At 45.4% G+C, this 120913-nt stretch overlaps 1 protein-coding gene and 2 long non-coding RNA genes across 8 annotated transcripts; 1 reads left to right on the top strand and 2 right to left on the bottom strand.

The window, feature by feature from the left end:
• Positions 1 to 7236: 7236 nt before the first annotated feature.
• On the bottom strand, positions 7237 to 69435 carry GRHL2 (grainyhead like transcription factor 2). 4 transcript variants are annotated; one of them, XM_080583189.1, is made up of 16 exons: positions 69198 to 69435; positions 57279 to 57468; positions 54235 to 54302; positions 52328 to 52712; positions 48398 to 48450; positions 45336 to 45489; positions 42647 to 42758; positions 37183 to 37277; positions 28508 to 28666; positions 22941 to 23028; positions 22715 to 22854; positions 20351 to 20382; positions 18866 to 18960; positions 14211 to 14296; positions 8772 to 8836; positions 7237 to 8001 (listed from the first exon to the last, which is right to left on the bottom strand). In XM_080583189.1, exons 1-16 carry the CDS (start codon positions 69215 to 69217, stop codon positions 7887 to 7889), a joined length of 1857 nt encoding a protein of 618 aa, XP_080439315.1. In that variant the 5' UTR covers positions 69218 to 69435; the 3' UTR covers positions 7237 to 7886. The 4 variants fall into 4 exon arrangements, with proteins under 4 accessions (XP_080439315.1, XP_080439317.1, XP_080439316.1 ...); XM_080583191.1 differs by having other exon boundaries at positions 18866 to 18957; XM_080583190.1 differs by having other exon boundaries at positions 22715 to 22851.
• A 30-nt stretch (positions 69436 to 69465) lies between these two features.
• On the top strand, positions 69466 to 85395 carry LOC308191128. 3 transcript variants are annotated; one of them, XR_013947728.1, is made up of 6 exons: positions 69466 to 69557; positions 70099 to 77739; positions 78319 to 81269; positions 81757 to 81892; positions 82210 to 82427; positions 82889 to 85395. It is a non-coding gene; the product is annotated as an uncharacterized lncRNA (long non-coding RNA). The 3 variants fall into 3 exon arrangements; XR_013947729.1 differs by lacking the exon at positions 81757 to 81892 and having other exon boundaries at positions 78319 to 78518; positions 82889 to 85393; XR_013947730.1 differs by lacking the exon at positions 81757 to 81892 and having other exon boundaries at positions 78319 to 78545; positions 82889 to 85393.
• Positions 85396 to 102855: 17460 nt separating this feature from the next.
• Positions 102856 to 109967, bottom strand: LOC308191134. Its single transcript, XR_013947737.1, has 3 exons — positions 107652 to 109967; positions 107173 to 107212; positions 102856 to 103603 (listed from the first exon to the last, which is right to left on the bottom strand). It is a non-coding gene; the product is annotated as an uncharacterized lncRNA (long non-coding RNA).
• Positions 109968 to 120913: the final 10946 nt, after the last annotated feature.

The following is a 120913-nucleotide window of genomic DNA, read 5'->3' as shown; positions in this document are numbered from 1 at the left end:
TCAAATTTTTACCTGGGTTAAATTTGGAGATGGGATTAGCACCAGGATGCTAAAAGTAGTTTAAATCCCGTTGGAAGGTAACTGAGACCAGAGCCTGATTCCTCCTGAGAGCCATAAAACCCAGCCTATTTGTGGCACATGTTGCATCCCGGGACTGCCCGTCTCAACATCTCAGGGAGGAAAGACCAGGGCCCCGAGACCCTGTGGCTTACCCGCTTGTGAGTCCTGAATCTGGCCCTGTCTAGGAGGCTGAGAACTCACAGAGAGCTGACAACTTGGGAATGTGCTGAAAAACCCTGCTATGCCTGTTGAGTCCCCCAAGATTCAGTCAAAACCTCCGGGAGGGGTGTTTGGTTGCCCTCTCCTAGGAGAGGGTCAGCTTTTCCTAAAGATCTGGCGAGCCAAACTGCTGACCCTCATTCAGCCACAGCAGAAATGTGCTGGCCTTTGGAAAGGCTGAAGGTGCAGCAGCTCCCATCCACTTAAAAACACTTCTTGCTTCTCCACTGCCTCCGCAGGCAGAGCACTTCGAAGCACTCGGCTTCTAAAGCATTCGCTTTCCAAGAGCCACTCAGTAAAATGACTTCCGATAAACCATCATTAAATGTCTATCGCAGACAGCACCCAGGAAATGTGATTACTCTGAAAAGCCCCACGCGGTGTGTGTCATATCTAAAAAATACGGTCCTGTACACATTTTCGTTTCTGATGGAGCTCAAGTACTGACTGCAGGGGGCTGGTGGGGAGCAGGGGCTGTGCTGGGGACCGGAGCAGCCATGGGAGGGGATGGGTTTCTGCGCTTCCCGGTGTGTCTGGAAAAAAAAAAAAAAAACTCTTTTGCTCCTGTTTAGTCAGGCAGGCTCTCCAAGCTGTGGAGCGACGAGTTCCTCACTGCCCTGCAACAACAAACAGATGAACAAACAGATGACAAATGCTTTTCAAAATGCTCAGAAACCACCAAGCAGCCAGGGAAAGCTCTTATTTTAAATTTGTGGTGGCTGTGGAAAGGCTCTTTGAGCTGGATACAGGTGGACGTTTTGCTCTAGTGGGTTGGGGATGGGTGGGAGACCTTGGCTCTTGGTGCCAGCTCCCCACCGGCCAAGCCATTTCAGGTGAATTTACTTCTTCTGTCATTGCCTGGACATTTTCTCTGCCTCAGGGAAGAGAGGAGATGTCAGGGGTTGGCTTTCACACAGCAGCTCATCCCACACGAGACTTGCCCTCGGCAGGAGGGTATCGGCTCTGAACCTCCCCACCCCACAGCACAAAGGGCAGCCCCATCACTGCGTTCCCTGCTCATGTGTTCTCACCTCCTGGGCTCTTGTTTGTCAAAAGACAAAACCAAACAGTGGGGAACAAAATGGCCAAAGTGTTTTACTGCAAGAGGCACCGCCTGGCACGCTTCAGAGCTTGGGGCTTATAGGGCCTGGTGGGAGCAGGTGGGGAGGCGAGGATCTCATCCATGGTGCCCTTGAGCTTGTGTTTCCATTGGGTTCCCAGGACACTACAATGCGTTAGGAGATCAGGACACTTGGGGAAGTGCTCCCCAGCCGCCTGACAATGGAAAAGAGCCCCACCAGGCCAGGCCCACCCAGGCTTGGGCCCCAGCTTCACACTGTTTACTGAGGTGATGACAGCGTCAGAGATGTGCAGGCTGAGGCCTGGCCTGCCGACGTGCTCCAACAGGAGAAAGGCAGCAGTTCTCCTTTGCCTCCAGTTAATTGTCCTCTGTTCCCCTCCCCTGAGTGTAAGAAAGAGTCCAGTTTTCTAAGCAGGACGGGGCTTGTGATGAAGGTTTCTTCAACTTGGTGGCACGAATACAGGCCACAAAGACCGGCCATTAAAGGAAGCAGGCGCCTGTATCTTCTGGTTGCACCTTGATGCCAACTATGGGTGCTCAAAACCACTGCAGACATGGAGAAGCCTGTAAAGGAGAGGTGCCCTGAGGGCACCAGGCATGCTCAAGCCCAGCCTCTGCTTTTTCTAGATTTGCTGTAGCCTTCCAGGGAGGAAGGACATACCCTAAATCCTCTCACTTCAGCTCTTCTCCCAGTTACTGTGACTGAAGAGACAGATCTGGTGGATCAAGGCAAGAGAGAGATCCTCTCTCACCCACTTGCTCAGTAACATGTGAGATCAGCCTTCGTTTCCTCCTCCACTTGAGAGTTTTTGCATTTGAATAACTCAGATAAACATGACAATCTTCCTGCCCAAACATTCTTCCAGTTCTTCCCTCTAAGGCTGGACTGCTTCACAATGATAATTAAACATTTGGTGGAAAAGTGGTGAGGGAGAAAGAAACGTGTGAGCTTAGGGAATGGGAGACTGAAATGTTAGTAAGTGTAAAACAGATTAATTTTCTTCCCCCTTCCTATTCATCACAGACAGCCACTGAATTGTATTTCCTATGTTAGGATACCGCAGCCAAGTCTTTTTTGTTATGGATTGACAATCTGGGGTAACGAAAGGGAGAGAGAGACAGGATGATTAATAAACTCACATCATTATTGCTGATGGAAAACCAACTTTAACCTATCTGTTCCATACTCTGCTGGGACTAAAATCAGCCCGAATTTCTGCCTTTGCCAGACACTGCTCACTTCTGGGTCCTGAGAGCCTCTGGACCACTGCCACACCACTGCTCTTACACCACATACAGAGGCCACTTTTGTCACCAGTAGGCACTACCTAAAATGTAAAAGCTGTAAATGTAAATATATATTTTTATATACATTTCCCCCCAAAAAAAAAAAAGTTTTGGTGATTATTTTTGTTCAGTTACTGTCTTTGTTTTCTTGGTAGCAAGAATTTCCATTTTCTTCTTTTTGGAAAGTTTTCTGGGCTCAGAAAAAGGAACTCAATCCCCATTTTGCAGCAACACACACCAGAGCAACAGAAATATTATCTCATACATAGGAATATTTATTTTTGTCCTTCTTAAAAATGTACAAAAAATAAAATAACTGTATTTACAGTTTATCAAACCCCTCTCCCAGTTGCAACACTATTAAGTTACATGAGCTATTTTCTTAATATAAAAGCACACTATTTATACATAAAGTTTCTTTTTTTTTTGCCAGAGAGGGCTTGTCACAACCTTTGGCACAAACACTCTTGTTTGTATCTTGTCTCAATTCATAGGAAATGGAAGAGCATATAAACATTTTGTAAGCTTTACATTTAAAAGCCATAAAATACTCCTTTCCAGTTCCACATCGATCAATATACAGCAACTCTGACAGCTGGAGAGTTTAGTTTTTACTAATTGTTGAATTAATTTACATTTAAACCATCCATAGACTGAAAGAGGAAAATATACAAGAAAGATACTTGATCTCTCAATTCCATTGACCAAAGACTTCATGAGAGAAGACACACAGGGAAAAGAAAAGAAAGAAAAGAAAGAAAAGGAGAAGGAGAAGGAGAAGGAGAAGGAGAAGGAGAAGGAGAAGGAGAAGGAGAAGGAGAAGGAGAAGGAGAAGGAGAAGGAGAAGGAGAAGGAGAAGGAGAAGGAGAAGGAGAAGGAGAAGGAGAAGGAGAAGAAGGAGAAGGAGAAGGAGGAGAAGGAGAAGGAGAAGGAGAAGGAGAAGGAGAAGGAGAAGGAGAAGGAGAAGGAGAAGGAGAGAAGAGAAGAGAAGAGAAGAGAAGAGAAGAGAAGAGAAGAGAAGAGAAGAGAAGAGAAGAGAAGAGAAGAGAAGAGAAGAGAAGAGAAGAGAAGAGAAGAGAAGAGAAGAGAAGAGAAGAGAAGAGAAGAGAAGAGAAGAGAAGAGAAGAGAAGAGAAGAGAAGAGAAGAGAAGAGAAGAGAAGAGAAGAGAAGAGAAAAGAAAAGAAAAGAAAAGAAAAGAAAAGAAAAGAAAAGAAAAGAAAAGAAAAGAAAAGAAAAGAAAAGAAAAGAAAAGAAAAGAAAAGAAAAGAAAAGAAAAGAAAAGAAAAGAAAAGAAAAGAAAAGAAAAGAAAAGAAAAGAAAAGAAAAGAAAAGAAAAGAGAAAAAAGAAAAAAGAAAAGAAAAGAAAAAAGCTATTTTCTTTGTAGTTAGCATTTGGTAAAATCCTCCAAAATATCTTGATGAGGGTATCACCATACACCAACAAAGCTTCACTGAAAGGATGCACTTTATTTTGGATATATAAGCACCTGACTGTGTAGAAGGCAACTAAAGGTTGAGGTTTGGGTTTGCATAATAAACCATCAAATGGACAGTCATAGTGCCAAATCTGTGGCAGGAACAGAAATTAAACCTTAGAAGACTGCTCTGCCTTTTGCATCTCTCTGTCAGCGTCTTTCAAAACTAACACGTGCAGACATGACGTGGCTCTCACTCTTCATATGGAAAAAGAGCTGAGCAGCAAGCCACCCTTGAGGTTACACTAACTAAGGTTCAAGACTGCTGTCTTGAAGAAGGAAAGGAAATGAGAGTTTTGTTCCTTTGAAAAAAAAAAAAACAACCATCGCAGAGCCACAAAGAGACAAACGGAGGACACAGATACTTCTGTCCCCTGCTGAACCATAGCCAAATCTTACTTCCATTTAACTCATAATATTTAGAAGATACAGTGCTAATCAATCTTTTTCATGAAACAAAAGCAACACATACATTTAAACAATATATATGTAATAACTTTGTACTCCTCATGACCTTTGAATCAAGCAGGGCATAAAGCAGGCCCCTGCTTCAGAAGTTTGCATTACTAATACTGCCCTTCCCCATCGCCTCGACATCCTGACTTTGACCAACCAGCCCTCAGAGGTGGTGAACCCCAAGAGCTTGCAGCTTGCTGTGACCAGCACCCAGGGTTCAGTGCTCCTCCAGCAGCTGATGCTGTAGCTACAAGCGAGCGGGTGCCGGGTGACGTGCTCTTTGTAATGTCTTTGGTGCTCGTGATGCATCTAGTAGTTGTTTTAAAATACTCTATCAGGGTAAGTCTTACTCTTCTTCCTCAGCCCTGCTACCTTGAGTGAGACTGCAAGATGAAAATAAAGGCAGGAGGATCAGCTCTCTTGCTACTGACCAGCAATTTGTACACTTACAGATATATTTAGAAAAGCTTTCAGTTAATCTTGGAAACAACTTTCCTTCCCTGGACAGTGCCTGACCTAAAGCTCCTAAAATGGCATTGGAAAGGCAGCTCAGCTCCTTAAGCCCCAGTATTTCCTGGAGCGTTGCAGCTCTTGCTGATCCTTTACTGTTCCTCAGTGCAAGATGCTGCAGCAACCGGCGGGTCCTAGCTCAGCTTACAAAAGAAGAAAGATCCACCTCTGTGTAAGACAAGAATGAAATATTAACCTGAGTGCTGGTGCTGCCAGGACAGCCCTGCCCTGCTCCGTGAACCCCAAACTCTCGTAACGCAGCACACCATAACCCAGCCCAGTCCCAGGTGCCACAGGCATGCCTGTAAGTGAGACTTTTTGGATGGCAGCTTCGTTAGGGGCAGAGCCAGGGCTCAAATCCTACAGACATTTACTCCTCTGTTTAGCTTGCAGCTTCTGCTGGGACATCATGACCAGCTGAGAGATCCGAGTTAAACTCCTTAGGATCCCAACACCACCAGGTAACAGAGCAATACAAGAACCAACAGCACTGCTCATAAGCCCTGTGTGCCGGCCCCAGTTCACAATGCCACCTGCTAAAACTGTCCTAATTTTCTTTGGGAAAAAAAAGCTATCTGGGCTAAGTCAGCACAGAGTTTTTATCTGAGTCTGAGGCAAGAAGAAACAAACCAAATCTCCCTAAAATCCCTTGTATTCCCAGGATGTCTGCTCTTAAGCAAGGTAGCAAGAGCATCTTTGCTGGAGTATGTATTCGTAAAAAGACAATGGAATTACTACACAGCTTGGCACAATGAGGAAGAAAATCACAAACCAAACGAACAGAGAAGGCGAGAGGAAGACAGAACAGGCTTTGCTTTGCAGACGTACCTGGATTCTGGTTATGCTAACTCTGACACTAACAGCCTGGAGCTTCCACAGGTTCTGGTCCCACAGAACCTTTTACGGGTACCAGACATTTCCATTTGAAGAACGGAATTTAATGGGATGCTATCGCTAATGAAGTTAAGAAACTGTGCTAGAGCTTGCAGGACAATTCATGCAAAAATGTGACCAAAAGAGACTGGTCAGCTATTCCAGCTCCTCTGCTTGGATGTAATAGCTCCACACAACTCAAACCACCACAGAATGAGCTCTGCTAAACTAGGCAGTGTTTCTTTACATCATTAACCAGCTAATGAAAAAGAAAAAAAACTGCGACTAAATGAAAAACAGATTTTAGAAGGAAAAAAGTAAGGAAACAAAGACTACATATAGGCAAGGCCCCACATTTCTGTCGGTCTCATGGGATCCTTGTACAGTGCATGGGGAATGAAATGCTTGCAATTGAAACCCCCAGGACTGTATGCTGTGTGAGGAGCTCTCTGAGACAGTCAAAGGAGCTGGAAAGGAGAGAGACAGGTGCCAGGTTTGGATGCGCTGGGGACATTCAGGCCTTGGATCCCTTTTCTGATATGATCAGCCTGCAGCCTTTCTCTCTCACACAATTCCTGAGGCAGAGGCGGAATTTGATGGCATGACCTTGTAGCTCAGCCTGGGCTCAGATCCAGCCTTTATGAGAGAGATCTATCTCCACACCTCAGCTGTGGGCCACTCTCGGTCTCCACCGGCAAAATTGTTCCAGTTTCCATAAAAAGCCCAGGTTTCTACCTCATCCAGCTGTCCTAGGAATCAAAACAGAATTATTCAATGGAGATACAAGAGCAAGTTCCTTTAAGAAGATTTTGAAGTCCTGTTTCTTACAGTCTAGAGGAATGCTTTAAGGAGCAGGCTGTTGGGGAAAGCACCTTTCCCTCCACAGGTTTGAGATGGGCCCATTTTGAGAGCCCCCACTTCACCAGCAGAACAAGCAGAAGTCCCTTCTGTACCTCTAGGCACGCCAGGCAGCAGACACATGGGTACCTTTAGGATTTTGCGGCAGCTGGATGGGGCCCTCAGTTACCTACAACCTGGGCACCTAAATTGGGCCCCACCGTGACAGGGCACTCCAAACACTGCAGCGCCGTTTGCTCCAATATTTCAGTATAAAACTGGGTGGGCAGGGGTGGAGTGCTTGAATGCAGACACAGTCATCAACTTCTCAGCACACACTCCTTAACAGATCGCAGACATCTAATCTTCTAGGAAAGATTCTGTTAAACCCTAAACCCAATACATACAAAAACATAGTGGCAGTAAACGTGCCCACATACGGTAGTTAAAATATATTATTGCATATTATAAACATTATATACAAGGTTAAAATGGTTTCTTTACCATTTACTTACAAGTGACATTTGTAGCTGAATGCCTTACTTACAAGTCCTCATTGCTACGTGCTGAGAACTACCAGAGGTATTTGGCAAGACTATACACTAGAGAGAGATATGGATCAGTCTGAGCAAGTGAACTCTTGTCAGCCACTTTCCCCATCTTTAGCACTTAACCTTATTTTTTTAGCAATGGTGGAGTGAACTCTGTTAAAGTGATTTATCCCAGTTTTCTGAAACTGGACCAGCATGGTTCCTTAACGCGTTTTAGAATGAGTTTATCCACATTAAAGCGTGGATTAAAATGCTGCATTTCACATTTGCAGTGGATCACCTGGTTACAAATCTGGGGGCTGGTAACTGCTTGTGCACTGGAGAATGGGGAACAATAAATAAGGGACCAGGTTAACGAGTGGCCATGTGCTTGACAAACCCAAGTCTATATGCAGTGGGTGTGCAGAATGGACAATGTTTGCAAACCAGTCTTGTAACAGTTTCTCTGATCAATGTCTGTCAAGTTCCTGGGGAATCTTCTGCTTTCCAAGGAGAATGAAATGCTGTGGTTCCTTACAAAAGGGCTCTGCCTGAGGCTAGATCTCAGTCAGCGTGATCTTGAAGCCTTCAACCATGCTCTCCATGTGCAGGATGAACGTGTCCTCATTGGAGTAGTGCTCGATAATGTTGTCATCCATGTTTACCAGGATACTGGTGGCAAAGGCAAAAATCAGTACTTTTACATACCAGAAGAGCAAAAGGGAAAGCCATGCCCTCCACCCCATGCACGTGCTTCGCTAACCTCACAGTGATGCAGGAAGAGCCTCCAGAACATGCCAGTACAGGGACAAGAGTGAGAATCAGCTCTGAGACCCGCCCCACAGCCCCTTATAGCCTTTCGATTAGAGGCTGCCACTTGTGGAAGTAGTTACAAGGTAGATGTAAGAAAGTTAAAATGGAGAGATTCAGATTTATGATAAGGAGCAGCAGCCTAGCTATTCTAAAACCACAGCTGTGATGCTCATGACTAAATTTACTCATCTGAAACCCCTGCAGCAAGCGCAGCTCTCCCTTGTGCTTGCCTGCCTGTCAGACTGGGGCAGTGCCTCACTTCGTCCCAGTGCTGCAAAGAAACTGCACGCTGCATTCACAGCAAAGGTTGTGCCTTTCCCACACTACTCCCCACAATGTTATTAAGTGTATTGCCTACAAAACAGATCCAAGATGTATTCAACTACATTTTCCAAACATAAATTCTGCTCCTTCACGGTAAGCCTATGAATTCTGGTCAGACACAGGCTGGATGTTTCCTCCTCTGACACCCCTTGCTGTCTCCATAAACAGTAAGATTTTAGGGTTGTAGGCATGTATCCTAAAAGTGTTCATACTGTCCAGCATAATGATACCCCAAGCATGGCTGGGATCCCTGAATACTTCTAAAGAATCCTGCCATAGTTCCTAGTTAGTGTTAGTTTACTTACCCCTTTTTGCTCTTCTTATAAAGTTTTGCAATCTTTTCAACTGGCAGCCCGTATTTCTCAGAGATCTGAAATCAGAACAAAAGAAATATCATTACAGACTAATGAGGAATAGGATGTCATCACCTCTCTCTTTACATAAGGCATTAAAACACTATCTCTGCAAACTTCAACAGGATAGCTATACAGAAAGGTCTCTCACAACCACACTATAGCTTCATTTAAGGATGATTTGGGGAGGAATAATCCTAAAAATCTTGATTAAAAAAATACTACCTTTCCATCCAGAAACTTGGAGACTGTAATTTCCATAGGTGTGAGTCATCAAAACTGCTTCAGCATCTCCTACTGCTCCACTTGAGGAGTCAACACTCTTCCCAGGTTTGGATTCTACCCAGGAATTTCAATCTGATCAGCATCCTTTCTGCCTCTTCTTGTTCTGATTTTTTAGACTCATGAAAGCAAAGGATCCTTACCCCAGGTAGAAGACAGATGAGTACCAACACAACAGGACCTGATGGACTGACGGTTCAACAGAAAAACTGCACAATTCTATTTCTCAATGGCATTTCAATATCTGTTAAGCTAACAAGATCCTTCATCTGCTAAACTAACAGGACCCTTCATGGTACTTCTTTTGTCTGAAAAGTATCTTCAAGTTACCTTTTCCTATGAGAGGGCTACAGGCATGCTACACACAGGATTAGGAAGCTTCTGTATTCATGGGGAGATCAGCTTAGTCACCGGGGTAGTAAAATGAAGACAATACTTGGCTCACGTCTGAATATACAGATAACAAGACGAGATGCCTCAGACAAGCCTGTTAACAAGGTAAAGGACTTCTAAAATCAATCCCTTGACATCCACTCAAATGATAAAGCAGAAAATAGAGGAAAACTTTTGAAGGGAGAACTTATCTGACAAACTACCACCAACAACAAGCACTTCACTGGAATGCTTTGGTATTGACTTCTTTGGTATTTGGTATTGACTTATTTGGATGTCCGTTCTGCAACAAACCTGTGGTGTGCTCATGGAGCTCATGTCCCTTAGCCCTCAGTCTGAGACAAGTTTCTTTTCCAAATTATGACTCTTCTTTTAAGGAACGGGTCTCACCACTCATACTTTAGAAGAGGATTTTCTCAAGAGGCAAAATAATTATAGAAAAAAAGATTATTTCTTTTTGTCAGTGATTAATGTGCTGTGGTAATCTACTGCTAAACAAAGTAAACTTCCTGCTCTTCCCAAGTGAAATGAGGTTGCAGCTAAATAGCTGACTCTTATCTTCTGCATTAGAGAAGTGAAATACACAATTAAAAATCCTTAAAGACTGCCAAACATCATCACTGTAAAATCCTTTCTTTGTGTTTGTGCTCAAAGTGCTCAGACTTCTGTTGAGAAAAAGTCATATTTTAGAAAAGTAAATTAAAGCAGTCATGATGAAACAGAAAATGAAAAGCAAGTGATGGATAAAACTCAGCACCAAGGACAGATTCAAATAGCCACAGGTTGAACCTCAAGCATGGCTTCCATCCAGAGAGCTAAGGAGCTCTATGCATAGGGTGGAAGTGCGTCCTACAAGGATGTTCCAATGACATACTCCAGAGTTCAAGGTTTTGCTCCAAACAAGGCAGAACAAGGGTGACTGGACCCCAGGATTTGCCTTGTCATTGTGTAGGACACCCTAAATTATTCCAGCTGTTCTTTAGCACAGATGGGACCAGCTGCCCCCCAGCCTTCACGAACAACTACCGCAGTCTATGCACCTAAATCCGAGGGCGGATCTATGGGAAGGATCCCCATTAGAAGAAACCACCTACCTCTGGCCAGAAGCACCGTGTAGGTACCCACACCTTGCCCCTCAGCCTGCACTTCTCTCCCAGATGCTACCACGTCCCCAAGTCTCCTTTCCTCCAGTGCCTCATCCTGTGCTGCCCACGGAGGGTAGCTGCCCGACCTGAGGCCAGTGACTCCTCTGGGGCAGGCAGGTGCTAGAGTATTCAGCAAATCTTTTCCGTCTTAGAGAAGTTTCGGCAGAAACTGCCATGTTTTCCTTTTCTTTCTTACCTTCTAGCTTTGCTTACCAAAGTCCGAGTAGAACGATATCAGGTATGCAAACTGGTACTGGATTTTTGTATCTGTGGCTTTGTTGTACACCTAATTTTAAGCTTTCATGTAAAGCAGTAATAAAAATGGCTCCTTCATGCTGTTGAAGAAAATCCTTTGTAACAGTATCAGGAAAACTGCAACCTGAAAGTGCTGAAAACATCACAACTACTGTGTGAACATGAGGAAATGCTGCAGCTCCTTCTCTGGGGTGTTACCTCTGAAGCCCAGTGATCCTGTAAAGATGAGGGCTGAAGACACTTTTCGCTGACTCTCCACAAATAAACAAGCACGGAGAAACAGTCCTGTGCCAAGGAGGTTTAACAGCAGCTAATATACAGCGTTCTGCACATTCCAGCATAAAACTTTCCTAAGATATTTGGGATACCTAACACTCACACATAGCAAATGTTGCTCAAAGTGGTTTGGGACTCTGGGACACCACTTCCTACACAAGCTATGGGAGGTAGAGCTGAGAAAGTCCTGCTTGTCACACTGCCTATAACAGGTGTGGGGTTTATATAACATGTAGGGATTAGCGAGGTTTGGGAAAGACTTCCAGCTGACTGAATAAGCACATTTCTCAGGAACCCCTAAGGATTCAACCAATTATACTAAATGGTGAGCTGTGGAAGCAAGGCTCCAAGTGGGGGTATGGGCGAGCCTCCTACTCACAGGCTCAGAAAACGAGTCTCCAGTGCAAATGTGCTAAGTCCTGCTGCAGAATCTGAGAAAGCAGACAGCTGGCATCTGCTAGGGCATCTCACTTAACACCCTCCTCTGAAACAGCTTTGATGCCAACTCGGGGAAAAACGCTGCTGGCCAGCCTCCATACAAAACAGGATTTCTCACCTGATCCCAAGCATGATATAATACAGTAATGAAAGATATCTTTATTTAAAGTATTTTCCTTTTGTCATATCCATTTTCCAGTTCCCTGAGTAGAGAATTCTCTTCTTCCCTTAGGATGCCTGAGCCCATGAGACAGCAGCCTTCAGAGTGGCACTGCACCCCCCGGCATGACAAGCCTGTCTGTAGCACACATCTGATTGCACAAGCCACCAGAAATGCTTTCCCTGCTGGAGTCAGGAAGACAGAAAGGGCTGGTCGAAGCATGTACAAAAACACCTCTGCCAACTTACTTCTATGGAGTGGTCCGGTATATTGCCCTACCTTGGTTGGAAGGACACACAGACATGTATAACTTTAATAAACTGTGGTCTAAGTAAGTTCTGTTGAACTCAAGTTTTTAATTATAGAAAGACACTGGAAGATGCTTGAGTTTCCCAGATTAGATCACAGTTTCAACAAATATTTGATTCTGCACAGTGTAAGACTGTGGCACCTTCTGAGATGCACAGAGTTAACCTCACTAGGTAAGTCTGGGAGCAGGATTTGGAGCTGGTCAGTCACCACGTGTGATGTTTTGTGATGGGCAATTGTTTCACAGTTTTAACTTGATCGAGATGAACTACTGCAGGATGCAAATATCTTTTAAAAAAAAAAGCACACACATTTGCATCACTTTCTGAGCTCTAACAAACCTCTGCAACCTGGGCCTCCAGAGATATAGCAGAAGAAAGAAATCAGAGAAGGAATCTGATTGTTCTTATGGAAAGTGGGTATATGAGACAATAAAATAAACATAGTATCTGAGAAAACAGTGTCATTAACCATGGAAAACTAGGAGAAAGATATAGACCAGGAAAAGTGATAAACAAACAAACAAACAAACAAAAATTATGTTTAATATGCAAATAGAGAAGAAGGGTATGATTCAGGATCATTGGTGTTGCCTTTCAGAACTGGGGATCTATAAAATTCAGAGCCTTGGTTTCTAGGATCTTTGTACTGAGCTTAGAACTGAGCATTTAGGATGTGTGCAATTTCCAAATTATATTATTTGCTGTAAAGACTGTAGAGAGAGTATTTAAAAGTATGCAGTTTGACAGCTTTTTGGAATTCACTTATCCATTATATCCTACCAAAGAGAATTAAAATTTTCTGAATGTGTTCCTTTCAGTGATCTGGGACATTTTACAACAGATCAGATTTCTCTGATGCTGAAAACACGCCACTGAGTCAGCAGCTGTGCTGAGAGAGGTATGCAGAAACCTGTGCTGAAGGAGTTATGCAGAAAACTTCTGGACCAGCTTTATTTTTATGTTACGCAGTAGCTGGAGAACAGGCATGGAGAGGCACTGAACACTGAAAATAAAATATTAATGTTAGCTTGAAGGGTTATGGAAGGATTATAACTGACTTTTAACTTCACACAAAGCCAAGATAAAATTATGTTTATCATGAATCAGATTGCAGCCTCTTCGAGTGAAGCCTAGCTTTTATTGTACGTAAGTGTTCTGCCTAACAACTGGCCTGCAGTCACAGCTAACTTTACTTTCTGCTTCTGGCCAAATAGCTCTTTGCTGCATTCTAAGTGTTTGATACGTACAACAAGCCATTGATAACTTTATGAGAGCATGGCTACGTATACTTCTAGCACTCAGATGAGCTCTCTGGAGACACTTTGATCCTTTCCCATCTCCTCTCCTACATGTGGCCAAGGCTGGAAATCAGCTCAGTGTCCTATGGGTCAGTCTCACATTAGTCCCCCCCACCTAAGCAATGAGACACACGTTTGCTTCTTCAGTCTTCACTCACCAAATTTCACACATCTACTAGCCATCAGCTCATATGAATAGGATTAAATGTGAAAATATCTGCTTACAGTTACAGATAACAGGTAACAAGTGAAAACTCAAGTCAAAGAAGCAGCAAAGAGGCAGGCCTGAGTAGGTCACTCTGGAGTGAGGGCTGGAGAAAGCATTTGAGATGGGAGGTATGAATGAGCTGCCTGCATTGCCTCGTGAACTGCCCCACGTATGCTGAGAAAGCAATTGCACAAAAGCCATATGAAATTCACATGGAAACACTGCATCCTTGGGCCTCGTCTTTAAAAGCTGGCTGTGAACACGTCAATGAGCATTGCAGGAAAAGATTCAACAGGCTCTGAACCATCGGTTCAGAAAGAAGTGTTTCAGAAAGTGGGTCCTTTATCTCGCTGCTTCCTTGGCACGGGTTAATTACTGCCATTCCTCAAGGGTCAGGTCTCCAGTAAGTCAGCTCTGCAAGTCTATTTTATCTCAGCAACCTGCTGACAGCACTCAGTTCAGAACACGCCAACATTTCAGAGGTGTGCTCCAGAAAGCCCTTATGAAATACTTTAAATATATTTGAGAGTAACTTCGTCTCTGTATTGTATCTCAGCAATACGTTTCAAGTCTCAAGATTTTCTTACCAAAGAAGATAAACAATGTGAGAACATTGGATACTTACCGCTTCCATTAGCCCCTTTACTGTGGGTGATTTCAGCATCAAAGCATCAAACACCTCATCCGTCTCCTTCCTCACATACAAAAGCACTGAAACAGAAAAAAAGTCAAGCTTGGAGCAGGTCCAGTCAATCGAACAGATGAAACACCCCACGCTGAGTAGAAAAACAAATATTAATCCATGACAGATAAAACGGAGCGCTGAAGCTGGTTTTCACTTAAAAAAAAAATCTCGTATCAGCAGTGATGGAAGACACACCATGGTTGCTTTGAAAGTACACAAAGAAAATCCAGTCAATTTAATTTAATGTGAGCAATCTATATCTTAAGGAATTTAAACCTCCATTTACTTAAATAAGAGAAGCTACATGAAAAAAAAAATATATACATAGCTGGGGTTCTATACCTGGGTCTTGGCTTGCACCTCTCCAGACTTCATCCCAAAGACTGGGAAAGACATTCAGAAAAGGCAAAATTACATGGCAAGAGCAAAGCAGGCAGGTACAAAAAGGGTTACTTGTAGCTAAGCCTCTGAGACAAAAGGCAACAAAAAGGATAAGAAATGGTAATCTCTGACAGAGAGTTACTGATTACAGGGCAAAAGCAAAGCAGACTCACGCAAAGTGAATAAACATGCATACTGGAGAAGTGGTTTAGGTGTAATTTCACATTACTCAGGTAAAGTAGCAGGTTAAATAAGCTGCTGTGAAATTGATTTTTCCTGAATAAACTGCCTTTTCAACTAGCAGTACTGCATGTTAGGTACACGTGCACTGTTAGATATGTCTGTGTGACAAACTGCACTGGTAATCATTTGATGCCACAGTGGAAAAAGGTAATTTTGAAACTGATCGTTCTTAAGAGTCCAAAGGAGATCTTCACTGGGTGATTTAATTTCACAGTAGATGACTTGTGGATGGAATTTTTCATAAAGAAGCAATTGTTTGGAAGCTAATTCTCAGTTTAAGACTGTAACAGGCCCATTGCACTGAATTGTAGCTTCTTTGCCCATGTTTTCAAATGACTGAAAAAAGGTTTAAAACTTGGCTGGCCAGATCAGTCTCCTGTCTTGGTCTACAAAACCAGGCATCGGGGACAATGGTGGGGTTTTTGGGCCTTTAATTTAGAAGTACTGACCACAAAATTGGCTCTGCATGCCTGTGGTGACATCCTTTTCCCTACATTTTGGCAAATCTTTGGAAACTGCCTGGAAGCGTCCTTCTTAAGGTAACAACAGACTTAAAAGCTGAGATAACAGTCAGAATATAAAGGAACAAAAAACCCACAGCAGTAGTTAAAACTTGATTGGTTTTGATATGCTTCCTTGCATCAGCAAGCACTCACTCAAGGTCCTAATTTTACCTGTACTGACATTTTTATTGATTCAATAATTCTTTTCTTGCAGCTAGAAGGCTGTCCTGTAACTCCCAGCTTTCCAAACACTGGAGCCATCTGCCAGCCTTAATAATTACAAAAGTATCTGAAAGGAGAAGTCCCTGGGTCTGAGGTTAAAGCTGGGGACGTTACACAATCCGAGTGCGGAGCTTTAAATCTCTCTGTTGTGTTTGGCATGTCAGGCAATGCTATGTTGAACGGAGGATCCATTACAAGGATAACGGGCAACTTGAATCACTGGTACACGCACAGAGAGCCAGGATTAGTAAGCATGTAAGGGTTGCTGTTTTTTTCTTTCCCCGTGACAGGTGTGAAAATCCCAGCTTTGATTCACTAGGGCGCTTCTCCAGAAATGCCTCCTGGTGACAGCGACGCCTTCAGGAGTCCCTGTCCCATCCCTGCCCTTGTGCTCTGTTATTCTGGCCTGGTGTGAATCCTCCTGCAGGCAAAGTATCTCGAAGAGCAGGTGCAAGTGAAAAAATAACCCTTGTTTTCTGAGTTCTTCAGACTAACCAGGTCCATGCTCCAGGTGCTAAGGCAGCCCACAGACCTTTGTGCTGGCACAAGAGCAGGGAGAAGGTGTGCAGCGAGGGCTCGACCTCGCTCAGCAGTGCTGCCACCGAACCTCAAGCCCAAGGAAAGCAGAGCTGGTAGCTGTGACCAAGCTTTCCTTTTCTACATTTGGACTTTTCACTGATGGCCCAGGCACAAATTCTTCAGCTAACAGAGCCACAGGGTGAACTCTGTGCTCCACGGGGATGGTTCACAAAACTCTAGTTCTTATGAATCCAAAATTCTTGAGAATTGTTTAACCTAACTCTCCGAAGAGATAAAAGCTAGAGCAAAACATTATTTTCTTCAGGCTGAGAACTACAGGACTGGAAATCTCCCTGATCTGTAACAGGGTTGCTGGATTTATAATTCATGGAAAACTCCCACTGAAGTCTGAGAGGTGAAGTGACTTGAAAACTGTTAGTGAGAACACAGAAAAAGGCCACGAGCCCAGCCGAGTGACTAGCCACGCAGCACAGCTGGTGCAGATTAACATACTTCACATTTCTGTGTTGGGCACTTGTGCCTCCCTTAGAGGCCAAGGAGATGAAAGACAAATTCAGAAAGATGCAGCTACCTGTGTGAGAATATGAACCTCGTTTGACTGGTGATTTGCAAACCCTTTCAGATCCCTACTCTCGTGAAGGGAGATTATTCTTCCCCCAGTACTTCTGTTTCCACTGGAGAGTATTACAATTAGCTCCAGCAAGCGCAGGTGAAACTACACACTGTCACTTCAGCTCTTTGGCTGGGCTTGGACCCCTCACTGGGTGCTACTTACCTGCACTGCTCTGATAATGAGCCACCTTGGGACTACGTTGCCTTATATGCGTATTTCTTCATATAAGACCTGCTCTTTCTCAAATCTTACAGCCCCATCTATACCTGCTCTCAAGTTATTGATTCTGATGTACCAAATAAATCTGGGAGAAAAAAATCTAGTACAGCTAAGCCTGGGAAAAACAGCAGAAGATTTTAATACCCAGTGACTCCTGTGGCAAAGACAGGATTGTCAAGTGCGTAGGTTCAAATGGAGCTGTGCTCCATCAGCACAATCCCAGATGTAGGGTTCCTGATGGCAGGAAGTTCACCAGAGCAAAGGCGACGCTGGAAGAGGCTTGGCCTCCAGCCAACACAGCCCAAGTTGCGAGAAACACTGAGCAGGAAGAGAGCGTCCTCCAGCTTCTCCGACTCCGCGCCTCTCCTGGATTTAATTATTTAACATAGTTTTGTCACCAGTTGAAAAACATTTTTTTCTTTCAAATCTTCCCCTCGAAATGGTTGAAATTCCTGGATGATATTAAAACAACTAACCACAGTAAAGGACAGGAATAATCAAAGCAAATCAGTATCTCCCTGCAGGAAACTCTCCAGGCTTCCAGCTGGGAAACCCAGGTGAAACTGCAGCAAAAGACAGATCTTTATGTAGCTCTTGTGGCTGTCCACTTCTGCTTGATGGATTGATAATGTGAATTTGGTCAAGTCCTTGAGTCAAACAGATACGATCCTGTGGTCAGTGCTGACCTCAACATTACTAACTGAAGACTTAATTAAAGGCAGAATACGTTTACATTTATTCTACAGAGATACCAATCTCCATCCCGTAGTCTTGTATGCTTCCCCTGGTTCAAGCACACCATCCTCACCCACAGAGAAAATTCAGGTTTATGGAAAGTGTTCTTAACAAGCTCAAATGAGTCTGACATAGTGGCATAGATAAGAACAGCTGAGCTCACTTCTACACATTGTTGCCTTGTTGGCTCACAAACTAATGGGGGACCCTCAAAACGTGTGAGTTTGAGTTGCATGGCTTGGTCCAACCCCTGGTTTCTCCAATAAGCTTACAGGACAGAACTCAGGAGACTGAAGGAACGGCAAATATTCTGCAGAGTGCCCAACTGTGGCAGTGTGGTGCGTTATCACATATATAGCTCTGCATTGTGACTGTACACAAAGCGTATTTTGTGGACAAAACCACCATATGCTCATCCTTACCTTCATGCAAATTTGACAGCTCTGCCTAAACCACTGCTTGAATGTTACTCAAGTTAACCTGCACTGAACTGGAAAATAGGAGCTGGACTTCTGTTTCAGCGCATATGAAATGCGACTGTGGCAGTACTCTCTAAAGGCAGTAAAAAAACAATTAAAGGAAATAAACAATTCAGCTGGGTCAGCTGGAGGATGTCTCTCCATGAGTTAATTTTCTAATTGGGTAGGAAAGTTCTGAGGTTTTTTTCAGGCTAATCTCACTCTGCAGTGAGTACAAGCATGAGCTTGCCTATGTAATGTCTCTGTATTTGACCCAGTGCATCTTGCATATTTGTTTGTGATCCCAGCCAGAACAGAAAATAGGAGCAGAAGTTAAAAATAAACAACCACAGCCTCGCTACTAGAACATTTATGAACTATGCAGCTTGGCCAAGGACCAAGAAACTTTCTAGCTTTTTTGCATTTTATACACACTTGTGTCCTAACCCTTTCTTGAGACAGTACCCAGTTCTTCCTCATTTTTATTTTCTGCTTTTATTATTATTACTAGCATTTGCTAAAATGCCTCCTTATATACCGGCAGGTGTGATGGTATCTTCTCCCATCTGCCCCATATTTGCACCAGCATCAAACAACTGACTTGGTCTGAGCCAAACAAGTTCTCTGCTTGAGGGCAGAAGTCGCAGAGCATTAGTAGTAACCAGCTACTAGAACTGTTACCTCTTTTCAGGCCTTCTTCTTTCATTTGTTTCAGAGGGGATGGACCAAACTCCTCCTCCACGGGCCGGAACATCCTCTTGACCAGGACACTGCTACTAGAAAACACACAACAGGGGCCACGTCACGGTAAAAAATGTGCTCCCAACAGAGAAAGGACAACAGCAGCAGTTATGACTCACTTTGTACTCTGGCAAAAACTCCGCTAGCCACTCAAGTAACGACCAGAAACTGCACAGATTTAGCTTTTGATGCTTATCTGAATTCTCCAAGCCTCTCAAGTTGCCTGGACTGACTGGCTGGGACAGGTGACAGGAAAATATACTCTGATGTTGCATACTACTTGGAAAACACCAAAGGCTCTTAACTGCTTAAATATTTAGGCATGGGAAGTTGGGGGAAAGAAGCAACTAAGAAAGGAGGTGAAGCCGTATTTACACATTGGTTCACCTCCTCTTTTGGGTCAACGAGACGGCCTCAGAAAACACTGAACACGTTTCTAAAATCCAAGGTCACACAACCCAGAGAGTTTCAAAAGGACTAACATGTGGGACCAGATCCAGCCCAAAGCTGAGAGGCTCTACACAACGGCCCTGAGTAACTGAGTGTCTCCTTCTAGTCTTGGAGGACAGAGCTGAGGCCAACGTGGTTGGTGCAATTCCACCGTGAGCCTTATGAAGAACACCAGCTTCATAAAAGAAACAAAAAATGTCTCATGTTTTGAAGTCGATGTTAGCTGCCGGTGCTCAGCCACCGCCTACCACAGGCCACCTTTTGCAGGCGTACATGAGCTCAGTTTGTGGGTGGTCACTTGGGATTCAAACGCCTTACAAAAGTATAGAGGTTGCACACATCACAATTAATATTGGATGAACTTCAGCCAACCACTCTAAAGCCCTTATTTCGTGGCCTCTCTTAACTATTCTAGGGACTTTCTGCAATTCTCCAGTGCCTCCAAAGCCAGACAGTGGCTGCTCCCACTTCCAGCCTTCCCCTCTTCCCAAGATCTCCCATTCTCTCCCTATCTCCTAAGGTACTGGGGCGTTTTCTCTGCATTTCCTATATTTGTTACATGCACACGTGTGCTGTGAAACAGCCTCCAGGAACAGGGCAAATTTCAGTGCTTCATTAAAGAATTCATTTTTTTTAAGATGATTTGAAAACTCATATAAAATGCACTTTATTATCAAGTATATTGTCCTGACCCTGTGTTGAACCTTATGGCTCTTCAAACCATTTTACTTGAAAATGAAATAAAAGAAAGAAGTATAAAAAGAAGCCAGTTCACATGAAGGAAAAGAAAGATACCACAAAATAAAACCTTCCTGCTATCAGTTACACATATTATTCACCTACCATTAGTGATGGGAGAACATAAGGGAAAGGAGAGAGAGGGGACCAGTTTTATCTGATTTCAAGTCTTTATGCCTGTTTTCTATGAGATCGAACTGCTAACCACAAAAAATTGTGAAACAATGTATGTCTTACCCTTCTCTCTCATCATCTGTATTATAGTAAACCTAAAATGAAAGAAAAACAGAATTATTCCCAAAACTCAGACACCTGCTTAACAGAATAACTTCAAATGGGAGAAAAGACAAGTGGTTTGCAGTTTTTAATCTGTTAAAAATCCTTCTCCTTCTATAAAACACAAACATCTCTACTTCTTATTTTGATCTTGATAAAGTGCAGCTTGGAAAAACTGCTGTTGAATATCATCTAGTGGAAATATATCAAAGTATTCTGACAGACATTGTCCTCTCCTCTGTTTTGTATCATTTTCCAATTATTTTACAATTCTCTAAATCAGATCACTCCTACCTAAATTATCCTTAATACAATTTAAGCCACAACACTCGCAGGAGTTTTGTAGGTATTTAATACTGCCTGAAAATCTAATTAAACAATGAGGACCAATATTAAACCACAGGCCTAATGGAAAAGCAATTGCTGATGGTACAGATGATATTTCTTGCACAGGCTGCAGGCAGGAGCAGAAGCCCAGATCATTGCTTTGTGTAAATCAGTTTAGCTCACATTCACTGGGACCAGGCCTACAACAGCCGGAAATGTGGCTAACGGCAGCAGCAGAGGTATAAAATCACAGTCCATTGCCAAAGGCTTTACACAACAGGCAGCCAAATTCCTTTACGAGATGCCTGCACTGCGGTTCCAGACCAACAAGCGCACCAGGACTTCAGCTGCTGAGCGTGCACGGGGTGAAGGCACGGCACTGGAGTCTGCTGGGGTAGAGGGAGGAACCCCAGACAGGTTCCCAGTGCTCACTCTGGCAAGATGCAGCACACATCCGGCTGGCACTGGGAGCTTTGACTTCTGAACTTTACAATTAATATAGCTCAGAGATGTGTGTAAAGTTGAATTCTACAGTATCTGAAATTGGTTTTTAGTCCAGGAGCTGAAAGTGGCTACAAAACACCATCATAATAAACCATTCTTACATCAATTGATACACACCATAATTTAAAAAGTTCCGGATAGCAAAAATGCTGATACTGCAACCTGGGCAGCAGTAAAAGAGAGGGCTGAACATTGCCTAAGAGCCAGAAAAACCGGGGTATCTTCAGTTAGTTTAGAAAATTATTTACAGGGTTACATGTACTGAGGAATGCTTCCACCTTCTCCTGTTTTGAGACAAATCCTCATTCTGATTTGAAAGCCATGAGGACAGAAGGTACCCAGCACTGATATGTGAGTGGGCGTCATTCCAATTTTGGAGAGTAAGTCAGTGACAGCTGTGATTGCAATGTCTGCACTCTTTGTGCTTTGCTCTACCACAATCCTCACGGCTTTAAAATAAATGACGATTCCAACTCAGCGTAATTTCATCTTCATTACCTTAATATTTTGCAGCAAGATGCATGTAAAATTTCATCATCTACAATTCGTCTTTATAAACACACGCAGAAAGGTCTCATTCCAGTCCCTGAGAGCCTAATAAATAACAGGCTCATATTCAAAAAATTGTCAGAGCTGACCCTATAGTTCAAGTTCGCAATTTACCACCATGCAATAAGTAGGTCTTTAAAAAGTCAGCTCAGCAGAGACTTCCTCATACTTACGGTGATAATGAGTCCATGACTTCAACACTAAGCCAATACTGAACATTAGCATGACAGATTTTTACTTCCTATACTATCTTGTAAAGCGCAAATATTTTCTTCTAAAGAATTACCAGGTCTCTAGGTAGTGCCTACAGAAAACGGGCAATGGTATTGGAGGTCTTTAAAAGACGTTTAGATGTAGCCCTTAGTGATATGGTTTCGTGTAGGACTTGTTAGTGTTAGGGCTGAGGTTGGACTAGATGATCTTGGAGGTCTCTTCCAACCTAGACGATTCTGTGATTCTGTGATTCTGTATTTGGTGAGCCTGCTCTTGACTTCTTTATACAAGGAGCTTGGTCTTTGTTTTCAGCCATCGCAGTGAGGGAGATCTCTTTTACCACAAGGTGGCACTTCACCTCATCAAGCCACATAGCACATTCAAAAAAAAAACAACAACCACAGACTCAAGTCACAAAACAACCTATTTCAAAATTCCTGACTGCTTGTTCCACTCTTTCTTACTAGCAAAAGAATGACAAAACCACAACAAACACAAAATAGTCTGTTACGAATGAAGTATAAACTCCCTCTTTTTGCACCCAGAAATCAGAAAGGCATTTGTCTCTTGCAAGCTCTTTGCTAAGTGACTCACCAAGAACTGCATTTACCAAAAATGAGAGCTGAAACAAGCAGCCACCAGCAAGAGTGCTTTGTTTTTGTAAAACCTGCCTCAGAGCACGTGCAGCTGGACAGCAGGTGGGCACCTGCTCGTCTCATTATCATTTCCTACCTGTCCAGTTCTTTGTAGGTTTCCAAAATGAACATCTGGTATGAAGAGAACTGGCTGGGAATCCAGGTCAGTCATTGTTTTGAAGAAGGTGATATCACTCTTCTTTTGCAGAGGGAGTGCACTCAGCTTCCCTTCAGCTGCTAGGAGGATCACAAAGCAATGTGGTTATGAGAGGGGACACATTAAGGGTGACTTAGTCCAAACCAGGGAGGGCCATCTTACTCACAGTTATTACACGAGGTTTGGGATGCCTGGCCTTTGCCTTTCTTCCTGTTCTGCTTCCTCTCTTCATCTCGGATTTTCCTTTCTGCTCCCTGATGCAAAAAAAAGACAACCACAGATATTAGCCTAAGAGGAATCACTGCAAGCATCATCGCCTGCAATGTAGCTGAAACTACAGCTACAGGCACATCAGAAATGCCAAAACAGAGACCGGTTATCCCATCACAGCTGAATTCCACCAGGTTGTTGGGGAATGTGCAAGGCCAGCCAGCTCCGTATCAAGCATCTGTCTCCCAAACTTGTGCTGGCACACCCAGCAGCCCCCAGGGCTTGTGCCAGTAAGAGGAATAAACCCGTGTGCGTCACTGCAGCTGGCTTGGAGATGGGTCTGGTGGCTTGGGCACCGTGTGGGTCTAGAGCTGGCCTGTCGCTGTCACACCCAGCACAAAGGGCATCCTGAACCCAGCACCTCAGTAAACGACGGAGGGCTCTGTCCAAATACTGTGCGTGTGTACTGACGTAAAGCACCTGCATGTCATCTTAGATCACGTCTATGTTAAGCTCTTCCCTAAACTCTCAACCACCCACCTTGTTCAGGGGCAGGGTAGCTCCACTCCGGATAGCTTTGTAAAGGCCTTTGAGGTGTGCCAGTGGAAGAACTCTACTCCAACAGCTTGTTTGCAGTGCAAAGGCTCATACAGAAACATGCAGGCATTTCAAACAGGGAAAAAAGCCCTGGAGAAACTGGAAGGCAGTGCAGCACTACCCTATTAGGCCCTAGGAACTCCTGGGAAGTTGCAGACTTCTGTTATGTAAATACACTCTCAATAAGTTTAGAAAATAAAAGTTGTTATTGACATAAAAAGCAGCAACACCTCCTTTGAAGTACTCCTAATTTACTTTATAAATATGAATACAGTCATCCTGTGAAGTGTATTAAAGATCCATATGCTCCCAGACAGTCAGCATGCAAAATTAGAGAACTTTTGCAAATTAAAATTAGAAGTTTCTGTAAAAGAAAGTGGAGGGAGGGGAAAGGGGGGAGCCAAAAATATTCACTCAGGAAGGAAAAATTCACACAAGAGCCAATGAACAAAGCTTGAAAAGAAGGCAAGAAAAGATTTGCTCATGGCTGTGATCTATCAATGGCTTTCCAGAGGCTGGAGGAGGTGGAGTAAGAAACATCTTTTAAAAAAATATGAGGATATCTACCAGAAACATTGCCTTCAGGTCCAGGCTCCAGCCAGTGCTCACGGACCTCAGCCACAAGTGTTTCATCAACTCCAAGAGATTCAGAGCTGTGCCCTTAACAATATTGTTTTTAAGGGTTCCTGTTCTTTAACAAAGGGAAAACCATGCCCTACTGCCCGTGTCCTGAGGAAGGCTGACCACAGCCCTACCTTTCGGTTTTGCAGCTCTGACTGCTCACAGGGGCAGCTGTGCACATGGTAGCAAGTGGGAGTTTCCTCTCAGAAGAGCAGAAGCTGAGGAGGCTTTAGGTTTTAACACACAATAAGGAATATATGCTTTGTAGATTTTCTTTGATTGTCTCTGTAGCTACGACCCCAAGAAAGCTTGACAGCTTTGTCACTAGTCCCCCGGGACAGGGGCAGTGTGAGCGGGGCAGCTGTTCCCACCTGCCGGCACTCGGCTGTGCCACAGCCACTTCAGAAAGGCAGTGTCGGAAACACCAATAATTTGAAGCAGGTTGTAGATGAAGCCCATTAACACAAATGAAAGGTTCTCATTAAAAATGACGCAGTGCAGGGGCCACCCAAGCCTGCGTGACGTATCTCATTGCTGTAGGTGCGGAGACAAGGGACCACACCAGGATTTTTGCATACCAGCATTTCTGCTGGACCATTTTCACAGCTGAGTCATATCTAATAAACCAGAGTTTGCATATCAGGACAGAAGAAATAATCCTCTTTCAGGGCACTATAAATTAGGCTCTGACCAGTCAAATAACAAAATGAGTTTTTCATTTTTCACCGATATCTGGACTCTGTATGAATTCAGATAGTACCTCCACTGCCAACCAATAGCAAAACCCCTCTTACGAATTTCATCTGATTCAAAAGATATTTTTTTCCTAGTCTTCAACTCATTTAAGACTATGTCTTGCACGATGTTAAGCGCTCTGGCTCCAGCCCAGTGAAGTCCTTACCATCACAAGAACCACTCCCATCACCACTATGAAGCTCATGTGTGCACCTCCTTCTAGATTAAGGCCAAAGTGTTCCCCGTCGGGTAGGACAGGCCCACAGACTTCAGCTGTCTTCTCTCTGTAGCTGAAGACTTACAGGTAATTAGAATTGCACTGTGCCCTTTAACAATCCATTTACTCTACCGCTATCCAAACTGGAGACAAGATGGCAGGCACTGCATGTACTCAGAACAACATGTACTTCGGAGTAAGGAAAACAGGATTGATTTATTTTATTTTGGAACAATATTACGGTATTTGGCCAGACAAATGCTTCTGCTTCTTTTTAGCAAGGCTAATCACATAGAGAAAATCAGAATGTCTCTGAATTCCTGGTTCCTTCATACACGGTGGCTACAGCATCTTGCAATATATAAATATAAATAGGCCTGGTGGCAAGTTTCCCTGACAACCTACCTAAAGAATAAAAATTATATTCCCTTATCATAATGTAGCATAAGAGATCTGCACATGACAAAAAGATAGCGAGAGCAGAGAGAATTGGCACTGAGAAAACAAGATGTGCACTCTAACAGCTGCTTTGAAGACTGTCTACTGGAAAATAAACATGGGCAAAAGATTGGAGAATGAACGGGGAGCAAACAAATGATTACAACCTTCGCAGCCCTTATCTCCATACATTTATGTTACATAAAGCACACATTGGATCCGAGTCTGTGTTGCTCCCTAGTTTATATGTAACAAAATACTAAAATTCAGTAAGTGCCCAAGTAAATACTAAGATATTTGTAATATGTGCCACTTAGCTAAATGCAGCTTTATTTCTTCAGAGATACTCCTTCCACAACAAGCATGCTGTGTTTCAGCTGAAGGACATAATTTATCAGCAAATGTTTTTCTTAAAAACTAGACACGTTTACCTGTGAATTAACTAGGTTAATGTATAAACACATCTACTGGTCCTAAAGAGGCACCATGGCTGCAGACAGACCATTTATAAGAACACTATCAGGAACAGAAACATTTTCTCTTCCACGTTTCAAACTAAGATACATTTCAGCACTTAGGTGGGAGGAATTTACTGTGTAGCTCCCCTAATCCAGATAATTGTAATAAATTAGGCAGTTTTCTCATCAGCTTCTCTTTATGGTTGTCAGATGGGGGCATAACGATGCAATTCATCCTTCTAAAATGTATTAAACGATTATATGTTTGCTGCTTTTTAAAATGGCCCCATAATACTTTTTTTTTTTTAATTAATCATGACAAAGAGTTGGGTAAAAATTGTCTTGGCTTCGTTGCCTTTAGCAAACAGGCAGTAAATCCTGCCATTGTCACTAGAGGGCGAGGAACAGTCTTGGAGGAGAAACAGAACCAGGGACCCACCATTACCAGCACCACGTCAACCAGTGCCAGGATTTATTTTGGTGTCTTGGAAAAGATGACCATGTCCAGCCCCACCACCTACCTCCTGCCAAGTGCAATGTGGGGATGATTTCTGCACGGTTCCTGTGCAGAAAGAAACACAACTGCCGTGCTGAGCTGGCAATCAAGCTTTGATTCTCCAATCGTTTATTTACTTACAAAAGCACAGTGACTAACTGATGTCAGTACAGGTACACCAGCACCAAGCGAGGGCTGAATCAGGCCTCAAGCTCTCTCCAAGTGCCAATGAGCACAAATTGTCAGTGAATTGACCTAGATACTTTTCATTCATTTTCATTCGTTTAATTCATCTTCAGCCCTGCATTAAGTTAAAAAGCTGTGTGTGTGTATGCATGTATACGTTTATATTATACAGATATATATCCCATTATCAATACCCTGGAGCCCTCCAGTTCCTGCTTTCAATATAGTTTTGATATGCATAACACTTTGACTACCCCTGTGATCTCTTCTTCTACTTCGAGACAGTTTTGATTAAAAGTCTTAACATTCATTTCCTGCTTCCTCGTCTGGATGTTTGAAGTACCAATTAAGCCAACAGATGCAATGAACATGTATTATTCAAAATCTCCACCAGTTGTGGCTACAGGTCACCCTTGATGAGTTTGTGTTCTGAATTTCCTTCCTTTTTTTTTTCTTTTAATAATTCAAATTTTTCTAATTGCTTTTCAAAAACAGGTAGATGAAAATGACTTGTTACTTTGATATTTATGGAGCTTTTAACATCCACCTGTAGCCTCAAATCTCTAAATATTTGACATTCAAAGTTACAATTAGAAGCATAACACTTTGACTGCAAGAAGACCTTGGTGCATACATTTACATTCATTACTTTCAAAGTTTTTGCTCCAGCAATACAACTGACTGATTAGCCCTCAAGATCTTGTTGTCAAGACAGCAACAAGGGAACTAACTGAAAAAGGGGAAGGAGCAACAGCACAGAGACCAGGAACAGCTGAACTCTTGCCCTTTCCATTAAAAAGTTAATGCTACGTCTTGCCTGGGGCATGGCCTTTTGCCTTTCTGTTCCCATCTGTAAGATGGGAAGACTAATTCAAATAAATTTCCAAGTCACTTAAATAGATGCAGGCTCCTGAATCCCTGAACCTTGACTAGAATCCAGGCACCAACCCTCCCTGGAAGATCTTTCCCAGCAGGGATAAAGTCCATTGGCTGCCAGGTGTTAAACACAAATGAAGCATGGTTATGCTACACATCTAAGAATCATCACAGAGATAACATTTCTGAGCAACTGTTTCTACCTGGTGTGAGGAAAACCATTGCAAAGAATAAAATTATGCAGAAGAAGTGAGCAAAAATCAAAAGTTACTGAATCACAAAATGGGACTGGTTAACATATTTTTGCAGTTGCCTTTTAATAAGAAAGCCCCAGCAACAGGTTAAGTTTCACTGAAGCTTCCCAAATAACTGTAATCGAACAGAAAATAAACCATTAGCTGTATCATTGGGACTCATTTTTTTTTTCTAGTGTATAGTAAAAGACAGATAAGCAGACTTTTAAGGAAAGGTGCCTTTTGCCATCAGAGACCTCTCCACAAAGTTTGTGTGTTACCTATCCTGGCTGTTAGAGACAGAAGGGATAAAACCATCAGACTGGCACTCGCAGGAACCTATGGTCAGTACTTTCCAAGCAGAGATCTTTACCTTCGTGCACTCTGCGACTATTTTGATGTTCCTGTGCCGTGACCTACAACATGCTGTCTTTACACAGTCCAACTATATTGCTCACAAGCCAAGGAATAAGGGCCAAAGAGGCTGCAAAGCAGTAAAATAATTGGGTGATAACCTGCCAGATTCACAACAGAGCTGGATCAAATTCTACCATGAAACATATAAATTGTTTGGGAAAAAAAAGTAAGTAGGTCTAAATACAGCAATAATAATAAACGGTCAACCAAGTGTCTCCTCTACCCAGGATAATCGTGCTTTCCACTTACCTTATCACAAAAAACCTTGATCTGGCAGTAGGCTCGGTGGATGGGTTTATTGCTGCGGTTGTTGTAGCTGTACGTATCTATCTGAATCATCAAAGGAAGCCCCTTTACTCCTTTTTGCGAGGAGAAGTCTGTGCTCAAGCAATTCACGGTGATGAAAATCTATGTGACAGAGAGATTACTTTAAAAATGTGGTGCAAACAACTATTAAACTTCTGGAAACTCATGACAACAAATGGGGAAATAAAAGCAGATATCTCCCCAAAATATTTTAATTCAGTTAGTTATCTCCATTCTGACAATTCACACATTTATTCTCCACTTCTCTCCTAAGTCCAGCAAAGATGCTTCCACCTTGGGAAGGAGGACAGACTTTTAAGATGTGTATCAATGCACTACCTTGGATCAGGAGATTGCATTTGAGGTGAATCACCTGATTATCCCAACTTACCATGCTGTGGTTCACACCAGAGAGCCAGAATGCATAAGCTGGATTCTTTCTGGAAGAGTCAGAGCAGATGTGTCCCAGAAGCACACCTCACATGCTCCAGCTGCTAACAGTTGCTCAGTCCGTGGGAACTGACTAAAGATAATCTCAGATAAAACCTCCAAAACGTGTCTCACGTGGATGTAAGGTCTTTAGCCCTGACTTGTTCCACCCTACAAACCTGCTTCGTATGTTTGTACTATTTGTTAATACAGACATAGCCAGATAACCTTGCGTTGTCCTTTCCAGCCATCTTTTGGTCTGGCTTGTTCTTCTGACATCCCATTACTCAAATTCAGTGAGTCCAAGCCAAAGTCCTTCCCCTTTTTTCACATATTCTCTTTGCACTGTCATCAGCAGCACTCCATCCTCCAACCGATCAACAGATATCCCTGACCTCACTCTAAGGGTCCTTCCCAGTCTCTCTTCTTTTTCCAACGTGCATCTCACTCTGTCTGTCAAACAGGAAAGAAATTTCTCAAATATTTCTGAAGCTTCTGCCCACCTTTGCCATGCCCTTGGTTCCTGGCAACCCCTGCTCATCTTTTCTTCAGAAACCTGTCTCATGCTTTCCTTCTACACACACGAATGCCTGCAGAAAACCAGCAGTCACCTCCTGTTCTCTACCCACCATCCACACTATGGGGCGAGGACGTGTTCGTACAGCACCTGGCGGAAGGGTCTCCCACCACCAAGTCTATTTCGGTGCAAAGAAAGCTGTTACCATGATCTGAATTACCACTAGGATCTTTTCAGTCAGGACAGTGTGCATGGAACATGAGATAATGCTGTATTAAAAATGCAATTGTTTTTTGCAGCGAGGATACGTGCTTTACATAGGAATTTTTGCCAGTTGTGTATTAACCTGGTTCTACTTTTCACTTTTTCTTGGTTTAAAAAAAATGCACACAAAAATAAAACAAGCACTGGGAAGTAAGAAAAAGGACAGAGAAAACCGCCAGTGTGTATTTTCTGAGCCCTGCTGATGTGCAGCCTGCTCCGGCAGGATGAGCACAGTAAGGCTCAGCTCTGTGGGGGCTCCTGACCACCGCTGATGCACATCTCGCCCATGCACATCTCACAGGGCAGATCTGAGGCCATCAGGCCCCTGGGATCTGGGAAGATTCAGGAATGAAGAAAGCCCTCCCCCTCAATCCACAAACAGGGCTAAAACCCAATACAAATGAATAGAGCGCAAACACCCCTAAGAGAAAGGCGACCTCAGAAGAAAGGTCTCTGGTGCAGCTAGTAGGGGGATACTTTACCCTAATGGCAGAAGTTACATTGCAGTCAGTTTTTTTTACGACGGAGCCAGAGCAGCTTATTTGCCTGACCGAGCTAATGGCACCTCCGCATTTCTGCTCCTGATTGTATCGCAGAGCTGCATTTACAAATGAAATGGTTGAACTTTAACTGCGGGGAGAGGAGGAAGGCGGGGAAGGGCCCTAGGTGAAACTCTGATTTTGAAACTGATAGTGTTATTTCTGTTTCAAATTACAACTTGGTCTCCTCCAGATCCAAAGGTAAGTGTGGATACGGGTGCACATGCCTTTGAAATATGATGGCCTGAATTTTCTTTTGCCTTAAGACTCCTTTACAGTGTCAGCGCAGTGCTTTAAAGTATGTGTGGCAGTGCTTTAAAGTATGTGTGAACACAGAGCAGTGGAATGAAGTCTGGCACAAAACAACCCGGTCTCGCTGTGCTTTAGCTCATCCTTCTGCATAGGGATTTTCCAGCTGTATGTTAAAACGTGAGAGGGGATGTCTAGGCTCTGCATTGCCCCAGCGGTCTGTGCACCCACCACCCCTGCTGCACACTTGGACAAAAAGTTAAAAAAAAAGACTTTGTCCCACCTTCATCGACCACATCCTCTCTCTATCATCTCTTCCACTGCCTCCAGACACATGGAGCACAGTAGGAGCAACTGGGGAAGACAGACTTTATGGTTTCAAGAGTCCCCATACAGTAATAACAGATTACTCAGCATGAATAATAGATTGATGCTGTGAGATTCAATATCCTAGTCCTGACACCGTAATACATCAGGATCTCTCTGAGGAGCAATGACTGTACTTTCATGCGTATGAAGTGTACGATCCTTTCTGTCATATCATTTGTGCCTCACAGAGAGACAGATGGATTCAAATTAACACACATCATTTTTTTGGGAAGAATTTTCTCCCTCCGCTGTCTTCTACTAGCTCTCCTTCGAAGCACAACACTGACTGGATTTGGAGAAGGTGGGGGGGGGGGGGGGGGGCAGGGTGCAGAGGGAAGGGGAGGAGGGCTTAAGTTGTGTTACTTGAGTCGACTTTCAGGTTTTTTACCGAAGATTTGCACCGGGGACCCGGGCGGACCATTGTCTCTGCCCCTGCCCTGCCCAGAAGCAGCCACCATGCCAGCTGCCTGCCCAGCGCGGCCTACGCTGCCCTCCCCTCCCCAGCGCAGGCCCTCGGTGCCACAGGCAGCAAAGCAGCCTCACAGGCACCTGGGGAAACATAAATCCCACACGGCCTCGCTGGGAAGACACACGGGTTTAAGAGCCTTCTTCCTCTGGCCTCTTGCACGGCAGGGCTACGTGGCTAAAAAACATAGAGTTAAGTAAAACTGACAGTAGCAGAAGTAGAAATCACCGTGTTTTTTTTCCCCAGGGCCCCATCTACACTTGACTTAGAACTATTTTAATGGATGTGACTACGGCTGTACCTGAATTCATTTACACACTTTTTTTTTTTTCCTGCACAAACTGGATTTTAGCAATGTTTTGCTATCAGGAACAAGTTCGGGTTGTCGTTATAGCGATGCCTTTTTTTACAATGTCAGCATATCTCAGATTAGAGCAATTAATGATAGAGCTCCACCCATCTAGTCTCTAGCTCGGGCATGCCATTGGCAATGAAAAACTCATTTGGAGAAACATTTGGTGCCTGAGAAAGTTTCAGCAGTGGCCTAAGATAACGACAACGTTTCTGGTTGTTACAGAGCATGTCTAAAAGAAGCACCCTCTCTTTCGGGGAAGGCACTCCTCTACGGTGTAGCTGTTATTATGTGGATAGCTGGCTGTTTGTTAAACACTGCACCATAATCAGCGACCTACAAGACACAAGCACAGTAACCTGCCTAAAGAGAGAGCAAGGCTCCAAAATGCATTTCCCCTTTTACCATTTAATCCAGCCAACACGACTCCTGCTGTGGTCTCCCAGCTTATGCACTTTAAAGGTCTACAGTTATGAAACCTCTAATGTAAGCCTTTTATTACTATTTACATTTCTGGCTCCCATCAACTCAGAAAGAGCCATGGGCAGAAGGGAGGGAAGAGTGTGTTATAACACAGAATCAGAAACTTAAGGCAATTTTTCTACTGAATGCTGGCAATACACAGAAACTGTGCCTGGGTGACTGGTCTTTCCAAAATCCTAATAGCCCTGTTTTAAAAGGGTTCGTCCCTCCAGACTGTAACAACAAAGAGTTAAATGACTCGTCTCTTTAATAACTCACATCAGTCCCATCATTCCTCCCATGCACAGAAAGTGTGGTTTTATAGTTTCTCCTGCCAGCCGTTACCTTATAAATCCCATACAAAGGTAAGACCTTTGTTTTATTTCAATACAAATGTCTCTAGCAAATGTTTACACTACTCTTTTGAAGCTTCCTCAACCCACACCACACCCCGGCAACTACATAAAAATGCCATTTGCCTTGAATCCCAGATGCATACTTACTGAACCATTTGTATACACTGAAATTTCAACATTATTTGCTATCACAGCTTAACTCTTCTTTAATATATAGAGATGTTTGCATGTGTGCATATATATATATAAAAGATACATATGCACGTATACACACAGATATGGCTTATTAAAGCAGCTGCCAAGTATAATACTACATAATTGCTGGCACTAATTCCCCAAAATAAAGTACTTTTCCTCCAACCTTTAAATTTTGAGAGTAGAGAAAATATTAATTTCCTCCCTAATGAAATGAAATTTGATGTAACTAAAGAAGGAAATGAATAATTAAGAACAAAATAAAGCTTATACTATTCAAAACTCATCCTACATATCCCTATCAATGTTAAAGAAATACGGATTATCACAATTAAAATCACTGCTAGAGACTGTGCTGTTTAATCAGCTTCATTTTACAACTGTGCCCACTGGAATCACAGCTCACTTTGGCCCACGATGTCTAAGAACCTAATCCTGCAAATCACTCACTCATTGAAAACACAGCTTATTACTGTATGCTCTATGCCAAAACTCATTAAATAACTGGAAAGGTTCCCAGGGGCTTCAGCATGCTTTGGATTAAAGATCTACATTTCAGTTAAATATAGTAGGACAATGATTGCACGCAAGTATACACAACAACTGCACGGCACACAACTACTGTACACACCAAAAAGCATGTGCCAGCACCCACATGAATAGCATATCTGCCAACATGCCTCTTTGCTGCATGTCCAAGTTGCATGGCTTTGCAGAAATCAGTAATTCCTTGCTATCACTGAAATTTATGTCTGCCCGCTTCGAGGTGACAGTTTTCTTCACCGAATGGTTCACTGAAGTCACAACTTAGAATTAAGGTCGAAAAGCGCTGCCCATAAAAATATACAAATAAGCCTTGTTTCCTTGTAACCTTGTTTCAAAGGTTACATCATCCTAGCCATTTTAAATTAGCAAAGTATTAATCATAGAGAAGGCATATCTCAAAGAGGTGGTATGATTTATTACAAAAATATCCTCATTTCACCAGGAGTTATTCTGCTTCTTAATTACCTTCCTTGAAAACTAAATTCTGCCAGCAATAAGACTGCAAGCAAGCAGAGGTATGTCTATCAAAAAAAAAAAAAAAGAAGCTGAGCTCTCTGTTCAAAAGCCTCCACTAAAACTTTGTCAGGCAGCCAGATACTGCAGCAAAATCTTCAGTAGGGCAGCAGCAAGGCAACCAACTTCCATTTAGCATATCATAAAAAGACTTTTAAAAGATGGTTAAAAAGTCAGCCAGTTCTTGTTAATTGTTATTTGTTTCCTCACCTTCCTTTAAAGCATTCTTTTAAAAATACCAAACGTGGTATGCAGGTTCAACCAAAGGGAACCAACAAATCACCATGCCCATAAATGCTGCGTATTTATACATAGAAGTAAATACGGGAGTGAAATGAAGATGGACCATACAAAAGGTGTTCTGCACTTCCTACCGCTGCTTCCTTATTGCTCAGTATTTTTGTTCAAGGAAGAGTTTGACGTGGCTGCAGACCCTTCCCTTCCCAGTACCCCAGATCTGAACCACAAGCCCCAGGGTAACCTCTAGGCCACGGCCTCAGCAGACAACCATGTCATCCTAGAAAAAGGTCTCTGCTCCCCCAAAAGGGCCCAAATCTGCTCTCCTGGAAGACAAAGGGAACTGTTGTCACCCACTTCTGGTACACCTGAGGAAACATTAATGGAGTGACTTGTGTGCTGTTTCCCCTAGTCCCCGAACAGCAATGGAGGTATTATTTCACAATTCAACAAGTGCCGTAAAAGATCTCTTTCCTTCCAGCTCCTTTCAGAAGACAAGGGCACAAGGAGCTGGAGGCAACACCCTAGTTCCCTCCGTGGTCCTGAGGCGACAGAGACACCTCTGTCTGCATACTTTGAACACTCATTTCTTTCACACAAGACCCAGCTGGGATGCTGCCTTACAAAACTTCAGCAGAATGACTGCTAACGGGCGGCTTCTGGGTGTCGCACTCGGGCTGTCGTACCCCATCCTGCAGGGCTCCCAGGAGGAAGGTATGGCTCAGCTCGAGTGTGGGAGGAGAAAAAATCTGGATTCGAATCAAGTGCCCTCCAGGTGGAGTACGCAAGTGAGAAATCCGATGCTGGAGATAAGTCTTCCTGGATGCAGGATTTAGTCTCCCGAGGGAGATGGGGATATTTGGTTAGGTGAGCTCTGTTTCTCCTGTTTGATTTTTAAAGATCGCTCCCCTGTGCGGTTCCAAGGCCTGGTCTGTTTTTTTTTGTTTTTTTTTTTAATTTCTTCCCGGGCCAGTAGAGCGCTTCATCACATAACGTCTCAGAGGCCCTGGCAAGAACTGCTCTGTGCCGCTTTTGTCTGACTCAGAAGAGAAAGGTCTTTGTGCCTGTGAGGTTAGTTTTAATCTTGAAATTGTGGTGAAAAGGGAAAACAACACTGAGCAGAAACAATGGAGCCAGTTTAAAGATCGTCGCTCAAAATGCTTAAGAAAGGAGAGTCTGTAATTAGGGCTTGAAAATCTTCGTCTCTCTCGGATGAGGTAATTGCTGGAGAAAAAGCTGCCTTCAGTGACGTGACTCGGAGTCCACAGCTTTCAAACACCGCAGGGGGATCCTATGGGAATCCCCACACTGCATGCAACTGGTTATTTTATTAAAGCCTCCAACAAGACCAAGCATGTGTGTACGTGTACACGGGGGGGGGGGGGGGGGAGTCTTCAGCGCAGGGTGACAAGCTTACCAGTACAACCTGATTTATGCTTGATAGCCCAATACCAAATAACGTTATGAATCCTCTTAACTTTTATCAATACATTTGCAGTCCACGGTCCTAAAAGATCAGATATCTGATAACAACCCCCCAAAATAAATAAAGATAAGCCAATACACATTTTAATCACTGCTTCCTGCAGAAATACAAGTGACTCTCTTAAATTTCACTCCTGACAATTTTTTTTTACTCCAGCAACAATAAGTCATTGTTTTAAAATCTTCCTGTGCTATATTTCTGGTGGTCGTAGTGAAAGCTGTTTCCTTAGTGTTTCAGCAGCCAAGGAGGGAGCGATGTGGATGGTGCAAGATTAGAATAAAATGGCTGACACTGTCCGCCTGGATATGACTTTCTTGCTCCTAGATCAACGTGCTGTGTTGTTAGACCTGGTGGCTGCAAATGCAAGTGGCATCCCACTGCCAGCCCGGCAATGGGATGGACGGTGGGAGGAAGATCACCAATGGGAGGAAGAGATGGCACTGCCATGCATGCCCTGGCCACGTTAGTGCTTCTGTAAAGGCCCTTGTGAAAGTCCATCATGTTGGAGATCCCAAATGAATTGCCACATCTGATAGCATAATGACCACGTGCACACAATGGTCATCTGTTGTGACTGCAGGGGACAACATACTGCTGTGCTTTGAAATGGAATCACATAGTAGGGGATATCCCATTTGAGATATCCTTAGCCTTCCTTGAATGTTGGGCATTTTGTATTCAACATGACAACAGTATCAGGAGTTTGTTCTGTTGGACGGTGTTGGCTGTTTGTTATTTCCAAGTCCCTGAAAGTCCCGTGTTACCCCCACTCATTTTACACTGACTAATTTCCCTTGCTGTTTGCTTTCTGGAGGCAAACTTGTTCTTATAATTACCTGCAGCTTTTCATTTCTCCTGCACTAGGTCCACGCAGCTAAAACACTCTGCTACTCTTTTGATGCCTTTATCTATAAGGCACTTCTTAAGGTGCTCTGATGTCCTGGTTTATAGGTTCACTACAGCAGTCACAGCCCTGAATGTAAAACCCCAAGTCTGAGGGTATTTGACCATTTAAAAGTAAAATTTAAACAAAACAAAACAAAACAAGCAAACAAAAACCACACACATCAGTTCTCAAAAATAGGCTTATTTCCCCTTGCAAGGACAGTCTGTGTAACACTATAAAAAAATGGCACAAACACAAGGAAAGACAGTCTATCTTACAGAGACAGTCTATCTTACAGAATATTGATTACTGGAGATGTTAAAAGTGTAGAAAGGAAGATGCTAATTTAGAGAATTGGAAAATGTACCTTGTGTTTGACACTGACTTAGCAAGTAGGAAAAATAGCTTTTAATTTTTCTCAGGCTGTGAACATTTTAAATGGGCAATCACTGAGAAGCCACTAGTAAGAAACTATGCTCTGAGAGCCCCACAGGTTTTCCTCAGAACCAGACCTACGTTTATTTGACAGCAACACAGATGTGACCGTCATCCTGACACCTTTAACACACCATCTTGGATTTTCTGGATGGCCAGAATCCCTGGTGCCAGAGAAGGACCACAGATTTGAGGAGACAGAGCTCTCTCACCTCTTCCGACCCTTCTTATTATTTGGTTAATGGGAGAGAAGTGGAACAGTGACAGAGGATGGATGGTACTTATAAAGTGACACCATCTGCATGGCTTTTCCTCACCTTTGCCTCCTCATTGACATCCCAAGTAAAGGACACAGCATTGAACGCGATTTCTTCGATATTCCCAATGGTGTTAAAACTCTCCTTGTAATCAGCTGTAAGAAACAACAAACAAAGAATCTCATGAAAAAGTTTTGAACTTTCTCTTTCACATTTTGTAGTACAACTGCAGAATTGCCCTTTGCTTTTTCAGTTGGGCTTTCTAATGCATCAGAACTACCTATTGTATTGTAGATGCCAAGTTTTTAGTAAGCTTAATTGCAAAGAGTTAATACACTGCAACTTGAGTTCATGTCTAATACATTCCTACCTAATGTTCTTGCAAAATACTGCTTGCTTTCAAAAAAGGAATCACTGTGACTGTACTGGAAAAGAGCTCATTAGCTTGGCCAAGGAATGGCCAAAATTGGAAAATTAACTAAAAGCCATTTAAACGTTTAAAAAGAATGTTTAAAGCTTGACATAAATAAATGACATTACAGTAAAGCTAAAGAAGCTCTCTAACAGGCTAGCAGTTATCATTGGAGGAAATAATCAGCAGGATACATGTCTTGCCCAATGGTTTCAACTTTCCCAAGAACTACTGCACTGGGGTTGGACCTCTATTTTAAAAAATAAAAATAATTAAAACACAGAGATCCCTTCTCCAAAGTGTATACGATACTAAAATAGAAAACAAAAAATGTAAACAATTTTTAAATTGTCTGAATACAAAATCAGCACCCTCTTCTCATATACTTCTCACGTACAGTTGATGTGGTATTACCAAATAATTAAAAATACAGAAGGAATCAAAAGCAAGAGGGAGGAAGTCTGAATTTCAAAGATGATGAAAGCATTAAAACAACAACAACAACAAAAACATTAAGAGGAGAAAACCACGTAAGGAAGACAATTTGCGGCTCTTTATAATCGAAAAGCAAGGCAGGCCCACTTTTGCACTGCCTTTGCCAGCCAGATTAACACTCTTTGTTCTCTTTGATGACAGATTAAGAGAAAGACCCTGTTTATAAGGAGGTAATATCTGCTTGATTAAAGGAACTTCCATATTCTTCAAGAAAATGCGCCAGCTTTCTCTGGACCCTACACATTTCTGTTGAGGGCTGCATTTGGACTCAGTGCCAAAGGACTGAAGATACATAATGCTGCAATCTCTATCATTTCAACTTTTGCCCAAATCTGTGCTTCAAAAACATTGTGATTCTTAGCTTTGCATTCAGTTATCGTAGCTTTGTATTCAGTTATAGAAAGAGTATGTTTTTGTATTCTAAAAATGAGAGAATCGAATGGTTTTGATATGCACTTCCTTTGCCCTTCTAAAAATAAACTATTGGTCTCTAAAAATAATTTATAGGCAATAACTGCTTTAAAAGCACTTATAACAAAAACACTCTTGCAAGAAGAATGATTTAGCATGAGAGATGTGCAGCTAGTACACTTTCTCTCATCTGAAGTGCAGGGATGGTGGCATTTCACTGAGCAAGTGAAGCCATGTTCCTGGGATACCTGAGTGACTTGGGCTACGTTAGGAATCCACCGTTCTGACCGCAGGCACGGTACAAGACATTTGGTGATGCAGCAGCTGAACACGGTGTTTGAGAGGGCTGGCGGGCTTTTCATTCCCACCATGAACTCAGATCCCCTCTCTAACTGAAGTCATTGGCTTCACTATCTAAATTCAGTGTGGGAATGCAAATGAGAGGAATTAGAAGACACATAAGTAGTTTAATATGCATGTGCACACATCCACCCACCCCTTAAATTTATGATTCACCAGAAAGTGCCTCCTGTAACTGACTGCTGCATATGGGCGTGCTGTGTAGGTGCACTTTGGAAAGACATGAACAAGATGTCTTGTAAAGACACGTGTTTTCTTCTCATAAAAGGCTGTCAGAACCTAGCATCCCACCAACCCTTCCATTCCCTTCCCCCAAGACATGCCCCCGCTTCCTTAATTGCCGTACACAAATCTCCTGGATTGTGTGTGTGACGTGCTGCTGGAAAGCAGGATTCCATTCCATTCCCTTCGATTTACACATTATTAAAGGGAGATCCTTTGTAGATTAAACAAGCATTTACCTCCAAGGATATTTGAAAGTTGTTAGTAGGACTATTATTTTTCCTCTTCTGCTGCTGTGAGTTACCAGAAACAGAAAATTGGGGTTCTTTGGTATGCAAGAAAACAGCTCTACAGGAAATATTTCCTAGTTTGTTGGGTAAGTTCCATATTAAATAATGGCAAACTTCAACATCAGGTGCTAATCATTTTCTTGCATTACGTACCATTGTAGTAGGCTTTTTATTGGGCAGATAAATAATACAAACTTTCCTAGAAAATACATGAGTAAAACTTTGGAGCACAGATAACTCCAATCTAAAGCTTCCATACACACTCTTTATGTTCATGTTTGAAGCTGCTCCAGTATCTGTCAATTTATGGTACTGATTCTGAAAAATCAATATTTGATGTAATCCAATATTGTATTCTTAATTCGATTTTATTTAAAAATAAAAAACTAGTGACCCAATATCACAGCACAACAGTGTGGAAAAGTCAGCAACATTACTCATTTCTGCTGGTAAAAACAATCAAAGTGCCTCCTTCACAAAAATCTATAGCTGCAAAAAGCCAAAATTCAATAGAACATCTTTCCTTCTTGCTTAATAAGCATCAAGTGTCCATGCACAAAGGACTTACATACATTTAAGTATATGTTTACCCTATTGGTATCAGTGCATCTTCAGATCCAGTACCAAATCTAACCCATTCAACCACCATTCCAACCAGAAAGTGCATCAGCCGGTACGCAAAACAAATTACAGCAGTGACCCCTGCACGTTCAGAGTGAGGGATTATGGCACTGTGTTTCCTCTGATCTCCAGAATATAGCTACAGAAGGCAGACAGACAAACCTGTGCCACCGAGGAAGCAACACAAGCAGTGGGGTTATTCCTATCTGAGGACTGAATAGCTGGCACTCCAGAACTACCACACCTCAAATTCATTTGATCCTTTGTCTGCTAAGAACCAAGTCATGTCCTAGAATAAAAGCGTATCCATAAACAATTAAAAAGGATCCACAGATGTTAAACATATGCTACAAACATTAACTTAAAATAATACTAATATTGTAAAGTTTGTGGAACAGGTTGTACATGCTCATGGCTATTCACAAATAGTTTTAAGGGAGCCTAACACATACTTAACCTTCTATATACTCTTGCTAGTGGGGGTGAGATCCCAAAGAACTACCAGAAGATATTGCCAGACCACCCCCTGAAGATGGGACAGGTCTGATACACACCCCCGCACTTAGCAAGCCTCTCCCGCTGCCTGCTTAAATGGTTCCCCTGGGAGTATCCTGGCATTTGCTATCTCACCCATGGACACCCAATTCTCCCTGCTAACTGCAGGGGGTGTGGACATTCAGTCCTTCACAGGAGCTCTTCAAGCATCTTGGGCTGAATTCTTTACCTAAAGGGAAATAATGTTCATAGAATCACACAGTGATTTAGGTTGGGAGGGTCCCTGCTCAGGGCAGAGCCAAATTCCAATGTGGATGAAGTTGCTCTGTTAGATCATCCTATGAGAAAACTGGAAGATTTTGCTAAACGCAGCTTGATGCTTATATGGGAAATGCAGTTGGAGCCATTCTGTCCTAATAAACCTAATATCCACAGTCCAAATGAAAGGCAATGTGCTTCAAAAAAAAAATGTACTTGGTAAGAGCTAAGGCCATATTTCAGCTGTTCTCAAAACACTACCATTGAGCAACATCCAGGCCTTTCATCTAAAAATTCTGTGCTCTTACAACTCTTAAGTCTGACTGGGAGTGCTCTATCAGAAACTCTTACTACTCTGTACTGTGTTCATGTGTGCAGTAAATAAAGAATACAAGCCACAGTGCCTCAAAAGTGAGCACAGACTTGCTCCATCTCAAATTAATGGAAACGAAAAAGACAATCATGTTAACAAAGGTGAATACGCAGCTCGTGCACAGCATTTGTCTTGCAGAGCACTGCTTTACAGCACACGTTTTAAGCCGAGCTGTTGGGTAAGGGACTGACGTGTGCTGTACACCATGGGTGAGACTCTGATGAAAGGAGAGTCGGAGGGTGTTGGCACAGCAACAGAAGGAGCTCCACAGCACATACCTTCGGAGGCATGAGTACTGCAAGCTTGCAGGGACTAGAACAAAAACAGGCAGCCTTCAAAAACAGCTGTGACATGACATACTTGCTCTTTTAATGTGTCATGATAGGAGTCATTTGGGCTGGGTTTTACTGCCTTAACCACCCCGTAGAACAAACATAAATAAATAAATAAATAAATAAACAGAAGTTGGGGAACAGACAGAACCATGATGGTAAAACAAGAGGTAGTGAGGAGATGCAGGAAGAGCTGACCCATGGCTTTGACCTAACACGCTGGATTTATGCCAACTTCAGTGCAGACTACAGCATTCAAAAGCCAAAAGGCACAGTATGAGTAGGGCCACTTTGGGATTGCTTCCCAGTGCTATCGTTCAGTCACCCCTAAATTCTTGCAGTGCTCTCCTTGGTGCTATCTCCAAGTCACCCTGATCCCACCACCACCACCCCCGCCCCCTCTCATTCCTACCATTCAATGGTTTGGTTCCCTCAGGCGGTGAAAACAAGATAGACTTTGTCTGCTTTGGTCTAGCCGTCTCCTTTGACTGGGATCGGCTGCAGATGGCTGCTGTGTAAACTGCACGTGGGAGGGGAGAAGTGCTTGATGTCTAGACACTCCCACAGATTTCGACTGCAGGCTCCTTGGCAGCAGGTACGTGTTCTCTCCCTCTGCTCAAATCTCCCAAGCACGCGGATAGGGCAGTTGTGACTGAAATGGGCTTGTAAATACCTTAGGTGGGATGACAGCAAACAGGTCTCTCAGGATAGCACACCAGAGCTCAGGGTTTCTCCCTTGCTTCTCTCCGAAACCGACAAGACTCAAAAAATGGGAGGTGAAGGAGTCCCAGGAGCTCATTTGCTGTCACCATCATGATGGCATCTTAACTCTAAGGCTGGGCTTACACAATACTGGGGCTCTTGCAGCACCACAGCCCCAAAACACTCACATCTTCCTGGTCTGGAAGGCCTCTCTGACTAGCTAACGTAACTGTTACATGAGCTCTGACTGGGTCAAAGAACAGATCCACCTTTGAGAAGCAAAAGGAAACAGACAGTCCTGAGGAGGCACAGACATAGATTTCCCAGCAGCAGAAGAGGGAACGCTAACAAATACATGTGCACGTGGAAGATTTTCTCTGTGACTACTGAGGACCATTCCTTCTGCATGGTCTCCTTCCTGCTTCATAGACCGTATATGCAACGCATGCATGCAAGCCATGCACACATTGCCAATGCATCCCACTGCATCCTTGTGCAAGGTACCAGAACTTTCCACTCTGCAATAGTCTCCAAAACATCTTCTCATACTCACCAATGTCAAGGACCCTCTGCTTTGCTGTGTGTTGCCGAGAGTGCCAGTATTTCCAGTATTTCAGCTGCTCATCTCTGTTTTTATCCTCACTAAAAACAACCATGACCACGCTCTAAGAAAATCAACAGCAGAAGGTGCATTAGTTAGTAGGTAATTAATAGGCAAAACCACGAAAGTTAAACTCTCCCATATGCCTCTAATGCTGATCCAATCACTGCCCTCCCACAGCACTTGGATTGTAAAAGATTGGTTTTTATTCCAACCCAATACTGCAATGCACTGGAAATTTCACGGGAGAAATGCAGTTTTAAAATAATAGTCATGTTGTTATGAAGCTCAGGCTTCCTAGGTAAAGGTAGGACATTTTCAAAGAGCAGTTCAGTTGTGCATGGGTTACTGGTGACAATGCTGTGGAGGAACAAGAACTTCAGAGGGAAGTCTCATTGGGCATCTTCGTGCTTTAGGGAGTTAAGAGGAGAAGCCAATTTGTGTGGGTAACATAAATAACAATGTGTCCTGACAAAAAACGTAGTCGGTAAGTTGCTGCAACTGCCAAAAACTCACACATTTTTATTCCATAAAATATAAGTATTTGAGCACAATTAATGAGTGGTGGCAAAGTTGCTGCTTTTCTTTATCTTCTTCCATGAATATATAGCTTTAGCATGTAGTCCAAATACCCTTCTTAGGAACGGGGCTCTTGCATGCAGGCATTCAATGATAAATTCAGTACGAATATTTACTGAGTTTCACTGAGCTTTTCAGTTCAAGTTCTGGATTCCCCTCATTTAAACTGTGTGTTTCAAAGGAAACAGATTGAAATTTTATGCAAAACTTCACGAGTAATGGAGGCTTTTTCACAGAAGCCCCCTGCTGTAGTCAAGCAAATAAAAAAAAAATACAAAACAATGAAAGAATGCTTGTGCTAGGTAACCTGCAAAGAAAAGAAATCATGGAGAATTAAAAAATTCACTTTTGAACATCTTCTTTTGTTTCCATTCTTCCTTTAGCCCTGAGTCACCAAGCTCATAAAAAATACTAACCATCTCTTTCATAAGCAAGGAACTAGATCACAAGTGATTCAAGACGTGTCCCTAAGCATAATCACCACTGCAACCCTTCACGTGCTCTGTGACCTTCTCTTTTGCCTACCAAATGTCATCATTGCATCTTCTATGTCCACCTACTGTGTGGGCAAAAGGCAGTACACATCCTGGGGGAGCTGTGAGCTACGCACGTGCATACTGGCTGGCCAGCAGGTGTGTGCTAGCTGCTCAGCTCATACACTCAGCAGGACTGGCAGCTCAGATTGTAGCTTTTCCATCAAGGGCAGCATTCATTTGGGACTTTTTCCTCCAGGAAGTGTTTACATGGGACTTGTAGAGGTGTAATAACCTTCAAAACCTCTTGCCCCTCTGTGAGGTCTGAATGAAATTGGCAGTAAATTCATCACTTGCTTGGGTGGGCGCCTGGCAAACACAACGCAATTGTGAAAAGTCATGTGGGATTTCATGATCTTCTTTAAACCACACATCCACTAGAAGAAATGGTCTCATCTCTGCTTTAAAATTTCCATCTCTTCAGCTGCCACGGCTTCAAAACTCATGTGGCTATGCAGTGAATCAGACTTATGAGGACTGGTTTTCAGCCAGATCAGTGAGCTCCCGATTCCTTTTCAGCTGTACAAGTACTAGAGCTGGCACTACAAAGGGTGGTTGTCAGGTGCTGAGACTTTTCACCAGCAGGGAGGTCTTACATCAGCTTCAGCCATCAGTGAAACTCCGTCATCAACCTCATGTTCTTCAGAAACCAGGGCATAAATTAACCCCTGTTCAGGTTTACAAATCATTGCCTCTCTTTAGGAAGAGCATCTCTAAAGTTCACCTACGACAGAAGTGTATAGGCTGTCATCTGCTTCACTGCTGACATTGATTTTCATTGGTTTGTGCAACTAGATTCACAACGTTTTGAAGGTACTTCATTTATTTGGATGGAAACACTTTTGCAACCTCATACATATGCAGCCCTTTCAGCTTCAGGGTGAACTTGGCAGGGCAGCGACTCTGAGGCGCATTGTCCATTCCAAGGTTACGGGATTAGGATTTGCTTACTCCAAAACACTACCAGGGAAATCAGGAGGCCTGCTCACCAGGCAGATGTTGCTGAGCACCCAGCTCCAGTTCTACTTTCAATCTAAGAAGCAAATCATCCATTTTGGTATACTAGGTGAATATCGAGTGAAATCTCACATTTACACAGTGTAACTGTTTTAAAATCGATGTCACAAAGGATGGTGTTCAGTTCTTCATATTTTATCTGAAATGCTCTGGAGAGCACCTGCTGAAGTGCACAAGATGGACTTACATAGATGTAGCAGTTTTCCTATTTTATTTTTTTTTAATCAGGGCAATGATACCAATATCGAGAGCAGTATCTGTGCAATTCTTATTCTGTCAAATCATAAACTAAGGCAGATACATATGTAATCGATTAACTTATAACTTATTGATTAACCCCAACATACTTGGAACCACCAGCAATATCATTCTCCCACCTTTATACCAGGCATAAGAGTAAGCTTTTTATGTCCTCTCCCACAAGAAAAAAAATAAAAATAAAAAAACAACCAACCACGACTACATTTATCTGAAGCGCTCCATTCCCATCTAGGAAAGAAGTTGGACTATACCCTGACTTTGCTGATCGGATGCCGGAAACATTTGTTGTCACCCGTCTCGCTCAGGGTAATGGCGTAGAACTGTCCTTTGTTTAAATAGGTCATGGGCCCCTCCCCTTGCTTTTGACGAAGGGATTTGGTAGCTTCTAGCGTATACTGAAAAGTGCTGTTGAAAAGACAGGGAAAGAAACACCAAGAAAATCCACATGACTTTCTCCTTTTCTCTGTGTTTCCATGCATTGCATGTTTCACACGGTACATACACATGGCATAAGGCACAGGAAGCAAATAATAAAATAAATAAAATTCCAGGAAAAGGACACACAGGTACTGAAAATGCAATTTTCTTTTTTCAAGTTCATCAGATCTGGCAATTAAGCATAACACTATCTGTACTGTGAGTCTCTTGGATCAAAGGCCACAGCTTTACTTTCTCTGAAAAGAACCATCAAAAGAACAAGGCTACATACCCCACAGTGAGTGTCAAGTGCTAGGAAGGAACACAGCATAATTTATAGTATTACAAGGAAATCATCTGCCTCCACAGACATTTAAACTTAGTAGTGCCACAGAAAAAAGAACTCAGGAAGAACAGAACAAAACTTGCTGCAAAAGATGCACACGGAGCACAGAAAGTCCAGCTGCTACTCTCAGCACAGGGCAGAGAAGCAACACAAACAGGAGGGATGGGAAGTTCATTTCCTTGCAGACAACATGCAATCAAGGGTTTTACAAGTCTTCTCAAAATTATTCGGAAGAAAACAATTAGATTTGGTTGGGTTCTGCAATTACGCAACCTCCCTTGGAAAAGGATAAGAATTCGAGAAAAGGGGAGGGCTTGCCCTTGTGCTGGAAGTGAGGTTTTAGAAAAGACCCTCCTTCACAGGAGATCTTTTTGCTTTTAGGAGCTGGTCGCAAGCTGTGGAAAGTTTAAAGCCCGATTAACAAGTGAACTGTTAGCTGAACACAATTCCCACAGAGCCTCTTCCAGCTGCCTCCTCCAATGATGAGCTTGAATGATAATCCAATAAAAACCATGCCCGCAGCTCCTCACATTCTCTTAAATGGAAAATAATGTTAACCTTGCAGAATAAATCTTGTCTTCAAACTGCATTTGGCCACATCAGGAACGTGGCCAATTCTTTTTTAATGCAACAAGGCACTTGCAGGATGTCCCCACAAACTGAGGACATGGGAGAAGCATTTTCACACAGGTCCTAATTCAGCACAGTATTTAAACGGTGCTGGAGTTGAACCAAAAAGATGAATATGTTGGTCTAAAATAAGTGCAACCTTAACTTTCCAGTTCAAAAAAATACTTTGGATCATCATAACACTGCCATAGCAATATGGAAAAAAGGGAAAGATAAGACATTTTTAACTGTCCAGTGGGGGGGGAAAAAGCACTAAAATGCATGAATAATAATAATATTTTTTAAATATCCACTAGAAGAGAGGGTGGAACTGCCCTGGAAAATGCCTGGAAATTCCCTGGAAAATGGTGGAAAATGCCCTGGTCCACTCTTTCTGTCCAAAGGAAGAAGTTTCAGACAGTTTATCATTAACCTAAAATGAAGGCAATTTCTAAGAGCTTCTAAAAGCTTAATCTAGTTTATAAATGGAAATGTTGTGTGCTTTTCAGAAAGACTTCACAGAACGTAAAGCCCAGACATGCACCTGGCCAGTTTTGCTGTCTCTGCGCGGTACCACTTGGGAAGTTTCTTCTTGTTCCCAGCTGGCAATTGGAGTACACACTGTAGCAGGAGGACTGCTATTACCCTTAAAACTTAGTTCAGTCACTCAGATGATTATAATGCTATTCTGAATCTCACCGTGGGTACTAAAGCCCCGTGTAGTTAAGGGATCTTATATCAGCTCTTCAATTACTTTCACATTCACCACTTGTTCTTTTTCAATCCAAACCTTTCACTTCTGTGCACTTACCACTTCCACACTACTCCCAGGAAAGACATATTTTGCTTTCCTTAGTGTAGATTTGGAGGTTACCTTCTAAAGTGGACCTGGGTCACAGCACAAAAGACTCAATGTCTGAGAACTGTTTAATAAGGCCAGGGCTTCAAAATCCGATTTTTTAAATATCCAGTGTAAGTGAGCGCTCTTTGTTAAAGACCTGCTTCATATGTACTGCCTGTATAACAACTCAGTTGTGAACTCAGTGAAGTTAATGATTGTTTTAATATTGCTCAGAAAAAAAAGACCAGGCTGTAAGAAACCTCCACTACAGAAGCAGTCATATGCCTACTCCAGGACAAAAAAATGCAGGCATGTTCCTGTTTCTACAATGAGAGTCATCTCCTGGATATAAACAACTATTCACAAGATTAAAACTAAGCATCAGCTTATAAATTTTACTGATAGCAATCTTCGGTAGTTAAATGACTATGCTTTGTTTGCCCATTCTGTGCGTGCATTTTTCCGTGCTTAGCAGAGAGGATAGTGTTTCTTTCAAATTTCAGTTTTTAAATTATTTTCAAAAATCCTCAAAATCCTAATTTTTTTGCATAATTTGTAATGAATGTTTTACTTGTATTGTTTTGTAGGTAAACATGAAGTATGACAAAAAGCAGTATAAAAAGACAGAGGGTTTCCCAGAAAGCCTACAAGGAGTATCTAGGAAAACCAGAAGGAAAAAAATAAAGACAGAAATTTCATAAGGTGAGTGGAGCCAGTTCAGCCATCCTGAACATCTGGGCTGTGCATCCTGCTGTCCTGAGAGATGGGAAAGATCTTCCATGACCCAGCTGTCAAAGCTCTGCCCTGTTACCTGGGGGGGCTTCTCTTAACAGTTTTAATCTCACATAACTCCAGGGGGTCAAGAGGAGTTACAACCCAAAGCAGTGCTGAAGAAACACAATAGATGAAGATACAAACCGATCAGATTTGAAAGCTAACACACAGAGGAGGATAAGGGGAGAGCGATGCTGGTCAGTGTCAAGTGAGGCCTGCAGGTGCCCTGGGGTGACAAGAGGGAGGGTGGGAAGCGGGCACAGGAGCCTCTCCTAGATCCATTCTTATGTGATGCCAGCCAAAACATTTCAAAGTTTATGCCATACCTTGTTTGTTCGTAAATATATTCCTCAGCCCCCACTGACACACTGCGATACTTCTGAAAAATAAAAACAATAATTACGTATAGTTTGATGCAAACAAAATTAAAATACCAATAAGAGCAAAATTGTGTTTAGTTAAGGACGCTTCAGAAGAAACCATCAGCCATTTAAAACTGAAATCCCTAAAAGCCGAGGAGGAGTGTCTATGGTCTATACACTGGAATTGATAGAAATAGTTCATTTATACCAAGCTTTTAGTTTTTCATAACCTAAGTGCTACAGGAACGTAGCTGAAAAACACCTCATGCCTTATTGTTCTCCCTGCCTGCACATTAACCTATTCTAAAGCAAGCCTGTGAATGCACACCCCACCTCAAAGACAAGCAGACTTTTAAAAGAAATCCCAGTTTTCCTACAGACTTCACAGTGGTTTGGTTTTGTTTTGCTTTTTTTTATTTAAAATTATGTGTGTGGACGGAGGTCCTTACAGCCTACAGTGAAATGTTGATAAAACTTACTATATGCCTACTTTGAATAGGTGTGGTGATGCTGGCTAAGGCTTTGATCAAGGGTCTGAAGCACCTCTTCTCTGAGGAGAGCTGGGACTGCTCAGCCTGGAGGAGAGGAGGCCCAGGGGGATCTCATCACTGCCTGTAAATCCCTGAGGGGAGGGTGCAGGGAGGACGGAGCCAGGCTGTGCTCAGTGGTGCCCAGTGCCAGGACAGGAGGCCCTGGGCACAAACTGGCCCCCAGGAGGCTCCCCCTGAGCACCAGGAGCCCTTCTGTGCTGTGCGGGTGACGGAGCCCTGGCACAGGCTGCCCAGAGGCTGTGGGGTCTCCTCCTTGGAGCCCTTCAGAAGCCGCCTGGACGTGGTGCTGGGCACCCTGCTCTGGGTGTCCCTGCTTGGGCACGGCTGGCACCGGGTGGCTCCAGAGGGCCCTGCAGGCCTCAGGCACCCAGGGAGTCTATGAAAGTATTTCACTTTCAATATACCATTCTGTCTGAGTGAAATGCACACTTTACTATATGCACACTTTACTAGATGAAATAAGACCTAGAGTCACTCTTCACAAAGTGAAAACACACCTATCAAAGCTATCAAAAATTATATCAAGAGGTGAAATTCTCAAAAATGAAGTCATTTTGCAAGGATTTTTACTCTGCCTGCCTGAGCATAAAAGCCCATTTGTACTCTATTACGTAAGCCTTGCATTTTCTTCTTTGCTTGTCTTTTGCCTGAAACACGTTTTTAGTGATTCTCATTCACTAATGGATCATTACATTTAATCTCCAGGGTTTCTTTTGTGATCACCACTCATCAATGAAAAGCTGTTTCGTTTCCAGAAGCATCAAGTCAGGTCATTTTTAAACAGTTTTTAATTTTACCTTATGAGCAACTGTGCCACAATAAATACCCAGTAAGATACTAGTGAGGTGCAAAGGTAATGTGTCCCAGTTAGGAGTATTTCCTGAAGATCAAAAGTCAAGGGTTAATGCGCATCAGAACAGGTAAGCTAAATAATGCAAGAGATCTATGGGGTCTCGTGGGAGGTATTCCTGTCCACGGCGGGGAGGTTGGAATTAGATTATCTTTAAGGTCCCTTCCAACCCAAACCATTCTGTGATTCTATGGTTACAGTGAAGATGGTCCCATGTTAGCATGTAGGTCCCATTTTACATGATGGCCAGAGGCTACTGTTTTCAAAAACATTCCATTTACTTACCTATCCTTGAAAATTTTGTCCTATATTATAAAGGACTCATAAATTAATCACAGCATAATAAGAAAACAAAAGAGATGAGAAAGGTATGTTTACATTCCTAAAATTGTATCAAAAGAACACAACACAGATCGACTGAGGCATCCACTACCACAGGGATCTATAAAAACTCGGCGCTCCTTCAGTATAACAGAACTGAGTCACTCAATAAACATCTTAAAACTATTTCTAAATACTGCAGTATTTAGAAATTTATATTTATATTTAAATACTACAGTATTTAGAAATACTAAATTTCTAAATTTGCTGTAGCCAAACCCACGTATTGTAACTAAATGAACAGGAAAACTAGTAAGAACAACTATATTCTTACTTTAAATACTAATTTGACGTAAGTTTCTCTCTTGGTATGTCTGGACACTTTATGCTCTCCCCATGCCTGCTTCATACCACTGCCCCTTCCAACAGCACGTGGCTGGAGAAGCCAACACACTATGGCTAGGTGAGAGCACATCCCAGGATTTAGGTGGTTGAGAACAAGTGAAGGGACAGGCTAAGTGTTTCTGCAGCGAGGTGGGAAAACTTCCTGCTCCCCTGGGTCATATACATGAGAACATTTTGGGCTGGGAGGCTGCTAACAGCAGCGCTCAGCTCACCTACATTTCAAGCAGCTACAGATGAGGACCTAGTTAAAGCTCAGTCTGCCTGTAACAGAGGTGAGGTGAAGACAGAGAGGAGAGAATGCCACCTGAAAATTCATTCAACACGCTTTTGCAATTAAGTTTGAACTGCCTTTTTCTCCACAGGCTGCAGAGAAAGCCTAGATGGCAAGTATCGTACTGCTTTAAAAGATAATCAACAATTTAAAAAACACTTGACAAAATATTACTGATACCACAACACAGAGTTTGGGATGCAAGGAAAGACAATAGATGTAAGTTCCCTTTTTACCCACCAGGTTACAAACTTTGCACTTTAGACAGCACTTTGAGCAGCACAGACTGTCTGTGCAGGTAACTTCCAGCAGCAGGTCCCCTAACGAACCAGCACGGTGGAAACGCTCAGCTGCAGCTCCCCAGGGAAAGCCATGTGTACATTATTAGCAGACTTCCATAGGAAGTCATTGATGAGTGTCAATGGTTAAACCACAACGAGTAACAATGAAAAATAGCTGAAATACTGTGATTTGATAATGCACAACTGTGTTTCTAATCCCAGGTTTGATTTTCCCGATTTTGCAATGGCAAGCTAGAATTCCCTCATTAATTAGTCATTTAGTTGACCTAGAAACATTTCTGTATCTTAAAATGGATTTCACTTTCGGACGTCTTGATCTATGACGCCTGCGTGGAGACAATTTGCTTTTCTAACATACACATATAAAAACACACAACAAATTTCTCATACATTCAGTAAGAGCAACTTATCCTTAATGTGGCTTGTCTTGTGCTTTTGCTTGTTACTTGTACAATTTCACTGAGGAGGAGGAGGAGGAGGAGAAAATCTGAGGAGAGCTTTACCACCTAATATGTCTAATTACCTGCAGAGGTACTGTCAGCCTTAAATAATATTTACTTTTCTACAGTTCTGATTTGTTTGCATTATTTTGCTGTAGGCAAAAGCAGCCAGAGGGTACTCCTTTCCCTGCCTTTTAACTTCTCCATTCCCCTCCAGTCAATTCATTCTACTAGTTTTGCTCACTTGCCTATGTTACAGAGCAGAGCCTGGTGCAACAGACAGCTTCTGAATAAATTAGGCTTATCTAGCAGCACAGACTGACACTGCTCATTTGCACTTTCAGGAGAACATCAAGAATTTCCCAGTTACAAATGGCTGCTGTTTCTTACTGCTATGAATAGGTCTGAGGGCAGATCTAGTTAATGGACAACAGATCTTTCAGAATGGCAACTACCCTCTACTTGCTTCAATATCCCTGAAGACAAAAGATCACTATCTGTTACTGTCCGAGTTTGCAATAAACAACTTTTAAAATGCTTTCTGAAACATTTCATGATGTTCCCCTCTAAGGAGAGAACAGACAGACAGGAACATGACGAGGAGATGAGTTTGTTGAAACTAGCATTACTGTTTTTCTAATGGCTCTCATGGACAGCTCAAATCTCCTTATCTTGTTTACAAGCTCAAAGCTCCTTATCTTGTTTACAGCTTTTTATTGAGTTCTTAGATGCTAATTTGAGATGAAAAACTTACTTCTGTTCCTCCGTCCTTGAAGGTGTCACTGTACGTACTGTCAGGAGTACTGCGCTGGTCATCTTTAAGATAATTTGTGTGGGGAGCAATGTTGGACACTTCGTATGGCTCAAAGATAACCCCTCGGTGCTCCTCATTTTCTCCTCTTGCATAGTGTGCTTGTGGGGTCATAAAAACAGGGGTGAACTCCTCTGCTTTTACCACAGTCACTCCAGTCCCTGTAATTGGCGTCGAGCTGCCAGACACATTTGTGTTGTATTCCCTTTTGGACGACTCCAGCGGATCTTGGTTCAAGGAAAGGTTAACGGGCACCGTCTTCAGGACTTGCACGCGGTTCTCTCCCCCGCTCAAATTGCTCTGAGCTTCCGTGGTATTGATACAATTTCTGTGAGACAAAACCAAAAAACGTTATGGACTGTCCTGATAAAGTAAATCTCCTTCTCAGATAGCTTAATGGTCTTAGATGGCAGGGAAGGAGATTTGTGCACTTTCAACCCCGATAAGCCATTGCCATAACAAGTAGTACATTAACAAATACTAGGCACACGACATTGCGAGGCAAGCAGAGAGGTCCCAAACTCTTTAACGGTTTGGGAAAGACAATTGGTAGGACTTGTTATGATAAAATTCTGCATATCTGGGGTTATTTTTGTCTCGGCTTATAATTTGGATGCAAAGTCAATCCACCGGTGCAAGAACCTTTAGGCACAAAGTAAGCATAAAGAGTAACACAAGGTATGAATCACTAACAGTAAATAATTTGCATGTGAAATAGGAGGAACAGCAAAATTCGTGTGCTGACATATGCTCTTTCAGGCTGTTGACGGGCTGCTACTGCCCGTGTAACTCTGGTACCAATGCTCCTCTGAAAGAACAAGCTCAGGAATCCCATTGTATCAGGGTAGATCAGTAACAAGATCGTGGCTGCAAGGTAACCCCCAGCAGCATTCCCACGTCTCTACCTGCGGTCGCTGTTGAAAACAATCAGATTGTTCATAGTAGCTGCGCTGACATTAAATTGTTAACCTATAAACCTTTTAGTAGGTTTCTGCTTTGTCTTCAGCCCAGGTGATCTGTTCTGACATCAGGGTTCCTCTCGCTTGGCTTTCCACCGAAAGCCAGTTTTGTCGATCACACTCAACTTTGGAATTTCTTTGGAGTTAGCAGATGTAAAGCTGGCCCTCAAAACACTTTCATATTCTGTTCTGAAACAGTGACTTTCTACCTACTACCTATTTAAACTTTCACACAACACAGCTAGTAAACACCACAGAGGGCAGTCCTGAATTAGCTACATTGAAATAAACCTCAGGTAGCTTCTCTCAACTACAATTTTTCATGAAGATAGCTTCCTAAATGCAAAAACTTTGTTCTTTCTCCTTAACTACACGCTTTCTCTGGTGCGCGAGCCTTAATGAAGGCAGGAATCTGCTTCCTCTGACTCATCAAGTAACTTTTAGACTACTGAGGGGGGCTGAAATCTGAGATGAGTAACAAAAGCTTTCCAATGGAATAATTTTAACAGTTATTTGCATATGGGTAGACATAAAGTTATGTTAAATAAAACTATATAAATCAGGCTACTGAGTCCAAGTTATTCAGACTTTGCCCTAAAAAAAGAAAGAAAAGCAGTCAATAGCAAACTATCAATATAATCTGATTTTACTAATCTCAGCAGCAGAAGAACAAAACACAAACCTTGAAACTTTCTGCTACTTTGCAAGTTGCACTTTTAATAATCCTATTTTTAATAAATTAAAAGGGAGCAAACTTTGCTTCCTCAAACACTCTTCATTCTTTTATCTTTTGGAAGAAAACCATAAACCCTCAGGCTATCATAGCTTCTTCAGTTCCCAACCGATCAACACTGTTAGTATCTGGGTGTATGATTTTGAATAATACTGTACCTTTTATCTTGGTCTTCTTGATTATCATTCACTTTGTTAACAGACAACAGCCTTTTATCTCTGGGAACCTGAGAACAACATCAGGCATGGGGTCAGGCAAATGCAACTGTCAGGTATTTGCAACTTCAGATTGCTCTACTGTAAACAGCTAGAAAAATGTAAACATATCAGTTTTGTCTAATTCACAGATGCCAGGAGCTCTGTTTCTATGGGAGACTGATCATGAACAGGGAGATAATTTTCAAAGGGAAAAATGTAGAGATTGTGCTTTTTCTTAGTTCTTGGGCACACAAATCGGGAGCAAAGCTCTCTTCGACATGTCTTTATCTTTGGAATATCAAGCTAGGTCTAGGTTTGACAAAATCTAAGCTTATATTCCCAAACTCTCAGACACACACACTTCTCACTGGATAACAAACGATGAAAATAAAGACATGATCCTTTGATGAGCACTGCATGGAGACCCTTTTAGCTCAGAGGAAGCAGGGTTTTCAATTAAACCCCAAGAGCCAGCTGCACAGTCCTCCCGCTACAGAGCAGTCGGGAGGATGCAGAACTCGTACCAGGGGAAGTCTGCGGATCCTTCTCTTCACTAGCATGGGGAGAGGTCAGGGCACCCTGGTGTGTCACCAGAGAACACTGACTTCTGCTTTGCTGAGTGCACTGGCAGCCACAAGATGTAAGAATGAAGTCAAATCTGACCCCAATAGACTCAAAATTGACACCAAAAGTGACTTACAGATTTGCCTTCCCACGTACTGGCTTCCTGACGCCAGCATAGAAATGAAATCACCAAGGGCAAAGCTGCTGCCGTGACTGTGTTTTTCTTTTCTTGCTGAACCAGTAATTTTGGATCTAACACTTCTACTCTGTTTTTTTACAAGAGAAGGTATACCCACTCCATCACAGCAGCTAACTCAGGATTAAAGAGCAAGAATAGACCTAAGAACAGGCTGAAGTCTTGCCTCTTATCTTTAAATACTTTAGAAAACGATCAGGAAAGCATACAAATTTAAAGAGAAAAACAATACTACAGTGCACTACAGTAGCCAAGGTTAACATCAGCTATATCTGCAAGACAGCAGCAGAGTCCAAGAGTGCTAGCCAGAGCCTTTCCTGCTCTTAGGGACATCCTCTCTCCTTGTTAAGTGTCCTGCTGGTTATCAAAGCTCTTTCATGTATTTTAGAAGTGGGTTCCAAGCCACAGCTCACACACGTTGAATCCCATGTTAAGATCACATATTTATCCTTGAACGAAGGTCTGTGTTTAGGTAAATATCAGTACAAGAAAAAGGAGAAGGAAAAAAAAAAAAAAAAAGGAGTTATATTCAACTAATTCCTATCAACTGGAAAAAGCCCTTCAAAAAATTACCAGGCACATCAGAACAAATGAGCCAGATGATAAATAAGGACAATTGTGTTGGGCAAAGTGTTGTGCACTGGAAGTCCTCCTCTGTACTTCCAGAGTACAGCACAGAGCTAAAGTTAGGTTTTAACTTCCTCTTTGAGAGCATCAACAAGAATAATCCTTTTCTCCCCCTTTAAGACAGAAGTAATTACTGAATGCTGGAAATGGCTTTGAGATTAACACAGTTTATTCCATCTGAACCCTTGAGTCCTTGCAACTGTCTGGAATGAGGAACAGATATGTTTATTGGAACACAGTTATGGGAAGGGAATGGGCTGTTCTCTGTTTTTATAAAAAAAAAATCCAGCAGATTAATGAACTGCTAGATACCAGGGTATTGCTAAGACAGAAGCCAACACTCCAGATGGTCATACACATCCCGAATTTTATGAAATTAACTTCAGACTCTGGCATTGTGGTAACTGCGAAGCAGAGAACAGGATCTCTCCTCGTTCTCATTGCGGAAAGTCCTTCTCTACTGACAGCAACACACAAAAGAATGGGACATCTCTTGAAATATTATCAGTAGAGAAGTAAAACAATATTTAATCATAAGGTTGGTGTATGGCATCTTGCCTACAAACCCTTTTTCCTGAACACTCATTTAGTGATTGTAGCAGAGACTAGGAAGAGAAGCCCATTCTCTAAAAGCATTTATACTAATAAATGCCAGCAGCAGAGGTTTTTCATTTTTAACTTCCATTTCCACCTCCTTATGAATTAAGAGGGGAGCTGGCATTGTTCTACCGGCTTTCAAAGATCATCTTTCCAATTCAAGCTGAGGTGGCTTCAGGAGCACTGAGGTAGTTTAAGTAAAATGAACAATTTCATATTTTAGTGTTTGGTAGGCAACACAGATTCTGTTTCCAGAGTACAAAGAGGTGAGCCTAGGTTTCAGGGTGAAATTTCTGTGCCCTGTAGGGCTCTCCTCCAATTTCAGCAGAAGCCGTTTCAACTATGAAATATATGAAAAAGAAATGCGGTATCAAAATGGTAGGTAAAGCCCTGGGCATAAAACTAGATACAAACTGAAACTGCATGTCAGTGCCTCCCCTGTAAATTGAATTAGATCTGTGTCCAGCTCCATTTCTGTCCTCCACCTTTTGATTATACTGCAAACTTCCAGTGCAAGGGCTAGACCTCACTGTGAGTTTGTACACAGCCTACTGCAATCTTTGTACAAATAAAAATAACATGGGAAACTGTCAGATGAGAGATACTGCAGCCAAAGACAAACTAAAACATGTGGAATGAAGCAAAATGTAGACAAACCTACAGATGGACAAGGTCTCCCCTTTTCCTCTTATTAAGGAACATTGCAAGTAGAGGAGCACAAATAAAAAGGGGGCATATTCATCCAAGGTTCTCCCTAGGTAAGAGGAAGAATGCAATGCTGAAAAAGAAATAATGCTTGCACATTGATATGAGAATTTTGATTTTGTTCTTTTGTTTTCCTTCCAGAACTAAATACATCAAAACAGACGCAGATAGGCTTCCTAAAACAGAAAGGATGCTTGATGCAAGTACCAGAGAGAAAACAAGACATAGCCACTCCTGTCTTTGAAAAATGGCTCTTTGGATGCCTGATTGGGCCCCTGCCAGTGCAGCAGGGTGGAATAATGATGCAGTTACCTACTTTATAATAGTCATACAACAGGCCAAGAGCAGCAGCACTGTCCTCATCACCATTTATGCTCATCATAGCCTTGGTAGCTGCTGTTAGGGGATTCTCCAAATACGACTTCCAGGCTTCATCCTCGCTGGTGTACGCTCGTCTGGTGTTGAATGAAGTGTCATTTGGCACTAAGGCCACAAGTCGCTTGTTACTGCATAGACAGGAAGAATAAAATTGTGATCCAGCAGGGATTATTTTATTTGTAATTCACAAGGCATGTTAAAGAACATCACATAGCTATATGAAAGTCATATGATTACATCAAGCATCTCTGTAATAAAGTTTGTGACATATTTATCAGTATTAGACATCTTCAGAACTTAACCAAAAAATTGTGTGTAGATCTTATAATTCAAATGTATTTTTACTAATACAGTTAGATCTATTAAAATATTTTTAAAATATTTGTAAAAAAAAATGAAGCAACAATACAAGAACAACTTTGCACCAACATTTTTGCCAGATGTACACTTGATTGGGGAAAAATACATTTATCTAAGGTCAGTTACAATAAGAAGACATGAATGGAAAAAAAAATGCAATGCTAGTCTAGTGTTCACCTAAACTGAGTCTAGTTCTGTATTTAGTAACTGGGTACATCCTATAATTGACCTATTCTCTGCTTTTGGAATGCAATTTGTCAGCAACTTCAGACAGGCTGTGAATAGCAAAGATATGAGCAATGGGTCCAGCACATGGAGCACAAGAAGTTAACATATTTGGGCTCAGTTCCCACTTTATCACTGACCACATGTAGTTAGAGCCATGGCAAATATACACAAGACCATTAGTAGGTGGGATTTGCAGTGGAGCGGTTTCCTCCAGCCCAGAAGTGGTACAAACTGACCAGTGCCAGTGGATATCACGAGAGGTTACTTGCCACAGACGTGGCTGAAATTTCCAGTATAATGGAAACATAGATCAAGATAGTAGTACCTGCTTTTGTAAAATGTTTAATAATCGCAAGGATAAAAGAGCTAGGGAAAGAAAAGAAAAACAAAGTAGCATTCCTATTACACAAGATAGCAGGAAAACAGAGTAGGCAGGGAAACAGTTGGAGAGAGGTGTTGTGCTTACTGCACGTTGCAAGAACACTGGCAAGATTTACGGCTCAGGTTACAAGGATCCTGGTGAAACTTTTAACACGTTACGCCGTACAAATCCCAAAGCTGCAAAGACTACGGAGTGACTGAACACACTGCCTTCACTGGGGAGACTAGCCACACTATTCGTCGTGACTTTTGCAAGACATTTCGTGCTATCTTCCACATAGAAACTGTCTGTTTTTCAGTCTCCTCTTTATGCTCTCCCATCCTACAGGGCCAGCACGACAAACTTGAGCTGTTGCAAGGAATTGTCATCCTAAAACCACACAGCCGAGGTGCCTGCTCGGTAAGGGCCCAGCTGAATCCACGGCCTGGACTGTGCATGTCCTCTCGGCCAGGGGATGGGAATGTCTGTAGGACTGAGCCCGCAGCATACGGACTTCACACTGAAGCCAAATGCTTTCTCTGGCCTTTGAGGAAGAGGAGGGGGTGGTTGAGATTATCATCTCTTTGGTACAAGAGCACTGTTTACAGGTTTCTTTATTTAATGAAAAACAAAATCATCTACGTGGAACATGGAGTACAAGTTTTGTGAACTCTGTGGGGGAAGAGAGCATTTCGTAGCTTCACAAAACACACCCAACAATTTCAGTTCAGGTTATGTCTTCCTTTCATCTAAAATACTTGGATTTTCGGAAGTTTCCCTTCTTTCCTGAGGGCCTTTCTTTCTGCCTGGCCTTTGCTGCCTCTTCCAAAGACTTTTGCCACCTCTTCCAAGGATTTCTGCCCTCCTTGTATTCACATTTGTGTTGTTGCAGGTTTGTTAGAACAAACAAAAGCTGAAGCGCAAATTAGGAACCCGGGGAAAGACAGAGAGAACTGCTAGGCCTGCTCTCCTTTTCAATACTTTATTGTTAGCGACTCAAATCAGATTTGCAGCGGCCCCATTGTTTGTGCCAGGGGTGGCTGAGGGCCTGTTCCCGTCCTGGAGTAGCCAATCCTCTCTGGCTCGGAGCTCATTTTCCATGCAAGGATTCTCCTTTCCTCAACAAAGCTCCCCTTCAGCTACACCGCCGGCATTTCAGGGCGGGCAGCAGCCCGGTGTGGCGCACAAAACTCCTCGCCTTCCTGCAGCAATCTTAGCTTACTGTCGAGAGCTGTCCTTTGTTAGGCCGCGCTCTCACATCCATGTGAGGGTCATAACTGAGTTATGAGGGCTACAAGCAGACAGCGAGATGCCCTTTAAAAACGCCTCTCACTAGACATGCTGTGCTCGTCTGCAGAAATGCTAGAGAGGAGGAGCCCGCCCGGCCTACCCTAACGGGGAAGGCAGTCCTAAGGTGATAAAAAGGTAGTGCCAGCCCTCAGAGGTGTCGTGTGTGATCGTGCTGGGAAGAGTTAAGGTAAAGGAGAAACGCTTCCAGCACAACCAGGCCGCAAGTGAACAGTGGGGATGGCTGGGAAGCCACAGGTGCACGGACCCAGAGCCTCCCCAACATCTCCTCAGAGCGTGTTTGCACTAAAACCCCAGTTTTCATGTTTAAAAATTAAATAATCTCCTCTGGCCAGAGACGGTCTGCAGCATAATCAACCGCCACACTCGTTGTGTTTACTCTGCAAACAGCCCGAAACAATAGCACTAAGAAAAATAAAAAACTTCCTCTTCCCCCCCCCCCCCCCACCCTGTAATCAGCTCTGTGGGAGGTTAATGGTCAGGCCTAATTATCATGATTTAACATAGTCAATCATTTCAAAGATTATACCCAAAGCAGTCAGCCAAAACAACTGTGCTGGCTTTAAGAAAACTCCTCTATTAATTAAGGTCGTTTGGGTGGGACAGAGGGTGTCCCTTGGGAACTGAGGCCGCTGTGGGCACACGCGTCCCCTCTCCTTGTCCTGAACCTCAACATCAGGGAAATGTGACAGGGGGGCAGTGGCTCCAGAAAGATCAAGCCCACCCTAAGCAAAGGAGACAAATGTTTCACATTTTTTAATATCTCCTTCAATGGGGATAGCAAGGCCAGCAATAGCAGCAGATACCCCATCTAGACCCAGATGCATCTTCTAAAAGAGCCCAAAGCTTCAGCACAAGCCAGGTGGTGGAGAACAGGCCCAACCCTGACTGTGCCCGCTGCTGATGGGGCTAGCCCACTGCTCATCCTCATCTTCCTCCTCCTCCTTGCCGCATTTGGGACGTGCACTAACCTTCAAAGCCAGGAGAGGCATGCCTACACACGCCGAGATCACGCCACTGCTGTACGGTGTAGATACAGCTTAACAAGTGGGGATACTCGGCAGGGAAAAGCTGCAGGTTTGCTTTCAAGCTATCCGATGAGCTCCTAATGAATGCCAAATATTTTTCTCTTGTTTTACGTTAAACAGTAGTAGGTGGTTATGTGTCTTAGTTTATAGGTGTGTAAGGATGAAGGCATTTTCTGAGGCATGGTCTAGCTTAGGGGCTAGATTCCCTGACACCTGAATGTTTATATCAAGACCAGACTTTACATGGCCTTTATTTTACAAAATCTTTTTTCCCCGAACTATTTAGTAGAGATTTTCTTGTTTGTACCAGCCTTGCACAATTTGTGTGCTTTGCTCCTAAGAGGAGTATCTACGATTTCCAGATTGATACCGGTGATTTCTGCGTCTGGTAAACTGATGCTGTTGAATTTAAGAAAAAGTATTACTGAATTTTATAAAACCAGATACTACAAAGGTAGTGTATAAATAGAGATGTCCACAACTGTACTCACTGTTTCATTTTAGTTCCTGTAGTAAAGCATCACAGGTTGGACAGGCAGGTTGGACAGGACTCAACCATCTTAATGTCAGTAAGTGAAGGGAATGGAAAGGGCTGGCCTTTCGAGTCCTTCAGATCTGAGATAATGAACTTTCACCAGCCAGCACTTCGGGCTACAAAATCCTACTGTGGACAAATTCTCATGCAACTTGATGCAATTTGTGAACTAACTTGCACAGAACCATAAATGTCCATTAAGGCATTCAAGAAAAGTGACGAAAGAAGGAAGCTTTGGGATCAGAGTTTGCTTTTCATTGAGAAAAGATTTCCTGCCTTTGAGTCTCTCTGTCCATTGAGGTGTTCATGAGATTTCCACTCGATTTGAGAAGTTCATGCAGCCTCTTAAATTTGTGACTGAATTCAAAGTATGCAGATGCAGCTGTGCTGCACCGGGTACAACCCGCTGATTCAACATGAACCATAAAATACCCTGAAACACCCAAAAATAGAAACCCCATTGATCCTGGCTGGAATAAGAACAGGTTTGATGTATCCCTCTCTCCCTTCCCACTACTAACTGCTGGTGCAAGAAGAGCCGGGGGTGTGGAGACAAAAATACCTTTAACTCGAGTGCATGGATGGACCCAGACACAATATGCCTGGAGGAACTGCGCAAGCAGTCACCCTGCTCTCCTCTACCATATGCTCAGCATTGCATGCTGTTCCAGCTGGTGTTTGTGGGGAACAAAGTCTATTCCTGTATGCCCCCAACTTTTGCCTTGCCCAGGAAGTTCACCCCAGAAACACAGAGCAGACTTGCCAAGCTGGGCACCCAGCCCAGCCATTTCCAGGGGTCTGACTGCTTGTTAAGACATTGCATTTGTTCTTTTAACAAATTTTAAAGGAAAAATAATAATAAAGCAAGAATTGAAGTGCTCCATTGCATGTCCTTACAGGCTTCTTCATCCCCTGGGTAAGACATGAGGGCATCCCCCCTCCCTGTGCAGGCGAGGTGCTGGACAGGAGCTCACCAGGTATAACGTGCAGGGCAGTGAGGGAGCGGGAGGAAGCCCAGTTTGCAGGTTTTGGCCCAGGCCTGAGCCTGCCTGGTTCTTACACCTGTGAGACCAGAGCAGCAGGCACACATGTGCAGCACCTCTTCAAACAGTTGTGAGACCAGAGCAGAAACACGAGGCTTTGGTCCACACAACTGTTAAAAAGCACACACATTTTAGCGCCAATCAAGTAACTGGAAAAGGCAAGACAGACTCACGTCGTGCTGGCTCCCAGCCCAGCACGTCAAGGCCATGGGATATTTATCACAAACTCACTTTTTGTTGGCTGATAAGAAAGCGCACGGGGCAACTGTCTCCAATCCAGAAACCCTGGGAGAAATGCTAGTTCTACGAGACACTAGCCAAAGGGATTCTGCTTGCATCCTGGGTTTCCAATCCCTTCAATGTCCAGCTCAGAGCCCTGGCTGCAGGATGCTGTGACCCAGGGTGCTACAGGAGGAAAAGCTGCCTGCTTAGCTTTCCTCCCGTGCAAAGAAGTGGACAACTTCAACAGCGCCTGTGTTTCGTTGGCTATGACAAAAGGGACAGGAACACGCTCCAGCCACAGCGGAGTGCTGGAAAAGGCTCCCACTTCAGTTGTGACACAGCTAAGGAGGGCAGAATGTGATCAGTCCCTGGTAGGTGTTTCAATAGCTCTAAAGCCCTTTGTAAGTTTAGTTTACACTTGCACAACTCTCCGGGCAGCTATGAGGCTGCTATAAAGCAGATTTACAACAGATGTTCATACAATCTGTCTTACAACTGATGTACATGCATATGAATCCACGGGCATGGATTTTGGATTTAAGTACCATTTAAAAATCAGCTAAAGGACAGATCCCATAGAAGCTGGATAAGTTAAACTTCAGATCACAGACCATAAATTTCTCTTTGTGCTCGTTTTAGAAAGAAGTGTAAATCCTAGCCCTAATTCTCCTAGTGCTGGAAAGTGAGATCCAATGGTTAGCCACAATTTACTACCCTCAGCGTACTGCTCTTCCTAGACATGAAGTTAAAAAAAAAAAAAAATACACCGTTGTCTCACTGCAAGTTTTATTTAGTTTTTTTAAAAAAAGTTTTGACTCCTCAGGATTTATTGCCAAAGTTATAATTAAAAAGTCAGCAACAATTTTTGTTTCAATTAAGACAGTTGTGTTCTGTTAAAACTCCAAAGGAACGTGAATGCTTAACGAACAGGAAAATTATGGCCCATGCATCTTGGTATTTTTATCTTTCACAGCCGACAATCACATCTTCCCCAGAAGCATGAACAGGTCTCCAAAATGCACCTAGCCCAATCCGGTGGGCATATAAATACACAAATGACTTGGGAGTGAAGGAAAAATCAAAGCATTTAGACCACCAGGAAAGCACAAGACATGATGTCCTCTGGCCCAGCCAGCTGCCCATACCAAGGAAAAAATTCCCATTATAGAAGCCGAGTAATTTTGCCTACTAATGAATGCAGGTTTGGGACTCTCGCAATTTTGGGGCAATTACGCTTTTTGAGTGCAAGACAAATCCAAACAAGATCAAACACGTTAAATGATTAAAAGAAATTATTCTACCTTTACAAAACACTCCGAGAGGAAGTAAAATACATTGAGAGCACAAACGGAATGGCAAAACAGACTACTTCAACAATTACATGTGTACTAGAAGTTTTATTTGTTTTTACTCAGACCCAAAATAACTTAACCATGTAATAGTGATTAACAAGATTAAAATAAATTGGTGATTCATTAACATTGACAAAAATATTATTAAGCATGTCAAAGTGGAGGTACAAAAAAAGAGCTCTGCAACAAAGACTAGTAAGTGCCTACTGAGGACTCTCACAAGCAGGCAATTACTCATCTCCAGACAGACTTTATACCTGTGATTTCAGAGACTGTTTTGTTTGACTCTTACTTAAATATTATTTCTACCAGACAATCATTTTTATTACTGCACTAAGCCTGTTGCTTTTTTTTTTTTTTTTTAAAGCCAAGCAGAGAACACTCAAAAAAAAAAGGCAGGTTTCAGCATATTGGTAGAAGAAACAGTGATATCTCAAAAAACGAAGACTCTCTGGAGCTCACGACCTTACAGCTAACGGAGTTGCTCCAAACTAGCAGTTACTGAGCAGCTTCAGATCAGGCCATGCTCTGGTTTGCTCAAAACTGTACTTTCCAGCACGCACAGCACCCAAAGTTGTTTTAGCTGCCTTGAAGCGGCAGCAGTAGGCTTTAAAATTAAAAACAGGTCATGACAAAGCTTCCTCGGCCTGCCGCAGGTTAACCTGCCCGCTGACCCCGCAGCCCTGGCTCATTCATTACTCCCGTGCGGGTTAATGGGAATGGAATCGGTGCTGCACTAATAGCAGATTGCTGGGTTTTCAGAATACAAAATGTTTTACACGGGCAGAAGGAAAGCATGTATTCCAGGACTGAGCAATCCTGGGAGTCCAGATTACCCACAATATCAAAGAAAAAAAAAAGCATAAAACCAAAAGCATACTTTACAGATCAACTGAAATGTAGAAATATGAAAGATGCCATTATCTCAAACTATTAGGAAAATTAACAAATCCATGGATATGCGTAATCTTCAAGGTTGAAGACGTTTTCAACTTACAGGTATGTTGCAATATTTGACTTCTCCACAGTTCATATGCACTTAATGTGGTTTCATTGGTTACTATTTCATAAGCAACAGCTCTCTTCTTTACAAAGTCAGTGCTATTAAAGAACAGGACAGTGTCCCCATATACTAGGGCATCTGAACTAATTAGTCCTTTTCTTTCAATTAGCTACTACTGTCCCAATCACTGATTAGAAAGCTAATGAAGATTCATCCCATGATGAATTCCTAATCAGCATTTAAAAATGCTACTTTGTGTGCATGTGTGAAATTACAAAAAAAAAAAAAGGCAACTTAATGGGCTGCTCCATAATCAAAGAAGAAAGTACTTATGGTAACTATCATGGTCTGCACTGGATTAATACTTGTGAAACTTTTTGACAAAAAAAAATGTCAGTCAGTATAATAATATCGTTTCCCCTTCATGTGTCCCTGCAAAACAAGCGTGATGTCTTTACTGTTCCTTCACAAGGAGGAGGTTACGTGATCACTGCAAGCAGGTAAGTGACCTGGGAAAAAACCCTCCCTCCTGCTCTGCTTTGATCTTCGGTCTGGCCTCACCACTAGAGACACACTGGTGTTACAGCAAGACGTAACCATTTCATACCCTTACTCCACTCAGTTAAGCTTGCTGTTGCAAGTTCTGTGAGGCTCTGCAAGTTGACTTTCCACTTCCCTTGTACAGAGATGGACATTTTCTGGGGAATATGGACATTTTTTCTGGAGAAAGTTTGACATCTGAAAAGTGCAAGCACTGAACACCTCTAATTCCCGTTGCTCCATTCATTCCTGGATGTGTAACACTGGAAAACTCATCTCAATGGACTGTCTATCCAGACCCTCAGCAGTGGAAAAATAAATAAATAAATAGCAGAGCAGTCTGCAACCTAATTGCCATTCCCCATCAGTTGGTGGGAACAGGTTTAGCCCTCAAAGAAAGAATTAAGTATAATTCACAGAATCACACTGTAAACCATAAATGCCCTTTTGCTGTTACTGTACTGGACGCTTAAGCTAAATCTTATGAAGGCAGCAACTACACGTACACATTCAGGAAGAAATGCGAAACCAGGGCCAAATTACCCCATGAAGAGTCCAAGATGGACTTCAGCCACAAGCAAGCTGGATGGGAACATGCCTCCGCTGACACACAGGAGCAGGTCTGAACCCATTCCCACATCCAGGCTTGCTCTCCCCTCAGTTATTTACCCACACGGACGTGCTGGGTGCCCTCCTTAATGTGGTCAGCCTGAGCATGCCCCGGCCCCGTCTGCCCGGTGTCCTCAGCCGCTCTCGTGCGTACGGAGGTGGCTGGAGCCTGCCCGGCCGAGCCGGAGCTCCCCGTCACGCTGCTGGCCGGCCAGAGCCACGGGGATCAGCTCGGGCCTGCCACCGGGCCCATTCCTCGCACAACTTCAGCCCCAGCCCGTGTGGGACTCGTGACTTACACAACAGCGGGAGTGTGGGGACAGTTGTGTCACGTCCCAGGAGGCAGGCCGCGGTGGTGGTACAGTTGCTGCTCCTCCTTCATGGGGCTGGTGGCAACCTCTACCGCCTCGTTAAGACTCACAAGTATTGAGGTCACCAATTAGCTTTACTAGCCACGAATCTGGAGTTGTGCGGTGATAAATTATTTCTATAGACTACAGTAAGAGCAGCTTTCCGGCCTACGTCTTTGGATGGCGTGATGAACCCAGACTGAGGAAAAATGGATGCCAAAAATAACCTCCAAGGGGAGGCCAGGCTACGCTCAGCCCCACACTCCTCTTACCCAGTTCTCCAAACAGCTCTATTGACACAACTGAGGGGGTGGAAGGGAGGCAGGAACAAGTGGCCACGGCCTGCTGAGGTCGGTACTACCTCTGAAAAATGCATGTGAAATCATGTCTTATCTCTTCTGGCTGATAGGAGCTCGGGGAAGAAAGCAGGCAAGACCCAACTTAAGCATAAAAACTAAAGGCAAAGACAGGGAGATATGCACAGTGTCTTAGGGATAATCTCCCCTTCCAAGCTCCTCACTTAGCATAAGAATCAAAGGACTTGATCTTTAGCATTTTCACCTCACCGGCCACCTTCCTCGCTTAAAGGTGATGGTGCAGGTAGCACCCAAAGCAGCCCCTCCGTGCTTTCAACACCCCCCCTGCTGCTTACTTGTCTGCATCAGCACTTTGCTAGCACAAGTCCCTCAAAAACATGTCCAATGACACTGACAAATTAACTGACCTCGAAAATAATGAGCTTCCCTACCCAGTCCTGCCTGTAGGGAAGGTTTGTTTTTAAGTAAAAGGAAGACCACGTGGGGGAGAATAATTTTGTACTCCTCAGATTAGGTTTTCATTGGATATAATTAGAGCCTTAAAAAAAAAAAAAAGCCTTCCCATGCAACCCCCTCGTCTAATTTCTCATTCCATCTTTTCTGAAAACAAATGTATTTGTCTTCTCACATTACACTTGTGTATACAGAGCCCAGGGGATTTACTCTTGACTTCCTTTTCAAACTCTTACCTACCCCCTCTGGATTTTCTAAACACCTCCGACCAGAAGCGGATCACAGGCGTACCTGCAGCAGGGGAATTACTACTACTTGAGGGCACTACGTGCTCTGCAGTGCTCTCTTCTCCCTCGGTGGTAACACCAGCAGCACCACACAGAGCAGGGACAAAGGGCATCAATTCCCCGGTCTCTGCAGCTTACCCCTATGCCAAACGGTGAAAGGAAGGATGGTCCCGTGGCTTAGAAGCATCCAAAACCCAGAGGAGAAGAACTTTTGCCCAAGTTCTTATAGTCTTACGTAGAAGATAGGTTTCCAGCTGCGCTATTTTTCTACTTCAAAGCTGGCGGCGGTACAAAGTTGCTCGCTTCCCCCCCAAATTCCCCTCTCGCTCCCAGTAACTGTGCTTGGTGTGCCGTGGCCCTTATGAGCCATGGGGCAGGCACACCTGGCCGGGGAGCACCTCACGGGCCCCTTTCTCCTTCTGGCATAGCTTTTGGATGCGCTCATTGAGGGCTGCTTGCCCCTCGGGTCTTTCAGAGTTAACCTGGCTCCCCTCCCAGCTCAATGACCGCTCTTTCGGCTGCTCCTCCCCGCCTCGCCAGCATCCCTCGGGGCTCTCTCCTCATTCCCTTCCTCGCACTTAAATCACGGGCCGATGGCGCTTATCGGGCCTCCTGAGGCACTGGTGCCCATTCCCACAGAGATGGGAACAAAGCGAGGGCTGGGAGCTCAGCTCCTGCCACTATCGCCTTAATTTCACGGACGGCACTTATCGGGCCTCCCGTGGCACTGGATCCTGTTCCCATTGCCACAAAGATGGGAACAAAGTGAGGGCTGGGAGCTCAACTCCTACCACAATCACTTTTATTTCACATTAGTAGCTACCACTGTCGGATGAGGTTTGGGAAGGCCAGGAGTCATATTTATTTTTTTAAATCTTTCTCCTCCAAAAGATTCTCCTCCCTTCGTGGAGAATCTTCACGGAGTGCCCCTACCAGGACACTCGACCCTGGCGTTTTCTCTTGCCAGATAACCTCCTTCTTGACAGGCGGGTTGTCACCAAGCCTCTCTGTCCTTCTCCCAGGTCACCATCCCAGGCGGCAGGGCAGGCTCCTCCTCTCCACCTCCTTCTCCACAAAGGCCCTTGGGGAGCACACGGGAGCCGGCTCCCGGCCCGGCAGAGGGGGGAGGCCGCCTCCCCGGCTCGGGGGGCTGCACGGAGCGGCCAGCCCCGCCGTCCCCCCGCAGCCTGCCCTCCCGCAGCCCGCCCTCCATCTTCCTCGCCCCGCTGCCGCCCCGCAGCCCGGGCACCCAAAATGGCCCTGGCGGCCCCGCCGGGCGGGCTGCGGCCGCATTCCTGCGCCTGCTGCCAGGCCGCCTCCCTGGACGCTGCCTTCCCCCCGCCACCCCAACGGGGCGTGAAAAAAAAAAATATATATATATATATATATATATAGGGGGAAAAAAAAGTGAATTTGGGGATTTTCCGCACCGAGCGCTGCACGAACCCGAGGGCGGCCGGGGGAAGGAGGCGGCTGCCCGTAGCTCCGTGTCGCCGTGTGCCGGGCTCGGCGCTTTTTGGTAGCCCCGACGGGAGGAAGGAGGAGAGGAGGAAGAGGAGGAGGAGGACGACGAGGAGGAGGAGGAGGAAGGTCGCGGCGAAGCAGGGCCGCGGGGCCTTCCCCACGCCGTCGGGGCGGCCCGGGGGGGCGCTCGCAGCTCGAGGCGGGCGGTGGGGAAGCCCAAAAAGTGGAAAAAAAAAATACAAGAAGTAAAGGAATAAAGCCCGAAGGGCCGCCCCGGGGGTGGGGGGGGGGGCAGCCGGCCGCGGCTCGCTGCCGGCCCGTGCCTGCGGCGGGGCAGGAGGGCACGGGGCGGCCGCGGCGAGCGGCGGGGCGCAGCGTGCCTGCTGCCATCACTTACTTGTCCGTCTCTTGTGACATGTTTGATCCAATGAACTCGCTCCCCTTTTCCTCGGTCTCCCCGGTGGAACTGGACTTTCAGGTCTGTGCAGGTAAAGGCGTGTGCGGCGTGTGAACGCACCGGGACGGCAGAACCAGAGCTACTGGTAATTCTGCTTTTTTTTTTTTTTTTTTTCTTTTCAGGTTGCTTTGCTCCCCCCCCTTAGCCTGGCCCGGCTCGGCCCGGCTGGGCTGGGCTGGCAGCCGAGGCAGGACCGGAGGAGCGCGCGCCCCCCCCCCCCTCCCCTCCACCTCCGCCCCCCCCCCGCCCGCCGCCGCCTCCCCCGCGCAGGTGGCGAGCGGCCGGGCCGGGCGCGCGCAGGTAACTTGGCCGAGCGGCGCCGGGCTGCGGGGCTAAAGGCGCGGGGCCGGGGGGGCGAGCCGCGAGCTGATTGGGCGGGGCGGCCGGGCAGGTGCGCTGCCATTGGCGGAGGCGCGCACAGGTAAAGGTGCCGCCGCGCGCCAGGTAGCGCGCCTCGCGCCGCCGGGCAGCCGCTGAGGGGAGAGGGAGGGAAGATGGCGGCGCTGAGGCGGCGGGCGGGCGGGAGGGAGGCCGTCGGAGGGGCGAGGCGGCCGTCGGGGCTCCCTCACGAGGCTCCATCACGAGGCAGCCGCCCCCGCCCCGCCGCCTCACGCGGCGCTGGGGCTCGCAGCGCCTCCCCGCCGTCGGGGGACGGCTCGGTGTTGGGTTTTTGTTTATTTGGTTTTCTTTTTTTTTTTTTTGGACGTGGAGCTTAGGTTGGGGCCGGCTGGGTTGGATGTTGGGGGGGCGTGGGAGTGCGGAGGGCGCGTTGTGGAGGGGAGCGGTGCTGTGAGGATCGGAGAGCTGGGGGCTGCGGGACTTGAGGGGTCTGCTTTGTCAGCCTGCAGAGAAGAGGAAAGTCAGCCTGGAGGGAAGAGGAAAGCCAGAACGAGGTGTTCCGCACAGCGGAGAAGTGGTTGGAGAGGACCCGGCCATCAAACTGACAGTCACCCACCCTCCTGTGCACCTTGCCTGGAGGGCTCGGTGCTGCCCTAGGACCAGGGTGTGCAGGCAGCAGCTTTCACCCGCTGGGGAAAGGAGAGGATGAGGGCCTCGAACCCAAGGGGTCACTTAGAGAAGAGGGAATAGAAAGCTAGCAGAGAGACTTCCATCTGCTCTCACCTGCTCTCAGTCTCCATTCCTCCACTGGAGGAAGGTCAGGACCCTACTCATTCTTCCTGCTACCATACTTAACCCCATTTGTTCCTTGAGACACCTTCCTATCCTAGGCATACCAACTTTATCTCTGCTGTGTATAGAGAAAGTAGACCAATATATTCACAACAAAGTTAACTTGCTGAATGATGCAAAGCCATGCGATTTATATTGTCCTAAGAGGAGGATCTTCTACCTTTGATTTCACCTGATGGGAATGTACTAGGAGGGATATTCACAGCAGTGAGTATCTGTATAACCAAATCTGTAGTTCTGCATGTGTGTCTCTAACCATGCAGTATTGCATTCTAGGGCCCTGATCTTCTGTCACCTACTGCTGCAGCTGAAATCAAGCTTGACTCTCTGAAGTCTTTGATGTTACAGGATCACAATCAGGCACAAATAACTGTTACTGTATCTCCGGCCTTATCTGTATTCACAGTAAATAACCAAATTAAGCCAGTTCAGAAGAGATCAGTTTAAGTCAGCTTAAGCGTAGCTCCGTGAAGGTTTCCATCGTATTTTTAACTAAACAGAATTAGAAAAATACTTCAGCTAGATTAATGACACTTTGATTGAGCACAAGATATTAGTTAGCCTTTCTCTTCCTCCGTTCATCAGTCACCGGAAAGAAACATTATCATGCAATCTGTGGATCCAATCAAAAGTTGCTAATGTGGCCTGAATTTTGAATAGCAAATACTGGTTTTAAACTTTTTGGTCTGTAGGCCGTTATTCATAACAATGCTTGCATAAATTGCTTTGTATAACACATTTTGGGGAAGCCGTGAGGCTTCATAAAACAAAGAAGAGAAACAGAGTAATTTATTCATTACAAATAAAGCAGTCGTTCTGAATACAGAATTACTACGTAGTCTTAAAACAAGTTGAGCCTCTCAGGCACATCAGTGTGAGATACTGAGAGTTGCCCTAGAGAAGCAGGGGGAATGCTGTAACAGTTTAAGTTAATGAAACCTCCCTGCTAAATGCAGAAATGATAACATTTCTTTCACAAATATTTGTTGTGCTGAAAGAAGCCTGAAAAGGTTACCTATTTGAGCACTGTCAATAGGATTAACCCCAACTCAGGTATCCGCTTTCTCTTTTTTAATGTTTTAACTATGAGAAGCATTTGGAAGTGGATTATTTTTATTATTTTTTTCCTGTATGAAATGTATAGCAAAAATGGGGGGAAGATCAGTGATGAGCACTTTTGAAAATGCCAGCCTCCCCAGGTAGAAATGCTGCTGATGTGTGATTTTACAGGAAAGAAAACGGCATTTGATGCTATCTGCCGTCTTGGACCAAACCCAGACTGTAACTCAAACTGAAATAGAGTTTGTTGTTCTAGTACTGGGTCAACTACAAAACCGTCTTTAGCAGCCCTCCCTCAGGAGAAGTTCTCGCAGAACGAGGTAGTCGGGAGGCTGAGCTCTGCTGCTCACCACCTGCAGAAGTGTTCCAAGGTCAAAGGTAGGGACAGAGTGGAAAATGCAGCAAGCAACGCTTGGCTGAGGCTGTTGGAGATGACAACTGTTATTTAGTTGGGACTTGCTTAGATGGAAAAATGGACCCTGAAAATTATTTTAACCAGGTTGCAGGCATTGGGCTCATCATTTTCTGGGCGAGCCTTGTGCTTCAGGCTGCAGACTGGAATCAAATTGTGAGCGCCGGAGTCCACCTCTAGCCGAGCAGGTCAAACAAGTCCTGCCTAATCCAGCCCGGTGCTCATTCTTCACGAGTTACAAGATTATTATAAACTAATCTGTTAGTCACTGAAAAATCATCTAATGTTATTTCTGGCCAGACCAGTCTTGCTTCCCGTAGAATAAAGGCTGCGTAGAGCAAAAATAAAGCGGTCGTGCAATGCATTATTGAACATATAGGACCCATCTTTGGAGTGTACAGGAACAACCTAAAATAGTAGATCGCTGGTTTTCATACTGTTTGCTTCTTTGCACAGCAACTGCTGGTTTTTTTGTGGCGTTGTTCTAAGGATTCAGTGTAGAATCCAACTGTCTACAGCTTCACCTCATGTTTACATTATTTGCTCCGTAGCATCAACGTTGTTTGGACTTGCCAGCACCGGGCAAAGGAAATGGAGTGTACAAATAAGGCTTAACTAGGCTTACTAATTGCACGAAGCAACTGAAATATCTTTCAGAAAACTATTAAAAGTCTCTGCGATAGAAGACGTTAGGGAGGTATTTATGTCAAAACAGTGCTGTAAAGTAGTTCGGCGAGAGCTGAGATGTTTGAAAACAAGGGGTTTCAGTAGGCAATGATTACCACATATTTTTATTTATATATTTCTGTGTCGCTGATGGCTGTTGATACAAAATGCACTCTGGCACAGTAAGTTCAAAGACAACCACCTACCTACGAATTCTGTGATACGTTTACTGTTAGTCCTTCCCATAGCCTTTCCTTTGTAGTCGTCTTCTGTGTGAAACTATATTTATTGGGATTTGCACAGACCTTGATCTTCAGCTGACTTCAATAAAGCCATCACATACATCAAAATAAATGGATTTTAGCCCTCCTGGACCCCAAATGGATTGCTGCTATGCTCTAATAATGAATTACGTTACGCTATTAACTTTTAAGAAAGCACTACCAAGTAACCAAGATCCTAATAACAGTTCGCTTTTAATGTTTCACAATAAAACTATGAAAGTGCTATCAGGATACTGTGATCAGTGGCGAGTACGTGCCGCCAGGAAACTGCCAGTTGTGCTCCCCGCACAGGTCAGCTGGGATCCCTGGAGCAACCTGGAGTTTCCAGATGCCTCCCTCCACATGGCGCGTGGCAGCAGCGCTTCAGCAGCACAGAGGACCGTGGAATATCAAGCATTTCCTGGCCACAAGGCAGGGCGTGGAGCTTTTTTTTTTTTTTTGTGGCATTTTCTATTTGAAATGCCGATTTGCATTTCTTTCAGAGCCCTCAAAGCAACGTGGAAACCTGTAAGAAAAAAGGGTGGGGGTTATTTATTTTTGGTTTGCTCATTATGAGTGTAGAGTTCGTGATTCTGAAAGATGTCAGAGTTGTAACGTTAATATCCATTATATCTGCAGCTCCGATCTTAGGTGATGTGGTTTCAACTTAAAAGAGGAAAAATCACTTTTAGTGATGCAAATAGCTCAGAGCCTGGCAATCCTTTTGGGATTGAGACACTGAGACAGCTAAGAAGGCAGCTAAGTCTGACACTAGATTGGAATATTAGGCTCATACTTGATTAATAGATGTTAAAGTACCAATCCATTTCATAAAGATTACTCACAGTTTTGGAACCGTTTCAGTAGCATTTAATACACACGGATAACTTTTCTGCAGATGCTTTGATCTCTCTGATAGTATTTTTTTAGTGATTCACCCAAGCATTTTGAAACAAGGGGAAAATACAGTTAGGTCACCTAATGACTGTAATTTTGCTTTTAGTGAAAAAGTGTAGTGTGAAAAAGAATAAGAAAGCATCTGTGAAAGACAACTTAATGTACTGTGGGATCTGGGACTCTGGAAATACCTTAATTAAACTGAAATCAAAGTTGTGTGATGTCATTATGGGCCAGAGCTGGAGAACCTAAATAACCTGATCTCTCTGTTAAGAGTGCGTCTCTCCGAGGGTTTGTCCAGCATCCCCTGTTAAGCAGCAACACCTTTGCAGCATCATAGAACAAATCTGCAAATCCATGGGCACATTTTGAGTAATCCTTAAATTCAGCTATTTTGGAGTAGAGGTGAGATAATGCTAGTTCACTTAGGTTGTGAATAGAATTTCAGAAGAAATTTGTTTTAATACCTATATATCATTTTGTTTAATTACTGGGACACTCATTTGTTGCGTTTTTTGTTGTTTTTTTTGTTTGTTTGTTTTTAGTCCTCAGTAGTAGTAGTTTCTAAACCAACATTTTTTCCCCAAATTAAAGTTGTAGGGTCTGCAGTGGGCGGTGGACTGGGACTGGAGGGCTCTCACTGGGGACCGGGAATGGCAGAGAATGCCTTGGCCACTGAGGCTCCCGCTCTCAGCTCTCATCAGTCAGTTCTTGAATCATTATGATTTACCAAGCATCACTCGAAAGGAATCCGAAATAGGTTTTCACATGTTGATCACTTCCCTGGGAGCTTCGTATGTCTCTGCATCAGCTGAGAGTTTTAAAAAAATGCAGAAGCTCCACAGGTCTGACAGCGCACCGCAAGAAGCAGCATTCTAAAAGCGATGAAGTCTCTTTTTGCTCTGACACCATGTCTTAAAATAGGTGCAAGTGTTCCAGCAGGCACACGGTGAAGGATGGCATATAAACAACTGATTGTTTGCTTTTCCCACACTCGAGTAAATTCAGTCCGGAGAATCCACCGAAACACTTTGCAGTCGGAGCAGCAGGAGTTGGGCAACAAAGCTTCGGATTCACGCAGAATCGATGTATTTTCTTCCTCCAAATAAGTCAATGCTGTAATCAAATAGCCCGGCACTTAAGGAATCACAGCAAATGGAAAAAAAGCTGCTTTCAGGGCTTGCTGAGGAGGAGGAGGGGCTGATAGCCCCAAGGCAGTTGCTCAGTTATCCTTGTGGCTGCCCTCAGGAGCAGGCAAATGTTATTCTACTTGAAGGGCAGAGGATAAAGGGAATTGTCTGGTGGCACAAAAGGAACCAGTGTCGGAGCCAAGAGATCTCTGCTGTGCCTTGTTCTGTGGAAAGGTCACGAGACCGTGTGTCTCTGCGCTTCTGTTTAAGCTTTGTCAGCCCCGTCTTAGTGCCTTTACAGGCAGGTGTAGCGGTGTCTCTTTCTAGTATTTGTTGTTGTTCCCTTTTGAAATGGAGGAGTACTTCAGAAGAAAGCATTCCAACCGACCTTGTTCATAAATATAAAGGCCGTATATAACATCACTCCATCAGCCTTTTGGGGCAATGTAGAATCAGAGCTTGCTGACATAACCCTTGGCCTTTCCTTTCGCCTGGGCTTGGCTCTTCAGTGCTCAGGAGCTTCAGGACCGCTTAGTCCGGGGCTTGGGGAAGACCCCGTTTCTAGCTCCCCTGCAACCGCGGACTCGGCCCGTCCTATCGGGCTCACCATCTCAGCGATACCGTGTTTATACAATGCACATGCCCTGCGTGCGCCTACAAGCCCGCTTTATCTCGGCTCAGTCTCTGCTGTGAAAGTAGATTTTTGCTGTTCCCCTGCCGCTGGGAGGACGTCGCTGAGAGCCCGGGACACGCGGTGACAGCCCTGCCTCGTCCTGCCACAGCCAGGCCCAGGAGTCGGGCTCGCAGGGCGTCTCCGTGGCTGCTGGCTCCAAGTTCCTTTGCACCTCGTTTTCCTTCTGCAGTATCGCTGTTACCCATGTGCATTATTGCACTGCCCAATCCAGTATTGATTTTTTCGTTTTTTTTTTTTTTTTTTTTTTAGCGCAGATCGGAGTTACGAGGTAGTCCCAGCTCCTTCAGCCGTGTCCCGTGGCTGTGGTGCGTGCTGCTTTATACCCTTACCTTTGTTTCTCTGAGCCCCTTGTTTGAGAGAAGGATCAGACAAAACATCCGTGTTTTCTCAATTCATTCAGGATGCAGAAACTTCTTGCCGTGCCGTGCCCTAGGCACTGTGTGTAACCAGGAGTTGCGCTGCACATTTTGCTTCCTTTATTCCAGCACAATAAACTGATTTACAACACCTGTGGTTTTTCTTTGCATTTTCCTTTCTTTTCCCTTTTCCCAAGTCGGTGGAAATCTTAGCTCCTTCCTAAGCAAAGTGAAAGTATTCGGCAGTGAAGAAGTTTTATGTGGCTTCAGCCACAGGGATGCTGAGTATTTGCTTGCCTCTATTTGACTAGAAAACAGAGTGCCTGGCGATGGCTGTTTGTTTACACGGAGTGTTTGGGTGTGAGGGGGAAAGCAGGCACATTTACATTTACATTTCTTTACTGCTTTTTTTCTCCAGCTCCCACACATGAGCAATAGCCCTGCAGGGTAGGGTGGGGGTGAGATATGTGTGTTGCTCTTTATTTCACTGTAAACTTCGCTCTGAGTGCTAGGACTTCTCGGGGGAAGATAAACCCTCTTTTACCATCCGTAGGGGTATAAATCACTCCTAATTAACACCATGGTTAAGCTGCCTGGGGTGGGAGGCGAAGAAATCCTATAGCTTGGCTGGCTCATTCCAGAGTGAACGAGGTGCAGGAGGACACAAAAGCTCAGGAAACCTGTACAAGAGGGAAGCCAAACTGACACCCTGCAGTCCCCTAGCCCCGAGCAGAGACTGTTTTGCTACCATGAAGTTGCTCAAGCTCTCACCGCCCAGGTACCCACTGCCAGAGTCAGTTCCTGACCTGTGGAGGTTTCAGAGGAGGTGCGCAAGGCAGACACGCGGAGGTAGGTGCAGCACCTCTCCGTTTTATACGTGAGGTTTTTGAGCAACTGACTTGCCAAAGGTTATGTGGGGAATCTCCGCAGAGCCAGGAATTTATTACCCCTTGCCCAGATCTCCAGCTGCTGCCAGAAGCAGACAAGTAGTTTGCTGAATGCTTCAGCCCGACTCCTGGAAAGTACTCCTGCATTCCCACTGAAACCAGTGAGTTCCCCAGTAGAGCATACATTTATTTTTAAACTCTACAGGCAGGGGTTGCATGTTTTGACAAACTAGCACCAGAGCATTGAGTGCCTTATAGATTCTTAGCCCCTGAAACACCGTCATGACTAACTGCTCTTTAAAGCTGCCACCGCACCGCAGCCGTCCGTGGGCTCCGAGGCAGTGCCCGAGTGCAAGATGCCTTTCTTGGTCTAGCCTTGTGCTATTTTAGCTTAAATCACCTGCAGAGATGACAGTAGAGTTTAAGGGGGGAGAACAATTCCGAATGAATTGTGCTCACAAAATAGACAAGCCACGTTTGTAATGTAGGATTTTAGACCCAGGTGCCTTCGTCTTGTCTTATCAGAGCCGATTGGTTTAGCTCCTGTGCAGCGTAGGTTGTAGTTAAACATTGCACTGATAACTCTAAGCTGGCATCGGTATTTACGCAGGACAACTGATGATGCAGCGTCGTAGCTGGCTTCAAGGACAGCTCTCGCCTTGGAACTCCTCGAGTGGAGTCCATCCTCACCAGCGTTTTATAACTCGTGATAAAATCTTTCTCAGTATTATTTGTCTCCTGTATGAAGTGCAGGTGGTGAGCACTGAGCTTGGCACCACAACACGGTGGAGCAGGAAGTAATCCCCTAGCGGGGATTTCCCTGATAGCCCCAAGGTCACTGCAATGAGCAGGCAGCAACTTGGGGAAAAGCAGCCTTTTTCAGGACGTCCCATCACCCTGGCTCTCCTGGGACCTTGTCTGTGAGAGGTGAGGTGTGAGAATGGCTTGATAACAGCATACTTCAACCCTTCATCTTGCAATGAAGTTGAACAAAGCACATTTTTGTGAGGGTCCTGACAGATAAAAGCATTCGAGTCACCATGGGTTGGCTTTGCCCACTGGAAGAATACGTGGCTGCCCAGAAGAGTTTTCCCTCCTTACTCTAGGTCATGCATTTCTGCCCTCTTGTGTCACAGCAGCAGCCTTGCTCTTTCCTCTTCCAGAAAACTGTTTTGTTTCTGGTTTTAGTAGAACTAGTTTTCAGGCAGGTGAGCAGGCTGGTTTGACCCCATTAAACTCCATTGCCAAACTGTGGGAGTGCTGGACACAACACAAGGAAGGGGATGGGGGTTGTAGGGCAGGCCCACCTCTTTTGGCAGTAAGTCAGTTTTAGTTTTGAGTTAAAGCAATTGAGAAAGTGCACGAGAAGCAGTCTTTTCTGTTTGAGATGAATAAAAGCCTTCCAGGTGTAAGCAAGGGGAATTAATTAGAGCATTTGCCCGGCCCAGTTCTTTTCCCGGAGTCTCACACGTGGCTGGCTCACGTGATAATCTCTTGGCTTCACAGAGACGGCATCACCAGCAGCTCTGCAGCGTGTTTCATGAGCCTCTCAGCGTCCTTCAGCAGCTGGAGTAGTGGTGGATGTCTGCAAGTGCAAGACAACCTCACAGCATCAGCATCACGGTAGTCACAGTGAACCTCCTGAATTCATGGAAGTCTGTTGAGAGTGCAGCTATCCAATGAAGAAGGTGTTTTCTAAGCCACAGGTGAAGTGGCCAACTTTCCTTCGAGAGGTGTGCGTATGGAAGGTGTTGTGTCTGGTTTTCAGACAGTACTATGAAAAATGTCAGTCATTCTAAGTTGTCCTTTGCACTGCATCACCCTTCTTTGCTTTGGAAGCGATTTCACAGCTGGCTAGCGCTCAGATTCTGTTAGCTGCAGACAGCAGATGCCTGGGGTTAAATTAGATGCTTTGGCCCTCCAAACCCAGCCTGGCAAGCTGTGGGGCAGGGAGGGGGGATTTCCCCTCTGTGCTGCTCCTGCTGGGTTCCAGAGCTTCCAGGGAGAGGGGAAGGGAGACGAAGGATATCTGAAAATCTTCAGTGTAAACAAGGCCAATTATACAGACATCAATTACCCCAGTGTAAACAACCAATCGCACTATAATGGAGAGAGCCTTTTGAGCCTGGGGAGAGAGCTTTGAAGTGCCTCTGCTCAGAGATTTCCCGTTAATGCAGGGAATTGCACCAGCAGCAGCCCTTGGCTGCGCTGAGTGCAGGTTGGTGGGCTGGGAGGTGGTGGATGTCCTCCATGCGACAAAACAGCAGTTAAAATTCCAGCAGCAATGCGGCAGTAGCCGGTGGCAACCTGGCCGTGTGCTTGCCCCCATCACCCAACGCATATGGATGGTGGTGGTGTGAAGGGAAGGGATTTTGGGGTACATAAATGCGTACTCATTGCCTTTGTGTCCAGGAACTGCTTGGCCTGCACTTCACTGACTGGTCATACACCCAGTAGGTCTGTAGCCTCCTCTGACTTTAGGTCTCTCTAAGCGCCTAGTGTGATTTTCTCCCTCAAAACATACTGCTTGTTCAGGCCTGACTGTGTGGCAGACGGAGTCCTCTAAGCATCTCTTTATTTTTGGCGAGCTGTGGATCAGGCCCCACAGGCCTGCAGGTGAATCCTGCAGCCTGTGTAACGCCAAGGGCTGCAGCAGGCTCCCTGGCCCTGGTCTCCAGTTCTAGGAGAGGAGTCGAACACAAGGATTTCTTTGCAGGCTCTTCTCCCCATGCCACATGCCTGCTCCTCCCTTAAAATTCCCCTAAGATTTGCTGTGTACAGCCCCCGTCCAGCCTGAGATCGAGGTGCAGGCCTTGCCCCCCTATCCGTGCAGTCTCCTCCTGCTAGACATCACATACCAGGACAGGAGTTTCTCACGTTTCCCCTACATGTGCCGAAGTGAATTCCAGTTTTGTAGCAGTGCCTGCCTGATTCTTGCATTTTCCGTGGAAGAATACCAGTAAAGTCATACCCAGGTTAACATTAAATGCGTCTGACTCTCAGCTGGGAAGAGGATTATGGCAATTTAGGCTAATAGCTGCCAAATAATAGACAGGCAGATACTCTTAAATTGGTTTAATTTATGTTGGCTGGCCCTGACAATTGGAAGAAAAGATAAATATACACAAAGCTCGGGGTGTTATGATGCTAATTGAAAAGTCACCAAAGGAAGCCTTCATGGTGTGTGGGAACCTTGGTGCACGGGATTAGTGGCTAATTAGCGGCTAGGAGCTTGCGTGCATGCCTCCCAGCTGTCTCACACCGAGCACCTTGGCCCATGCAGTCGATTCTTGCCCTTGATACAAGCATTAAAGCCAGGGCTGTGGGCAGCAGGCAGCGTGGAGATGGAAAGATACAAATCGTGTCAGCACCGTAGCAGGCTCTCCTAACACACACAGAAGCATTTGCTGCGTCCTGAGCCACAGCAAACATACAGGCATTTGAGACCTGAGCTCGTTTTTTGTTTTTTTTTTCTCTTTTTAACAAGTGCACAAACCCTGTTATCTTACTTTCTGCCTCTTTCATGTCAGGTTTGCAGCAGATGACAGAACACGCTCCAGAGGCCCTAAGCCTCAAACCCTGCTCCAGACTCCAAAGTGAATGCACACAGGCAGCGGCAGCCCCTTCTTTGCATTGTGTTGTAGAACCACGACATTTAAAAAATATTTCATCTGTCTGTCAGTGCCTCAGTATTTCTTTCTCAAGCTTTTTGCTGGTATAAGAATCAGAGATTTTTTAATTAATACCCTCGTGTTATATGAATCCAAGAGCTTGGCATCTGGAAAACAGAGAGACATACAAAATGGTAGGAACTGGTGTCATTGATGCATCACTGACACCACTGAACTAATCAGGGCTTGTTTAATTAGGAGCACATCTATTTTGCCCAATTGTTTTCCATTCATATGTGGGAATCCCTCATATATTTTTTCATTTTAGAAGGCTGTTTTGTAACTCTGAAGAGTTACATGTTTTCTTCGTGTCCCCACGTTTAGTTTTTCAAACCTGAAACAAGTGCAAACACAGCTTTAAACTGTTACACACCCTCTCAATTAAATTAACCAATATTAAACCTCACAAAGGCATCAAGTAGCAATACCAGCAAGTTTCCATTGCGATCATTAGAGAAGCTCCAAAGCTTTCTTTCCATGTTACCAGCTCTCTGAGTAATGCAGTTTTGCGCAAGCTGGAGCCAGAAGTGGGATAAAATAAGGAGCCTGTGCTCATGGGCAGTGTCCTGTGGTGGGTGAGCTGGTGGTTGTGGAGTCAGCTTTTTGGGCAATCAGCAGGTGGGCGTTTGTCATCTGGTTTCCTCAACCCTCCAGACAACCAACCCTCTTCTCCAGCTGCTGAGAAAAAGCTGAATCACCCATGATATCCCCAGTAAGAGCTGATTACAAAGAGGACGTCCTTCTTATAGCAGCTATGTTGTTGTAAAAGTGATGATACGGGAAGAGGTAAGGTTTGCAGGCAGAGCTAGTAGCTTATTTGATCGCTTACGTGGTTGGGAAAAGTTAACAGACTTTCAGGTGTAGTTCTTCAACAGGCCTGAAAGAGAAACCTCGAACTTTGAGCTATTCTGGCCCCCCCTCAAAAATCCTGTCGGGAGAATAGACACCACAGCCCCAGACAGCGAGCTCTGCCGGGGATAAAACCAGCTGCCAGGGCGGCTCCAAGAACCCAGGTACTCCAGGAATCTTAACAGCCTATGTGGAGCAACAGATTCCTGAAACCTTCAGTAAATGTTTGTCAAAATGGGAATGCGAGAGACATGGAAAATCAACATTTTCTGGCCACATTATTTCCAACTGGTTTTAAGAGGGTATTAATAATACAGCTTTTCACACAATCGCTTTTAAACAGGCTTGCTTTGTATCAGCCATCTTTTAAAATACCTTCCCTTTTAAGCAAAGTACCCATGGGTACCATTAGCGATGGTTTCAGGTGCTACTGGACAGCAGTACTGAGACACCGAGTGGAAGCTGGTCGGTGCGGTGACTGATGCAGAGTGGGAAGTCGGTGACAGCACTGCGGGCTGAAAGATACTCCAGGCTGGAGCCCGGCAAGGAGCTAGGAGCGTGTGAGTCCTCTGTTTAATCTCACTGGGTCGAAAAGACGGGGGAATCCCAAATCAATCAGCTGAACAGAGCTCGCAAAGGGACCTCCATTTGTTTGAGCAGCATTTGGGGGAAGTCTTAAGAGGATTCTCCCCCAGGGCAGGGACTTCTCTTTTGTGTTTGTCCCTCCTATAAAGAAACTTAGTGAACTCTTCCACCACCTGCCACTCACGGTCCTCAACAGGCAGGTCTGGAAAGGCCTGGCAACCTCCTGGAGACCATTGCTTCTTTCATCGTCTTGCAGGACATCCTATCTCTTACACTGTTTTCTTTACAACAGAGAGAAGAAAAAGAAGGAAGGAACTGCAGAGAAGAAAGTGCAGAAGAGTTTCTAATTCCTGTAGGAATCTGTGCCTGACACATTGGGTCTGCAGGAGCCCAAAGCTCTGCTCAGCCCCATGAAACCTGGTTGCTTAAGTGCCAGGATCCCTTCTGAGTGAATCCCTCACCATTTAGAGAAGGTGCTGGACTGAGTTGTGCAAGTACATCTGTTCTCAGGTCAGTCAAAAAAAAAATATATATATATGTAATATATGTATAAGTTTAAAGCATTAGCCTGTTCCAAAAAAAAATATGCGAAACCTCAGTCTGAAGCTTCTGTTGAACTGAAAAATAAATATATAAATGCTTTTTCAAATAAGGTTTTTTTTGGTATAGCTTTATAAATGGGAGTTATAAATAAAGCCCAATTAATTTTCCAGTGGTCTAACAGCTGCTTTCACTGGGTCACTTCCAAAATAAAATTCACCTGTAGTCTGAGGTGACACCTGGGAGATCCACAGAAGTCTGGTTTAATTGGGGTAAAGCCGAGGTGAGAGGCGGGTCAAAATCAGGCTCACCATGGAAGCTATCCACAGCCCTTGTGGAGAGAGATTACCATCGTGCTGGGGAGATCATGTTTCTGTTATGACCAAAACCAACTGGTTTGTGCCATTCACTCTCCCCTCTTTGTTTATTAGGGTGTCTCTGACAGCTGGGGGACTCGTCGTGACACAGGGTGAGCCGTGGTGAGACTGAATCATGGTACTGAAGGAGAAGTGTCATCGGGTCGTGCCATGCGCCGTGAGGATGTGTGGGGACCACGGCCCAGGGCACAGAGAGCTTACAGCCCAACCTTGTAGGATGGAGGGTCACAGAAAAGTTGGGACTTAATTTTTAGTGTGATTTATAGCTGTATTTTTGGGGCGGAATTCACTTTTTATGTTTGCATTTTGATGTAGAAGCATACAAAATATTTCAGATGTTACCGTAAGAGCAAGCAGCCTTTCTGTGAGTGCTTCTGCAGGGGAAAGTCTGTTCTGTGAAATTAGCCAGGGGGACAGAGCTTTGTGGTGGTGGAGCAGCTTGGTCTGAGCCTTTTTTCCCCAGGAAAAACTGATAAAGTTAAATCCTGCCATCTTTACAGGCTCTCTGGGCGACAGCAACAGGCTGCTGCCTCTGCCTGTGTGCAGAGAGCCTCCCGCTACGCGAGCTGATCCTGCCACGCTCGGCGGAGCAAGTCTGAACTGGGCGAAATGAGCAGGAAATGCCAGTTTCCAGCCCTCCCACATGGCCCCCGGCTACTTTGCACGCTAACTTTTCCAGCCTCCGGAGTTTTTACAGATTAATCCCTCACCGTCCCCACACCGATTTTGGATCGGCGCGGCGCTGCTGCAGTGTTGGGAAGCTCGTGTGATTTTGGAAATGTTTGCTGCACCGTGTTTATTGGTCTGCCTGCTCCTCTCTCCCCTTTTTGGTAATCCTCCGCTCTCCTGCAGGTATCAACACGTACAGGAAAGCTTCGTCACAACAAATAATAGCCAAACACGCCACTTTTTTTTTTTTTCCATCCGTCGAAAATACCATCGTGCTTTCAGATCAGTCCCGGCGAAAACCGTCGGTGGGGCTGCAAAGAGGTGAAAGGTTTGCGAGTGTAGGATTTTGTGGAAATATATACTTGTTTGGACTTGGCCCAAGAGCTTCGTTTACCCGCTTGACAGGTAACAATTAGCGAGCAATAGCTCTGCTGGCTGGAATGCAGCTGCAAGGGCCAGCAGGCGCTGGGTTACCGGGTGGGCAGGTGTGGGTGCAGCGCCCAGATAGGTATGTGCATGCACAACATTCCTGGGAATCAGCTTTCCCCTAAAGATGCAGCGATGACTGCAGGGCACAAAAGGGCTGGGCTTAGCCCGGGCTCAAAGACGGTGAGCTGTTTGCAAGGTAAAGGAGTAAAGTAAACAGCGGGAGAGAAGACAAGCTGAGGAAAAGGCTGAGAAGCAGCTGCCCCCCCCCTCCCCCCTTTTATTTTTCCATCGAGAGGAGAGTTTTGATTCTTTCTCAAAAAATGAGAATGTCATGGGAGATAAAAAAGGAGGGAAAAGATGAGATAGGGTAGAGTTGATTTGAGGAAAAGTGCGTGCCTGTCTAAAAGTTACATGACCAGGTGGCCAGCATGGCTCAGGTGCTGCCGAAGGATTGGTCTGCAGGGGTTTCGTGCACTGCTCCCCAGCACTGGCACAATGGCTTATAGCAGACCTGAGAAGCTCACTTGGCATGGTATAAATGTGAAATGGGGAAACCATACATCAGTTGGCTTAGAAACACTTAAACAACTTGTGTGCTCAGCCCTCAGCTCTGCCCTTAGCATGAATCCAGGCGCTGATGAGTTTATCGAATAAAAGCACTTCGTGAAAACCAGCCCCATCCCCACCTCCTGCCAGCACCCTGCATCAGCCCCTCCGATAGTCCAGTCCCCAGAGGGAACCCGTGGGATAACTTATGTGGACTGTCAGGGAATTTGCAGGTGTTTTTAAAATGTTTGATATTTCTTCCTCACGGCAAGTAACCTTCTGTTTTAGGAACAAAATCATTTACTGATTCTTTTCATATTTTGTTTTCATATTTTTGTTCCCCTTTGTGAACAGGCTTTTGCATTTGTGCATTTTCACTTGCATGTTTCATGCTTGACAAGCAAGCTATTGTGTGGCTGGAGAAGCCACATCCTCTTTCCTGCTCTCTGTAGTTTCACCTGTAGACTTAGAATAGTGCGTCCCATCTTCTTAACCACGAGAGACAGATGATAAGTACTGTTAGTTATGTACACATATGTCATTATAAATCTCTATTTATTCATAAATCTCTGTTCATATCACACCGTAATTCACTGTAACCATATTTCACTAAAATGACAAAGTATTTTTTTTATTTTTAATAAAAATAATGTATTTTTTATTTATAAATGTCTTCCCTGGCTGAAAGGACTTGATTCTTGGTCTACTGATTGATGTCATTCGAGGAAGAAGAAGTCCAAGCACAATTAGAGGCGATTTTCCTTGATCTTAAAGGACTCAGCATTACTTTGAGCCATAAAACACTATTTGTACACTGTTATTTACTCTGATCTTCATTAAGAGGGACTCTCTTTGCTCAACAGTGTATGGGCTAATATGTGGTCATTAAGCCTGATGACTAGCTGACCCTATAGCAAGGTCTGTACTGCTCCTCACAAGCTCCAAGCAGGCTACAAGCAGCCACCATAGGAGCATGGAGACATCTGTGCTCTGTGGACCAACGCTGCTGTCCTGTGGCCAATTCCCTCGCCCTTGCCAAGACCCCGGTGGTGGGGCTGGATGGAGAAGCCGCAGGGACCTGCCAGTGGGCAGAGCTGGTGGCATCCCCGCTCTGCTCCCAGCCCCTGAAATCCCCTCCCTGGGCAGAGATGGGAAGGGGGCAATGTCAAAAGAGGAGTATGGAGTAAAGACCATCCAACCACGTACGCACATAGCAATAACGTAAGTGAAGAGTTTGAACTCCACCGTTTGAACTCCTGTACACTTTTGACCTCCATAATGTTATGTGTTTTTTTTTGTTTGTTTGTTTTTAGAATAGAACAGAAGTTGGGAGGGACCTACCAAAGATCATCAAGTCCAACTGCCTGACCACTTCAGGCCTAACCAAAAGTTAAAGCATGTTATTAAGGGCACCATCCAAACGCCTCTTGAACACTGGCAGGCACGGGGCATCAACCACTTCCCTAGGAGGTCTGTCCCAGTGTTTGACCACCCCCACGGTAAAGAAACTTCTCCTAATGTCCAGTCTCAACCTCCCCTGCTCTCTTGTCACTTCCCAGGGAGCAGAGGCCGGCACCTCGCTCTGTGTCTCCTCCCTCCTCAGGAGGCTGCAAAGAGCTGTGAGGTCGCCTCTCGGCCTCCTCATCTCCAGACCAGACAGCCCAGTGTCTGTTTCAACCTCGTAAGGTTTCCCATCACCTCCCCATCAGATAGGAGGACAGGACCTGCATGCAGTGTTGGAGCCCCAGGGCTCTCCAGACCAGTTACACCAGCGGTGTAACAGTGCTCTCTGCTTCTTACATTCCTGGCATTGCTTTTGCCCGGCCGCACGCAGGAGCAACACTTTCATCACGGTCTTCATGGTGGTGATCACGCTGCCTCGTCATGGCAGAAGAGGAATGAAAAGCTCTACCAGCAGCAGCCTTCTGAGAGAGTTTTCCTTCACCCTCCACTTCCGTAAACGCTTTCTGTGAGCATGAGGGATTTAATCTTTCCATTCGGTTGCTGCTGCTTTCTGCTATATCAGCACGGCCGCCAGAGCCGTTGTAAACATTTCGAGTGGCGTCAATGAAAGGTGACTCAGGAACAAACGTGATATGAGGAATTTGGAAAGGCTGGAAGACTAGCCAGTGTACCAAACGCTTTTCTAAATGGACACTGAAGGGATGAAGCTATGGAAGGGATGGTCTGGGAGGCACCTTCCCACTGCAGCTGTGCAGTCACAGTGAGTAAATGTGCCTTTGGGAGTGCACAGTGTTTTGAAGGGGCATCGTGCCACCAGTGAACGAAGCTTACAGTGACTGACCACTGCTAATTAAAAAGCAGGATGACTCCACCTGCTATTTGGGTTCTGCACAGAAGGCTGGCACTACTTTGGGGTGAATATGGGGACTCTGGAGTAGATGACGAGGGCTCTTTTGTTCACTGGTAACTACCAATAAAGAATCCACCAGATAAAGCGAATCATAAATGGCATTTTAAATAGTCCCTCACCCCAGGAAAGCAAATTCTAGAAGAGCAGTGTGGAAAAAGGACCGACCCAAAGGAATTCACCGCCACAGGTCATTCGCCAGCAGCACCACGCTACGTCAGGAGGAACAGAAAACACATGACCCGGCTCCGTGAAGTGTTTGTGGAGCTTTTGTCACCATAGTACCGAGTCACCAAACACAGAGAGGTCCCTCCCATGGCTCGTAACCCAACACGCAGTGGCTGTCGCTGGTTTCTGCGGTCCTTCTCAGTCTGCCCGGCGTGTGACAGCTGAACGGGGCAATGCCGGGCGCGTACGGGCCTCTCCCTCCGCACAGCACGCTGCCAACAGTTCAGTGCTCCCAGCAGCTCTTTAGGAGCTTTCCTGGGCGGCTGAGTAGAGCAGGTGGCTTCACACAACCATAGGTCTGACTGCCACAGGTGTCACCCCCTGCTACCTGGGTAAGGACACACAAAACTCTCCACGCCGTACACCTAGGGTTGAGCTGTCCTTCTCCAGACTTCACCTGTTTAGAAGCTGTCTGAAATATTTATTGGTCTGAGGCTTACGGATTAAGAAATTTTTAGCCAGAATGTTTCTGCTGCATGTGACAGTAAGAATAGATAAAAAATGCAATACTTTGTCCAATTCTGTCCTCGTACTTACAGAGCAGGGCAAGGAGCGTGTTGGGGGCCCGGGGGTGCAGCTCGGTGGGGAGTCCCCGCGGGGTTCGTGAGCCCTTCCAGACCACTTGCTGGGGCAACTGCTGTGTTGGCATCTCCTAACTTTGGAGTTATCAAGACTTCAGGGCACTTGGGGAGTACCGTACGGGGTCTTCTGCAGCATTTATTGTTCTATTTCATTGAATAGGGTGACGCTCACAGAGGCTTAATTATGTACTTGCAGTTGTAGTAGAAAAAGAGAAACAAACAAACAAAAAAAGCTATCTATATTTAACAAAACACCAGTGATTCAGTCCTGACATACAGAACTTGGCTCACCCAAGACTGGTTGGGACAAAGCAAACAGTGCATTGTTTGACTGCAGCCCAGCTATTGATGGCAAGGCTTTGTGGAAAATAAACCACAGCTCTGTGGATTCCTTCCCTGCCAGGGATAACAAAGGTTATGAAGGATGAGAAGCATCCCCTGGATAGTCACCGAAGCACAGTCTCTCCTTCAGGCTGGGGAAAGATCAACATGAGGGAGTAATGCCTTCCTGAGCAATGTGTTGTGATGGAGGAAATGAGATTGTAAAGGATTCGTTACTTCAAGTGACATGCATAATTTATTAAATCTTTTCAATTCTGAGGAATAAAGAGCAAACACGAGTCCCCACACCCATGCAAACACACAGATAGGTTCTTGTGCAACTCCACCCCCTGTGGCTGCTTTTTGCCAACTTCCGCGATGACTTAATTTAAACAAAATCCCAGGACAGACGCACTCAGGAACACTTCGGTGTAACCTCAGCCCGAGCTTCCTTTTAAAGCAGCAGGTCCCTGGGTCTTTCGAAGGCATGTGTGCTCATTAGCATCACACCTCATCAAACAGAAGCCAATGAGACCCATCTCATTTTGAAACATGCCTAAATCTTGATAACAGCTGTGCTACTTGGGACTGCTGTTGGTGCTACCTTGCAAGAGTAAAGTGAAGGTTTTGGGAATTAGCACTGTCCCCAGTACTCTTTTTGGCAAACAGCGCTGGATGGGAGCTACGAGGAAAAAAACCTTCCTCCCATCAGGAGACTTTGTTGTTCTCATAAAACAATGGGCTAAGTCATTTTCCTCCTATTACTTCAGCTTCTGACTTTATAAAGAGAGGACAATTACAATCATTTGCTACATAAAAAGACGTACAGGGAAGTTTAATATAGAACTGTCTTTGAGAGCAAACACCAGATGCTACAGACTTTCAGAAGTACAGATTTGTTAATGAAAAGGCTCCCTTCATCCTTGTCACAAAGGAAAAAATAAATCGTGTATGTATTTTTTAGACAATCTCACCACTCCACTCCTGGAATATCATACTGAAATACAACCTAAGACTATGCTTCAAATATTAAGCTAAAAGACTCAAATATATTAATGTAAAAGACGCAAAGGTGGAGCTGACCCAGGAACTAGGGATATGGGCTTGGTCTATTCCTAGGCTACTGAAGCTGTGATTGCTGAAGAAACAGCACAGTTCAGCGCAACTCAGCTGGAGCTGGCAGCCGGAGAGCTACGTGACCCTGTCCAGAAGTCTGTTTGTCCCTGTCCCAGCCCATCCTTAGAGCTGGGAGAGGAGCAATAGGGCAGCGTGGTGTGAAGGAAGGCTCTCGGGACATTAAGGTGGATTGTAGTGAGCCACTAGCAGCATAGCGGTGTCCCTGTCAGGAAGGAGGGGTGAACTTCTTGCTGCTTTGCTATTGGAGCCAGCAGGAAAAAAGAAATCACTAAGTGCTTTGGGTAATATTCAGCGCTTCTGTCAACACCACCCAAATTACCAGAGTACTTACCAGAGAGACAAACCTTGGGAAATCACGTCAGATGTGTAGCAACCAGTGATCTCATGGTTTTTCTTATTTGAGCAGCGCAGGATGAAAGCCTCCTACAAAGCCTGAGCAGACACCTGACGTGTCCCAGCCTGTTTCCTTCAATGGCTAAACGAAGTCGTGGCAGACATTGAAATAAAATCTCGCTCTCTGTGTGCAATTGCATCTGAAACTACAGCAGGGCATGGCCGGCCCTATGGGCAGCCTGCACAAGCAGAGGCGATATTTGAGGTCGCCTGCAGCTCTTTGGGGAGAAGTTTAATCTGGTCTCGGAGTATCTCATTGCAATCACTTGAAGGAGGACACTTGCCCAGGACCTCTGGTATTTGAGGATGAGTGGTTTTGCACAGGTTAGCTTTCTCAGGAGATGGCAAATACTTTGAGGAGGAAAATCTGTGGTTCTTTACAGAACCTTGTTCTCGAAATCCTCCCGAGCCTTCTCTGTCACACACCAACTCCAATGCCTACAGCCAGACGGGCTGCAGAGGACAGTTATGTGAGGAGGAGCACTGGGAAGCACACCAGGAGCATCCGCTGTCACCAGGCACCCACACAACACGCGGTACAGGACCATCAGGTTTGCTTTCCACTCCGAAGCCGACGGTAACGTGATGCTGGTTAACATCTCCGTAGTCCACTCCTCCCCTTCCTCTGGTGCTGCTGTGTAAATCAAGCCTCAGGACCTATAAACTAATGAACATGCTAACCTATCTCAACTGCATCTGTCCCTAATATCCCATTAAAAGTCTCGTGGTCTTCATAAATGCACTCTGCGAAAGGCAGAATGAAGCAGAGTCAAACGGAAATTTACCTTTCCCCTTTCCAATAAATGTCCCGCTGAGAGATAAAATAAGCTACAAAGGACACTTCCAAAATATTTTATCTTTCCCCGCCCCCCTCCCCCCCAGTCACAGGCTGGATTTTTTTTTTAAGGAATGTTTTTATTTCAGTATGAAAAAAAAATCCCATTAGGTTTGAATTCACATTCTCATGATTCAAACATCCTTAGTAAAATGTTGACTCTTTTCAGACAGGTTTTGTAAATAATTTGGAACTAAATCTTTCCAACCTGTCTTTCCTTTCCCCCAGGAGCCCAGCCTGAACACCAGGGCACCCCGGAGGAAAGGACTTCTGTGTAGCAAGTTGCAATTTTATGATGGTGTAAAACAACAACAAAAAAGCCCTAAACAATTAATGTTATACCTGACACTTATTTACGAGTGCACAGAAGCAATCTGAAAGCTGTAAAATCTGTCAGCAGCCTCGTTTAATCTCTCCCTGTGAAAGACATTGGTACTTGTCACTTTTATTACCGGCGGCGCAGCGACTGCGTACTTTAGAGCTTGTTAAGTCAGTTGGGTCGGATCCACAGGCGGTGTAAATCAAACTCCTGTCCTTGCTCCAACATATCTGTGGTCAGGGATTGCTCTGCGGAGCCATTGCACAACCGGTGCCGCCCCAGGGGGCTCTTACATCAGGTGCAGCCTCCGTGAGCTGCAGAAAGGCCGGGATCCGGCCCCACGGCCCTTTCAGCTGGCCTTTTGGCTCTGCTTGGGGCTGGGCCCCAGCCCCACCTCGCTCTCCTGGAGCCTCTGCTGAAGCCCCTTGGTCCAGCCCCATCCCCTCACAGCCCCGGTGCCACGTTCAGGAGCGTGGAAATGGCAGCTCTGAACAGATTCATTTTTGGGGGAACGTCAGGGTGAGACCAAGGGCTGGGACGCTTTTCTCCCCACTGGGAAGGGGAGGAGCCGGTTTTTGGCAGCGGGCTGCGTTAGCACAACACTTGGGGATGAGTAAATAGCTCAAGGTAAAAGGGTGGTGAAGATCTGAGCAGAGTTGCTGTCAACCGAGAAAAAGGACTCGTCGCAGACTTCTCCCACAGCCGTGGAGGGAGCCTGCATCCCAGCTCCGTCCAGCTCCCGGCCCCGTGACATGGGACTGACGAGGACGCCGGGCTCGAGCCTTATCTCCCACAGAGCAATAAAAGCCGCCTCGTGAGACGTTATGAAAAGCACCTCTCGGCTCTTTCCCAGGTTTTAGTCTCTCTGCCTGTATCATCCTCGCCCTGGAAGGGCTTTCTGCCGCTGGGGTCGCACCGCTCGGAGTTGCCTCTCAGCAGGTCCCAGCCTGGGCTGAGCTTGCTGGTGGTGCCGCAGGGAGAGCTTGGAGTTGAGGTGGGTCTCACCCACCCACACACCAACGGGGACCACCCGGAGCCTTAAATCTGCTGCCAGGTGATGCTGGGGTACCCTAGGAGATGCCCTGCACTACTGCCCGCACTGGCCATCACCCCTGAGATGCCCGTCCCTGGCTTGGCAGCAGCTACATTTACCCTTTGGCCTGGGCTGTGCCCATGTGCCCCCACTGTAAGCACGTTTCACAGAGTGGTTGAGGCTGGAAGGGACCTCTGCAGGTCACCTGGTCCCAAATGGTGTCCTCCGTACATCCATCGCAGTTCTCCTGTGCAATGTGCCTCCCGCCGAGCTTCTTGCTTCATCTGTCTCCGCAAATCTGCAAATCCCCGGTGAGGGAACCTCAGCTTGCAGCAGGCCGAGCAGGCTTGTTTTCAGCTTTCTCTTGAACAGCAACGCCACAGGTGGCAGCTCCTGCTGCGGCGGTGCCATCTCATCACGAAGTCGGAGCAGTATCTGACTCTGCATCTTCCCTCACGGCTTTTATCGTTCGGGTCTCACTTTCCCAGCAGCTGAGGGATGAGTGGCACCAGCAGCTACATGCCTGAGCTTCGGGTCGTCGTTCTGCGGCCGGTTATCAGCCGTGAGGCATCAAATAGCTGTGCCTGATTAATGCAGACGCTGTACACAAGGCCTCCTCTTCAGCTGCAGTGCTCTTCAGCCGTGCTGAACGTGTGAATTTGTGAGTGATGCTTGTGTGAATAATCACCAAGATCAGCTAGATCTTTTTTCCAGCTGGCTCGCCCACATCTGCCTCTGCCTTCGCTCCAGGAGCCTCTGTTCCCCCTGTTCCCAACCTGAGCTCCACCACTTGGCTTTCCTGTATTTTAAGTGTGTATTTCAAGTCACTGCCTTCTCCAGTCTCCTGTACGAGGCTTGTGAGAAATGCCACTGGCATTTACCTCACGTTTTTCAGTCCTGAAGTTACTTTCACGTGTCCTTTTTTTTACATACTTTTCCTCCCTTTCATACACTCCTACCTGGTCCTGATGGCCCAGAGCACACTGACTTTCCGTGTTGGATTCGCTTGGAAATACACCAACGTAGTGCTGGCCTTGGCCATCTGGAGGCTCCTTCCCCAGCCTCTTCCACGTCCTCTGTGCCCGAGGTTCAGACAAGGCGCCGGTTGTTAGCGGTGTGCAGGGAGGGCTGGCCTCTGTTTGCACAGCTCCTTTTGGCAAGGGGACAGGGAGCTTACAGCCGCTGCCAGATAGCGCAGGCCTCCAACAATAAAAGCGCGCTGCTTTTGTCACCTCTGGACTCTGCACCGAAGAAGATGGCTTTGGCTGCAGCACACGAAGTGGTGGCTACCAAACTGCTGCGGGATCCATCCAGGCCCCGGGCCGGAGCTGCAGCCCGTGGAGAGGAGCCCACGCAGGAGCAGGGGGTCTGGGGGGAGCTGCCGCCCGTGGGGGACCCGTGCTGGAGCAGTTTGCTCCTGGGGGATGGACCCCGTGGTACGGAGCCGTGTGGGAGCAGTTCCTGAAGAGCTGCTGCCTGTGGGCAGCCCCCGCAGGCTCAGTTCGGGAAGGACGGCATCCCGTGGGAGGGACCCCAAGGGGAGCAGGGGCAGAGAGCAGTGGAGACGAAGCATTGGGGACTGACCACAGCCCCCATTCCCCGTTCCCCTGCACCCGTTGACAGGGAGGAGGTGGAAGAGGGTGGATGGGGGGAAGGTGGTTTTGGTTTGCTTTTAGTTCTCACTGCTCTAGTCTCTTACTAATAGGCAATAAATTTCACGAATCTCCCTATGCTGAGTCTGTTTTGCCCGTGACAGTAATTGCTGCGTGATCTCCCTGTCCTTATCTCAACCCATGACCTTTTATTTTTCCACCATTTTCTCCCTCTGTCCTTTTGAGGACAGAGAGCAAGAGAGCGACGTGATGGAGCAGAGATACCCACGGGTGTGAAATCACAACGTCCTGGTGTGCAGAGTGTGAGGCCTCCATGGGTGCCTGCAATGCCACAGGTGATGGAGCAGCCTCTGGTGGGTGCTGCAGGCGGGCACTGCTGCTCCCCTCTCCCCACAGCCCTGGCTTCTCAGCCTCTTTCTCTCTGCACCACAGGCTCTGCACCACAGGCCGTGCTTTCCTAGGAAGCAGCCCCGCAGCATGGAGTGTGTCAGAGCTTCTCAGGAAATCCTTCTGCATTGCTCCATGCCCCTGTGATTGCTCAGGCCCCCTCCCTCCGCTGCTCACAGGCGTTTTCGCTTCTGCCCCATCCCGCTTGCCAATTTCCTCCCCTGTTATGCAGAGTGGGATCTCACGTGCTGCAGCACGGCTCCCGCTCCCTCTCACCCCCCAGGAGATCTCTGCCGTTCCTCAGCTCCCCTGCAAGCAGCAGCGGACCCGCAGGAGCCCCAGCTTCCCACACCTCTGCCCCACCGCTCCCTGCTGGGCATCTCCCCCCCTGCCTGCTCTGCTATTGCCACGGCCGTGGCAGCCCCACTCTCGCTCCTGTTTGCCTCCATAGCACATGGTCTTCTTGTTTCCACCCCTGATATCTTGCACCAAAGGACTTCAGTTTGGTACAAGACCCTGGGGCAGCGACTCCTGCTCAGGCACTCTCACACCCCCAGCTCTCACCCACATCTGCTGATAATTTCTCCCAGGCTTCCACTGTTTTAAGCTGAAACTGGGAGTCTGCCTCAAATATTAATTCCAGGCATTGCCAACGCTGATGGAGAGGTTCAGCCACATCCAAGAGGAGGCGAGGGATGGGTGCTGAAGTGCCTGTGAGGACCTTGAGGACCTCTCACGTGGCTGCTGCAGGTGGCACCAGACATGTCCCTTCCCTGGGAAAATCCACCAAAACCCAGCCAGTTTACAAACCTTCTAAAAGCATCCCCCATCTGCACAGCAAACCTGATCTCCTATGGGGTTTGTGGTGTTGAGGACTGATTTGGCTTCCAGGAACAAATAAGTGCCAGCTGGAGGCTTTTTTTTTATTTTGTGGCAGGGACATTTGAAAACCACTGCCCCACGTATGTCCCTCTGGTGAGTGATAAATTGCAAGCTCCTGTGGCCACTTTTCCCACATTTTGGGAATTTATTGCATCTCTTTCCTCTCTCTGCTCCCTTATTTTTGTGAAATGAACAGGGAATTAATTATAAGTGTGGCACCTGAAGGAGGCAGCCAGTGGCCTCCAGGCACACACACATCCTCATACATGTGTGCACACTTGTGCATGACTGCAGAAGCCTTTTCTCTTTTAGAAAACAAGACTTCTGAGGAGCGGCTGAGGAAACTCTGGTTGTTTAGTCTGGAGAAGACGAGGCTGAAGGTAGACCTCATCGCTCTCTACAACCACCTGAAAGGAGGATGCAGCCAAGTATCAGAATCTTTTCTGTGGCAAGTGATAAGATGCAAGGAAACAGTCTCAAGTTGCATGGGGGAGGTTGATTGGATATTAGTAAGAATTTCTTCACAGAGAGGGTGGTCAAGGATTGGAACGGGCTGCCCAGGAAAGTAAGTGGTGGAGTCCCCATTGCTGGAGATAGTTAAGAGACTAAAGGGGACCTACAAAAAAGCTGGGGAGGGGCTGTTGGCCAGGCAGTATAGTGATAGGGCAAGGGGGAATGGCTTTAAACTAAAAAAAAAAAAAAAAATAGTAGATTGAAATTAGGTATAAGGAAGAAATGCCATTGGACACAGCACTAAGGGACATGGGTTAGTGATGGGACTTGGTAGGTCAGGTTGATGGTCTGACTTGAAGATCTCGAAGGTCTTCCCCAACCTAGATGATTCTATGATTCTTAGAAATCTGGATTCACAGCAGGGATAGCCTCTGGTTTTGGCCAGCATCAGACGTTTGTCTGAGGAGCCAAACCCTGAGATGCTTGGACAGGGTGGCAGGACATCACCCAAGGAAAACAGAGATGGTTTTAACATCTACCTTAAAATAAATAAAATAAAATAAAATAAAATAAAATAAAATAAAATAAAATAAAATAAAATAAAAATTATTCTTCAAAGACTATAAAGTACATACTCAGAAGTAAGGCCATGGGGAAGAGATCTGGCTCATTGTGGCAGGCTGTGGTGGCAGAGGCATCTTCGCTGGGCCCCATCTCAGACCAAGTTCAGAGCAGGGCGTAAGTAGGGAGTTACAAATCAAGCACGGGGCTGCAGAAGGGGAACAGGGGAGTTATCCGATGGCCGTGTGCAGGCATCCTCTGCTCTTCCACTGGCTGCAGCTAGGGGATATGGAGTCATCACTGAAAAGGGACCCTTCGTGCCTGTGAGAGAAGCAGGGGAAGCTCACCTCCACTGCCACCTAAATTTGGGCAGCAGGTGAGACACTAATGAGGAAAATCCTTTTTCCTCCCATGCTGATAGTCTCATGCATAGCAGAAAAGGTCCTGCTGCCTGCAGAGGCTGTGCTTCCCAACGAGCCTTCACCCAGCCCTGGTGCAAAGAAGACAGCTTTCATCTCTTTCAGAACAGCAATGCCGCAGAGGCCAGCCAAAGCAGCCTCTGCAGCACGAAGCTGCTGCTCAGCAGCAGTCGGATTCAGATGTATTTTGATCATTGAGCTCCTGCAGGACCCGTTACAAAGAATAATCATGGTTTGGCACCCAAGGGATTGCACAGTTGGGGGCACAAGCTGCAGTTTGCTGGTACAAGAGGAGATGGCTTTGTCCTGCTGTTGCCTGCTGCCTGTTCGGGGTTCATGGCTATGCCCTGTAGGTCCTGCTCCAGAATTCCAGGTTTCTTAGCCCAGAAAAACAAAACGTCTGGCAAAAGCAAGGAGAAAAGCAAAGGCTGGCAAAGCGTTTTCAAGGATGTCTTGGTTACTTCAGTCTCACAAGTGCTATGCAGAAGAACCTCAGTGGGCTTTGTGCATGTCTAACCACACCAACGTGCTGCTCTCACTGAGCCTCTGCGGCTGCCAGGGCTGGAGCAGGTGCCTGTGTCAACTGCTTTCCTGCTTAAAACAACAATAATTTTGGTCCAGAGGGGGAAAGGACCAGTCACTGTCAGCAGCTGATAGGTCTCCAAGACCTGGAACCGAGATACGCCAGGAAATGATCATGCAAATCTCATTAAAATGTGTCCATCCTCTTTCTGCGTGAGTTAAAAAGCCCCGGTGCTCCCTGCCAGAGCAACAAGTGTCAAAGCTGACTGCGTTGGGCTAAACCAGGAGCTGATCTCAACACAGCCCGTTGAGAAACAGGGCCAAACACTTCGGGATTTTCTCTCGGCCAACCTCTAATTCCAGGGTCTAGCAATCGTCAGCAGCTGAGAGCTGAGGTGTGGATTAAGCAACAGCTTAAGCAAGTGAGCATTGCAAAACAAAACAAAAACAAAAAAAACAACAGCAACAGAATCACAAAGGGGCGTTATTTTTCTGAAGAATGAATCCAAGCTTCTTACTGCGCAACAGGGCCAGGCGCTTGGAGAGGTGGCCTTGCAGGTGCTCGCTCTCCGCAGAGGGCGTTGCTCGGACGTAGCAAGACGCACAAGGCTTTCAGTCTGAGCCAACATCACTTCTGGAGCCTGGCCTCTGTGTCTGGTTTGTGTTTAGCTGTTGCTGCCTTCATTCAAGGGTGCAAGCACAGGGAACTTGGGCAAGCAGCGCCCGCTAATTCGCTTCACCTTCAGAAGGCAGCGGAGCAATAACGTGCTTGAGTCACAGCTGAACACACTCCATGGGGCAGACGCTGATGCACTTCACTAAATTTAGATCAGCCTGGATCATCTGAAAAAGAAAGCAGGGAAAAAAAAAAAAAAAGGAAGGAGGACAGAGAAGGCATTTTCTTTCATCAAGATGTTAAAGAGTAATCAGAGAGAAATGATAAGGGCAAAGAAAATATTAACACTTTGCATCTCTGGCTGCAAGAGAACAGATATTTTCTTAACCAATAATCTGATTACTGAGAGCAGATGATGAAGAATTAAGAAACCAGGAGATAAGATCAGGAATAGTTAATATATAGCTTGGGATCCATAAAAGCAGTAAAACCGAAAGACCACATGCAGGCATGCTGAAGGAAATGGGCAAAGAAATTAGAGACGCTTTAGCAAACCTTTTCAGAAGTTCAAGAGAAATCTCTTAGGATGGAAAACATAACAAAAAGCAATTGCTGAGGGAAAGCAGCCTGAGGGCAAGTCAAGGCTATGTCTAGTCAGCTTGAAATCCTTTGCTGGAAAGTCTAAAAGCTCTCTAAAAGATCAGTTTGGAGAAATGCATAGAAGAGCACGGCCTTCCCAGGCACCCTCCCTAATTTGCTTGAATTCACAGAGACTGCTGCTGGCAGAGCACAACAAAGCAGTGGCACACGGCAGGAATTTCTCAAACAATGCCTGCCTTGAAAATAATTTTTAAAAAGAGAAACTGGAAGAGGTATGTGACTAAAAACCAAATGACCTACACAGGAAGAGGAAAAACACACTGAGATGTATTTGTCATGATTGTCCTTGCTGTTTCAATCACAGAACCACAGAATGGTTTGGGTTGGAAGGGACCTTAAAGCCCACCCAGTCCCACCCCCCTGCCATGGGCAGGGACACCTCCCACCACACCAGGCTGCCCAAACCTCCAGCCCCGAGGCTTCTCCAGTCCCTGGACAAGTTACATGGCAAATCCAAGTGTCATCACGGGGGTTCTGTAAAGCAGTTTTAAGTTACGTTAAACATTATAACAATGCATATGATGTTACAAAGACGCACATCCAGCCCTTTGTCATATGCAAAAGCATTACACTGGCTCTGCTTGTTGGATTTAGCTAAATGTGGAAACAAACTTGCATGGTCTTTGCCTGGATGACAGGAGGGTTGGCAAGAGTCATGCAGCTGCAGTATCATTAAAGAAAATGAAGCAATAAGTTTGCATTGTTTGAATTAAGTAGATGTGATTTATTAACTAATGAAAATAAATTCAGAAGATTCTGGTCACATAAATATATACAAATAAAGATAAAGGTAACCTAGAAATCAAAGCCTGAGATACAAATTTTAAAAAACATTTTAATTTGGTAAAATATTTAGCTAGGTGATATTGGTTCAGCATTTTGGTCTCAGCTCCCCCACCAGGATCAGTACTCAAGAAATGACATAAAGTTGATATATCTTTAATTTCTACTGTTTTATTTCCTATGCTCTGTGTAATGGTTATTCTATTTAGCTTTAGCTCCCTTAAAATAAAGTGCTGCAACTCATATTCTTGGTATTGCTATAATGCTTTGTAACTTCTGCCTGTGCTAGCATTTCAAAAGTAGCTAACCAGAGGGGAAAAAACTTCATGTAAATGTTGTAATTCCATCCATTTCATTAGACACCAGCATCTTATGAAACAGAGAGCACAATGACCTCATTTACATGTCCTGCTAATGATGCTGTTGCACTGCAATGTCCAGAGAGCTGCTGTGCTTGCGGCTGGCCAGGCAGCTCTGCAGTTTGCTCACGCAGGCTCCTGCTTTAAATATTAACTCTGACATGAAAGCTTTTGCTGGGACAGGTGAGAAAAGAAGACCATGAAGAGGAGGTATCAGCAGGTCCCACAAAATCACAGAGTCCCAGAGTGGCTGAGGCCGGCAGGGCCCTCTGGAGCCACCCGGTGCCAGCCGTGCCCAAGCAGGGACACCCAGAGCAGGGTGCCCAGCACCACGTCCAGGCGGCTTCTGAAGGGCTCCAAGGAGGAGACCCCACAGCCTCTGGGCAGCCTGTGCCAGGGCTCCGTCACCCGCACAGCACAGAAGGGCTCCGAAGAGTGCCGAGAACACCATCAGCCTTCTTAGCAGCCAGGGCACATCGCTGGCTCATGTTCAACTTGGTGCTCACCAGGACCCCCAGGTCCTTTTCTGCAGAGCTATTTCCCAGCTGGGTGGCAGCCTGGACACGAGCCCAGTAAATCTGTGGGCACCTCACCGTTGTAGGAACACCAGGAGGAGCTGCAGTGGGAGACAGGACCCAAAGCTGCCATCTCAGGAGCCCCAGGGTGGCTGAGGAGTCTTCAAGAGATTTCACACTCCTGCTGCAACAGAGAGTGTTCAGAGTTCAGCACCGCATAAAATAATGTAATGGCCTAGCAGCAGCATGTCCAAGCTTTGTAATTGTAGCACAGAGATACTGGGACATGGGGCAGGAAATGAGGGAACCCATAAAATGCTCCACCTCAAACCCTGAAGTCAGAGGCGAAAAACTGCAGAGAGCCTCAGTCACATAAGTGCAATGTTTACGAAGCTGGGTTGAACGATTTCCAGTATGAGGAACTGCTGTGAGTTTTGCATGCAAGTAAGTTGGTGAGTAAAGGGAATCTTGATGATGCCCATACTTACGCCTACATCTACATCATCTATCATGTACTGACTATGCAGGAAGAAGGATTGACTTCTCAAAAGAAGCCAAAAAAAATAAAAAAAGCAAACATCTAAATTATTCAAGGACACCATTGGAAAAGCCCTTTACAGTTTTGTTACTTGCACAGCACACACTAGGACAAAACACAGCAAGCAAGCACTTCAGCATTGGCATCCTCTTATACTCCTCTTATATTCCTCTTATATTCCTCTCTGCATGTACATGCTGAAGCTGGGGACAGACTTGCGACCATCTCTTGCCATAGGGACCATAGAAACACCGAGGCTGTGGCTCTGGAGGCCCTTATGGGACAGAATCACAGAGTGAGCATTGCTGAGGCTGGTGGGCACCTCTGGGGACCATCCAGTCCCACCCCTGCTCAAGCAGGCTCAGCCAGAGCAGACTGCTGAGGACTGTGTCCAGCCAGGGCTTGAATATCTCCAAGGCTGGAGACTGCACAAACTGTCTGGGCACACTGTGCTTGTGTTGAACCACCCATGCCGTAAAAAACGATTTTTCTCATTTGCAAACAAAATTTCCTTTATTTCAGTCTGTGCTCATTGTGTCTCATTTTTGTGCCACTCTAGCAGGAAACGCAGAGCAAATATTTTGTAGAACATTTTGCCCATTTTGTTTGGCGTTTGTCATGAGCAGAGTACCAGGAGAAGACTTTATATCTAAGGCACACCTATGAAGAGACTGAAAATGCAGTGGGTCTTGCCGTCTTTCAGTCCTGCTGGTCTGAATCCAAAGCAAGTCCAGCATCTCTGGGCAGGCGCTGCAGAGGAGCAGGTTTCTGAAATGCAGCTGGTTCCTGGCATAAGCCAGCTTTCCCTGTAGGGCCATGCCACAAGTGGCCAGCACCGCTGCCAAGAGGCTCTGCAAAGCAGGATGCGTAGGGCAAGGGTTACTTTAGGTGCCAGCATCAGGCAGGAATGCTTCCCATGAAGAGGCAAGTGGTATGCCAAGGTTTGTACTGCTGTTGTCAGAAACCACAGGAGCATTTTGTCGGTCCCAGCAGTGCATGGACTGGATTGTCACAAAAAAAGTTCTTAAATCCTACTCACGGACTTGATGTCTGTGCAACTATCTCAGGTAAGCAGGTGATTTCCTTAGGTATAAACCCTAGGCAGATAAAGTGATTGCGGGAAAAGGATGTCTCATGCCAGTCTGGCTTATTTGTCCTCCAGTGTGTAAAAGGTTTGTAGCAGATAAGCAGAACTTCATGCTGCTAATTACATCTGCAAGCTTTGCATTATTTTATCTGTATCACAGCATACAGCCAAGTGGGAGAACTTTGCTGTATAAATCCAGAATTACCTTCTATACACTGTGCAACTGAGAAAGCAGCTTCTTTGCGTGGCTTTTTGCTTCCCTGCAGCCAGGTTTCTTACCTAAACCTGAGGCATCCTGCAGAGAGAAGCCAGGTAGAGGATATCAACGTCGAGCCAACAGACGACAATGAAGAGGTGGTCTGTCAACTGCATTTGCGTGTGTCCAGTTTTTTCACGACTGGAAATCTCCTACATCTGGCAAAATATCAGAAGCCTCACAGGATGCGTGTAGTTCCAGCCTGGCCTGTCTCTGTTAGAAGAACGTGTTGAAATAATGTCTAGAGGTCTGGCTGGGGGGCATTCTGAGGAGGTACGTGTTACATCCTTATTGCTTTCTAGGTAAAAAGGGAGTGATCAAAGGCCTGGATTGGAACAGGCTCTTTTATAGAGAAATACAGATGCCAATCCCAATTTTGAAGTTTGCCGCCAAAGGGGATCTGGAAAGAGATTTCTGAAAGGAGCAAGTCAACGTTTTATGGACATCATCCACCTTCAAGACTGCTGAATCCTCCCTCCCACCTCTTAATCCAGAAGCAAGATGGCAAAGACAGGAAAAGAGATTTATTCAGAAATGATGCAGAGACGTGGGGGTGCAGCACCTCCAGCATCACTCTCGTGACTGGGGCTACAACAACACCTCGGGGGAAAGGCCACGCTCTGTGCCCACCTCAGCCCTCCTCCTTGGGCTACGGAAAACCACCAGTGATGGTGAGAGCTCTGCTCCATGCCAGAGCATCAGCACTTGCCCCACGCCCCTGCTTGCCAGCCTCTCAGGGAGGCTCAGCTTGGTCCCCAGGGCCGTGGGGAGGCCCAGCTGCCAACGCAGGTCTCTGTGTGTGCTCCTCCCATAGTTCTGTTTTGCTGAAAGCACTCCTTAGTCTTCAATTTCAACTGTAAAGTAAGGGGTTCACAGCCTCAGGGTTTCTCTCCCATGCTCTGAGCTTCTCCTCTCCTCCTCTCCCCTTTCCCTCCCCATCATGCCTCCCAGCTCCATTCCCCCAGGGTGCAGCCTTTCCCCAAAACCCCTACATTCAAGCCCTGCAAATGGTGCTGGCATCCCTGCATTTCTCCCCAGGCTGTCTCCAGTGCCCAGGCACCTAGGAAGGAGCCCTTTCTGCTAGATCCTCATCCAGCTGGGGCTTTACAGAGCAAAACTACAAACAGCAACTCTCAGACAGACCGTGGAGCCTGTAACTGCAGAAACAGTACAAGATATACGTGTTAATTTGTGGTTAAGGCCTATTTATCTGGAACGGCACTGGAGGGTGGCTTGGCCTTTCCTGTAGCGTAGCAGTTAGAACTGCCAGAAGTAAAAGGCATTAAAAGTTAATAAAAAAGTCTGAAACACACTCATTAAAATACTTGGAAAACTTCACAGTTTGGCTTCATACCACAGAGAGAGTATGCAACAACTTGACTGGGCTTGCCTGCCTCCCTAGCAGACTGTCTTGACTTAATACTTAAAAAAAAAATTACCTGGCGCCCAGTGCAGTGCTAAAAAGCCCCTGCCATGTCAGATGCTGTTGTAATTTGCCCTGGAAATGCATCTGAAGCAAAGGAATGTGTGAGCACAAGTCCAGAGCCCGAACAAGGGGAAATACTGATTGTTATACAGATCGGTGGATAAAGATGGTATTTTATTCACTTTAACTCCCAGCCCCAAGTTCCAGGGGCTGACAGCTCTCCCACCCCGCTCCTGCTCGCCTGGCCTCCGGACGGACTGGTGTTGTGGCTGCTCTCCCAGAGCAGCTCTTTGGGCACCACGGCATCGAGCGGCCTCTCTGGAGCCATTTCAAGGAAAATCCAGCCCTGTGTTTGACCTCATTCCTCTATTTACTCACCACACTAATTAGGCCAGGCGGAGGGAAGGCCAACAAGACAGGTAGGATGGACTATTTGCATAGCTGCGAGCGGTTTCTATCTGATGGAGTGGAGTGGATTGAACCCTGGGTGGATCGTGGGTCAAGAGGTTGTTTGAGTTTCACATTCGTGGACGCGCTCTCCACAGCCGGCATGCTTGTTACACCGCCCCGCAGCGCTCGGTGTCGGCTGCAGGGTCACGAACTGAGGCCCGAACACCGAGCCCTCGGGGCAGCTCTGAAGATCGGGGGTCAGGATCGCCGTGGTTATGCACCCGCGCGGTGACACCCCAAGGACAGGCCCTACGGTCGCGCAGTGAAGGCCGCCCACCGTCCGTCCCCGCAGTACGGGCTGCCGGAGAGCGTGAGCTTCGGTGGTGCCAGAGCCTCTGATTTGTCAACAGCTGAAGCCCTCTTGGATCCTTTGTTTAGTTCTAGGGTGAAAATTAAGAGAGATATGAAGTGCCAGTTTAGGATTCTTGCCTAATCCCTGCTCCTCCTACCCCACCCCGCTTACCCGGGACACAGAGCCTTTGGCTAATATTCCACTATTGCTATCACATTTGGGATCATCCTGCAGAAAATCACATTTCTCCTGCTTCATTCAATACACAGTGATTACCTGAGGACCAGGACATAGCACATCATGAATTTTGCACTTATTACAGCTTCTGTTAGTGCAAGGTTGCCTTTGGCTTGGGGGCCTGTTTCCTCATGTGATATCACTGAGATAAAGTCAGAGCCTCTCATTGCTCCTCCCCTTCTCTCATTGCTTATTCCTCCAGCAGTCCTGCAGCAGAACTAGCACATCTCCTCAGATTAAGGCAGATCCCAAACTCCAAGTATGTCTATTCATTTTCAACATACATGTTTCTTACTTGCTCTAAATCCAGGTAAATCTCATCACTGAATCAAGTTACATTACTCTATCTGTGGCAGGCCCTCCTAAACTGAGACCTATTTTTAATTTCACAAATCTCTCTCAAAACTTATTTGCTGTTTTTGAAACAACACAGATGACAGAGCTTTCAGCTGAAGACAAAAGGTGAATGATCCTAGATTTGGATCATCTGTAGTTTATAGCCAGAACAGTGTGTGCTAAGCAGTTCTCTGAAATATGTAAAACTGAAATACTTAGTGAGTTGTTGTACTAAAGCGTTTACTCATTATTTATTTCGAATTCACCCTTGGAGTTGACTTTACGGACACATTTCCACAGTGCTCTTGCCCCCTCCAGTACTTGTCCTGTGAGGTGCTGAGTTCTCTATCAGCTTCTCTTCCCTACGTGAGCACTCAGAGTCAGGTGTAATATACGGAGCCTTATGGCTTTTTTTTTTTTTTTTAATAGGGCCTATTTTACTGAGGAAGGCAACCAGATAGCATTTTTCCTTTTGTCTAGGCCATATTATGGGTCTACGTTCACATACCAGCTCTTTAGCAGCGGGTTGATGTTCCCAGCCATTTTTCCTTCAGGATCCTGCTGCAGAAGATTTGAGCTACATGTCCTACATGTTCCCCATCTTGGCAAATCCCAAAGCAGGGCTGTGAGGACATGCAGAGCAAGTTCAGAGCAGGCAGGCGGTGCAGGGATCGCTGGGATCCACACAACACCACGTGTAAGGAAGACAAGATTTCCAGCCTCCCCACCCATGTTTCCTCACCAGAATGCCTTCAGCTTGAACGGTGCTGAGCTGCCAGCACCTTGCTTAGTTTGGGGGACTGAACGAAACCCAAATGCCCTGTGGAAGAAGAATCTCTCAGCATCCCTGGGTAGGAATGACTGCTTTTAGGGAGGAGAAATTGCTGACAAAACCAAGAACAGCACTCAGCTCCTCCAGACCACCTTGGCCTATCTCCTTTCTTCACAGGAAGCTCCCTGAAAGACGTCTTGGTCGGTAAGGGCCACTGTTGAAAGGGTGGAAAGGAGCCCACACAGTGGAAGGTATGCACATGCCTTCCTTCTACAACTTCTCTATTATCAGTAAAGAACAAAGAAATCACAGATGTGTATCTGATGTGTTTACATGAAAGCTGCATTATTTACTGATGCTTTTAAGGTCATATTTTGCTTCAGTCAAGCAATGAAAAAAATGTGGAGAATATCTTGCAGCTAGTTAGCTAAACACATCTTTCTGCCTTCGGATTGGGCAAGACAGATACTCACAATAAACTTTATCTGGGGGACAGTTCAAGGCAATTGGCAAGAGAGTCCAAAATCCAGTAACTCAAGGTCACCCATCCACTCAGGGGGTTCGGGCTGGCTGAACAGTGACCATAAATCATTACGTTTGACACTGACTCGGTGTCCTGTGTAAAGTGTGTGTGAGTCTGCACGCAGTTCCAGTGGGAGGAGATCGTATCACAGCAGCCATGCTCAGAAGCAATAACCGGTTGCTTCTATCAAGAGGCACAGACTCCACTGGGTATAGAAAAATAATTTTCCACTTAATCACTGGGAGTTTTAGCTGAAGCGTGTATATTCATAGGAGTGTATGTCGCCTAAGCCCATTTTGATGGATCTATAAATCCAAGAAATCGCTGTCTGCAGACACAATCAGCAAACAGCCCTGGTGCTCCTGCCCATCACACCACGTCCTAGGAGGGGGCATAACATGGTGGCATTTCCTCTTGGCATCCTAATAACTTTCTGCAAGCTATGGGGGCACCGTCATGATGGTATCCAAATACGCCCCAGTGACCTACCAAGACAAGGAATTTTACATTTGGGAAAGTGAAAGATGGGAAAATTGAATTGCCTAGGGCTTTTTGGCGATCTATGGTTCAGAAAAAGATATTGGGTCTCTTGAACAGAAGTTTAATGTCTTACACACTGAAGCACCCTTCCTACTAAACACACTCATAGGTGTAGTAGTTCAAGACCCCCACTTGCTTATTGAGGTGCCAAGAAATTACTTGTACGGTCAATTTTTTCCCACAATCAGTTCTGAAGTGTGTGGCCCTGGTGAGTGTGAGAGGTAGGGTACTACTTAAATGGACCTTTTTGATCCAGTGGTTGTCAAATACTGCTACTTGAGGCCCCTGGGGAAAAGTCAAGAGAAAAACCAGACAGTTCCTTTTAGTCCTTGAGAATGGGAAGTTCAAAGTCATTTTGCATTGTCATATCACCTGTTATGCTTCGAGACTGTCCATAACATTAAACCTATGATGTAGCTTGAGCTAGAGCAAAGCCTATTGGCCACAACTTAAATAGCTCCCAAAATAGAAACCTCCTACAATAAATAAAACGAGAGCTGTTCATGCACCAAGACACGTGTGAGAGAGACTGCTTGTAAATATTCTCTGCAGTCTGCGTAGGAGTTGTGTGGAGGCAGCCTGAGGACCTCCAGCAGCAGAGAAAGGAGATACATGGACATTTATTCCACTGAGCTTCTGGGGAAAGGGGTTTTAATATGTGCTGGAAGAAACTGGGGATTTAAGCTATCAACAGGACGAAGTTCACCAGGACAATGTAAGTGCACATCTAAGGATAAAGGCCTAAGATCTGCACTACTGCCTTGTACACTTCCTACCCCACCAGAAGAGTTTTAGTGATAAGGCATCTCTCATCACACCTTTTCGCTCTTCACCTGGCATCTTTAAGCATTTCAGCTAAAATCTGGGAGGAAGGAGTCACAAATTTACTGTCTGTAGCAAATTTCCACTGGATGGAAATCTCTTTCCCAGTCGAGAGGCTCCATAAAGTACCGGAAAAATAATTAAGCCACGCAAACAACATCTTTGCCCAACCTGGGCAAATCCCAGCCTCGGCCACGTAGCTGTTCTTACAGGGGCACGAGCGAGCTGTGCTGCACGCGCACGCAGGTGGGCACACGTGCACACCCAGATGCACGGGGGTGATAAGCGGCGCTGGTAGCACCTCCTGGTTACAGCCTGCTCCTCGTTTCCCCCAGCACAGCTCTCGCACAGCCCCACACACATCTGCCTCTCGGGGCCGAAATGTTTCTGCGCTGCCTCGGGCTGTTTCACGTGCTTTGCTACTTACCCATGTTTTATATTGTTGGCCAAAAAAGTTCAAGCATTACCTATAAAGACAGTAGGAGCAGAAAAATGTTAGTTTACTCTATTTTTTCCAAAATTTGATAAAACGTGGGCAGATATTTTTTATGTGATTTATGGAAACACAACTTCTCCCCTTTCTTCTTTCTCCTTCCCACCAATACCCAACTCTGGCGTTTCCAATACTTTCCCAGAGACAGAAAACATGCACTTTTCTCTAGTTTTTTTTTTTTTTCCTTTTAATAGTTCAATAATTCCTTTTAACATTTTTTTCCCTAAGTCATACTAACGCCAATATCTAGGATAAAACATTTCAAATTAAAACCTGGATATTTGACAAGGGGTAACTTAACCAAAAATAGCATTAGACTTTTCTCACAAAATGATTTAGTGACCAATACAAGGCCTATCTGTATTAGAAGCAGGATTGAAAATATGTAAGCAAACAGTTCAAATCTACTACACCAGTTTATTTTGTGTCCTCGTGGACTTGTGCCCACGAAGCTAACTTCAAAGCAGACCTTCCAGGGTGGCAGCTCTGTTAGGAATGCAGAAAAGGGTACCCATCACGACCTTTCTCATCAAAAGTTTCCAACGATGACCCGGCAGGTCTGCGACTAACAAAAGTCTCCAGGGAAACACAGGAGTGGCTGCAATCTGATTGCAATTCTGGGGAAAGCCTGGGTCTGGCGGTGGTCGAATAACCCACCCTGTGAAGTTCCTTCTCATTTCCATCTCCCCCAGGTCAATCACTGCAGCTCTGTTTTTCCAAGCTGCATATGAACTTCAAGAAGAAACCCCAGTCACGCTTAGTTTGGCAGCAGGCAGGATTTCCCCTATCACAACAGCTCCTCCTACCCTCGTCTTATGATGCTGATTTCCATCACTTTCCTGCATCAACGGTACCCTGCTAGGAGCAAGCAGAGTGGCGCAGCGGAAGCGTGCTGGGCCCATAACCCAGAGGTCGATGGATCGAAACCATCCTCTGCTATAGGCTTTGGTTTTCCTGGCTCCTGCTGTGAGTTTTAGGGCTGAGAGAGCTGGGAAGGCTCCGGGGGGAGACCTTATCGCAGCCTTTCGATACTTAAAAGGGGCTTATAAAAAGGGTGGAGAGGGATTCTTTACTCAGGCAGATAATGATAGGAAAAGGGGGAATGGTCTTAAACTAAAAGAGGGGAGATTTAGATAAAACATTTGGAAGAAATTCTTCTCTCAGAGGGCGGTGAGGCCCTGGCACAGGCTGCCCAGAGGAGCTGTGGATGCCCCATCCCTGGAGGTGCTCAAGGCCAGGCTGGATGGGGCTTTGGGCAACCTGGTGTGGTGGGAGGTGTCCCTGCCCATGGCAGGGGGCTGGAACTGGGTGGGCTTTAAGGTCCCTTCCAACCCAAACCATTCTGTGGTTCTATGATGCTATGATTTGTCTCTGGGGTGAACTGGAACTATGGGCCATTTTAGTAACACAAATTGCACTAATGTCCACAATTTAACTACAAAAATAACTTCACAGTGTTGTCTCCAGAAGATTATCCTTGAAACTATGATGTCCTGTAACACAGACACGTAAAATTAGTGTATCTATATTTGAAATTAGGCATCTTCTTCCCCACTCCCCATTTTGGATATCTATACATACATATACATGTGTGTACACTGGTCAAAATGTGACTTTATAAGCACCGCTGTGAACATGTGTAAGAATTGGTATGGAAAAATACATGGCACGTTCCTTCTATTTCTTCAATGCCCATTTTGCTGCTGGTATGGCATCCCAGTGAGTGCTGGGCCATTCTCGGTCTTGCATGTAGACACAGGTACGTATGTGTATGTAACCAGGAAATAGCACTGCCTGAAGACTGGGTAGGATTTATGAATCAATGGCCACACAGCTCCCCCAGTGACTTTAAAGTGGGAGATGCATCATTTCCTCCTTGCCACTGTGACGTTCCCAGTGACTTGGGTATTTCAGGAAGAGAGGAATATTTCTCAAATTTACTTGGGGTCAGCCATGAGATTTGTTTGTTTGAAATCTCAAATGCTCAGTGACACACCTGATCGGAAATGCTAGCAACTTACAAAGAGACAGAGGATGTGTGGCAGGAAGGGACCTTTGTCTAAGCCCCATCTTCAACTGCAAACATGTAATACAAACTCACGTGAACAAATCAAGCTTCACTTGAAACATGTCAGGTTGCTTGCCCCCACACTTCTGTTAGAAAGCGATCTTATGGGGCTCCACACCTGATAACTTCCAGCCTTGATTTATCTGTGGCCAGCTCTGCCCTTTACTCTCAGTCTTACTTCACCTCTGTCCAGACTGCCAAATGCCCAGCCCCTTTGGTGGGCAGCAATCCTATTCCCCTGCTAGCTGAAAAAAGCCTGACACTTTTGCATCCCCTCCTATAACACAGGCTTTTCCAGCCCCTGCTCATTCATGATTTCTTCTCTGCATCTTGAACAAACCCTTTGTGAATGCGGGTGGTCACAGCCTTCCGGATGGCACTTAGACGGGTGCTAACCCTGCCCTCTCCCTGTCGTTCGCTCTTTCTCGCCGCGCATGCTACAAACGCTTCCCGTGTGCTGGTGGCTCACAGTCACGCTGCGACTGACTAATGCAGCATGATGCAGCTTGTGCGCCAGATCCGGAGCAGCACACTCCCAGCCACCCAGACGTCTTCTCCCCACGGGAAACAGACTTTTTGGTAGCAAACAGTGCCCAGGAACTGAACATCTCCCCCCCGGCACCAGCCAGCTCAGAGCCCGTAGCCCCATCCCCGGGCATTGGAGAAGGAGCTGGCAGAAGGCAGTATCTCCTTGCTGTGCCTGGCTAGGGTTTCTGCCTCATTTCTGGGAGGGGAAGGAGCAAACAGCAGAAGCTGGGGATGTTCATGTTCAGCTGTGGGGAAGAGGAGTGCTCTCAGGGCAACCCGTCCTCGTGCAAGGGGTGATGGTGTGGTCAGCAAAGGCCTGAGCCACAGCTATTACTGTCACAACCTATTACTGTCACAACCTGTGATGAGAGGGGAGGGACAAAGGTGTCCCAAATCTTGGTTGCAGCTGAGTTTGAGCTGCCCTGGACAAGCAGGGCAAACCTTTCCCCTGGCAAACTTCTATTTCTAGCTGAGGAGCACCTAGTTCATGGCAGAACTTACTAGTTCTCAGATCGAGTCCTGTTCTCTGCCCTACTACATTTCACCTCATTTCTTTTACCTACCACTGCTGTTTGCTCAAGCCAACAAGCTTTCTGTGGGTAGCATCTCACGGGCCCCATTACTGGCAATACCCAACACTGTGTCATCAGTTACTGCCACAGGCTCCTTCTGACGTCTTGTGCCACAGCTGGGAGCAAAACATTAAACAAGGTCCATTCCAAGTCCAGACCCAGAGGAATTCCACCAGTAATTGCTTCTGGCATGTTTGTTCTCATTCCATCGTAATCCGTCACGATCTTCCTGTTTGTCAGTGCTTTCCTCACTTCAAAATGCCCATTTCTTATACATCTTCACTTTTCTGGTTTTATTTTAACCTCTTGGTGAAGAATGACTGCATTTGCCTTGTTGGCAAGGTTGGTTATCTTATAAAAGAAAGGCACTTTGTTAATTTGGCATTATCTAACTTGAGCAAGTTCCTGTTGCATTTCATCCCATTTCCGGTTATCTCCTGTCTCTTTCCTCCAGCATGGTTTTTATGTCCAGCTGATCCCCATGCCTAATGCATGAGCTGGAGGGGAAAGACGAGAAGAGCTGGTGCTCAGTTCCCCGCGGTACTTCACCGTGTGCCTGTGATGCTGCAGCCCGTGAAGCAGAAGCAGGCAGCCTACAGCAGAAGGCACAAAACAAGGAGTCAAACCCCGAGCTCCCCCATGGAGCTCTCCCATGGAGCAGGGACTGTGCATCCTTCCTGACAGAACCTGTTGCCTCTTGAAACTCAGAGCCCTTAGGGCTTAGTCAAATATCTTAGATAGAGATGAAACGCTAACAATTATTAAAAGACAATTAAAAGGATTATCTTTCCTCATGCTCCACAAGCCGTTCTCTATCTGGGCTCGGAGGACACGAACTCCTAGGCTGGAGAGCTCTTGATTAGGTGCACAACACAAAATTAACAACTTCCTCCGTACTGTTTGGCCGCCGTCCCAGAGAAGATATCGCTGCAGAAGAAGCGTTTATCTCCTCCACCAGAGCCCTCCTCCAGAGCCGTGTCTCCGTTACAACCCTCGCAGCAGATCCCCGTTGCGGAGACGCCGTTCCTGGGGAGGGCAGGGCCGTGTGGATCCAGTTTGCTTTCCACACACGGCGTTTGGAAGAAGACAGCGTGGGAAAGTTCCTGTGCAAACCCCATGCCAAGCAAGAGCGTGCCTGCATGGCACGAGTGCTGGGTTTGGTGAGCGAGCGGGCTCTGCGTCGACTTGTTGGTGCTAAAAGCGAGGACGGTGCCTATTGATTAGGGCATGTAGGCAGATGAACAGCAGACAAGGAGCGGAGCCGAAGGACCCGCAACTTGCTGGGAGTGGCTCGCTTGTGAGAAAGCACCTGGTGGACGTACCAGCACGTAGCCAGCTCCGCACAGCAGCACAGCACCAGCGCAGCACGTATCCTTGCTCTGCCCCTCAGGCCGCTGGGCACATGTGATGCTCGAACTGCCAAGCCAGCAGGCGCCGGTGGTTAGCACACCGCCAGCTCCCCAGCGCTGCAGGAGCCCGGGGCTGGGCGCTTCCAGCAGGGGTGCAGCCCATTCCACCAAACCCAGCGTGCCCCACAACAGGGCAGTGGTGTGGGGGATATTCATCGTCATAAAATGTGCTGAACTGCTGCCCCGGTCTGCTCTGGCCTCTCCTCTCAGCCCCAGCCTGCCCACAAGTCTTGGCTGCCAGCCTGTTCCCCTCTCCGGCAGCAGGAGAGGGAGCAGGAGCTGCAGCAGGGAGGCTGTGGGGAGGTCTCAGGGCACAGTGCGAGGTCTTTTATATCACGGACACATGAATGACTCTTTGGCTGTGTCTTCTTTACTTCAGGGAGCAGGCCTTGGTGTCCTGTATTAAGGATTTTGGTGAGCTGAAGATTCAGATCTTCACCCAAACCTTTGGGTCCTGTTGCTCTGCACCCAGTTTGCCCCCTCTGAAAATGTGAGGGAGGCAGTAAAACCCTCAGTGTAAGGAGTCTTTTCTCACCTCTCCCCATCCCACTCCAAATCTCTACCAACATTAAAGAAGAGACAGCTATGCTACAAGAGGCAAAGAGGCTCTTTCTGGAGAAAGAGGCTCTCAGAAAGAATTTAATAGACTGAAATGTGATATAAGAGAGATAAGTGGGCATCACAGCTTCCCAGCAACTGGAACAGAAATGCAGAGGACTGTGAAAGAGGAACGAGGGAGAAAAAAAATACTGTTTTGCCACGGACATCCTACCCCAGCCTCCTTTGCACTGCACACCACCGCACGCAGGTGCCTGGGGAAGCACTGCTGGTGCAAAGCTTCCTGAGCAAATGGCCAAGGCGCCGAGCGCTGCCTCAGGCATCTGCCCCTCGTGGCGTAACGTGGTCTGTGCCAGCTTCTCTGCCAGATTTTGTACGCACCTAGCTCTCCCACCAGCTGTTGACAAAGGGATTTGGAGAAAAAAAAAAGTGACGAGCCTGCTTTCAAGCACCTCCTGGCTGCTGGTGGAGTCAGGTCCCCTCCACAAAACAGCCCCCTGGGAAGGGTGGTATCACATCCTTTCACCCCTCATGTTGTATGTTTCTTAGTCTCAAGCTGCTGCACATTGTGCAGATGGCAATGACCTTCCCCAGGGGCACATGGTGGAACAGCATGGGTAAGTCAAGACTGGTTAGCCCTTCAAAACAACTCCGCATGTATTTATCTGGCCGATGTTTCCTAAATTGACAGGACTTTCTATTAGTGCAAACCCTCTAACATTGGGTGAATTTCAACAATAACAAAAAGAAATTAAAAGAACACATCTTTTTATGAGCTTGAATTTTACAAGTAGCGCAAAACAGAATAGAATCTTTGAGCACTTCTGATATTGGGTAATCTATAAACCTTTTATTTAGACAATCTAAAACATGTTGAGAAGAGAACATTTTCCTTCCTTGCTGTGAAATTAATGTACCGTCTCCCTCACAGCCAAGTGGTAAAGAAATATAAAAGTTATTTTGCCTAAATGCTGGTTTCTCTGTTGCACTTCGTTAAGTAAAGCCAATGCATCGCTCATGGTGTTCTCTTCAGATAATGTCAAACAATAATGAGGCAGAACATGCAGACTTCAAAGAAGGCAGGACAGTAATACTAGGAGAGCTCATAATAAACCAATTGTCTCTGGGTTTCTTTAACAACATTTATCTTTAAACAACAGCATTAAAATACATCTCAGTTTACCAGCTTTTAAATGAAACGGCTGAACAAACAGTCCCACAACTGTTGACATTTTGCCTATGACTTTTAGCAAAAGGACATAAAAATGCACTCATCTCCATGAAGATTCATCCCAAATATCTTGAAAGCTCCCTCAGTTCATTTCAATTTGTTCTAGTCCCTTGGCAATCAGGACTTAGTCGTTCCATAAAACCGTGACTCCTAGATGCTAGATTGTTAAGATCTTGCCCCAGCAGATACCGCGTGCAGTAGCAGGGGACAGTCCTGTTCTTCTCAACATTTTCACAGCTTGGCATTTCAGAGGCAAAAAAGCTAGTTAAACAGCTAGTTAATATGCTGGGAATGACCTTGCAAAGAGAAAAGAGCATGAGAATAAAGTTCTCATAAAACTCATATTTATGTATGTCAGCTTCGGTAGCCTGAAAAAGGATGGAAAACAGCATAGAGCGTCCAAACTTCCAATTCAACTGCCTCTGGCTTTCTTGGCTCCCAGGCAGGCTGTCAAGCTGACTTCTAGTATAAGAAACCATTTTGTGGCCAGATCTTACTCAGCTCTGTACTTTCCAAGAAGGCTGGTGTCTTGTGTTGGCCATACTGGATGCCAGACTCCAATCTATGGCCTTCGTCTCAGTGCTGATCCCCAGTCTCTGCTGACCAAATAGGAATTTCTCCCAACACAGGATTTGGTGGCAATGAAAAAAAAATGTCTTAAGTTAAAAAGACAGAAAAATGGAATCTAGCATGTGGAAAACAAAGCCTCTGGAGAAGAAAACATGGCTGTGGACTGAGGCACATTGCTGGACTCCTATCATTATTTGAGTACAGAACATGCCCTTCCCACGATATATCCCATCCCTGAAAACTTAATGCAGATGAAAACCTCAGAGACCAGATTCTCAGCTGGCATAAATTGGCAGAATTCATTAATTGAACCAGCTAGACCAGGAGCTGATTGAAAATCTCATCTGTGGTTGCTGCAAATTGCACCTGCAATACTTCTTTTCCTACACCTTGCTGGATGAACTAGAATCCGTCCGACTGTCATTATGTAAAGAACATAACGGTGTTTTTTGTTTATTTGTTTGTTTCCCTAGACATGTTTTTCTATCTGACCAAAGGGCCATAGAAGAGAGAGGCAACAGGAGCCTCAGGAAATCAGCTAGTCCATCATCTTCGCCGCAGCAGGATTAGCTGTACTTATACTGTAGACCTATTCCATACCTTCAGAGCCCACAGACTGTGAATATTCCCAGGAGGCTTTTTTTTTAATAACTGGGCAATTTTGTCCACAGAGCAAGGCAAAAATCAGGGGGAATTTGAACCCCTGCAAGTGCACGACAGCTTTTGAAATACCTCCTTGCCAAGATCCTACCAGGACACTAGAGTGAGATTGGGCTGGGGAATAGCAAGGAGCCGAAACTGCAAAGACAGGGATGCACCAGCAGCACATTTGTATGTGTGTAAACAAGGGGAGTGCAGCCTCTGCCTGCTGGCATCAGTGATACTCTGGAAGCCTCAAAGAAGTGGAAGTTATCCTGTGTGATCAGGGCAAAGGATTACTTGGGTTCAGCTGATGACCATGGCCTAAAGACTGTACAGGCCTCTGAAGCTGCAGGCCCCTGTACCCTCCGCATGGGAGTTTAAAAACCTTTCTCTATTCCTGTGCATGCTGTAAGTTGTCTGTTACTCCAGCTATCACATATCCATCTCTTAGCTCTCTCCAGACCTTTTCTTTAAATGTGGCAATATGCTCCTGATGGATTCATTCAATGATTTATTAGGCATGAACTAGTAGGAAGAGTAAGACCGAGATTTGTGAAAGATCATTTCTCCAAGCAAAGCCCATGAAACTGAATGCAAAGAGTCCTCCAGGGAGAGTGTTTCTGTACAAAAGAAAGTAATTGTCATTTTTCATTTGTTCTACCGACTTTTTTCCCTCAGGCTCAGATACAGTTTGCATGCCTACGCCAACACAAAGACACCAAACCAAGCATCCTGACCATCCTACAGCACCCTCTCAGTAACACACCTACGGCTGAAAAACAGAATCCACTATGCTGACTGCACTGGTGACAGAGAAACAGTGACAAAAAAAAGTTCTTGCCATTAGAATCACCAGCCATATGCTTATTAATTTACTTTAAGTTCAGCAAATCGCCCTTCAATAACTCCTGGCTTAATCTAATCTTGTTTGCCTTTCAACACGCTATTAAAAGGATGCATACCACAATAACCATAATAAATCAACCAACTTGCAGCGGTACCAAACACATAAACACATCCACAGACCTGAATGGGAAATAACACCTGACAAGTTCTCAAGAAGATGATATTATCTGTCATTTCTGGTGGAGCCTCCTTATAACTTAAATTGGGGTAGAGCATGCATGGACTTGGGCATTGTCCCAACATATACAAGGGAACAAGTCACAACCAAAAGATTTCTTTTTTTTTTTTTTCTGGAGCAGCCACAGGGAGAAAACATTGTTTGTCCATCACTGTTGTAAGGGCTTGGCAGATATTTCAGTGGGATTGTTGTCCTTCAGCATTTCCTCAGCCCAAAGCCTGACACAGCTGGTGAGGTGCAGCCTACTGAGGACCTGCATCTGGGTGTTTATGTGGGCATGCACACACTTGTGTGCAGAAGGGGAAGACAAATAGAGTCAGAAAACAACATAATGTCCAAAGACATTCATTATTTTTTCCAGCAATTATGTGAAGTCTACACGTTTTATTACAATTAAATGAAACTAGCTCTACACCTTTGCCCCATGTCAGAAAAGAGAGTCAACGGCTGCCTCCATGGGATAGTATCAGAGCAGACAAGGGCTTTCCGTTCTCCAAGGGCTCAGTTGGAAGCTGAAGATCTCAGCTGGGCCACCACCGTGTTCTACTTGGAAGGCAGCATATTCCCTTTTTGGTGCTACAGAAATATAATGAATATTACCATATCAGATCATAAAAAGCTTCAGGGCACAGCTAGAGTGCTAGGCTCTTGCCCCTGCTGTGTGGCATTAATGCTGCTAGGGAGGCCCTGGCTCTGTACCATGGCCTTCATGAGAAGTCTGCATGACAGGGTGGGGGCATGGGACCACCTAGAGAAGCCACCTTTGAACATCCACCACATGAAAGTACATCCCCTAAAACGTGGGCACTGTAATGCCCACAGCCATTACAGTGACTGACAGCATCAGAATTAGGTGGTCAGGCCCCTGGCAGGGTCAGCAGGTGGGCTGGGGTGTCTACAGAGGTGAGACAGTGCTCCTGTGCACTGAACAAGGACCACAAGGCACAGCCTGAGCTCCTAACCCTCTCTTTCCTGTACTTCTTCACCCTCCTGAAGTTCAAACAGCCTTCTAAGGGAGATGTTTTACTGAGCTGAGTACTACTTTCACCTGAACAGCTAAAGGAAAAGGCAGAGATAACCATCCCCCTTTTACCTGATAATTTAGTGACTGGAGCACTCGCCCCCAAAATGGGAGACCACCTCTCAATTCCTCCTCAGCGTGATCATAATCCAGGCTTTCCTCCACCCACCCACACATCCCCTCAGGCTTTCTCTCTTCCTGCCTTCCTGTCTAAGCCCAGCTCTCCTCTTGACAGCCCTAGTCTTGGTGGTTAGAGAATATAAATGCTAATGAGAACTGTGGGTTTGAATGCCCTCGGGCTGAGCAGAGCGTTGGATCCAGGTGCTTCCCAATGCTAAACGAGAATGCCAACCATCCTGCTCGCTTCCAGTGGCAAGCAGAAGTGTCACCCTTACGGGTCACATTCCCATGGCAGCAGCTGCAGTGCCTTGTGGAGAACTCAGAGCTAGTCATACGGGTAAAAACAGGGTGAAACCTGGTGGATTTTAGGGCTTTTTATGCTAGAAGTCTAGACTGTGAGGGAGTTTACATGTGCCTACTTTCTCAGTGCATTCCCTTCATTTCATAGGCAATATAGGTACTTTAGATTTTGGCTGTGCTGAAGAGAAGGTATTTTGGGTTGCTTTCTGGATCTAAGGCAGCTACATTTAACCAAAATCCAGTTTCAAGCACTCTGACTCTCGCTGAAAGTTGCTCGTAAAACAGACACCCAAAAGCTTTATGTCACAATAGCAATAAAGTGTCTTGGTTTATTGGAATAGGAATTAGAAATGGAATTAAATGGAATTAAATGGAATTTTAAATGAACCCAAACTAAACATGGGAAGACAAATATTGTAATTCTTCCACTGTGCTTCAAATTGTGTGTTTCATGCCCAGTTTTAAGCCTTGGAGCTTAGCTGTTATCCACTGCCCCAGGACAGTTCAACAAATCCCTTTTTCTAAAGGTGGTTCATATAACAAGGCAAATTTAGCCCTGGTATAATTCAGCTGCTTTCAATCCTAAGAGTTTATTTTGCTTGCTGTGTGTTCCCAGACTGGGAAAAGACTGAGGAAACTATATTTAAAAAGTCTGTCTATGTGAAGGGAAGGGACAGCACCAGCACCCCTATGTTAAAGCCCAGGCATATCCACAAGCTCTGTGGGATATTTAGCGTATTGTGTCCTAAGGATCTGTGTCTCTCAAAGAATCTCCCAAGATTAAGGCCCAAAGCATACTGTGTGACCTTGGGAAAAGCACTTTCTCTGGCTATGTCTATAAGCATAAAAGAAACCCTGCCAGGGGATGTTCCAGGGCACTGGAATTCAATCCTTTATAAACTGTTGACATAATCCTCGGTATTGGTTTCGCTGAAGCCAACTGGCAGCGTTGCTCAGGAGTTAGCACAACCCCAGGCCATTCCCAATAGACATGTAGACGGCAGCCACTCTGCTTTGGAGGGAAACACATGAACACAGGCTGCTCCATGCCAACAGAGGGCCTGGGCATGTTTTGTTGACTAGTATAAACCCATCCAATGCACCTAAAATGGGGATAATGCATCATTTCCCTTTTAAAGCGCTTTGTGACTTAAGGATGCAACTACCGTTATAAACCTTGCGGACACAATGACCACAATGACTACAATGACTACGCGTATTGTAAAGTACGTGTAAGGATAGATGTCTTTCACATCTCAGAGTACAGAGTAACCAAATAGCTGCCAGAAAACACATCCTACAGGAAGCTCAAGCTCACACCTACAGGTAATGCTTGCCAACAAAAAAAAAAAGTAGAAAAAGAAAAGGGAAAGTAGCAATGGGTCCCACAGGGGCAAGATTTATAATTTCTTGCTTTCTTCAAGTGCATGTGAAAAGATGTTCGTGCATTGATGGGCTTGCAGTAGCAGAACTTACTCCATTCTCTCTTTCTCTTTTGATGGCAATATAGAAGTAAAAAACTACCCTACAAAAGGGCAGCTCTTGCACTAGCTATGTACAAAAAAAAAAAAATAGAGCAGATGCCTTGATGCATCATTGCTTTCAGTAATTATTAAATTAAATGGATTATTAGCTAGTAGGCTACATTTTTAAAGGTATTGTTTTGGCCAAGTGCCCCTGAAGACTCTTATGAATTGTCCAGCTCCAAACCCCTCTTCTGCTCAGTATTCCCAATGCTGCAACTGTTCTACAGCTTTTACAGACAGCTGTACTTTTCAGAAAAGCAGAAATACTCTGAAATTTAGCTACATGTTTGGTTACATCTGTCTCAGATGTTCACAGGACTCCAGACACACCTTCCTCACTTCTCAAATAGCATTGCTTTTTACTCACAGAGCTTGAATCTACACCCCGACTCAGCTCTTTTCATAGCTAAAGCTCTGCATCGGTTCATAAAATGCATGGCCAGTTGGCACTAGCTCCTTCCTACAGTATGATACTGACCCTTCAGATTTCCCAAAGCAGAGTAACTCCTGCTTCATGCTATTCAAGGCCTGTTTTGTTCTGTTTTTAATCCTGCATCCAGCCACAGGCTTATTTCAGACCTGAAATAATGTGAGCAGGAATGATGCCACTTGGTACCATTCACGAGAGATTCAGCACCTGCAGGCTCAAGCTATGAGTCAAGAAAGGCAATTATGGAAAAGTAATTTATGCACAGAGCAAGAAGAGTAAGTGGTAGTATGTTGGAGTAATGTGATTATCTTACTCAGAGAAGTGCCAGAAAGGTGAGGGTAGCAGCATTGTTCACTAGATACATGAGCAGGAGACAATGTAGGTATGCAAGCTAAAAACAACACAATTTTTATCCTTTTAAAATATCACGGGGAAGAAAAATGTACCTTGTTTTTTCATGGAAGAAGGAGACAAGTGGTTCAAGTCACACTGCCTTCACAAACCATGAAGATTAAACTGTATCACTTGCATTTAATAGACGAAACAATTTCAACCAGCAGAAGGGGGTGGCCTGGGGCAGCTGGACTCGAGGTGGCTTGCTCACCGCCCTGCTGGGGAAGGCAGCCCAAGAGGAGCAGCTCCCACACACCTTCCTCACTTCAGGACTGGCTTCAGCAACACACCGCGGCCAGCTGGGCCTAGTGGCCTCGGTGGCTGCTGCTTCTAACTTGCTGAAGTAAGGACATAAGGCGTGAGGGGGAAGACTGACGAGGAGGAGGACAGTGGCTTGCTGCAGGCAAGGGAGAAATATAAACAGGTATCAAGACATCGAGCTCTGTGTAGGAGGCTTCCAGCTCTGTGTGGGACACCGTGGGCCGTGCTGCCCAGGGACATAAAGGACAACACGGGCCGCAAACACGGTGCCCACCGCCATGAGGCCAGAGCCAGCCGCCGGCGGGCAGCGCACGGCCGCCATCTCGCGGCTGCCAGCGCCGCACCGGCCCCGCCGCCGGCAAAATGGCCCCCGCGGCCTGCCGCCGGTACCTGCCCCGCGGGGGGCCCTGAAGTAAATAGCGGGTAAAGAACCGAGCTGGTGGGGAGCTGCGGCTTAGGGTGGCCAGGGGCTGAGCAAAGGCAGGCAGAAAAGGCAGCTGGGGCAATGGAGTGAGAGAAGACGCAAAGATAAAGGGCGCAAAAGTGCTTCACGAGTAGCTGTGCCACCCGCTTCCAGGGTGGGCTGAGAGCTGCGTGGTGGGTTTCCTTCACTGGAGGCAGAGAAATGTTTTTTGGTTGTTTTTACAGATTGATATCTTCCTGGAAAGTTTAGCAAGGGGCTTGAACCGAATATATATATATATGAGGGAAAAATTCAGAAATATTCAGGAAACAATACATTTCATGAAGAAAGATGAAAAACTTTCTCCGTTGGTTTCATAAGAGGCAGGTATATTCTGATGTTACTTCAAAGCTTGTCAGGGTGTAGCGAAAGGGCTGCTCCACCCCATATCCCTGTGTGTGCCAAACTTCGTTTCTTTGAAATTTCACATATCATTTGCCTGCCTCAGGTTGAATTTCATCTTGAAAAAAAAAAATCCTAAAAAAATTCAGTCAGGACC

Source organism: Anser brachyrhynchus (genome assembly GCF_964034855.1).
Source record: "Anser brachyrhynchus genome assembly, chromosome: 2".
Classification (NCBI taxonomy): Eukaryota; Metazoa; Chordata; class Aves; order Anseriformes; family Anatidae; genus Anser; species Anser brachyrhynchus.
The sequence above is the reverse complement of the archived record's forward strand: the minus strand, read 5'-3'. Positions and strand labels throughout refer to the sequence as shown.

What these genes read in the sequence shown, in the direction of transcription:
- GRHL2 (XM_080583189.1), bottom strand. Translation starts at nt 69,217, where the DNA reads ATGTCACAAGAGACGGACAA. An exon ending in TGTTGTATGACTATTATAAA is followed by an intron (nt 54,303 to 57,278) that starts GTAGGTAACTGC and finishes TGTTGTTCTCAG; the next exon opens with GTTCCCAGAGATAAAAGGCT. An exon ending in ACCTACAAAGAACTGGACAG is followed by an intron (nt 20,383 to 22,714) that starts GTAGGAAATGAT and finishes CTTTCATTTTAG; the next exon opens with GTTTACTATAATACAGATGA.